At 49.0% G+C, this 121,896-nt stretch overlaps 2 protein-coding genes and 1 long non-coding RNA gene across 3 annotated transcripts; 2 read left to right on the top strand and 1 right to left on the bottom strand.

The window, feature by feature from the left end:
• The first annotated feature begins 20,471 nt into the window (after window positions 1–20,471).
• LOC116668946 lies at window positions 20,472–22,960 on the top strand. The gene is made up of 2 exons (XM_032497393.1): window positions 20,472–20,692; window positions 22,213–22,960. The coding sequence occupies exon 2, from the start codon at window positions 22,217–22,219 to the stop codon at window positions 22,820–22,822; it is 606 nt and encodes a 201-aa protein (XP_032353284.1). The 5' UTR covers window positions 20,472–20,692; window positions 22,213–22,216; the 3' UTR covers window positions 22,823–22,960.
• A 6,139-nt stretch (window positions 22,961–29,099) lies between these two features.
• Window positions 29,100–105,135, bottom strand: LOC116668952. Its single transcript, XR_004326264.1, has 3 exons — window positions 104,837–105,135; window positions 95,814–95,980; window positions 29,100–29,217 (listed from the first exon to the last, which is right to left on the bottom strand). It is a non-coding gene; the product is annotated as an uncharacterized LOC116668952 (long non-coding RNA).
• A 5,223-nt stretch (window positions 105,136–110,358) lies between these two features.
• PKDCC (protein kinase domain containing, cytoplasmic) lies at window positions 110,359–120,444 on the top strand. The gene is made up of 7 exons (XM_006179182.3): window positions 110,359–111,186; window positions 115,377–115,499; window positions 116,114–116,385; window positions 117,046–117,125; window positions 117,383–117,490; window positions 119,138–119,311; window positions 119,529–120,444. Exons 1-7 carry the CDS (start codon window positions 110,548–110,550, stop codon window positions 119,612–119,614), a joined length of 1,482 nt encoding a protein of 493 aa, XP_006179244.2. The 5' UTR covers window positions 110,359–110,547; the 3' UTR covers window positions 119,615–120,444.
• Window positions 120,445–121,896: the final 1,452 nt, after the last annotated feature.

Genomic DNA, 121,896 nt, shown 5'->3' on the forward strand with positions numbered 1-121,896 from the left:
GAAACAAACTGGAGCACTTAGTCTGTATGTGCTAGTATAAAACCCAAATTCTCACACTTCTTACCAGGAAAAAACCCCAAAGCCAACAAAATAAAGTAAACTGGTCTAGAAAAAAAGAATCTTATAATGAAGAAACTACACCAGAGGGATGTCTCCAAATCCTAGAGAATATATAGGCCTCAGTGGAAGATAATTCCTGGTGAGGATGAGACAAAACTTGCCAAGCAGACCAGGAAATGCAAAACCACGAGTGTCAGCAAAAATCACAAATGAGAGCACTCATTTCCACAGAACTGCAGGCTGAGCTTTCTGAAAAGGAATTTTAAATAAGTTTGTCTAAAATGTTTTAAAACTAGAAGAACATAAGCTGTACAGCAGGCACAGAACATTAGGAGAAAAGACGAATTGGCTTACAAAAGAACTAAAATAAAGTTCTAAAACCAAAAAACATAACCATACAAATTGGAAAAAAAAAAAAAAAAGAACAACTTCCATCGGCTGGTTCAAGAGTCCACTGACACAATCATGGAGGAAATTGGTGATTTGAAAAACAGATCTGAGAAAATCATGTAGAACGCAACATAAAGAGGACGTTTTGTTAAATATGAGAAAGAAAAATTATCTGAAAAAGAAATTGAGAACCATGGAGAGAATGGAGGGACCTATTTGTCACTAGGAGATGCAGAGAGACAGCTGAGAAGAAGGTGAGAGGTAATATTTGCAGAGACGACGGCTAAGGAATTTCCAGATTTGAAAAAAAGGTTCTAGCCTTAGGTTGGAAAAGCAGACAGGATAGGTAAAAACAAATACACACTTAGCCACACGACTGTGAAACCACAGAACATCAAGAGAAAGGATAATATTTTTAAAAGATACTAGAGAATGGAGAAAGATTATCTTCAAAGAAATGTCTACCAGATTGATATCAGCCTTCTCATTGGCAACAATAGAGGCCAGAAGATGAGGGAACGATATCTTAAAAGCACTAAGCTGGGCAGGGGGTCCGGGGGAGTCCATTTGCAGTTCGACAATCAGATGACCCGCATCTGTGATGAGGGACAAAGGAAAGGTACTTCCAGAAGAAGACTGAGTTAACTAAACACAGATCTTCTCTGAATAACTACTAAAGGATTACTAAAGAAAAATGAAAAGAGAGAGGGGATTGCAAGAAACACTTGTATGCAAAAAAAAAAAAAAAAAATTATACGCACACTGGTAAATCTAGATAGGCATAGATTCTGAAAACAATGCTAATGACAAATGGTGGGTCAAAGCAACGCAGAACTAGATACTGGACTGTGGTCACATGGAAGACAGGAATAAAGTTAGAGCATACTGCGTTCTGTGTCTTATCTAGGAAGAGAATCAAGATATCAACCAACTTAAAATGTGTTCCAAAAATATGAAGTATAGATGTTAAGAATGTTAGGGAAACTATAAAAAGAATAAAAATGCAATGTGTCCTTTCCCAGTGAGAGGGAGAGAGGAAGAAATCCAGAATCACAAATGGATGCTTATCCATCAGATGAGCATAAAACTTGTGGGCTGCAGGGATGCCCAGCAGCTTCAGGACAGAGGTTGCCACCAGGTGGGACTGGAAACAGTGTGATGAACGTTTTAGTACTTTCAGTAACTTTTTTTCCCTTGTATTGGAAAACAAAATCTAGGCAAGTATTCAAAGCAAAATGCTAACATTCACTTAAACTTAGCGGTGAGCTGCCATTGTATTTTTTTTTTCTAATATTGTTCCTGTAATTTAAATTGTTTTTTTCAATTAAATATTTTTTTTAAAAGGGAAGAGATGCAGCTCCAAAAGAATTGTGCATTCGCTTCAAGGTTGGTGGAGGCAGGACCAGGGGGTAGGCCTCTGTTCCATCACCTGTGCCATGCTGGTACCAGGGTGCCCAGCGGGAAGCATCCAGATGTTTCAGGGAGGGGACAGGCATGGAGCACATGGCTGCTGGTGCAGGACACTCCCAGGCCCCACCCCACCATGCCTGTCTTTGCATCTGGTTGCTTTCATACACAACTTTCTCCAACAGCTTGTGCTCACCCTACCTGAAGCCATCCAGCCCCACAGCCTTACCTGAGGCACAGCAGATGGTATTTAGGGACCCCAAGGGCACATTCAGGTGTGGCAGACTTACTAGGAGGCAAGAATTTGTTGGTATGACTGGAAGGTGGGGTCAGAGCACTCAGCTTACACTATGTGCCACACAGCTTCATATACATTATCTCATTTACTTAGAGCCTCGTAAACAGCTCTTTAGAAGAGTATTACTGTTTTCTTCGCAGAGATTACTATTTTGCCTTTGGCCTCTCACCACAAAAACTGCAGAGCTGGATGTGTGTAAAATAGATAAACAACAAGGACCTACTGTATAGCACAGGGAACTATATTCAATTTCTTGTAATGAGCTGTAGTAGGAAAGAATCTGAAAATATATATATGCATGTATATGTAAAAAAATGCAGAGTTAGATCTGAAAATTTTAAAAAAAGAAAAAAAAAGCAGAACCTCTTGAAGAGGGAAGGGAAGAACCCTCACTCCCCCACCTCTTCTCACTCAGGCACCCACCACCGCTGTTCACCCTTGCCCATCTCCCCTTTACCCCACAATACCCCTGTCCTCTACCCTGTACCCTGAGAGGCTTTCTGCAGCCCACACCCATCTGGCTGGCCTGCCTGAGTCTTCACTGTTGGTTTGCATAACTCTGCCCTGGCTGGGCAGCTGGTCCTTCACCAACTGGATTCACCTATAGCCACTGAGCTGCCAATGCCAACTTGCAGCTTACCCAGGCCAGGAGGAGGACAGGTGAGGGGAAGGCAGGGAGCCCATACCTTTATTTCTACCGTGTGAAAGCAAGTACCGATATGACAGAGAGATGGAACTGACGTTTGTGGCACGCATGCGCTGTGCGTTGCCCAGGCTGCTTCGTGTGTATTTTCTCCGTTAATCTTCCCAACAAGCCTACAAAGGATTATTAGCCCCATTTTAGATGCGGGAAGGGTAGCCCGTAGAGGGTAAGTGACTTCCCTGAATGTATGAGTTGTTTTTCTTATGGAAAGAGATTGAGAGCTACAGGCTGCAGGATTGTGAACACATGCCTCAGCCTCCCAGAGCCACCCCTGGAAGTCCTCCAAGGGTTACTGATGCCCCGGGATGACGGCGGTAGTCAGAACAACAGCAGCACAACGGAAATGCTTATTGAATACGGAACATACACCTTGCACGTTATGTACATTACATCACGTTAGGACATATAATAAATCTAAGAGATACATACAATAATGACCCTCACTTCACAGTCAAGAAAACTGGAGGCTTATGAGGATTAAGAGATTTGCTCACACTGGAGTCTATAAAAGGAAGGCAGTGGAATTTCAACCCAGGTAACCTGACTCCAGAAACCAAATGTGACCACTGGATTAGTTATGGTTAGGTCCTATGTGACAGAAAAGTCCAATATAACAGTGACGTAAACAAGACAGTTTCTTTCTTTCCAAACTAAAAGAATGCTAGAAGATACACACAGCTGTATGTGAAATAGATAAACAACAAGGACCTACTGTGTAGCACAAGGAACCATATTCCATATCTTGTAATAACCTACAATGGAAAAGAATCTGAAAAAGAATATATATAATGTATATCTATAACTGAATCACTTTGCTGTACACCTGAAACTAACACAACGCTGTAAATCAACTATACTTCGATAAAAATAAACTAATCAAAAGGAAAAAACCTGACCAAAAAATTAATGCTAGAAACTGACAATCCAAGGCTATTTGGCATTTCTTCAGTCCTCTGGATCCAGCTTATCATGCGGCCATGCTACAGTCTGTCCCTCATTCTCATGTTCTAAGGTGGCTGCTAGAGTTCCAGCCATCACATCTGCATTAGCAAGATAGAGGAGAAAGCAAAGGTCACATATTACCTGTCTTTTAAGGATGTTTCCTAAAAACCAACCATGTAGGCATAGGAAAATTTTATTCTAGCTGGCCCTTTGGCCCAACACTCATCTTGGTAAGCTGGCCTATACCACAAAAGATCCCTGTGCAGAAAGGCTTAATACCCAGAGTAGGATTTAAAAAAAGGCCAGTAGCCTCCCTGTGGTCCTTTCCACAAAGCCTTTCTTCCCACAGTTGCTACATAGGAAGCAGTGAGAGGAAATGCCCCTGTCTCAGGGGCCCAGTAATCACTCTCAGTGGTGTCCTGCCTTTAGGGGAAGAGTGAGGAAGAACAGTGTTTAAATGTGTCTTTTGGCAAAGATTGCTTGACTTTTGGATTTGAAAGAGGGTTGGCTGACTCCAAATCCCATGTTCTTTCCAATGTACCAGACCATCTCTTTTTTTTTTAAATAAGAAAAGAAAAAGAAATCGTTATTCAAATAAATAAATGAGACCCAGAACTTTACACGCATAGATGTTTCTTCCAGAAGCTAGGGAATTGCTCTGTGGGTCCTTGCCACTCAAGCATGGAGCCTCCTTGGCACCACGGAGAGAGTAGCACTCTGAGTCCCTGGGTGATGGAGGGAAACCTACAGGATCTGACAGACAAGGATGATGTCAAGATGAGCCACATGTGGGCCTCACGTAGGTGATGAGAAGGGAAAGACAGCTCACTGGAGTCTTTCAACTTGGCTGGCGTCTGCATTTTCCTGTCGACTGTGTCCTTCTTGGTGAAGGCAGACCAGCCCATGGGATGGTGGCAACTTCTTTCTGCTCTATAAGAGGCTTGCTTCCTCCAAATCCAAGACGTTCTCCTGGCAGAAACACTAAAACAGGATATTTTGACCCCACTGCCTGACCCCGTGGACATTTGTCTCCCAAAGACATTGAATTTGCCCTCAGTAAAAACGCCCTGCAAGTATTGTCTCTCTTCTCCCCATCTGTCCTCTACACCCACCTTATACTGTAGCCACCAGAGAAACCTCCGTCTGGTAGAAACAATAATTGATTAAATAAAAAGGAGAAAGGAAATCAACTCTTCCTGCAATATTTACACAAAATTCAGTTGCTCCAGGTAGAAATAATTTCAGTAAAATGAAAATGGAATAAATCAAAAGTGCCTTAATGCTGTCTTGTACAGGAAACTAATTACAGGAGGAGAAAACATATCACCAATTCCACCAGAGGAAGCAAAACTTGTCCTAGGACTTAGTCCAAAGGTAAATTTCTCCCATGGATACTCTATGATCACCTCCAGGGTTTCTTAGACAATTGGAAGTCACCGACTTCTCTGTGAATCTGATTACATCTGTGAACCCACTTCTCAGGAAAAAAGAAAGCAGAAACAGCAATGCAATCACAGGTTCCATTCAATTTCTGGAAATTCCCAGCCATCCAAGGATCCCAGTTCAGGAACCCCAGTCTAGGCTATGGGTGTGGTGGGGACACTTGCTTTCAACCCTTTCCAGGGGAGGAGGGGCGGAGGAGGGGGAGAGAGGGAGGATCCCCTACTGCCTGATAGGGAGCCGCCCTGGGGGATCCCTGAGATGTGGCTGGGGTGAAATGTGGCACCATAAGCCTTTTAAGCCTTACCATCCTGATTTCAAAATGTATAAACTCGTCCAGTGGTTTCTTATTGTACTTCTCTCCCTTCCTCCACATTTTTAAACTAAAGACCATTTTCATATATTTAACTACAACTCGGGGCTGGTGACAAAGAGAATTTTGTTATGATTTTGATCTGGATAGCAAGGGCAGTCCTGCAGGCTTAGAGTTGGAGGATGTAAGACTGAGAACGCCAGGTCAGAAGCAACGGGCTGGCGGCAGGGTGACAGACAGAAGCAAAGCATTCTAGTCCCTGCTCCTCCCAAGTCCATGAACCCCGAGTGCAGAGGAATGAGGAAGGACTTTGACATCAGACAGACATGCACTTAAATGTCACTTTCTCACCATCACTTACTGCCTGTATGGCTTGGGCAAGGCCTTACCTCTAAGCCAGCGTCTGGCGCATTGTAGATACCAAACAAGCAAAGGTCTCCTGAGAGAACTTAGGTGTTAGGGGTGTGTCTTAGTCCGCTCGGGCTGCGATAACAAGAAATACCACAGACTATGTGCTTTGAAAACATTTATTTCTCACCGTTTTGAAGGCTAGAATCCAACAGCAATGTTCCAGCAGATTTGGTGTCTGGTAAGAGCTTGCTTCCTGTGCACAGATGGCCACACCTTGTTGTGTCCTCACACAGTTGAAGGGAAGGAGGCTCTCTGGGGCACTAATCCTATGATGAGGATGCTACCCTCATCACTTAATCATCTCCTGTAGGCCCCATCCGCTAATACCATCCCATTGGGGGTGAGATTTCAATATATGCATTTTGAAGGGGAGACAAAATATTCAGTGCATAACACGGTATAATGCCCTCAGAGTCCCAGGGCAATAAGGAGGCAGAATGCCCATCCTTGGGGTCCTGGAGAATGTGCTCCGAGATGCGTTCAGGATGCAGGGGCCAGAGCGGAAATTTCAGTCTTACTCACAGAGATCCAGATCCCAGCAACACAGCCCAGAATCATTCTCTGAGGAGAGTTTCGAGACTGAAATGGAGGCCACCCTCTTGTGGAAAAGGATGAAAGAAAAGATTTTTAAAGAGCAGTGAAAGATGGAACAGAGGGCACCAGAGAAAGGCACAGTGGGGGAGAAGGGGGCCGATGCTGCTATCAGCATTTTTGACCAAAGAACAGCTGATGACTTCCATCTCCATGGCCAGGAGTCAAACTGAGTCCTGCCTGGGGGTGCTTGAGACCTTTCCCACCTGCCTTTCCCGAGCCTCATCTGACCATCCAGGAGCAGGGTTGGCTGGGTCTCCACACTCAGCAAGGATAACAACCCACCACCCAAGGTGAAATAGACCAGCCCAGACTTTTTTCCCAGATGAGATTATTTCCAGAAAAGAAATCTGCCAAGAGACAAGAACTACCAAGAGTAGGGAGAAGGCATGGCATATTGAGGCCATGCTGGAAAAGTTGATTTCTGGCACTGCCCACACACAAAGATAGCAGAGAAATCAAATGCACGGGGAAGGGGGCATCTTCCGTCGCAGCCTCCAGCTCGTGGCATTTATTTGGAGAGAGCATGTCTGCATCCTCCAGAACCCAAAGGTGCTGGACTGGTCAGCACTGATCTCCCTGCGAGGACCCATCTAGAGATAAGGTTCTTCCCAGCCCCACCCCACCTCCTTTGGGCATTCTTCTCCCAGCACATCAGATTAGCCTGAGCGTCCAACCCCAAGTGCAAGGAAGGGAAATGCAAGCAAGGATTCCCAGAGCCTCCCCGGGCTGATCCCGCCCCCCGCCTCCCCCAGCGCTCACCTCAGGCTTGCCCTCTCCTTGGCGGAGCTCAAGGCAGGCTTATTTCCCCCAAAGTTGTCACAGACCAATTTTCTAAACTGCATGAAAACAGAAAACAAACAGAAAACCCAATCCACCAAAGCTTGAATCCCAAGAACAGCTTGGCAGGCAGGAGCAACGTGCTAACAATTTCATGCTGTTTTAAGAGTTTCTAACTAAGCAACATGTACCAACAACCAGATGTGCCCTGATACCGGGAGAGGCGAACATGGGCTTCTAGTGACAGACAAGGATTTTTGTAAAACAGGAAAACACTCATCAGGGAATTTCCAAGCTTCCAAGCGTGCTGGGCCTGGGCTCAGGGGCAGGAGGGGTGGGTGTCTGGTTCTACCCGCCCTGCAGACTCATTCACACAACTGTTTATTCGGTTCTGCCGTAGAAGTTTGGTCAGTCCACTGTGCTGGATACTCGGCATACCAAGTGGAGGCTTATAGCCTGAGCAAGACAAAAGCAAGGAAACTAATGTAATAACATAGTATGTGATGTTCTGAAACGGAGGAAAGAAGCCCAGGAAAAGAGGCCTGACTCAGTCTGTGTTGGAATCAGAATGTTTCTTAGAGAAGATCTGTTTCAGTGTATTTCAGTATTTATTGACAGAGCACTTCCATGCTTAAGGACACAGGGAAAGAAGTCAGATCTAGTTCCCGTCCTTGTGGTATTTACCACGATCAGGGGAAGCAGCAGTCATCCTGGAAGTGAATGAAAGCACGCCGGCTGTGCCTGCAGCCGGTGACTCTAGAGGACTTGGAACCAACTACCTGCAGGATGCTGGTGCCGGCACCGCAGAGATGCACATCAGCCACAAGCCGCAAAGCCTTTAAAGGAAGCCGGGGCCACTTCTTGTTTACAGGTCTGTGGCTTATGAATGGGCTTTAGTTTCCCGTGTCATGAGCTCATCTTCGAGTATGTCACCAAGGCCCCATCCCACTCTGAGAGGATCACATTGTCCAGCAGAGGCCACGTCCCTGAGCTCTGAGCTGCCCCATAGGACCATCCCCATGGAGTGGGGTGGGGACTGACCCAGGACAGACAGATGTTCATCAAGCTACCTTCAACTTCTATCCCATTGATTGTTTGCAGTACACAACAATGAATATTTTTATGAGTTTTGAAATTACTGTGAAATGACAGTTTTATTGCATTTGGGGTTTAAACTTGTTATTGGATAAGTGTAAACATGCCAGTTATAACATGACTTTTGTAGTGCTCCAAATTGGCATTTATTTTCCCTACAAAAAAAAAAAAAAAAAAAGCAAAACTTCCTTTTTCTCTTTTTGAGCTGCCAGTCCAGGCCTCCCCTAGCCTGAGAGGTCACTCCAGGTCAGAAGTGGTCTTGCCGCCTCAGGGAATCCTTGCTCCCTGCAAAGTCCATTAACTCAGGCTTAATGCCATCCTAAAGCCGGTGGCCCTCTTTATTAGGGCTGTGTTTGTCACCTGGTAACTTGTTTATTGCACCAGCTCTGGGGTGGGGAGAGGAAGATGGGCGTGAAGGTCACAAGTAGGTGGGAATTGCACACCTCAGGCCAGAACCTCCCCTTGGTCATTATTTTCCCAGAATGACCCCTGGGGGTGGGGAGTACCCAGCCCTCCTTGAGCTAACACATGACAGGCCAGCACAAAAGAACTGCAAACAGGCCCCTAATTGATGGGTTTGCTTAGAGCTGTTTCTCTGTTTAGGGACTTCATCCCAATAATTGCAGGCTCCATAATCATTAATCAGTCACTACTACTTTTCTGGGTACCGACCACAAGCCCAGCTCTGTTCCAACCACTGCGAAGAGAGAAGAGCAGAAGGCAGGAACGTGGACCTGTGCAAAGTGCTTCATAGCCTGAGCCCACGAATCCTCACCCCCGCGCCTGGAGGAAGGTAAGATCATCCCTCTTTACAGATGAGGAACCGGAATCTCGAAGAAATTAACCAACTGGAGGTTACCAGCTCGTAAGCAAGAGAGTCAGTGTTTGAACCTGAGTCGGATCAACTCCAAAGCCCAGGCTCTGGGAGGTAACAGACTAACTGTTCAAAACTGGTCCAAGACAGAAGGAATCATGGCTGGGTTGGGACCCCAGGACCCGAGGAGCCCAGGGAAGTGGGGACTTGGGGTGGAGGTCCTGAGAGAAGACTTTCTAAAGGAGTGGCCACATGGGCTGGGCCCTGAAGGGTAGGGAGAATCATACGTGTCTAATAAATTGTACTTGGGCACTTTCTCCAACCACTGAGTCCAGGGTTGGAAAGGACTGTGGAATCTGTGCCTCATTCAGGGCCAATAAATGATTAGTCAAATGTCCGAGGAGGATGTGGAGACACACACACACACATGGGCACACACACGCAGACCCACCTCGGCAGCTCTGTAGAGTGCCTGGAATGCGCATGTGAAAAGAGGACCTCAGCAGGCAGCGGGATGTTGGCACCAGGCGCCAGTGGGGATTAGGGCGAAGGCCAAACTGAGAGGAGACATGGAGCCAGCAAGTCCTGTGACCACCCTGGACCTGGGAGGTTGGCAGCTCCCGGAATGTCTCAATTTAGACCTTGTCCCAGAACATGAGAAATGCCAGGGGCAGAGGAGAGGGGCCAGGAGAGGATGGAGAGCAGGGACTGACTGAGGGCTGGGCCCTTTCTCCCTTTAATCAGCCACATCCCCACCTCTGAGCTTTTCCTCCTTGACCTTCAAAATACACACAAGCCAGTTGTTCAGACCCCCTCGGCTCCACAGGAAGAAATCCCATACGATCCCATATGGATTCACCCATGAGTCTCCCCTGGGCTCTGGTTCTTTCCACACTGATGTCTCTACCAGGCAGAGATTCAGGACTCTCAGGCCAAGCCTGGGTCTGGTCAAAGGCAGGCAAATGACAGCCAGGCAGGATCTGGCCGGCTAGGCCCACACCTGCGCATGAGTATGGGTACCAGCACCGGAGGAGTCCCGTGAGGGCAAGCTGTCCCTCTCTCGAGCTGGGATAGGAATGTCAGCCCGGTCCCTGCGGTCATCCAAGCCCATCTTCCATTGCTCCAGGACCTGACACATTGTTTGACTGCCCGCAACACACATGACATCACCAACAGGCTGTGTTTCTGAATTAGATTCCACAGTGAGCCGCTGGCCCAGAGGAGCAGGCCAACTCTTCCCCACTGTGGCCAGGCCTCTCAATCTCCAAGGAAAGTACATTCTAGTCCTGGAGAATAGGCTTGAAGCCAGGACCCAGGCACCGGCCAAGATGTGATAGGCCAAACCCCACACAGTCAGCAAGGCCCAGGCCCAGGCCCAGGCCCAGGTCCATCCACCAGTCTGTACCATTTACCTGAAGCCTACCTCTCTCTCAGATGCCCAGCCCTCAACAACTGAACTAGGACCAATCCTAGGTGAGTGGGTGTGAGCTGAGGAGGCCCACCCTGTTCTGAAGCTACCCCCTCCTCCCTCCCACCCCCGGCTTCCCTCCCAGGCTTCCACAAAGCCTCTGGCTGTTCCTGTCCTCAAATAATGGTCAGGGAGGCAAAAAGCTCATTTATCCTTTTAATTTGCCACCAGCCACAGAGGTTTCTCTGGAGCGTCTTCCCCACACCACATCGAGGGTTTCTATGGGAAAAGATGTACTGGAAAGCCTGGCTCTCCACCGGCAGCCCATCAGGAAGGAGGCAAGAGAGAACAGGAGACAGAGAAGGAGACAGAGAAGAGCCTGGATTTCCCAAGACTTGAATCCCAGCAGAAACACAAAACCAAGTCCGTGACCTTTGTATAAACTGCGGTGATTTATTATTCTGGGAAGACTGTGGTGTCAGGAGGGAGATGGGGAGACCTTCCAACAGTAGATAATGAAAGCGAGCATTCCTCCTAGGGTACACGTGGGCGCTCCAGAATCATGACTGCAGGGTCAGACCAGTGCCTGATCCTCGTGAAAGGGGCACCCACCTTCTGGAGCCACAGAGAAAAATGAGCCACGGCCTCAGAACTTGGCTCAGCCTCTTCTCCAGCCTGCACAAGCCCTCCTAGGCTTTTCCTGAGGCTAATCGGTTGAGAGACTCTGCTTCAGAGGGGAGATCAGCCCCAGCTTAGGTCTTTAATGGGACAGGCTGGACGGATGAACCAAGGGTACCCTTCCTGCATCTTGCTGACCACCCCCAGCTAACTAACAAGTTCTCTCCCCGCACCCTTCTCTCCTCTCCCCTCCCCTTTTCCTCTCCCCTCATCGCTCTCCCTGTTTCCCCCTCCATCTCTCTCACCCTGCACATCTCTCATATGTGTGTCTCTTGCTGGCAGCTGGCCCTTTCCCACTTTCTGCCTCAGTTTCCTCTCCCTCAAGCCCCCACATACTCTGAAGCCAGCAGGGGCTGAGCTGTTCAGAGCTGAATGGAGCAGGAAACTGCACTTTTGACTCTGAGCATGTTACAGTAGGGCCACCTCTGCTGAAAGCCGGACGTGCTGGGCTCAGACATTGAACAGCAGCTTTGGGGATGCGCTGTGACTGCAATTGTGAAGCCTGTTTTTCTTTTCACTTCCATTTCCCTGCATTTGTCTGAGTCACCATCCACTCAACACCATCGCCTCCAGCCCATCAAGACCTTCCAGCTCCTTTTCTCTTGGGTACATGCAGCCTAAATTGGGCAAGTAGCAGGGGAAGACAAGGGTACCTCTGAGGAGCTCCCAGGAGCCACCTCAACACAGAAGACTGTAGATAAGCCCAGAGAAGTGAAGTTCAGGGATATTGTCCAGAGGCACAGCAACATCCCCCACAAATCCCTGCCAGGCTAGTCTAGGGGCTTGCTCAAAGCCCTACCTTACCCAGGATGGTGGACCTTCCAGGACAGGGTTCAAACAAACACACATGGACCTCACCTCACATGGCAAAAGCCCACTCAAGCCTAGAGAAAGCCTTAACCACAGCACAGATTTTGCAACAGAGACAACTCTATAGAGTTGTCAGATAAAATACAGGATACTTAATACTGAAATTCAGATAAATAACAATTTTCTAGTATCAGTAATCCTAAATATTGCATGAATCATACTTACATTAAAAAATTATTCATTGTGTACCTGAAGTTCAAAGCTAGCTGACTGCCCTGTGTTTTTATTTGCTTAACCTGGCAACCCTACTGTAGACCTCCCCAACTCCACAGCCGTGTTGGAATTGGTGAGAGAGTATCACAGGGTAAAAGGGCAAGAAATGCCTATCAGCTCCCCTCTCTCGTGTCCCCCAGGGTCTTTCTTCATTCCCCATCTCCGCCCTGGTTCACCCTAGTCTCATCTCGACCTCTCTCGTCTCCTGAGCCTTCAACTGCTCCCAAGTCCTGTGGCCCCAGTACAGACCAACCAGTGCTTTTGCCCCTTAAATCAGCTGAACTGAGGTTGAATTTTTTCAAAAAGAACTTTATCAGAAAAGTAAGGGAGTATACAAATATTTGAATTCATTTTTTAAAAGTACAGCAGTTGTCACGTGTAAGGAGATCCAATATCAAACAAAGCCCCGAGCCCAGACAAGTCTAGACGTGGCCTGGTCATTCATTTCCATCAATGGTTCTTGGACCCATTGACTTGTGGAAAGGTTTTTTAAGCTGGCTGTCCCTTCACTGAAGCTGAAGCAACATTCTGGAACAGAGGCTGTCACTGGCTACATATTAAAATCACCTAGGAAGCTTTCTGCAGCCTATCCCAGACCAATTAAATCAGAATTTGAGAGTAGGGCTCAAGTATCTGGATATTTAAAAGCTCCCCGGGTGATTCTAATATGTAGCCAGGCCTGCTAACCCATGTATATCAGAATCACCTGAGAACCCATTAAAAAAAAACCTACTGATGCTTGCATCCCACCCTCCAAACTTCTGATTTAATTGGCACAAGGTGCGGCCCTGGGCATTGGGATTTTTAAAAGCTCCCTAGGAGATTTTAATGTGCAGCCAAGCTGGAGAACCTCAGCTCCCTCACACTTTAATAGACTTCAGATCTTCCAGGGACCTCGCCAAAAGGCAGGTGCTGACTCAGTGGGGCTAGGGTGGGGCCAGAGATGCCGCATGTCTAATGAGCCTCAGGAGTTACCATCACTGCTGGTCCTCAGGCCATACTTTGATTAGCAAGGTCCTATATCAGTGGGCCTCAAGCCCGAACTCACATTGGAATCACCTGGGGAACCTTGACAACCACCTCAGCCCGGCTCCCACCCCAGAGATTCTGATGTAATTGGTCTGAAGCAGGGCCTGGCCATCCCGACTGCAACAGCCTCCCTCCCAGGTGATTCTCCGTGCAGCCAAGATTGAGAACCTTGGCTGTAGACCAACATCTAGGCGTCATTTTACAAGTGGCCCTGTGACCCCCACAGGGGAATACCCTTCTCCACAAGCCTGTTTCCTGCCCCAGGGAGGATACTTTTCCTTACTCACCTCAGAAGGCCATGCCCTCTAGTAAAAATTCCCTTTCTCCCATGTGGGGCTGAAGAAAGCCTGTAATTCCCAGCTCAGTTACAAAACAGAAATGATTGACACAATACCCTGAAACCCCAAACTGACCAGGACCCGCCCACCCAGCCTTGCTCTGGTACCAGTTGTCCTGGGCCACAGGTGAGTCCTTCACCCTTAATGCTCAGTCACACCCAAAGAAGAGAAACTGTGCTTTGACAGGACACAGTCAATCAAAGACACTGAGCGGTTTTCATTACTTGCTATTTCCCAGGCCAGGTTAACACACAGCCTCTCCCCTCTCCTTCATCCTTTTGAAATGAAGTTATGGTGACTTGTGGGACAAGATGTGGCCTACAGAGAACCCAAAAGGAAAGCGTGGAATTGAGGAAATTATTACTCTCTTTTTGGGTGTGATTTCTATGAAATTACTCAGGAAGCATTTTTTTTCCCCCAAGGGGCTGACCGTAAGTATCATCTGTAATGCATCTTCCTTTGTAGCTTTCGTCTTCTGACGGGGCCTGTGTCCTTTGTTGGGACTTGGGTGTTGCTGGGAGAAATGCAAGTCCACGCTGCGGGTGTACGGCATTGGTGTAAAATCTGAACTCTAATGTGTAGAATTTGCAGGTCGCGAAGTGTCACAGTCTACTGAAATGGGTCTGGAATCAATAAGGTACCCATCAAACCCAATTGTGTTTAATTTTCATTGCTACCTAGAGGAAAGCCGAGCAAAGGCCTACCCGAATGAAATTAAACATGAAAGCCCATCTGAAGGGTAGAAGCAGTACTTAAAGTGACCTGTAAATAGGGTGAAACATGGCAGCCCAGCCCAGCCGAACATGATCAACCGTTTTCCTTTCCATAACGGAGGTGACGGCCGCCATGAGAAAATCAGAAGAGACAGGAACCCACTGCAGATCTAAGGGAGAACAAAGTGTTTGCAGTTACACACCAGCAGGACTTCCCTCTTTGCACACCCCTGGAGCCTCCTCCAAGTGGAAAATCACACTCTGTCCTCCAGCCGAGAGCAGAGGAGGAAGGCGAGTAAAACAAGGCCCTTGTGAACCAGGCCAGCCCCCGCCCCCACGCCGCCCCTGCTCAGTTCCCGGGCCAGTGAGATAATGGAAGGTCAGCTCTCGCAGCTGACATGGGTGGGGGGCAGACGCCCACTCCGGGCACTTCCAGCCGACACTGACCTTTCAGTCATGGAAACATTCCCCAGACCGACACTAATCGGGGGCACATCTGGCGTTTGGACCGCGTCCAGATGGGGGTTGTGTTCCTAGAGTCAGCACGATAACCCGCTGGGGAGGCAGGGGAGGAGAGAGCGCAGCGCTGCTGAGAGCAATCAGCCTCGCTGGCTGTGTGTGTGAGAGGCAGTCACGCTGTGGGCCAGTGAGTCATAGACTAGAGACCACCTAATCCCTGTCCACCAACTCTCCCTCCCCCAACACCAGAGGAGAAACCTGGAGAGATCCAGGGAGCCCCAGCAACACCCCCGGGGTTCCACAACTGGCCAGGGGCAGTCCAAAATCCCAGTGTCCCAGCTCCCGCTATCTTGCACGTCCCATGTTTCTACACTCTCTCGAAGTGTAGTGTAGTACATACTATCTCAAGATAATACACAGGCAAAGGTGATGAAAAGAATCCAGCTGTTTCTTCTCTGCTAACTTCCTGTGACTTGCAAATGTATAGGACAATTTTCCAAAGCAATGACAAATCCCATTGGTCTTCATCCCCAGGGCCCATCCTCCCACCCCAGTTCTTCCACTGTAGCTTCTTTTTTTGGATTCAGTAGGAGAAACTGCCCTTCCAGACCAGTTCCTAAACCTTTTCCAGAAATGAGAGGGGCTGGGTATATCTCAGTGGTCGAGTGCGTGCTTAGCATACATGAGGTCCTGGGTTCAAGTCTGAAGTACCTCCGTTAAAAAAAAAAGTTACAAACAGAAATGGACACAATATCTTCTCTCCCATCCCCAGGACAAGGGACTACAATTGAGAACAAGACTTCATGGTACTGAAGGTCCAATTGTAACAGATCAAGAATGACCAAGGATCTTGGCCAGCCCTTAGTGTCCGTGTTACAAAGCCTGACACCTGTTGCACCCATGAACAGCCCTGCTAAAGAGGTAATTAAGCAAACTAAAGCTATGATAAAAGGGATTATTTCCCCACCCACCCACACAGAAGGCTGTCTCCAGCTGTCAGAAGGATGTTCTTCCCATGGCCCCTGGAGTGCACTCCCCATTCCTGGGCGCCCGTGTTTCAAGTCTACCCCAGTAATCCTTGCCTGTAGACACCTTCAGGCACAGATAATTGTGGAAATCAGAAATCTCATCCACCTGCTGGAATCACAAAGAGATTAACAGGATCTTCTAGTATAAAAACTGCGGAGATCTGTTCATCCTTCTCCCTTTATTTGTTAATAACACAAAAAGAAACAGGGAAATAGCCCAGGTGAAAATAAGACCCATGCCAGTGATCACCTTCTCAGTATAAGTTTCAGCTTCTCCAGTAACTAATCAGCTTGCAGAGCTCACCAGCACTGCTCTCCCTTCTACACCAGCCTCCATTCAAAGACCAGCTATTGTCCACCATCCAGTCAATTTTGTCCTTGACTAGAATAATCAGAAAGTAAAAAAAATCTTCACTGCAACTGAAGGTATTTCATTCCATCTGAAGATCACTCTCCTGCCCCTAGCCCCTCACTTCTGTTGTCCTATCTGAGAAATAGTCTTTCTCCACCCCTGATGAAGGATGGTAATCACTGAGACAGATGAATGATCTTCCGGCCCACTTTGGGAGACAGCTTATGAGTTTCCTCCTCCTCAAGAGGTTTTGGTAACATTCCACAAGCTATCCAGGTCTCTGAGAAGGACCTCACAGACGCTGCCACCCCACCTAAGCCAGCTGAGGTCTCTGCTGGTGCCAGCCCTTCCTTCCCCTCATTGATTTGGTACAAAGCCATTTCATGTTCCATGCCAAACCAGTAATTCACAACACTCATCAAAATCTGCCTCCATCAACTGACTCAGCATTCCTGTTTTCCGAGCATAGCCAACCTCCCTAACACCCTGACATCCTAGCCTTCAGCTCCACTGTTTACATCACATGAGAGCTTTAGGTTAAGAAAGCCCAGTTCCCTTTGGATCAAGTATGCAGATGACTCATCCTCTCTGAAAAGACTACCCACCCTGGGGCCTTGATATTCATGCCAGAAAGCTTCTGAGATGGGGCTCAGAGAGGACAGAGCTGGGGAGTCCCGTTGCTATGGAAACCAGCATGCCACCTTCCAAAGGAAAAAGACGAGCTGTTTCAGGGGGCACTTCTTTGCTAGGGTTCCTGTAGAAATGGAGAAGGTTTCTGGCCTGGAGCAGCTATAGACACAGCCCGGGATCACCATGGAGCCTCCAGGCGCACTGGTGCTGCCCTGTCCCCTATGTCTAGCCTCCTCTCATACTGAGACATCTGACCCACCACAGACATCCCATCTGGCCTCCTGGGTGGTTTCTTCGTCCCAGCTTCCCAGCCAAGTGAACGGTTCACTCTATGTCTAGAGACAAAAGGGTTTTGACTCAATTCTGTGTTTTAGGAAGTGCGTTAAATTCCGTTAACTTTTGTGGCAGGGTGGGTGAGAGAGATGACAAATAACAACTTGTCTGAACTTTTTACATTTCTCCTCAGTGCCTCAGTAAGGTTCACAAGGAGGTCACCAATGATAAGGAGGGAGACCTCCCAGCTGGACTGTCCCTCAGCCCCGAGAGGACACTCCATAGTGGCAGGCTGACAGGGCTTGGAGGCTGATTCACACACTGGAAGAAGTATGGGGCAGGCATTGGTGGGTGGGAGTCAAGGTCCCAGAGATGGAATGTCCAGAAGAGGGACTGATGGCAGGGTCATCAGATGCTCAACATTTGGGGGATGGGGAAGAGACCATCCCCATCAAGTAATATGTATAACAGAGATGGTAAGTTACAAAAATGGAGGCTTCAACTATTGGAAGGTCCTGGGGACTGAGATAATAAAACTAACAATAGTCTTTGAGGGCTTAGTATACACTCCATGCTATTTTATACCATTACATGTGTTACTTTATGTAATTCTCATAACAACCCTATGAGAATAGAAACCATCGCAGGCCCATTTCACAGATGAGAAAACCAAGACTTTGAGAGGCTAGCTAGGCCCCAATTAGGAAGTGAAGGAACTGGGATTCAAGCTAAGGCCGATCTGACCAGAGTGCACACTCCTGACCACGAGAGCAACAGGTCCTAGAAATGGCGACCATGTCCATTAACCAGTTAGAAACTAGTACGTGGATGATGTTGGGAGGAGTTTTAAGATCCCAGTCATTGGCTTCCTGATGACTAGGATATTAGTCATCTCCTCCATGCAGCACCATTTTCCAGAAAGGCATATTATGATGCTTATCATAAGTGTTTGTATTCTGTGGCCAGGTAGTCCCTGCCTTTCCAATGCTCCTGCCAACAAAAATACAACAGAGCATTGTGGGCTGAGCTAAGACTCCCAAACAGAAGCCCCTGATGCCCCATCTAATACTGATCCATGATTTCTCCACCTTCAGAAGCTCTGAGACACCAGGGATACAAAAACCAAAGCAGGATGAAGGCAGTCCACCCACCTCATTCTTGCCCAGGAATTTCCTCTATCTTCCCCTACACTGCCCTCCCCAAATCACCCACCACAAGTATACCAAAGCCTTCGGAATCTGTCAAGAGACAAGATGGGGACAGGGGTCAGATTTTCTCTTTCAATTATTGTTTTCTGATTACTTTAGGTCTGGTCTAGTCAAGCTGAATCCATCAATCTCAGTGGAGAGAGGTACAGACAGAGTTTACCCCGGATGTTTAAACCCTTGGTGCAAAAAGAAAGGCACGAGAAGCTAACCCGACGAAGGAGATGCAGTTGCACAAAGTTAGGGGATCTAAAGATCCCTGTTGGTACCAGAAGGACCGACATAGTAAGAATTTTAAGAGGTGATAAAGGTAACTTGCTGTCAAAGGAGCAGATATGGATAAAGTAACAAGTGAAATTAATTCCTTTCTCAAGTCACTATAAAGGTGAATGGCTACCAGATGGTCAGACAGAGATACCTGTCCACAGGCTGCTGGGGGAAAAAAAATACGAGAAGAAATCAGATCTTCCACTGAGCAGGTGAGCAGGAAATTAAAATATCTGTACACTGACCACAATACAAGACCACACATGTTCAGGAAGAGGCGGTTAAGAAGACAGTGTGAATATGAGTTAGCATCTATCCTCTGTCTGCAGGCCCACACCCAGAGAGGGTAGTCACAAACTTCACCGTGCTAGAGGGAAAACTTTCCGAGAAAACCCTGCAATTGCAAGAGGGATGAAGATGGGACACCAGAGGCCGGGGCCACTGAGGGGAATCCAGCACACTTTCCAGATCCTGTCACTAGACCAAGTAACAATATCTTTTCCTGAGCACTTACTAGGTACCAGGCACTTTCCTAGGGTCAAAGTGTCCTAGGCTGCTTCTGAAATAGCTCTCACAGATTCTTGCCTCCTGTAAAATCCCTTCCCCTTACTTGTGAGCTGGACCTAGGGTCTTGCTTCCAACGCATGGAATACATGGAATGCAGCAAAAGTGATGTGATGTCAATTACTTCTGTCAAAAAACATCTCCTTGAATGTGTGCCTTGCAGACTCCACTCTGACCAAGGGTGATCTAATTCTCATCCTCTCTTTCAATCATCCTTTCTGTGCCCTTGTTGCTACATTCCTCCTGGGACACACACACACACACACACACACACACACACACACACACACACACACACACACCCCAGAGGCTCCTGGAGTAGCAGGAGAGCTCAGCCTCCTCTTGCCATTGTTCAGCTCCTTCCCAATCAATCTCCTGCCAACCACAAATTAGCATTACACAGGCATTTACTGTGCAGCCCCCAGGGACAGATAGAAACTGCTAATCCTCCAGAAGGGGCACTGGTACAATAGCGGGGGCACCGGTGGCTGCGGGCTCCTTTGCGGCACTTCCCGCTCCTTTGTGCGCTGTCCAAGTCAACCACAGATGGCGAAGTTGCTGGGCCTCAAGCAAACAGGAGACAGTAGGAGCCCAAGGAGCACCGAGCTTTGCAGACAGCTGCATGACCGCGTCCCGGAGCCTCCATCCCCAACAGAAGACTCCCTTGGGTAGGACCCCCTCTCAGAGCGTCCAGCCTGGTCCTCTGTGAACTCTTCCAGTTTCCACTTTTACTGGTTAATGTTAGCAATGGCCCCAAGTGAGACGACCTGCAGCATGAAATGCCCTGGGGCTAGTCCTGCCCTCCCAGCTTCTTGGATTAACAACATAGGCCTGGTGGGGGGAAAGGGGGTTAGTTTGTTTGCTTTCCTTTCCTTAAGGGTTTGATTTGGCCTTATTGAAGTCTGATGGAGCTTTCTGAGCCAGAAGGAAGGTAGCCCACATTGAGTTCCCAGGGTCATTTTGACCCCCAGGCGCTGCCCTTCTTCCATCCCCAGGGCCCCCCACAAATGCAGCCCTTCCTGCCACAGTCCCGAAGGCTGGCTCCTGCAGCAGCCGCTTCTGAAGCCCCCTGACCTTCTCCAGCAGCCCGGCCTGGAAATGAGGAGAGTTTGCAAGAGGGGAAGCCTCTTATCACAAACATTTCCTGCCTGTTCCCTCCTGACCCTGCATACCACAGCCCTTCCCTGGCCAGTTGGGCCACCAACGGCGGCCCCACCAGTGGCGGCCCCAGCAACCTCTTCATCAAGGATCTGCAAGGCAGGGTTCCCCAGACCTGTCTCTGCTGCAGATTCTTCTCCATCTACACTGTCTCCCCTCTCCGGGGAGCTCATAGGTTCTTCTCGGCCACCCAAATCAGCTCAGTCCCTGAAAACACCAGAAGGAAGTCAGGTGGAACTGGAAAGAAAGAGGACCAGAGGCAGGTAAGGATTTTTTTTTATCCAAATAGAAAATGTGACTCACAGCTGGAGCTCTGCCACCTCCTCTAGGACCCAGCTGTGTAACTCTGGAGAGGCATGTAAGAGAGAGACCTGCACACCTGTGAGTGCCCGCACGCACGGCTGTGCCATCTGCGTCTCTGTGCTGAGTGTCTGTGTGCTGCGTGAGGAGTCCACGCTGTCTGGACTCTTATGGGTTTGTGTGCTGAAGGACTGGGGACCCAGGGCCAGCGGGTCTTGGCAGGGCACTGAGTTCCTAGGTCCCTCTCCCCTCCCCACACCTGGGCACTCCGGCCCCACCCCTCCCCGTGGCCTCCTTTGGCCTTCTCTCTGCCTCCTGCCCCCACTTGCTGTGTGGTCCAAGCCCTCTGCTAGGAGAGCAGCGAGGGTGGGAGGGATGGGCCGGCATGTTTACAGTCAAGCATAACTGAACCTTTATTTTAAATAAATAAAACTTTTAGCCAGTTTTTATTTCCCTTTACTTTCAAAGTGCTGTTTTCTCCCACCTCCCTCCTCCCTCCCTCCTCTGCTTCCTCCCCTCCCCCCTCCTCCCCCTCCTCCCCCTTCCATCATGGCTGAGCCTTTATCTGAGGGGCCACCCAGGGAGGGGCTGCAGGAAGGGGCAGGAACGGAGGCCCAGCTGACCCTGGTGCTCTTCTCAGGTCATGTGACACCCCACACACACACATTCTCAAATGCCCACAGAGCCCCTGGGGTTCTTCTGAATTCAGGGCTGTCAGGCCAAGGAATAGAGACTAAACAGGAAGCCCAGGCCCCGTCATCAGCATGTTGCCCATCTGTTCTCCCCAGCCGAGGGTTCACCCACCCCCACCCCACTCCACGAGGAAATTGCCATCCATCTGTCTTCCACTTTGGCCTGTCATCTCTCTGTCTCCCCTGTTGGACTCTCATCCATCTGTCCCTCCCACAAGACTACCGTTTCTCAGTATCTCCTTCGGGTTGTCATAGTTCTACCTTCCTCATGAGATGTCCCATCTGTCCATCATCCCATTGGCCTATCATTCCATCCGATCCCCTTGATCATGCTTTTTCAGTCCATCTGTCTCCCTGCATTGGATATATTTCTGCCCATCTGCCTCCCTGAATAGGATGAGCAATGGTGGGTCTCTGAGATCTAGGAACAGTTGAAATTCTGTTCTGACTGTGATCCCAGCAGCAATAGTCGGAGCTACCATCAATCGAGTGTCTACTATGTGCCTTACACTGTACCTGCATTACCCACCTTTAATCCTCCAACAGCCCCATGAGTGTGTGTTTATTCCTCCACTTTACCAGTAAGACAACTAAGGCCCAGAAGGGTTGAGTATCTTTCCCCTGGTCACACAGCTCCTAGTGGTCAATGCAGGGTCCAGAAACAGTTCTGCCCCATACTGAGTGTGGGTGAGGACACCACTTTCTTACTCCTCCATCCTCAGGATGTAAGACGCCCCCGCCCCTGGCCTCTCTGCACATTTCATTTACACTTTGCTGCTGGATGTTTTCAGACTGATGAAGTTTCCTCCCTGCCCTGGCTCTGCACAAAAAGTGAAGGAAGAAAAGCAGCCAGATGTGAGAAGGCTTCGAAGGGCTTTTGGTGGGGAGGGGGAGGTATCGAGAGTGATGTTAAATAAACATCCAATGATATTCTTTCTGCAAAACGATCCATTTTCATGGCACCCAGGAGTTCGTCCAAGGGTCTCTGGGTCACTGGGGAAAAGTGTTCCGTGTGTTTTGGCTCCATATTCTTTCATTGGCCACAAAGAGCTAATTCTTTCAATTAATGAAATCAGCACTGCTGATGGAGATGTACTGACAAATTATTTTCAAGACAAATATATTCACACCAATGGTGGGGCTGATAGGCATACAGGATTTGGAAGGTACAGAGCAAAGGTCCCCCCCCAGCCAGAGACACTGAGGTCATTCATGATGGCCGGGATGTTGGCCACAGCCTCAAGGGACACCTTTCTCCGCCTGGAGCCATGGAGGCTGGGCTGGGTTGTCTGCGTCCAGGGGCTGCCTATCAATGGGCTTCTGTATGGCCCCAGCAGGTCCCCGGCACCCCTCCCCACTCCCCCAGTGCCCCAGCCAAGTCCCCTTCAGGGCCTGGTGTGAAGGGCCTATTCAGCAGTTAGGATTCCCTGATGGGAAGTGAAAAGGAGACAGACACATGCTTCCGTGGAGCTGAGGAAAAGCTGGAGGCCTAGAGACAGGAAGGGAAGCCTGAAGCCACGAAGGAGGAGCCCAGTGAGAAGAAAGAAGGAAGGCTAGAGGTCCTGTGGGATGAGAAAGAAAGGGAGGGAGGGGAGGAGGGGAGGCTTGGGGAGGGGACCGAGGGTGGGACGCCCAGATGGGAGGGGAGGAGGCCGGAAGGAGGCCCCCAGGCAGAGGGAGAGATCCCCGTTGGGAGAGGGAGCAGAGCCAGAAAGCAGTGTGGGTTTTTTTTAAAGCCACAGATTTAATTTCCTGATGATGTTTTTTTCAGGCTGATATTAGCAGCATTTTTCTTCCCTGAGCAGATCTGCCGGTTGTGGTAAAGTGACCCAGAACATGCTAGGTGACAGGGCCCAGCCTTTACCCAGATAGGCCCACAAGGATGGCCCAAGGTCAAGCCAAAATTTTATCTCCCTTCTGGACCCTGAGAGAATAGGACAGATTTTGCTTCTGGCCAGTCCTGGGAATAACTTCTAGGCAGCTCTGGTGAATAAGTGACCACTGGAAACCAAGGATGAGATTAGTCCTGTTAAACTAGTTGGGGTGGTTTCTGTTTTCCTGCACAAATCCCGACTGAATCAGCGTTCTGAGCTTAGAGAGTTGCAAGTTAGGAGCTAAAGAAACCAAAGCCCAAACGCCCTCCAGGGCATTCTACGCCACCACCAAACATCTTTCTAAAGCCTGATTTCCCTGCTTAGAATGCATCTGCGCAGCCCCGGGCTTACCAAATAAAGTCCACACCCCGAGCCAGGAAAGCAAGACCCTCAAGAGCCCAGATACCCAGTGTGATCCAAAACCAGCAGCCTGGGCATCCCTAGGGGCCAGTACCACAGACTACTGGAGCAGAAGTTGCATTTAACGAGACCCCCCCAGGTCACCCATGTGCGTGTGACTGTATGAGAAGCCCTGTTCCCGGCTGCTTCCAACTCGCTGCAGCCTGTCTGCTGCCACCAGGGAGGAGAAGCGCTGTCCCAGTACGCCGGAGTTGTAAACCTCTCCTAACGCGTCCCGCACTTGCCCAGTGCAGGACGCTGGTTCACGTCAGTCCTTCCATCTCGAAGATGCCACCCCCTGTGCTCGCTTAGAAAAAAATCTCACCCATATTTAAGACCCAACTCAAATGCTGCCCCTCCAGGGAGCCCCTCCCACCATTCCCTTCCCTTGGCAGAAGGTTAGAACTTTGACTGCCGTCGGTTTTATCACCTATGGAGTGCTTTCCACTTTATTGTTTTTTTATTTTAATGGAGGTACTGAGGATTGAACCGAGGACCCTCATGCATGCTAAGCATGTGCTCTGCCACTGAGCTATCCCTGCCCCCCACTTTCCAATTTCTGTCTTGCATTTTGGTTACTCATGTATTTATCAAGGGGCAGTATTATGTAGTGGTTTACAGGAATTCCTAGGTTCAAATCCTTGTCCCAGTGCATCCTGACTGCGGCACTCAGCAAGTGCTTAACCCATTTGGAACTCACTTTCCTCACCTATAAAATGAGGGTAATAATTATACTTACTTATAGAGTTGTTGTAAGGATTTTTAAAATATATTTATTGCATACCTATACGCCTAGCAAGGGCACATAGTATCTGCTCAATAAATGATTGTTAACTGAATAAAATAATCCTCCAAATAGTGTTTTTAATCACAGAGGAAATAAGAGATACTGTCTATAAGCCTCACCAACATAGTATAGTCTTCCCAGGACTGATTGTTTTGTGCCCCTGTTCCTAGAACCTAATTGCTTTTTAAAAGAATCAATAACTATTGTTGTTTTTCTAATTGTTCTTGGTTAAAAGTCCCACTTTCTCAATTTGGTTTCCACATTATCCCCTTTTGGGTTCTCTCTGCCCCATTCCGCGGTTCCCCTCTGAAAGCACAATATTTTCTTTGAGCATCTTTTAAAATATTTTAACTGGTCATAAGTATTTTATTCTCAACATCTTTTATAATTTATTCAACTGTCTCATTAACATTCTTTTGACTCCCCCAAAATGTTTCTTAAAACTCTTATTCTGTGTTTTTATCTCCAAGGAAATACTTTGGCTGGGTTTTTTTAACCAGGAATGACACATTCTTTCCACAGCTATGCAGAGGGGGAAATTGAAAGCCAATAGAGCCACATCGCCTTTATCCTATACCCAAAGAATTCCTCATAAGCACAGGTCCCCAGCTCTCCCACTGGCCATATTTCTCAATGCTGTCTCTACCAAAAATGTTCTTTCTGGTTCAATCCTAGTGGAAAGTGAAATAAATACCATAAAAAGAAGCTCACTCAAGATGGGGGTCATTCCAGAGTCCAGTTGCCTGGGATTACAATGGTCCCTGACCCCTAATCTCAGACCCTATTATGGTATTCTTTTTTGTGGGGGTGGGGAGGAGGGAGGTAATTAGGTTTATTTATTTATTTATTTTTAGAGGAGGTACTGGGGATTGAACCCAGGACCTTGTTCATGGTAAGCATGCACTCTACCACTTGAGCTATACCCTCCCCTCTGGTATTCTTTATTTCAATCAATAAGCATTTTTAATTTCCTTTCAGAGTCCCACAGAGTGATCTGGCTTGGTCGAGATGCAGTTCAGACATCATCTGTCTCCCATGGTGCATCCCGTCGATAATTTCTGTGTCTCAATCTTCTCTTTATTATCCAGGGGCCACATGTTGATCGGTGCAACCAAGACCTTTCCACTCCAATAGAAAAAGCGTCCCCCTCTTCTTGCCACTCTCACCCTAGCTTAAAGAAGGGAGAAAGAGCCAACCCAAGCCACTTGTTGGAGATTTCAAGGGACAGGGGAGAAATGGGACCTCAGACAATGGGAATGTGATCTACATGGGAAATCTCGGAGAAGACACCTGCTCCTCCATGGGTCTTTGTGTCTGAGGCTCCTGGAGGTGCAGTCCCACGGGAGTGGCTTCTTATTGGAAAACAGGGCAAACAAACCTAGCACCAGCAGAGACAGACAGCTCTGTCTGTGGGAAAAGGACAATCGGTGAACTTTCAAGCCCAAGAGGTGGGAGCAAGGCTTACAATTTGAGCTACATGTCTGGAAACTTAATATTGCACAGAATATCAATTACCTCACAGACTCAGATCCTCTGCTGGGAGGGCAGGAGGAGGCAGGCAGGTCTCTGACATGAAACACTCTGTGCACCTTTTAATTAACTCTAAGAAATGTGCCTCAGAATCTCCTAGAAAGGGAGATTGTTCTGCCTGGTTGAAGGACACAGAAGTCATCAAGATAGGAATTTGAGTATGATAAAAATATCAAGAGGTTCCCATGTCTGCCTCAGTCTAGGGAATTAAAGAGCAGTGGTTGACTCTTTAAATCGTGGGGTTGGGACCACTGCTTTACAGCAAATTCCTGTCCAGGGCCCTTTTCAAAAAAGGATCTTAAGAACTCTGCCTGCCCTGTCTGCTGTTAAGGAATCAAACATTTTTAGTTGTCAAGCATCAAAATGTGAATAATCGTCATGCCTTGATTCTATACAGTTTGGTAATTCCAGGTACAGGGCTACTACAGAATCCACCTTAACATCTGGGAGTGGACGCTCTCTGATCGCCCAGAGGCTGCCACTAGACTAGCTCTCTCCAAGCCTTCATTCAGAACTTCTGCAGTGACACTGAGTATGGACCTACCAATTCACTTGACACTACCATAGGCACCTGAGATACAAGCAGTCAATACATGGTCACTGCCTCAAGGGATTTATTTTCTAGTAGGGAAAACAGATGTGTGAATTAATAATAATGGCAGCTACTATTTAATGAACACTTATGATATCCTTTTTTAAAAATAAATATTTTAATTTATTTTTGACAAATAAAAACTACCTATACTTAAAGTATACAAATGGGATATTTTGATATATGTATACACTGTGAAATGATTACCACAATCAAACTAGCTAACATATCCATCACCTCCCATAGTTGACCATTGTATGTGTGTGTGTGTGTGTGTGTGTGTGTGTAGTGGGAACACACAAGATTTGCTCTCTTAGCAAATTTCAAGTATATCATACATGATTATTAACTACAGTCACCATGCCTTTCATTAGGTTTCCAGAACTGACTCACCTTATAACTGAAAGTTTGCGTACTTTGATCAATACCCCAATTTTCCCTCAACCCCCAGCCTCTGGTAACCACCATTCTACTCTCTATTACTATAAGTTCAACTTTTTTTTTCTTTTTTAGATGTCACATAAAAGTGAGAAAACGCAATATGTGTCTATGTCTGGTTTATTTTACTTAGCATAGTGTCCCCCAAGTTCATCCATGCTGTTGCAAATGGCAGGACTTCCCTCTTTTTTAATGCTGAATACTATTCCATTGTATATATTATAGATGAAAAATGTGACCTATACACATTTTCTATATATACACACATACATATGTATATATATCACATTTCTTTTCCATTAATCTGTCTGTGACACTTAGTTTGTTTCCACCTTATAATATGATACGCTTTCAATAAACAATAGGCTAGGTAGTTGTGATAGCCAGCCTCCAAGATGGCCCACAAAGATCCTCACCTCCTGGTACTCATGTGCTTGTAAGTAATCCCCTTCTACACTGAGTAGGACTGACATGTGTAACTAATAGAATTTGTAGAAAAAAATGGTGTGTGACATCTGAGGCTCAGCCATAAGTGCTACCGCAGCTTTCATCTTTCTCTCGGATCAGTCACCCTAGAGAAATCCAAGTGCCACGTAGTAAAGACACTTAAGGATCCCTATGGGGAGGTCCACATGGAGAAGAACCAAGGCCTCCCACCAACAGCCAGTGAGGAACTGAAACCTTCTGCCAACAGCCATGTGACTCAGCCATCTTGGAAGCAGAGGCCCTCGTCTCAAAGCCTTCAGATTCCTGCAACCTCATGAGAAACAGCAAGCCAGAACCACTCAGCTCAGCTGTTCCCAAATTCCTGACCCATAGAAACCATGTGAGATAGTGTTTATTGTTGGTGTAAGTCAGTAAATTTGGAGTAATGTGTTGTGCAGCGATAGATAACTAGTCCAGTGCTCTGTGTTCGTTACCTATTGAACCCTCACGCTGGTCCTATTGAGAATTTACTCTTGTCCCAACTTTACAGACAAGGAAACTGTGATTTAGATGGGTTAAAATAAGAAGCAAAGTCAGAGCTGAATTCTAACTCTACTGGACTTCAAAGCCTGTATTCTTTCCTCTGTACAATAAAGTGTTCTCGTTGCAAATGCATACTGGGAAACAAAAGTCAGTGGGAGAAGTAGTCTACCTGGAAAGTCTGGAATCAGAGGTGAGGAAGAGGCAGGCAAGACTTGTTAAGGATGTAAGAGTTGGAATGGAAATGAAGGATGAGCTGATGTTCAGCACGTAGGCAGCAGGGACAGGGATCCCAGACAGAACAGCATTAGCAGGACCACGGAGGCTCAGCCCCGGGTGTTCAGAACCTGCCTGGAGTTTCTAGATCTAGAAGAATCAAGGTCTTGTGGCTGGTTCTCCAGGGGAAAACCTTGGTTCTAGCCCAGGATCTACTTTTACAGTCACAGGACCCCCCAAATCACTGAAACTGGTGCTTTTTCCACAAACTGCGGCCTCAGTTCCTGCTTTTGATTAACTCAAATCCTCCTTTAGACCCCTGTTTCTTCTCTTGGTCAGTTCTCTTTTACAGACCCAGCTCCTGGGCATGTCTGAAACATATACCAATTCTTCCTGCCAAGTAACACACTGCTCCTTACAAAATGGTAGTTATGATGTTTACATTTGCATTCATAACATGTCTCTTGTCTACTGCAAAATATCGTGTGAACCTTACTTCCTTCTTTTAACAGGGTTACTAGAATGGCAATTCAGGGAGCTTCAAGGAACCAGGCGTATTGGATTTCAGAAAGGCGCGTATCTTTTCTCATGATAGCCTCCCGTGTACATGGGTGGATTATAAAGTAGAAGAGCACAATATAGGAGATTGGTACCTGGTTTAATAACCACACCCAAAGATACTGACCCCAGATTGATGTCAAGTTATAGAAAACCATCTATATTGGTGTGACTGATGGCTCAGCCCTCAGCCCTCTCCCCGGCAACAGCTTTTAAGTCAGTCGCTTGAATAAAGCTATAGGAAGCAGGTTTATCAAATTTTCTAGTAGCAGTTAGTAAATAGGTAGGCTGGCAGAAATGAAAAGGGCATACCTCTCCAAAGGCTAGCAGAGGTCAAATCTAGCAAGATGCATCTCACCCGCAATGCAAGGTCCTCTACTTGAGTTCCAAAAGTCACTGCACAAAAACACAATGGAGATCTCTGACTCAGCAGTAACTGTGAAAGGGAAAAAGATCGAAGGGTCTTAGTCAATGGTGAGTTAACGAAGGAGCAAAGACACAGCTGCACGGCTCTGACTTTCTGTTGTGGGGGAAGGGAGGAGGGGATGTTTGACTCTGAAGGTTTACTCCTGAGATTCTACAGCCCCCCACCACCCCCAGGGCTGTATTTAGTAACTCCCACTCTACTCCATTAAATGTGTTTGGGTTCCCAGACCCTGCCCACCACCCTGCCCCCAGCCTGAGCCAAGAGCCCTTAGAAGGTAAAGAGAACGCTGCGAGCTGGGAGTCTGGGAAGAGCTTGGAAACTAAAGCTCTCTGAGTCTCTCTCCCCGCGGCCCTATCCCTGCTGATAAGGATGAGAGCAAAGCTGGCTGACAAGTGATTGGAAACAGGAGTTCCCAAACCCTTTAACCCTTCCCCAGCCTGCCGTGTGTCTGGAGTTTCTAAACACAGAGGCCCATCTCTAGCTGGACGAGGGCTCTCTGACTCTCCCCACCAACCTTTCCATCTTCCTCTCCCTTTGGCTGACAGGTCAGTGAATGCTGTCCTTCTGTCTGGAAAACAGTTACTACCACCACCAAACGCTAAGATGCAACCCCTCCACCTTCAGGCCGCCCGGACAAGTCATCCAGGGAGTCACGCTCTGGTCCAGACCACCCACCCCCTCTTACCCTCCCAGCACACTTAGCCACCACACCTCTGCCAGCCAGTTCGGGAGCAAGAGCCTACCAGGGGGATGTCGGTCCTGTTTAGTGTAGGGGGGCTCTGGGAGCAGAGACTCTCAGGCTCAGTCCCAGCCGCCTGACCCCAGACCCATTCTCTGCAGCCCTGGCTGGCTGTGGAGCTCTATGGGGACCTTCAGGGGTCTCCCCACAACCGGACCTGACTTCGCTGAGTCATCCCAAAGGCCTTCCACCCACCTAGGTGTTGCCTGGTACGTGGACAGGCCTCCTGGTAATGGGACAGATGACAAGGGGGTCTGTCCTTGGCAGTGGTCAGTGGGACTGAAGCTGAGGGGCAGGCTGCCCCCTCCCTCTGGGGAGGGGCATCAAGGAGAAACTAGGTTTACTGGTCACAGTAATTAAGTGTAAAAGAGTTTCCTTCAGTAGAATGGAATTCAGATAAACTGCCATTATCATGCAAAGCAGCTTTGCACCTAAAAGCCCTTACCCAAACAAGCAGTTTAATTAAATCCCTAATCTCCTGTGGCCTGTTCTGACCCCTTCCCTCCACCACTCCCTGCCCCCCACCGCCCCCCACTCCCCACCCTGCACTGACTTATGGATTTCAAGAATCCATTTAGAACACTCAACCTGTAAGCAGGCAAAACATACCCCAAAAGCATGGCTCTGGGTCTGTGTCTTAGGGTGTTAGTTCCCTGAGGCTCAGGGAGTCCTGAGAGGGGTGCTAGGTGCCGGTGACAAGGGTGAGCACAGTGAAATAATGGAGCAGCACGGCCTTGCATGGGAGGACGTATGCATCGCACAGCCCTATTGGCTCCTGTTCGCCCCGAGGGGGCTGATGCCCAAGTAGGATCCGCCTTATTGAAGGGTCTACAGTCTCACCACCCACGGAAAGTGTGGAGCAGCCCCAACAAACTTGGAAGTCAGGACCCTAGTGTTAAGCCATAAGAGGAAGGGATGGACAAATTGGCCTATCCGTGCGTGTCCCCACTTGGGACACTGCACTGGCCACAGGAAGGATGCCAAGCCTGTTAGTGAGAACTAAGTTTTCTGGGAAAGGATGAAGCAATGATTTGGAGTTCAGGTCACCTGCTGTAGATAGAGGGCGAGATTAGGATAAAGAAAGAATGGAATGGGGGGGGGGCAAGGCTGGGGGGAAGGGTCAGCCCAAGAGCGCTAATACAGAACAACCCCATAGTACCTTCTAACATCTGCAAATTGCTTTAGGAATTTGTGCCTTCGTGCAGGGAAAGAAGGAAAGGAAATCAAATATCGAATGCCAGGGTTTGTGGCATTTTCTCTCTTCAGTTGCAACCATGTAAGGTAAATCTCATTCTCTCCCCACCACCGCTACCTCCATGGGAGAAAACTGAGATGCAGGCTGGTGATGTGACTTGCCCGATGTCACACAGCTCGTGACCAGCAGAGCCACGACTCAAACACCAGCCTGCCACACGGAAAAGTCAGTGCTCTTTCTGCTAAACCACAGATCAGCAGCAAAGACTATAGTGTTGTAGTTTGGGGCGGGAGGAATTAACCACCCAAGAATACTCATTGCCCTCCGTCCTGCAGTAAGAACGTTTCCATCCTGAAACATTTCCTTCCTCTCTCTGAGCGAGAGCAGGAAGGTGTCAGCAGGCCTGAGGGACTCAGCCCTCAGCCCCGAGGAGGTAGCACAGGGGAGCTGAGTGGCGGGGGAGCTTTCTTGGGGCTCAAATCCGAGAGGAAGAAGAGCCCCAGAGGAGAGTTTTCTTTGCAGGAAAGAAGCATCAGGGGCTGCGTGGGGGGAAGGGGCGTCTGTAAGTCATATAACAAACACCAGACCTCTCCATTTTATACCTCATTCCTTTGGTGGGGGCAAACAGAGGGGACATCTCAATTTGGGAAACAGTGAAACTCAAATCATCCTGAACTCTGCACTTTTCCTGTTCATTGTGTGGACTTCATGGTGCCTGGAGAACGCCAGGACCTTCTTTAGAGGAAGTTGTATTTCTGGAAATAAGACTCTCCTGGTTCATGAAACTTCCCCGTTTCTTGTGGGATTCCCTACTTTTCCTGGACAGTGGGTTCTCCTTGCAAAGAGGAGGAGTCCTTTAGGGAGATTCTGATAAATCGTGTGAACAAATGAGTCAGGGTGTTTGCGGCAGCACAGTACCCTGCTCCGAGGGAGTGCCCAAGCCCTTCGATTCTTTAGTCTTGAGTGGGTTCTGCACAGCCGAGTCGGGGCTGCCGTCCTGCTCCGAAGCCAGGTGTTTCGGAAGATCATCCAATTGGGATGACAGGTGCTGCTGTTTTGACTTCAGAAAGACAGCCCGAGCCAGAGGAAGACTCCTTGGCTCCAGGGCGGATGTGGGTGGGTTTAAAAAGTGGGATTTCGGACAAGATCTGTTACAGAGTTCTTTGTCTCTCATAGCAAAGACAACAGAGAAGAATTTTAAAAGGCTGCCTAGGTCTCCAGAACCCCTCTGGAAGCAGATGGCATGTCAACAGGCTCCTGGGCAGGCCCCAGAGGCCCCAAACCTGGGAGCCTTATTGGAATGCAATTACCCTAAGTGCTGGCTGTTAGGATGAAAAGGCAGGAATGCAATTATGGAAGGAGCATGCAGTGAGCTTTCATTGATTAACCTGTCCTGTCTGATTCCATTCCCCACTGGGGTGATTTTGGAGCCCTGAGGGTTGCCCTGTGCCCTAGGGTTACGAGAAAGAAAAACAGTCACGGTAGAAAGCAAATGCCAAAAGCAGGGTTCATGAGCTTCGGAAGGGCCTGTGGACTCTTGAAATTGCCTGGGAGATGTCCCTGTGCAAAACGCAAAATGTGTATTTTCTAGGAAGTGACTCTAAGCCGCTCATCACGTGCTCAGAGAGCTCTGCAGGCCCCAAAGGGTTAAAAACCACCAACTCAAAGGAATGAAAGAAAGATCAGCGGGGTTGTTGGAAGAGGCCTCCAGGAAAAGTCCCTTCAGTTTTCAACTCCAAGTGACCACCATTCATTTGGGTGCAATTCTCGCTCTACCAGTTGCCAGCAAGTCACTGAGCCCTTCGGTGCCTCAGTTTTGTTTGTTAAATGTGGGTAAAAATATCTGCACCCTGGGGTTGCTGAGAGAATTAAATGACATAAAAAATGCAAAGCCCTTAGCCCAACATCTAGCCCTTAATAAGCTTGCAATTAATGGGAGCCATTTTTATTTTGATCGTCTATTCAAATTCAGAAAATAAGGTGAAACACAAGCATGTCCTCTTCTGAGTGGTCTTTTGAACCCCCAACTCACAGTCTAGATTCCATGGGGCTCCCCTGGCAATACCCTCCTGCAAAATTGAGTGGGACCATGAGACCCACAGTCCAGACACTGCTTCCTTGGATCCTCTCCCAACAGGGCACATCTCCCCTGGAAGACACCAGGATATGGTTACACTGGGAGACAAGAGCCTCTGGAAGTAGGGGGGCAACACATCAAGTGTCTGGGTGGTGCCAGGACAGTGGAGGGGTTGTCCGGGCCTGAGCTGGAGTTATCAGCACCACCAAGAGAAGTTTCTGGAAATCTCAGCCACCACAATCTTCCTACCTGTTGAAACGATATAATCACACACTCAACTGAAATGAACTTCTCTGCCCTAACAGGCCCTAGAATGAGACTAATCCAAGACCCCACATCTGGAGAATGTCTAGTGTGGGACTACGAAAGGAAAAACCGAATCTCTTCTCTTTCCCTCTGACTTGTGCGCCTGTAAATCTTCTGTGTTTTTGATGCTTTGCTGTCTGTGGTCTTGCTGACACTGGAGGGACTGCTCCTCCCGGGTTAGCCAATCCCTACAGATAGTAAAAGACTCACCTGCCAGTACACCTTTCATATGCAAACCAACCAATCCAGAGTCCAAACCCTCAGCCACCTCCTTTATAGATCTCTCACACCCTAAACCAATATCGCTCAGCCCTAATCTCTCCAGGACCAGGGTCCAGACAACTAGGGGAAACTGGGACAGCCCCTACGCCCTAGTACCCGCTGAAATTGCTCAACCTAGCCAGTCCTAAACCTGCTTACCCTGCCTGCCCGTTCCTTGCTGTGGAAACCACAGTAAAGGCTCTTGCCCTCATTTCCCCTAATTTCTGCTGCCTCCTGACTGGCCCTGTGCTTCCCTTGTGGCCCCACCACGGTGTGGCATGCCCCCTTCTCTTGGGGTCTGTAAGTATAACAAACTATCATTTCAATGGCAGTTGTCTCCTGATCTCCTGACCTGCTGGCCTCACCACACCTGAACAATAATAAAACCTACATTTGAAAAAACCCTCTTCCCCCCACACCTTCCCCTCCATGACTTCCTCAGAGGCTCCTCCTCCCTCAGAACCTACAGGCTGCCCCAGGCATCTTCTATCCCAGGGCCCCGTAGCTCTGGTCTCCTTCCTCCAGCCCACCCCCGCCCCACCCCCGGAGCCTCAGGCAGGGGCCAAAGCCTCCTCCACCTCTGGGGTCAGAAGTAGTGCAATCCCAACTCCATCAGGGAATTCTTGAGGTGATGGCCTTGAAAGGATCTTTATTGCTCAGTTCCCAGGAGAGACTGTTCCCCAAGAGCAGAGAGGGGGAGCTGGCTCTGAGCCGTACACTTGTTTATTCATCAATCATTCATTTAGTCATTAATCATTCATCCCCCTCCCTCCCATCAATCATTCATCTGCTTATTTATTCATTCCGTTTGTACCTCTTCCTTGCTTTGGTTGCCACAGATGTTGGTCCTCTCCTGCTTTGATCTGGCCCCTGTCTCTGTGGCAGCTGCACAGCAGAGGACTTCTGACATCACTTTGTCAGTTACCTGGATGAGAGGGTGTCTCCCTCTCAGAGGAGCCTGAGACAACCAAAGGGACAAAGCAGAGCTTTCCCAGCCTGGAAGTCCCCTTCCATTGCAGGCTCCTGCCTCCTGGTCCATGGGTCAATGGGAGGGGTGATGAGGTGCTGAAGAGGGATCATCCAGGCCAAACAAAGAATAATGGCTCGAGACATGCCTCCCAGCTTCTTGAAAACCGCTTTTCTGGGAGGCAAGGGGCTGCAGGAGACTCCAAGCTTCCAGGCCTGGCTGTGAAGCCTGGGCTCAGAACTTTGGGGGGGTCCAGAGAGCATGGTATGGGGGCACTTGGGCTGGAGTTTAAGAGGCCTAACCTGCTAGCCTCCTGACCAGTCTCCCAGCTTCTACCCACCCCACCTCACCCCAGAAAGTCTCTTCTCAGCCAGCAGCCAGAGATCCTTTTATGTGAGTCTGATCTTGTCCTGCTTTGCTCAGATCTCTGCCATGACTTCCCATTCACTCAGAGCAGAAGCCCAGGCCCCGGAGGACTGGGTCCCACCCTCATCCCACTCACTTCCCCTTTCCAGGCCCCAGTGACCTTGTCCATCCTCAATTTACCAGCCACACTCCAGCTTAAATCTTTTGCCCTAAGTTGTTTCTAGTCCTTTGCTCTGGAACATTCTTGATTCCTGGGTCAAGCTTGAAAGTGGCTCCCTTTCTCATCTTTTTCAAGTCTTTGCTCAATGGACACCTTCCCCATGAGCCTACCCTGACCCGTCATATTTGAATTTGCAAACCACATACACACACACACATATACATCCCACTCTCAACTCCCTTACTCCTTAGCACTCATCACCTTCTGACACACTCTATAATTTTCTTATTATGTCTACTGTTTATTGGCTGTCTCTGTGTGCTAGAATGTAACCTCCAGAAGGGCCAGGGGTCTTTGTAATCTTCACTGATGTATCTTGAGGGTGTGTCTGTGGATGCCTAGTACACGAGAGGAGCTCAGGAAAGCAGTCCTTGGATGAAGGAATGAATGAATGACGGGGCTCTGGGAGGTTCTGAGGGTAAAGCTTGTGAAGCCATGCGCTGTGGAGTCTAGGGCTTCCTGGGGGAGGATATAGGAGGCCCACAGCGGCCTCTCTCAGCTGTGCCGAGGAGAAAGGAGCCAGGCAGATCACTGGCTGCCAGCCTTCTCCGGGAGGGAAGGTAGGCAGCAGCATCAGCAGGGATCGCGCTAACTCGAGATGCCAGCTCCGTGCCGCTCTGGGGCTGGCCAGCACTCTGGATGTCATTAGCTGATTTGTTCTGCTCTGCAGAATGTACTTTTCATATTTAGGCAGAAAAAAACAGCTTTCGGTCCTCGTGCCCTTTCTTCTGTGAGCTGTAGCACATGGCCTGCTTATTATGAATTAATCCTCTAAAGAGCATGTTCATTATTCTAATTTAATTGTGCTTCATTTCAGAAAATAACTAAACCCAGCGCGGAGTAAACTCCAACGCTGATCGGTTTTCAAGAAGTTAACCTAAGACAAAATACTGCTAGAGGGCAGCAGCAATTTGGAATCATTAAAGGGAACCCATGTAAATAATAAAAACAAAACTAAAATGCAGAATTAAATTAAGGAATAGGAAATTAAATTTGTGAATCTGATCTGAAATTGAGGCCCTCTATGCACAGGCTTACCCTGGCTTGGCTCTTTGCTCAGAAGCGCTGGGGCGGGAGGTTCCGCAGAGGTTCCCAGTCCATGGAAGTGGCGGATAGGAGCGAGCTCACTGGTCTCCCCTTCTGGGTGACAGTGTGCCATCCTGGGAAGAGGGATGTGGGCTGGAGGAGGAAAGAGGGGGCTTCCCTCCCACTGGGTCCCCTGTGAGGAATATGAAAGCCACATCGTCACAGTGACATCTGGATGACTCCTGTTGAGTGCTGGTGACTGGAGAAGGAGAACCAACTGCCTGCAGCCAAGAGTCTGCGCTGCAGACTGCACTCACCTGACAAGCGCAAGATGCACAAGAAATGAGGCGGACGGATGCAGGCTGGCTGCTGCTGAGATGCTGGGAGCATTCAGCCCCAGGCATAGCAGCCTCTCCAGCCCCGCTCTAACCCTGTGCCCCAGACACCCTTCCACAGGTAACCAGCTCTGGACAGGAGCTGGAGGACTTGCCCCCTACCCCGGCAGCAGCCCCGAAGCAGACTCCTGACATCTACCAACATCATGGGAGCCCAGTTCCAGATGCGGGAGATGCAGATTCCAACATCAGACAAAGAGGCATCTCAGCAGGTGACCGGGGAGGAGAGGACGGGAGAGGACTGGGGGATGGGAGAGAGCAGACTTCAGACATGAAGGTGTTTGAGAGTTAGGGGCACCAGGGGCAGAGTTAGCACCATGGCTCAGAGTTCATTCTGCAGTTTCCAGGACTTTTAGACCCTGTCCCCAGGGTGTCTTCTCTCCTTCTCTCCTTACTTCTGCCCCCACCCTCAGCCAGCTCTCTTTCCTCCCGCCCTCCTTCTCCTGGTGGCAAGAGCCCAGCCTGTAGAATCACAGACCGGTTTGGGTGACAGTTCTTTCTCTAAGTTGGTACTGGAGCTTGGGGGAACTATCTCACCTTTCTTAACCTCAATTTCCTCATATGTCACAATAATAATACTTGCCTCCTCGGTCTGTTACAAGGATTAAGTGATAATAAAGCTCCTGGCTCAGAGCAGGCAGGCAGTCAGGCACTGCTGCCGTTTCATTTTCTGCTTCATCAGCGCGTGCCCACAGCTCTACACACAAATACACACACCTGCACACACCACACACACGGGCCCCATCCTTCTTGAAGGCCTTGGGCTGTGTTTCCAGAACACCACAACCAGTTTAAAAAACAAACAAACCAGGTTTGATTCACAAAGGAAAACATTCAAACCCACGACCATATTACAGTATCTGAGGGAAGTTTTCCATTTCTATCTTCATTTGGGATTCTACATAGACATATTAGCCACCTTAGACCCTTTTTTGAAACAAAGAGGGCATGTTAGCAAGCGAAAAATAAATGATGCCCATAATCGAGGCCACAGTGGTGTTGATTGGTCAATTCATTAAACAGTGATTGCACCTAAAATATCAAACATGGAGGTAACATGAGTGAAAAAGGCGCAGAGTTCTCATGAATTCCCTGGCTGCTTCCCCTGACCTCACTTCACAAACTGCCTCAGAGGTTGTGCTAGACCTCTTGCCCATCCCATGATTTGTCCCTGTAAGTTAGGGCATCAGGACCTACTCCAATCTTGGCTCTCCCGGAACAAACTCAGAAACTTCTATCAAAGACAAATTATTGATGACACTAAAGATGATAAAGTAGATTTTATTCCGGATGGGGGTTGCTGCTAAAATGGGTTTGTGTTAGGAGAAAGAGATTGGGGCTCAACTCTGGGTACAATAAGGAAAAGTGGGAATTTATAGCCAAGGGGTGGAGTGGGGATCAGTGGGTGGAAAATAACTAAGAGGAAGCATTAGGGCTAAAGAGCAGGGTTCTGACTCAACTGGCCTAACGGGATTCTTGCTAAAGGCAGGATAAGTGATCAGACATCACCTGGGGATGAGAGACCCGATCACATATCAAGCGTGACCAGGTAACAAGAGTAGGAGATTCTGACTAAAACTGACTTCAGCAAGATTCTCGATAAACTTGGACAGTGCGGAGATGAACACAGAAGCCTGAAAGGGTCTGGTTGAGAAGAGAGCTTAGAGGAACCTGAGCAGAGTTTGATCCAGGAGAAAATGTTTGTCACCCTAGAGCAGCTCTGGGGCGCAGATCCCAGACCGGCTGAAGATCCATGTTTATTGTCCATGGAGAGGAAGCTGGGGCTGACCTGGGCCTGAGGCTACCAGGGACCAGGTGGGTAACCTGAAGGGAAGGAAAGGGGCAGGTCACAGTGGTGGCCAGCACCTAGATCAAGGGGCAGATGCTATAAAATGACCCCTTAGCCAGTAAAATTCGTTTAAGAAAAAGCCACCCAAATTCCTCAGATGCACAAAACACATGATATAAGAAAGCTTTCAAAGGGGCCTTGTCCCTCAGGACCCCTCTGAGCGGGGTTAATTTCTGGGAGGCTGGAGTGGGCTTGGTTAGTTAAATGGTTTCTGTATTTTGGATCCTGGATGAAAACCTCTGTATCCAGAGGACGGACTGGTCTGCCCAGGAGGGCATCTGTGTGGGGACAGCTTCACCATTTGACCATGAAGGTCAAATCATGTCAACCCAACAGAAGAGCTTCCAAAGTGGCTGCGCCTTTAAGGGCCAGACTGGTTTCTCTCAACCAAGCAAATTCCTTTCCAGATTAAGTCCCATATTTCTCAGGTTTACATGACCTACCCACATGTAAAAGCACCCATGGATCCCTTCCCTTAGCGGATAATGATACTGTTTATAATACTATCGATAAAAGTCCACACTCATTGGGAGCTTACTTCCTGTCAAACATTTGTTCTAAGTGCTTTGTAAGAATTAGTTCTTTTAATACTCACAACAAACATGTGAAATAGGTATTATTGTCCCCATTCTATAGATGAGGAAACTGAGGCCCAGAGAAGTCGAGCAACTTGCCCATTATAACAACAAAACATAGCAGCCCTCGGGTTTGAACCTAAACAGTGTGCCAGATTCTGGAGCCTTCCAACCACAATACGGTGCTTCCCATTGGTCACCAGCTCCCCTGTCGTCATATCTATCCATAGTGACCCCAAATCTAGGCCACATGGTATGGAGAGTTCACTGGGCCTTCGATGACTCACATCTGGAAATCAGGCCCTTGTTTTCAAAATGCCTTCACACCACTTTCTCCCCTGGTCTTTATGGCTGGGTCTTTGTGGTCATCCTTGCCTTTTGGCAAGTGTTGTGGCCTGGGCTCTGTGGGATACATGGTTTATAGACAAGGCCAGGCTTTATTCCGTGTCATGGGTCGGCTCCTTACGCCTGTGAGGGCAACACACGCTTGGCATCTGGGAGAACGTGCCCGGAGGAAACGGCCCTGTCAGCGTGCAGGTACTCGTTTAAACTCCAGACCCCGGTTTTTAAGACACACATCTGCAGTGGGCCTGTATATTGCGATAGATGAAAACAGAAATGGTTTTCCATTGTATCTGTTATTATTAGATCTGACCTACCATCGAAAGAGCAAAGAAAGAGTGGAAAATTAAAGGTGATCTGATATTAGCCTCCTATTCATATTAGAAAACGTAACTGCTCTTGCGGTTTTCCTCACAGAGGTGTCTTTATTCATTTGACATGCCTTTAATAACTAATTCTAGTTGTCTGGTTGCCAAGAAAGATTTCCTACGGGCAGACTTGAAAGTGGCTCGGAACTCTTTGCATGCCCGGCTTCAAATGATCCCAGAACAGCAAACAGTCAGCTTCCCTCCAGACTTCTGAAGTGTGGGAATAACATGAAAGAATGAACAGTGTGCTTCGGCAGCCTGCACACGCTGGGAGTGGAGCTGGCTGGCAGAGCTGCGGCTGGGTCCACATGGATCAGGCAGAGTAAGGTTTGAAATAATCTCATGAACATGATCCATGGAGTCCACCGTACCGAATTATTTATTTCAAGAAAATAAATCTACTTTGGGGGCCAGAATGACCCAGGTCAGTCCTACGCAGACTGAGTTTTCCTCTGCCTGTGTAGACCTGGAGTGGGCAGAGAAAGACAGGGAAAACTGTCACGATTGCTCTCACAGGGTCACGACCAAAGAGCACACACTATGACTCTGTATGAATATTCATTACCATGATTATTGATTCATCTACATATGCCAGGCTAAGCGGGCGATGTACATAATCTCACCTAATCCTCAAAACAACAACAATCCTACCTATGAGGTGTTTGTTCCCATTTCATAGATGAGAAAACTGAGTCTCTCCATAGAAAACAAACTTGTGGTTACCAATGAGGAAAGGGGATGGGGGGAGATAAATTAGGAGTCTGGGATTAGCAAATAGAGGCTACTATATGTAAAATAGATAGACAACAAGGTCCTACTGTATCACACAGGGAACTATATTCAATACCCTATAATAGGGTGGAGGGTATAGCTTGATGGTAAAGCATGTGCTGAGCTTCCACGAGGTCCTGGGTTCAATCCCCAATACCTGCATTAAATAAATAAATAAATAAACCTAATTACCTCTCCCCCCTTAATTTTTTTTTAAATCCTATAATAAACCATAATGGAAAAGAATATGTTTGTATCTGTATAGCTGAATCACTTTGCTGTACACGGGAAACTAACACAATATTATAAATCAACTATACTACAATTAAAAAAAAAAAAAAAAACTGAGCCTCTGAGAGGTTAAATGACCTGCCCAGGACACACAGCTGGGGAGGCAGAGGTCGGCTAGTTGTTCATCAAGCATTTCCCTTTTCTTCCCGGGCTTACGGCTAGATGTTTTTGCCAGGCTCCCGTGGAGGTAGATGCAAGCATACAACTCAATTCTGACCGATAGAAAGTGGGTGGAAGTGACATTAGTCTTTTCCAGTTCTGGCCCATAAAACCCGCCTGTACACAGTTCTCTCTTTTCCTACCCGATGGCTGAATGAGAGGAAGCTGAGGACCTAGGGGAGGGCAGAATCTCAATATGGAAGAATCTAGGATCCTCAGTAACTGCTTGGTGCCCCTTTCTTGCCACTGTTTCTTCCAGGGACACTGATGTGAGCTGGAAATAATCCATTGTGTGAAACCACTGAAATCTGGCAATTGTTGGTTCCAGCAGAAAACCTAAACTCTAGGACTGCGAAGTCTGTGCTCTTAGCCCCTTCCTTGTCTGGAACTGCACTAGGTCTGATCAACCCTCCCCAGGGGACATTAGGACCCTCTAACTTCTTTTCCTGCTCTACTCTACTGGGCCTGAGGTGATGATTTCTTAGCTTTCCACATTCCTATCTATGCAGACACATTCCTGGTTTTTGAGAATCTGATCAAGTCTACTCTTTCTATCTCTCAGTTAATCCCTGCCCCCATGGGCTCCGGGCCTCTTGATGGTCTGTGATTTCTGTCCCACATGCACACATCAAATCAGTCACTAGTGTCTCTTCCGCCCCTGCCCTCTCTTTCCTCAGCCAGGGCTCTGTTCTGGCCCTCATCATGTCTCACCTGGTGTGATCATAACACCCTCCAAACGTGTCTCTTCCCCTCCTTCCCATAGTCCTATTGCCTCCAAAAAGGGATCTTCCTAAAATAGATCCGGTCCCAGCAGCCCCTGCATTTTCCCATGTAATGTCTAACAGCAATAAAAATGCAAATGTCCTTTGACCAAGCAATTCCCTGTCTGTGAATTTACAGAAATGCACACAAAGTGATTTACATGAAAGGATATTCACTGCATCCTTGTTTGAAGTAGCAAAAGACTGGAAACACCAAAAGTCCTTCAGCGGAGTCTTATTAAACTATGGAACACAATGAGTTTTACTTAAAAACCTCCAAGATCTATGGTTAAGTATGATGAGAAAAAATACGGATGCTTGTATACAACATGTTAATATTTGTGTTTAAAAAGTATTGGGAAGATACATTCCCATAGGTTTGCAAAGACATGGGATGTCTCTGACAGAATGCACAAGAAACTGGTATAGCATTTGCTTCTGGAGAGGGAACTGAGTGACCAGCAAACAGGGATGGGAGGGAGACACTTTTCAAGAATATGTTTGTACTGTTTGAAGATTTCACTTTGTACGTGTATTATTTTAAAATGCTCGGATAAAATGTGACTTTCTAGTGCTTATTTGATAAAGTCCAAACCCTTTAGTACGGAAGGTAAGACTCTCGAAATTCTGGCTCTACCACGTTTTTCCTGTGGGCTCTCTCACTCTGCCACCCTGTTCCCGGAACATTCCTCGTACTCCCCCATCTCCGTGCCTTTGTTTAGGGCTCTCCCTGTCCTGGAAAGTCCCGTCCCTGATGGGCAGGAGCTAATCTCATCTGCTATCTCCTTCATTTTCTTTTATAACTTTATATTAACCGCGGCCCTGGATCCCAGCTTGCCATATGTTAGAGGCAGGTGTCTTTCTCTTCTACAGGGTGGTATATCTTACACATGGAAAGTGGTCGAAACATGCCAGTGGCTTGAACCAAATTTATAATTCCAAATGTCTCAGCCACAGCTTCTAAGCATGGCTGGGGAGGGGGCAAGGGATGAAGCCTCACCCCTGCCCCCAGGTACAGAGAAGGATCTGGAATCTACCCCATCAGGCTCGGGGCTGGACAAGGTCAATAACACATCTCAGTCTGGGACATTCTACAGAGATGGACCTCTGTAGAATGTCACTCAAAGTCACCCCCCTCCTCATCTCTTCATCCAAAGGCTCACCAAGTCAATGGTGCTGCTATGCTCGGGACTGAGCATTGGCTCTGCAAAATCAGACAGGGGAGAGAGAGAGACGTCCATTGCCCTGGACCACAGTCTGGGGTTTAAACTCAGTTGTCACAATTATTTGAAGCCTATTAAGTTTATTTATGTTCCAAAGCAGGTCCACTAGAGAAGGACCATCATAGTCGTAAATATCAGGGCTGCTGTTCTGCAGACACAGCTGGGCCCGTGGGCCCCTCCCCTTCTCAGCTCTGCAGGCCCTGCTTAGAGGCACGAGCCCTGCGCTCGGATGCAGTACAGTGCCCGCACCTTCTCTGACCAATTCTGTCATCTCAGCCGGCACCACACGTGCTGCTTCTATACATTTTGGTTCGTGACACTTTGTGTTGGACCAAGACTCAGCTATCTGTGGGACAGATGATGTCTTCCAGTCCTGCTCAGGTCAAACACACAAGGGTCAGGAGCCCAGGGGTTCAGACTTTCTCCTCAAAGAACCACGGGGACCTCAGGATGGCATTGAACCCCAAGCACATCCGGAGCCCCTTCTAACCCAATCTGGAAGTCTGTAAGAGAACAAAGGACCGCTGCACATGTCCCCCGAGTTCTTGGCTGTGTGAGGCTTTCGTTTCACCCACCAGGGTGGGTTGGAGGAGACCGTGTAGTCCTAAGAGCAGTATTTTCAAGCATATTCCACTGGACACTGGTCTTATAAGATTCTCCATGAAAAAATAAAGGCGATCCTGTGGTCAAAAAAATTTACAAAACACTGAATATTCATTACATCCTCCTCCGGGGAGATTCACAATGCACATTTGCATGTTAAAGGCTCTGAGAAGTCCTGCAGTAAAGAAATGTGCTTAACCCAGTGTGCTCTAAACATGTTTGACAAAAGAATCCTTTTTTTGGTGATCCCTATGAACATCCCTTGATAGAAGTGTTACATGGAGTACATTTGGGGAAAAGCTGCTTTTAGAGACGTGTAAGTTCCTCCCATCCCTTCTTAGCATAGCCTAAGAGGAGAAACCTCTAACTTCCCCTCACCTGATCAATCAGAGAATGTTCTGTTGGTTTCCGGCAGTAGTTGTCAAAATGTGGTCCCTGGATTAGCAGCACCTTTGAATTTGCTAGAATTGCAAATTCTCAGACCCCAACTGAACTGAACACTGGAGTGAGGTCCAGCAGTCTGTGTTTTAACAAGCCCTCCAGCTAATTTGGATGCAAGCCGTTAGTCTGGGGTTTTGGAACTCCCTTTCACCAAACAGGTCCTATTCTCATTCATTTTCTGGAACTGTTTTTATTTATACCATGCCCAATTCCAAAAAGGAAGGGTTATGAACAGCCAGTACTAAAATACTCATACACTAGCACAATTATAAAACACATTTACAGAAAAACACTCTTCCTTCCAATAGTTCTACGCACCCCATCCAGGTCCTCAACCGTTTCCAGAATGTCGACCCCCCCCCCCAGCCCTCCCTAATCCCTTTCCTCCTCTATTGTCTTGTTCTCCTTAGCACCTATTACCACTTAATATACTGTAAGTTTTTATATTTATTTTCTTGCTCTCACCTAAAATATAAACTCCACGGGAGCAGGGCTTTTCACCTATTTTGTCCCCTGCTTTCTCCCCAGCGTGAGAATGCCTCCTGCCTTAATACGTATTTGTTCAAGGAGTGAAGCGTCTCATAAGGAGGCAGGTGAGGGCCATTGCCGGGATTAAACAGAGTTTCACTGGAGTTTCCTGGCAGGCACAGTTCAGAGATCCCTTTATCTAACAACAGGAAATCAGACCCTCCAGAGAAGGACAGAAATTGCGAGACCCTCCTTTTAGTTCAGGGGGCTCCTTGTGGGTAACAGAGCTATTCCTGGAGGCTCTGCCGCTGATGGCTGGTGTCAGAGCCACGAGAGACTAGCTTCTGAGGGGGAACTTTCTCTTCTCTCTCCAGTGAGAAATGGGCAGCCTCCCGCCCACAGATGTCTGGGCTGCACTCACCTCCTGACAGGAGAAGCGAAAGGACACGAATGACAGGTAACTCTGCTCATTTCATCAGCTTTGTAGGTTACCTGCGGCGGGGCCTGAGGGGAGGAGGAGTGGGGCCAGCGTTCAACCAGACTGAGTTCTTTTTCAACAGGCTGGAAGGGCAGCCCCCACCTGGGAAGAATGTATCCAGCACTGATAAATTTATAAAGTATTTGACCTTTAATCAATCCTAATATTTTCAATCCACAGAGCCTTCTTAAACGCCTGCCGCCCTGCCCCTGGACCCCTATTCATCACAATTACTGCTCCAACTGTCGGAGGCAGTGCATGAAACGGCGCACGCTGACGTCCAATATTTTATCACTAATAAAGAGAAACATCCCAAGTATTTGCACAGTTCTGATCCTTTCCAGCCCCGAGCCCAGGAAAAGGGGGAGCATGGTGATTTATGCTCACTGCCCGGCATTGTTAATTGGTCTTCTCAGCTGGGGCCTCTGCCACAGACTGGGGAGGTGGGGAGCCGCAAGCCGGCAGGGTGCAGCAGGAGGCCTGGGAGGGGCCTGCAGAGCACCCAGTAGGCCCTTCCTCGGCATCTGGTAAGTGGTGTGAAACGCTATAAAGGGTGATTTTTTTAAATCACGATTTGGCAAGGGCTGGCCTACACTGGCGGCTGTGTAAACAGATGCATTGTTTATGAGGAATCTTGTTCCAGTTGTTGCCAAGGCTGTGATCCACCCTCGCTTCCATGTCTCGCCTTCCTGCTCCCCGCCTCATCCTCAGGCTGCGTCTGCCGCCCAGCCCCAGCCCCGTCCCTTCTCAGCTCACAGGCCCTCCCTCTTGGCCTCCCAGCTCCAAGCAGAGGGGAGCTCAGTTTCCAGCCACAGTGTTCAGACGGCCCACAGGCTGCGTCTACATGGCACCCAAACATCTGGATGAAATGTAAATAAAACAAGCAGCTGTTTCTCTGTCATTATAGCAGGTGCCTTGGCAGAGCCCTCTGCCTCAGGCTCTAAGGGAAGGGCTTTCTGGCATCCAGGGCCCAGAGCAGGTTGGGGGAAGGGGGGAGGGCTGCACACTCCTTATCAAGGAGCTGGTCACTCCAGCCTCCCAGAGAGGAATGAGCAAAGAAAGCCAGACACCTCTAGAAAAAAAGGTGTTGGCAACAGACGATGGCGTCTGTGTGGACAGGATGGAAGTTTTGGGAACTGAGGGGGCAGGAGGAGGGCCGGGGGAGAGAGGTCCTGATGCAAATCACTGGGGGTAAGTGTTGGCGCCAAATCCCTCTTTAATTTCATTGTGACAAGGTGTTTTCTGAGCTGCCACATTCCACACTACTGCCGTCCAGGGGAAGGGACTGTCCTGAAGAAACAAGAAATAGCCTCCTCCATACCCCAGGGGCTAAGATGCAGGAGAAATGGGGCTTAGAAAGCGGCACAAAACTCCCCCTTTTCACCTCCTGTTCTAACAGAAGACCAAGGAGCAGTCACGTCAGACTAGTAAAGGGGGGTTAAGATGCTTGTGAAAGGGATAATTGAGGAAGGACAGTGGGACAGAGGACCAGAGACAAAAGTCATTGATTACCACGTGTTACCCGTCACTCCTTCTAACCTCTCCACCCTGGCTCTGTGCCACACTAACACACTCCCCCTGCCCCGTGCGTAACACTGAACACCCCTCCCCGTCCTCTCCCCTAAGCCCCCAGCCCTGTGCTTGACACTAAAAACACCCTCCCAGCCCTCTGCCCCAGGTGTAGCCCCAACACACTCTCCCTTCCTGACCCCATTCCCTTAGTCCCTGTGTGCGCCACTGAACACAGTCCCCCAGTCCTGTCCCCCACTCCCCCAGCCTGGGTGGAACACTGATACCCACTCCTAGTCCTCTCCTGGTCCCCAGTGCTGGGAGTGACACTAACACAGTCCCCTGTCCCGTCCCCCACTCTCCTGCACGTACACTCCCTTGGCACCACCATAGCCCTTCTGTGTCAAACCAAACACATTCCTCAGGGGCGCCTTCCTTAGAAGCAGCTTTTTTACCCCAGTAACTCCAGAGAGGCTTTCAGGACCCTACAGTGATCCTTTGCCCCCCAGCCCAGCATGCACAAACAAGCATCGTTGTGTGTGAGTGTGAGTGTGTGTCTTTGTGTGTTGGAAATGCCACAATCAGAGGGTTGCCACCCCCAATTCCCCCATCCATCTGTTGATTATTGGATTTTGTGCCAGAGGCAAACGTTTTCCATCGACCTTGGTGTTACTACATGTGAAACTGAGCTACAATTCAACATCCAGCTCTCCGGAGCTCTCCGGTACCCAGGGGAACAGGTCTGATTTCCACAGGACATTGAGAATCCAGCCACTGGACTGTGGTTGGGACCAGGTGAGGCACAAAGAGGGAAGGAGATTATACTTTGGTAGAGAAGGAACTTTTTCCTTTTGTTTTCTTCCTTTTATAAAAAATGAAACTGGAGTAGCCAAGCAATGCCCCAAGGCTGTGGGTTTTTCAAGCAAAGGCTCTCCCCTGCTCCCCGATAACCACAGCAACCCCAGAAAGAAATGGAGGGCTTCCTCTCACATTTTGGGGGGAGGGAGTAGGAATCAAACACAAAGAAAACTGAAGTCTGGGTGATCCAAGCCCCCTTCCCCCAAGTAGCCTGGCTATTCAGCATCATGGGTTAGAAGTTTATAGGAATTCTGGATCCATGGTTTCCTATGGTCGCTTTTACAGATCTTGTTAATTTATTACCCGTGGTTACACTTTTAATGGAAATCATGAAGAAATGGTAAAGGAAACATGAGCTAATTTTTTTCCAGTGACACATTTCACTGCTATTTAAATAGCCGTTTTGCCAAACCAAACACAGCGCTTACAGCCAGCGGTGACACATGAAGGAGATGACTGTGGCCGATCCTGCCCGCGGCATCCAGAACAGGCGAGACTTTCTCTCAGCTTCCCTAAGGGCCGGACGCCAAGGAGGGGTGGACTGGAGGCAGTGGGGCGGGGGGTGGGGGGGAAGTGGGGGGTGCTGGAGCCTGGGGCACAGCTGGAGCCCCACAGCCTGTCGATCGCAGCTCCCACCCTCTCCCAGGCAAAGCTGCTTCTCTCTGCCTGGAGCCCACTCCTCACCATCCACATCCCCAAAGGGCCCTGAGGTGACTGTCTCCCCGGCAGCTTGGGAGGCCCCCCAGAGTGGGCCACAGCCAGGCCACGAGCAAAGGCTGTCTGGCTCTCACTGCTGGATGATTTGCTCAGGCCTCTAACTGGGAACATTATCGGGTTGTATAAAACCAGAGATAGACTTTGGGGAAAGGCTGGCCAGCTTTGTTTCAGTTCTGGGGTGGTGGTGGCCATGACCGTGACCATGCCTGCACAGGGCGCCTTTGTTGGGCAAACCCAGAGCCTCCGGCTTCTCAGAAACATTAGCCTCTGACGCTTTCTTGCTTCCCGGCTCTGGGGCTGTGATGTCACCCAGCATTTATTTGCTTTTCAAAAAGCCGATTGATAGTGCACAGTGGAAAGCTGCCAGCAGGGTACATCTTCAAAGCTCTCAACACAAGAAAAAAATTTTTGTAACTTTGTGTGGTGATGGGTAGTAACTAGACTGATGGTGGTGATCATTTCACAGTGCGTACAAGGATCGAGCCCTTGCTTGTATACCTGAAACTAATATAATGTTATACGTCAATTACACCTCAATTAAAAAAAAAAAAAGATGAAGCAGCAGCCAAATGAGAGCTGCAGCGTTTGGAGAGAGAGAAGCCAGGCTCTGAGATGCTGGAGAAGGGAGCAGGCCCACAGAGGCTCTGGCAATAGCGGGTGCAGTTGGCAGTGGAGGAGGAAACCCTTCTTTGCAGCTGCTGTGTCAGAACCTCCCAAGGATTTAAAAATGCAGTAGGATGGAGGGAAGCGAAGCGCTCAGGGGCTGACATCTGGCCTTTGGGGACCCTGGATCAGTTGTCAACCTCAGGGGACCCATGAGAGCCCTGTGGCACTGACATTCTCACTTCAAGCTCCTCTGATGAACAGCAGGGGTGCAGGGGCGGTAATTCTAGAAGAAGAGGATGAGGAGAGAGCATTCTGGAGGAACCAGCAGGAATTGGAGTTTCAGCCCCACCCAGGTCCCACTGGATGTTGAACAAGCGGGATTGCCTGTCTCTCCCCACAGCAGGATGCTCTGTGGCCCCCCAAACCCCCTGCAAGGTGAGCAGAACCCCCGTGAAGGTGGGCTGAGCAGAGGGGCTGTGACAGAATTCGGGCGGCGGGCCTGCTGGCATACTGGGAGAAACCACTCTCCCTCCTCTATTTTCCAGGGAGAAAACCTGCTTTAGTGAGGCTCCGGAGAGAAGTTAACTGTCGTCTTCCCTTTGCCAAAAAGTATATTAAATTCACTGACCACATGTTTCCAACCCCGAGTGCAGAGGACATTAGATGCAATGCACACTGGCTGGGCTCTGGTACGCTGGGCACCCCACACATTTCATTTTGCATTATTAATATTTAAACCAAAGCAGCTGTTCTCCGCACACACACAGCCCAGAGGCTGCCCAAGGTTCCTATGAAGACTTCTCCCAGGGGCCAGATGCACCACTTAGGAAGCCCCTCGGCGATCCTCAGGGCTAGGGTCTCCTGGGGCAAATTTCCCCAAGCAGCTATTCGTTGATCTGCAGTGACATTTCTGGGACATTTCTGAGCCAGGGTGCTTGGTGGTTTGTTGTCAAGAGCAGATTCTATTGATCTGGCTTAGCCAAGATTCAGTGGGCCCGCCCTGAGCAGATCTTTGAGAGGGGTGAAAGGATCTCTTTAAAGCTTCCCCTTCTGAATCCTCAGCCCCCGGGTGAGGTGTTTTCATGTGTTCTCCCCAATTCTTTCCTCCTTCAAAACTAGAACAACTCTCATCCCAAGCTTTTGCATCTTGGATCCCAGGGTCCTCGTCATGGGCATTCGCACCTTAAAGCCTCATTGCTAAGCCTGGACAGGGGACTCCTGCCTGGGTTTGGGGGACAGCCTCTCAGGCACCGCTCCACAGGCTGCTGTACAAAGCCCCTTCCCACCCTGCCTCAGCCCTTTCACCCTTAGGCCCCCATGCTCCAGCCACCTGGGGCTGCTCTGGCTCCCAGACTCACTAAACGCCATCCTCCCATAGACCATCTGCTGTGTCTACTTGCCTTTGAAGTTCCTGAACAAACGTCACCTCCTCTCTGCCACCGCCCCTCCCCCACCCCAAGATGAACTAATTACTCCCCTCTCCACCTGTAACACTTAATGTTCCACTCTATTTCTGCATACATCTCATTATGTTGTAAGCCTCTTGTTCCATACTTATAAGAACAAATATTTATTGAGCACTTTCTATGTACATGATGCTTTAAAGTAGCCTTATGTATCATATAATTCTCACAGTAACCCTATGAGATGGGTTCTATAAATATCTCCACTTCACAGATGGTAAAACTGAGGCTTAAGATGGTGAGTAGCTTGGCCAAGTTTTCATAGCTAGGAAGTATCTGTTTCCCCCAGAAACCACAAACTCCTTAAAGAAGAGGCTATGACTTGTACCTCCAGGGCCTACCTAACACACTATCTCATTACAGGTGTTCGAAACAGGTTTGTTGAAATGAAAATAAAAATAAATAAAGAAAGCAGGATGATTTTTCCAGGTCAGGGTCTGTTGAGTTATCGTAGTATCGCCATTTTCTGTAGGTGACTGCCCCAGCTCTAGCTCCTGGAGAAAGAGGAGTGAAAACTTGGCAGTAAGCCAGTCCTGGATTCAAATTCCACCGCCACCCAAACTGAAACTAGCTTTGACTCTGTTTTCCCATTTGCAAACTGGTGAAAATGAGAACATCAACCTAATTTAATCCTTCTAACCACCAATGCAGTCCCGCCCCAGCTAGATTAAAGAGGACAGGGCAGCAGGAGGGCATAGCTCTGTGGTAGAGCGCGTGCCTAGCGTGCACAAGGTCCTGGGTTCAATCCCCAGTACCTCCGTTTTAAACAAACAAAAACAAACCTAATTACCTCCTCCCATAAAAAAAAAAAAGAGGGCAGGAAGTCACGGCACATGGAAAAGGTGTAAGGATGAAATGGTGTGTGGAGAGCATCTAACCCACATTACAGACACACACACTGACGTCTTGTACGTGCACATGGATATGCTCTGATAGCAATGATGATGACAACGTGCTATATTCACATGGGGCTCCACAAGGCACTGCCACGTGATCTCTCGATTTAACCCTCACAAATTTTGCAAGCCAAATATTACTACTAAGATCCTGTTGCAGACATCTAGTGCTGCATAACTAACCACCCCAAAACCTAGTGACTTAAAACAATAACATTAATTTTGCTCCCAAGTCTGCAACTTGGGCAGGGCTTGGTGAGGAAGCCCTTCCTTTGGGCTCCATTCAGCACCAGCTGGGGTGGCTTGAAGACTGAGGGTCAGAATCATCTGAGGGCTCCCATTCACCACTGATGCTGGCTGCTGTCTTGAGACCTTAGCTGGGACACTCAGCCAGAACCTACACATGCCCACTCCATGTGGCCTGGGCCTCCTCACAGCACAGTCAGGGGTTGGGGGTGGGGGTGGAGAGAGAGAGGAGAGAGACAGAGAGAGGCAGAGACAGAGAGAGAAAAAGAGATTGAGAGCCAGCCAGTGGAAGCCATATGCCTTTTATGTCCTAGCCTAGGAAGTCATACAATGTCACTTCTGACACATTCTATTTGTTGAGGCAGTCACAGAGACCTGCCCAGGTTCAAGGGGAGGGGACACAGACAACACCACTTAATGGGAAGTGGTAAGGTTCCAGAGAACGTGTGGGACTGGAAATACTGCTATGGCCTTTTGGGGGAAATACACAGAGCCCTGGTTTACAGAGGAGAACGTCGAGGGGAGGGGCCTCTGTGGTGAGACAGGCGAGAGCAGAGCACCTGGGAGTGGCAGAACCAGAACCTGAACCCAGGTCTTCTGACTCCAAACCCCGAGCTTCTCCCACTGAACGAGGTGCCTTCCCATCCCATCTATCAGGGCTTCAGAAAGCTCTCCTCCACGTGACAGTCTCTCCGAGGCAGGCTGCGCGCGCACGCGTGGGCACACACCTACACAGACAGATACAAGCAGACATACACAGCCCCAGCTGAACTTTCTTCCAGCGATCCCTTTACCCTCCTGGATCTGGTGATGGAAAATGCTCCTGAGTGGGTCAGACCCCCTTTGCTGCGTCGCTGCTGGGCCACGCTGAGCTGGGGGACTCGGGCCAGCCAGGAACCAGAGCTGGGGAGTCCTGACGCTCAGGGGTGAGGGTGGGAGGGAATGACAGGAGACAGCCTCTGTGATGTGTAATTCCAGACGACAGCAGGAGCTAAGAAGACTGGGGGGCTTTGGGGGGGAATGTGAATGTGATGTCAGCCTCCGTGAAAGAGAGAGGAAAGTGGAGGAGTGGGGGATGGTCCTGGGGGAGTGGTGGGGAAAGGTGAGGGCAGTCGATTTGTAATGTGAGGAATGGTTTATTAGTCTAGAAAAGTTTAACTTGAAGCTCCCAGCCTACCCCCACGCCTCTGCCCAGCATGGGCAAATCACACGGATGTGATTATGACCCGTGCTGGTGGGTCCTGGTTGAATCCAGGGGAAGAGGTGGGAATGCATTGATTTCTTCACGGATTATTGAGCAGCTGAGCACAAGCCAGCCCATTGCCAGCCCAGGGGCAACAAGAATCAGCAAGGAGCCCTGAGAAATCCCTGCCCGGGTCAGGAGCAGGTGGGAGAAGGTTGCAGAGGTTGGGGGGTAGGGGGTGGGGGTGGGGCAGTTGAATCCTCTGGGGAATTTGGCTGGTGGGTCTAGCCATGCTCTGGTTGGCTTGTTAAGGCTCCATCTGCAGGACCAGGTGCTCTCTCGACACCCTGTCCCGAGATTACTTCAGGCCTGAAGTCCTCATTGACAGTCTGCACACAGAGCCAGGCAGCATCCAGCACACACTGGGGCAGCCTGGTTCTGACGGTGATGCTCATACGTCCACAGCCAGACACAGCTGGAATCAGCCTCCATCCACCGCTACGCAGCTGTGTGAGCCTGGGCAAGTCACTGAGCCTCATGCAGGCTCAGTAAAATGGGAGCACTAATATCTATTCCAAAGAGCTGTCATGAGCCTTAAATAAGATCGCAGAGGTTAAGTGCCCACCCTGGGGTCTGGCATACAGGATACAAGTCGTCATTCTCATCCCTTTTTTCTCCTATTCCTTTATATAAACCCCAAACCATGATTCACCCTCAAACTTATCAAGTCCAGACTAGCAGAGTCAAAGAGAAGCAAAGCTGATGAAGACTTGAGGGGGACGGGTTGTGGACAGAGGGTCTAACAGGCAATTTCTGCCTTTAGAGTCCACGGTGCCGGCGCCCTGGAAGGACGCTGGGAAAGCTCCAGGGCAGAGGTGCCAGTCTTGCTGTGGGGAGGGAAGAGGGGCACTGGGAGGGTGCCTCTTGTCACCTTGGGCCACTTGTCCTTATCATCCCGTCAGTCCCAAAGCCTGTTCCTCTAATGTCCCACTCATTAGGCCCCGTGAGGCGCCAGCAAGAACAAACAGAAGCACAGGTCCCAGGAGAGGGGCTGCTTCATCTCCATGTCAGAGACATGGTCCTGGGCTTCTCTGTGCCTCTGTTTCCTCACCCAGGAAGCAGGAGGGCTGGACGGATGGTGTCCTGTTAGTTCCCTCTATTTCCCTCCTCTCTGTCCTTCCGAGCCCCTCCTACTCCTCCCCACAGACCAGACACCCAGACAAACTGTGCCCATCAGGGGAGAAGCACAGGGCCTGTGAGGATTTCTCTCAAGTCCTTTCCATGGCCCCAACGTCTGAGGCCCCCAAGTTCCTCTTTTCTGAGCCAGGGCTGGGGTTTGGGTAGGGACAGCACAGCCCCAGACTTTCCTAGAGGACTCTGATGCACTTGTCACCTTTGTCCCTCATGGGTTTCTCTCCCTCTGGGGTTCTTAGAAGGTCTCAGGCCACTTCCCAAAGTTCCTGGATGAAAATAGAAACTTAGGAATAAGAGTGAAAACTAATCAGCCTCAAATCTTGTCTGTGGTTTTATTTTGAGACTAACAGCAGAAACAAACCTCCCCACCCCCGACCTCCTGCCCCTTTCCCTTCTCCTGGCAGCTCCAGCATCCTCCAACTCGGTCCTGCCTAGGCCGGATTAGGGAAGGGAGGAGGTTATGGTCCAAGGAAGTCATACCCTGAACTTTATGGGTTTGCAGCCCAGGTGCAGAGCTGAGTCCTGCCCTTGCTTGACAGCAACCAGAGAAATGAAATGCAGGCTCTGTGGGGCAAGGAGGAGGCAAGGGGGATGGGAAGTCAAATGGGAGAGAGAAGATAAAAAGAAGTTGGTTTGGGTGTGCAGAGGGCAGCCTCCAGGCGAGGAGGAACAAGAGGAGGTTGGTGGTGTCATAACCAATGAGTGACGAGGGACAGGCAGTTTCCTCAGGTTGACAGAAGGTCACTGACCATGAAGGCAGGTGTCGGGAGCTGGGCTGCATTTCAGAAGAGCCCATGGCCACCTTCCAGGGGCCACAGCTCACAGCCCCAGGAGGACTCATGGCCACCCTCTTCTCCCGGGAGCCACTCCTGTCTCCCTCAGTCTCAGACCTTTAGCCTCCAAGAAGGAGTCTCAGGGCAGCTGGAGCCCAACATTCCCTGGGCTCCTCCAGCCCCAACATTTATCTTCGGGTTATTTTCACTCCTAAGAACAAAGACGCTTTCTATTCAGCGAGTGGTGAGAACCACACCTCTGACAAGCCATAGATCACCCTCAGGAGGGCAGGCGGGAGGGGCTGGGGGCCAGCACGTGGGGCTGCTTCTCCCTCCCACCCAGGTCCTCCAAAGAGAAGTACAGCCCCTGGTTTGTTGAGGGTCCCGGCAGACAGCAGAAAGTGTGCAGGACAAACTGGTTCTGAGAGCCAGGGGCCAAGCCAAGACAGGAAGAGGGACAAGATGGGACGAGACTGACTCTCGGGAGGGAACGAGCCCTGAGCAATCCCTGCTTCGACCCCAAGTCTGAGGGCTCAGTCTCCTCCTCTGAGTTAGATGATGGTCACCCAAATCACCGGGGGAGCTCTGAAAAAAGGAAGGTAACACAAGCCCATGGTATATAAAGGCCTACAATACAGAAAAGGCATATAGTGGATTCAGCACCCCCATGGCTGCCATCATAGCTGAATTTCTTTTTTCCTTCAATAAATATGTCAGAATACACCAGCAGGTATAGGTATAGATAGACACACACACAGACATTCATATACATGTACATGCATGTAAACTACCCATATTTACATATTTGGTAAGAAATTAAACACAGTGTTCTACAATGTCCCTTTTACATTTAACCATCTAACTTGTAAGTCACTCCATATTTGTACATCTAGAACTGTCTCCTTTTTACTGATTTCTTAGTACTCTCTTGTATGGCTACTGGTGGAAATTCCCCATCTTTTCCCATTACAAATAAGGCTGTAGTAAATATCCACGTAACATGCCTCTTTGTGCGCTTTTCTGAGTCCCAGTAGGGTATATTCCTAGAAGTAGGACTGCCAGGCAGATCAAAGGGCATGTGGATGTATTTTTGGTCCAGTGCATATTGCTAACTTGCTCTTCATAAAGGTTACACTTATTTACCCAGACATCAATGATGTTGGAGAGTGCCTCACATCCTTGGCCAACACAGTGTGTTGTTCTACAACTTTTTGATCCACATTAATTTAATTTGATAGATGAGGAAAATAACATTTCATTGTGGTTGTAACTTTTGTTTCACTCACTACAAATAAGGTTGAGAAACTTTTAATGTGTTTCAAAGCCATCTGCACTTAAGGGAGCTTTAAAATATACAGAACCCTGGATCCCACACTCAAAAATCTGATTCAATAAACTCAAAAATCAGGCTTCTTTTAAAACACTCAAGCTGTTGGGGTAAACATTTCTTAAGGAGAACATAAAAAGCACTATTGAATATGAGAAAAAGCTTGATATATTGTACTTCAATCAAAATTGTAAATGTCTAGCCATTAAAAGGGAATAAATCTAAAAAAAAAAATGAATTTATTTACAAAACAGAAACAGACTCACAGACATAGAAAACAAACTTACGGTTACCAGGCAGGGAAGGAGGTTGGAAGGGATAAATTGGGAGTTCAAGATTTGCAGATACTAATATATATAAAATAGATAAACAAGTTCATACTATATAGCACAGGGAACTATTTTCAATATCTTGCAGTAACTTATGGTGAAAAAGAATATGAAAATGAATATATGTATGTTCATGTATGACTGAAGCATTGTGCTGTACACCAGAAATTGACACAACATTGTAAACTGACTACATGTCAATTTATATATATATAAAAGGGAATGAAAAGCCAGGCAACAGACTGGGAGAAGATATTTGCAATATATATATTCTGCAAAGAACTCAGACCAGAATATATAAAGAACTCTTACAAATCAACAAGAAAAAGTAAAAATCAACAACTCAAAAAAAAAAAAAAAAAGGACAGACACTTCACAAACAAAGATAAATGAGTGACCAGTACACACATGAAAAGAAGTTTACCCATAACTCATCAGGGAAAGTAAGTTAAAACCACAATGAGATACCATTGCTAGTAGTATATGGTAAATATTTAACAACCAACTTTCCAGGAACAAAAAAGCATTTCTTTGGTGGAAATCCTCCCACCATGGCTAGTTTCAAGCTATCAATGTGACAATGCTGACTGCAGAAATGGGGAGAGATATATACATTGGACTCTCACAAGACACACAGGCTGGCTCCAGCACATCACTGAGACCACAGCACAGCCATCAGGAAGGCTAAAATGAAAAAGAATGACCATACCAAGTGCTGATAAGACTGTAGAGCAAGTAGAATTCTAAGCACATTGCTAGTGGGAGTGTGAATTGGTACAACCACATTGGCAAACTGGTAGTAATTACTAAAGCTAAATGTAGTCTGATCAAATGACTATATATACCCCACAGAAATGTGTACCCTACAGAAATGAATGCATATGTGATGGCTAATTTAGGTGTCCAGAGATTTGATCAAATATTATTCTGGGTGGGTCTGTGACAGTGTTTTTGGATAAGATTAACAATTGAATCAGTAAACTGAGTAATGCAGGTTGCCCTCCCCAGTGTAGGTGGGCCCCATCTAGTCAGTTGAAGACCTGAATAAAACAAAAGGGCTGAGTAAGATGAAACACTTTTTGCCTGCCTGTCCTGAACTGGCGCATCAGGTTTTTTCTGCCTTTGGACTCAAATCGAAACATCAGCTCTTTCTGGGTCTTAAGCCTGCTAGCACTCTCACTGGAACTTACACTATCAGCTCTCCTGGTTCTCAGGACTTCAGACTCAGACTGGACCTCACTGTCAGCTCAGCTTCTGGGTCTTCAGCCTGCAAACACCGATCCTGGGACTTAACCTCCATAATCATGTGAGACAGTTCCTTATAATAAATCTGTCTACACACACACACATACACACACACACACACACACACACACACACACACACACTCTATTGACTCTGTTTCTCTGGAGAACTCTGAGTAATACAGCATATGTCCAACAAATATATATATTTTTTCCCATTACAAATAAGGCTGTAGTAAATATCCATGTAACATGCTTCTTTGTGCACATATATACACACACACATGATTGTTCATAGCAATTTTATTTGTAATAGTCAAAAACTAGGAACAACCCAAATGCCTATCTACAGTAGCCTGAATATGCAGTACTAGATTTCTATCACGGAATACTACACAACAATGAAAAAGAAAACGTACACACAGCAGCATGGATGAATCTCAAAGATAGAATGTTGAAAGAAAGGAGCCAGACACAAATACTATGAATATGAACTTTTAAACAAGCAAGACTAATCTGTTATGAGCTAAAGCAGAATAGCAATTCCCTTTAGGGGGTTGGTTTCAAGTTGTAGCAGGTATAAGGAGATGTTCTATGTATTCAAATTTCTATATTTCTATAGAAATGTTCTACATTTTATTATGGATGGTAGTTACAAGGGTATAAAAATCCACCCAGCTGTACACTTTAGATTTGTATCCTTCACTGCTTATATGATGTACCCCAATTTAATTTTTAAGTAAAAATAATTTTTAAAAACTACCAGCTATTTCTGATGACCAGCCTAGTCTAGGAAACACTGGACTTGGAATCTACAAGTTCTGGAGGAGACAGCATTCTGTGAACGTGAAAGTGGCACCAGCACAAAGGCAAGAAGAAAGCAGCAGGCTATTAAGGCAAGGACTGAAAAACGGAAAGAATGGAGACCAACAGAAAACACATTTAACTCACTCAACATTTATTTAGCAGCTGCTATGGAAAAGCACCATGCTAGGCAGCCAGGAGATTAAAAATGAGCAAAGTGCAGTTCCTCGCCCTCAAGGAGTTTGCCTTCTCATGGAAGAAATAAATCTATGTTACATGGCACAATGCGATTAGCGTCCCACCAAAGGGGCACCAACGGAAAGTTCTGAAGATGGAAAAGTGCAGTCTGTTGGTGTGAAGGTCATCCAGAAAGATTTCACAGTGGAGCAGGCACTTGAACAGGGTCTTGAAGGGTAGGTAGAATTCTGCAGGGGGAGACAGCTGGAAGAAGGTATTTGTTTAGGATCCTTTATAAATGCAATCTGAACTGACCAATACGTGGGACCAGTGTAACCATTTAAAATTGAAGCTCACCAGAGTCAATATAAGGTGGATGAAGAAATAATCCACCCAAGAAGTGGCTAGTAGATATGCTACCAAAAGGGACAGAATGAGTTCCACATCTCATCAAGGGACTAGAGGTTTCCCAAGGAACCATGAAAGAGACAAATGTGCTCAGCCTTTTCACACAGAGGGTAAAATATAATTATTTGTTATGTTATCCTCAAGGGATAGGGAGAGCGGGGACTGTATGGAGACCAGAGGCTATGGCAATACTCCAGGCATGGGCCAACCAGGACCCGAACTAGGAAAATGGCAGTGACAAGGCAAAGGGTGGGACACAGCTGAGTTGGTATCAATAGATTCCAGTGAGAACATACACTTCTGAGGATAGTGACTCTGTGTTCACCAGTAGTTCACTGGCGTGGTGCTCGACACACAGGAAGTGCACAATAGTGTTTGCTGGGTGACCTAAAAGGAGTGAGAAATAGGAAAGACACAAAGATGACAGCCCCCCCACCCCCGGGGTCAAAGTATGAGCGACTAAGAAGATAGAAATTCAAGGAAAGATGGTCTGAAGAGAAGACAAGAAGATGATGGGCTATGCTGAGACTGAAATCCTAGCAAGACACCTGGCTGGAGCGATCTGGTAGACAGTGATAGAAACAAGACTGGGGCTTGGACCAGAGAGCCAACTTGCAATCTTCCATGTGACGTCATCCTCTAAGAAGTAACCACTGAAATTGTCTGACTAAATGACGTGGGCAAGAGAGAGGATGGAGAGAAGAGGGGTGAGGACAGAATTCAAGGATAAGAAACTAGGAAAAAGGCAGCAGGAAAAAAGAGAGAAGAATCAAGAAAATGGAGTATCAGTAGTTAATGGAAGACAGAGCTTCAAAAGGAAGGTGCTCTCAGTTCAATTCTATTTGAGAAATAATTGTGTCTCTGCCCCCTCAAGTAATCCTGAGACAGAAAACCTTAGAAGAAAGTATGGACTTGAAGGAGAAACAGACAAACTTTAGGTCTAAGCACAGCTCTTAACAATTAACAGTGGAATCTTGAGCAAGTTACTTAAACTTCTATTTCCCAATTGGTTGGATCTTCTGTTTTCCAATTGGTTATAAAAGGGGGGGGGGTGAGCATAACCTATATCTCAGGTTGCTGTAAGGATTAAGTAAAGGTAATGAAAATAAATGAAACATCAATATGCCCAGCATGGGGACTGGAACATGGATGCCACTCAAGTAGTCATTACCCTTCCCTCCTCCTCTGCATGCCAGGCGCTGTGCTAGGATGTTCACGGGAAATAATGCTGAACAAAGACTACTTGTGATACAGTGGAGTGTCAGGGCTCTAAGAGACTCCAGGACCACTTGTGAGGACTGGAGGGAGCCACTACATGCTGGTCAAGCCATGGCACCTGATAAAGTTGGTCCAGAATGCAGCAGTTCACACGGAGATGTTGGTGACCTTGCAAAGGGCTGTTTTAATGGGACAGTGGCAGGGTAGGGTGCAAGAGCAGGGGCATCAACCACCTTTCTTTGGCAGCAAGAGGAAAGAGAGAGAACTACCACTAAAGGAGTAACTGCAAAGGCAGAAGTGTCCTTGGGTTGGGAACAACCTGAACATGTATGTGGATCAGGGGAGAAGGAAATATGTTCTCTGCAAACACAGGATGTCTGATTAAATCATATTTCACATCAAAAATGTATGGTGCATGTATAACTGGGTATGTTCCTGGCAGGGGAGAATTTCCATTTTGACTTCACCTTGGTGAGAACCAAATTCTAACAGCTTTATATTTCTGATGAATGACAAAACATTTTCCTAGACTAGCTTACGATTCTGTAGCATGTCACCTGGTGGCCCTCTCAAAAGATATGTCCTAACCCCTGAACCTGTGAATTTGACCTTATTTGCAGAAAGGGTCTTTGCAGATATGATTAAATTAAGGATCTTGAAATTGTCCTGGACTGTCCGTTTTTCCAAAATGGTAGATGAAATAGTCCAGTAACTTCGGTGCATCATGAAGGTTGGGAGGGACGCTGGATTTCAGTAGCTGAGCAGATAGAGTTAGCTTTTTCAAAATGAAAAGACTGATACTGGTAACCGTAGACTATCAATCTCAGGCAAAATTCTGGAACAGATTTTCAGCATGCGAGCATGTGTGCGTGTGTGTATTTTCAGGGTAAGTTCCCATAGTATCATCAGGTTCCTCCCAGAAAAGCTTGTGACTCCTAAAATGATTAAAAACCACTGATCAAAGATTTCCTTTGGGAAAAAAATTTTTAAATCTTTGGACTCTTCTAATCCCCTCCTTCCCCAGGTGGTGAAACTAAGAATACAGCAGGAAAGAGGCTCATTCAAGGTCACACAGAAAAGAGCTAGAAGAATCAGGACCAATACCCAGCTCTTCTGACTCCAAGTTCAAGCTTTGCTCCTTCCGGAACTTCTCGCTGCCCCACTCCTACCTTTCCCACTACTTTCCCTTTACCTATAAACCATCATCAGCTTTTTCCAAAATGCTTTTTCCTCTCCTTCAGAAGGCATCAGGAGACTCCCAGAGCTCAGCTGTGGGAGCAGGGTGTGATTTATAAGCTCTTTGTCTAGAAACGTCTCATTCTTGAGAAGAAACTGACAGATCCTGAGCATAACACTGAAACCGAAAGGAACCCCTTTGGATTTGGAAATCCCCAGACACACCTCAGGAAATGAGGCCTGGGGCCGGGGTATAATGGGAAAAACCACGCGAGGCTGACTGGAGATGACATGTCTCTTTAAAGTGCATCTGGGGTTCTTGGAAAGGAAGTCCAGGATCTCCGGGAGTAGAGTGGGTTCACTAAGGCTCCTCTGTCCTGCCAAGTTAATTCAGCTTTTTGTTCCGAGACCCTCTACCCTGCTAGATTAGGGAAAGGAAGTAGACATGGCTTATCTATATTTCTTCAAGCTCTTGGTGAAATTGCTTATAACGGGCAAGAAGGACTGTTAGAAGAAAATGTTGTTAGAAGACACAAACATGCTTCAGGGTTCGCTCTTGTCTTGCTCTGTTCAAACTTTTTATGAATGATAAAGGTAAGGATATTGATGGCATGCTTACTAAATCTGCATACCATATCAAGCTGGAATCATTGGCCTTTCGATCAATAAATCTTTATCAAAAGCTTCTAAATGAAGCCAAGGGCATGAAAGACACTTCTTCCAGCAAGAGCTCAGAGGCCAGAAGCAAAATAGAGAAGGACACAGTTATAAGGCTCTGCGGTTTGTGCTGCAGAGAGAGGGAGGCATGAGGGGTTATGGGAGTCCAGGAAACGGACCCCCAGCTAGATTGGGATTGCCATGTGGGGGTGACAGCTGAGGAGTCTTGAGAACAAGCTAGCAGTTAGCCAAGCAAACCCGGGAAGGGGGACGACGCACTGGAAGGAAGAGACATGCAGAAGCCCAGGTGCAAGTGGGCCCTGACCTGTTAGGAAAGCCGTGTGTGGTTCTGGGTAGCGGGAGCATCACGAATGGAAGGGAACCGTCTGGGCAACTGGGAATCAGCGTTAGGGGACCAGTCCTCAAGGAACTGGTTAATGTTACTTAGAAATACGGTTGTTGTTTTTTTTTTTCTGAAATCATTTAAACGTTTGAAACAGAGCCTCCAAGAATGACCAGGTAGCAGGGGACACAGACAAGGAGCTCTTTCAATGCCGGGGGTGAGTGGTACACTGGGACCAGCCACATGGCCCCGCAGGGTCCACACTCATCTCCAGGCACTTCCCCTCCTCATTCTGCTCCAGCCACATGGGCTCGAAAGAGGCGAGCAATTTCTCGTCTGCAGGACCTTCACACTAGCTCTTGCCCCAGCCTGGAATGCTCTCCCATCCCCTCCCCCATCCCTGTATCCCAACTAAATCCTTTAAGTCTCGGCTCAAATATTACTTCCTTAGAGAAACCTGCCTTTACTTTACTCAAACACTCCACTTTAATAGCACTGATGACAATTCGAAATTTTTTTAAGTACGTATTTATTTGTACTATTGTTTAATGCCACCTCTTCCACTAGACTGTGAGCCCCTGAAGGCAGGACTGAACATGTTTTGCTCATGACTGTATCCTTTGTGATATGGTGGCCTTGGCAAGAGTAAAAAAGAAACGGCCAGCATCCAGACCCATGGTGATGTCTGCCTGGGCAGTGGGTTTAGGGACGTGTGGGTTCTTTACCTGGGTGTGCCCAATATCCTTTCACAGAAACAGCCCAGAAAGGCACTAGAATGCTCCCTGCCTCTCTCCTTCTGGGAGCAAAGGAATAGAATCGGTTTATTGCTGAAGTGGAATCAGGTATTTCTTCACAGTGATTGAAATGGGAGCAGACTGGTCAGCTGGACACCAGGTGGGGTTTGTTTCTGGCCAGAGGTGCCCCCAGGCCCCAGCTGGCTGACTCTGTGCCTTAGTCCCTGAGACTGAGTTCCACAGCCATGTCCCAACTGCCTGGCAGTGCAGGAGGACAGACAGACATCAGGGCACACTGCCCCTGCCTAGCCTCCTGCCTCCACAGATGCCAGAAGAGATGAACTCCCCCCAGGCTTCCCAGGAGCCCACTGTGGAGTTCCTGCATGCACCTCAACCCCCAAACACTCCCGGAGGGAAAACAACACATCCTTATATTATTCAACCCCAAACTGCACAGCAGGACCATGGGTCTGGTTCCAGTGAGCATGAAAACTCAAGCGTGGCACAACCCTCAGAACAACCCATCAATGAGCGTCCAAGAGTTCAGCAAAGCACCTGACCCAGCCCTAGTACCGACACCAAGAGCAAACCAACAGCTGTCCCAAACCCCACCTGAGCCTCACCCTCCTTGCTAGCAGCACAACCATCGGAATCCCAGCGCAGACCTCATCTGACCCAACACTAACACTAAATTAAATAACTAAAATAACTCCATACCAGATGCAACTCCAGTCAGTCCTATCCTGCCCTCAGCCCTAACTTTAACTCCAATTTCAACCTGAACTCAGGCCAAAAAAAAGATGGAAAGGAATGATCTTTGGGGGAGACAATCACCACTGCCCTGCAATCTGGTGGCCCTGGCCGACAGCTGTCTGCAATTTTTACCTTGAAACATGCCCTAGACAATTGTCCTTTGGGTTTAAAAATCTGATAGACTATTGCTGTTATTAAAGGATTTAATACACAGAAATCTATTTGGAAAGAACCAGACCTCGGAAGTCCATGGCTGAGAAATAGAGGCACTGCTGTTATTTCCTCTGCGAACAGCAGACTGGGATGAGAGTTCATAAGAAACACTCCTACCTGGACGCCTGGTCTGCCAGGACTCATTAGGAAATGGGATTCTCTTCAATTTATAAATGATGAACAACTGCCAGCTTCTAAGAAGAGAGAAGACAGAAGAATTCAAAGGGAGACGCTAGATTTTTAAAGAGAAGCTAGCTTTTTAAAGAGACACCAGCATTTTTCATTTCAACTTAATTCCAGCCTCCTCCCCACCCTGGAGGGCTGGTTAGGGGTCCCCAGCCTGTGACCCACAGGGTGTAAATCTAGATGTGAGGCAGGGAAAGTGGGGTTTCAGATCATGAGGTCCCAGGTAAGTCCCAGAGTTGTGCTCTGTTGGAAAAGGTGGAGGTCATTTTGGAAATGTGACTCCAAAATAGGCTATCAGTCAAGGGGAAGCAAGATGAGTAACCCAGGCTCAGACATAAAGCCCATGGGTGGGATGGCAGGAGCAGCGAAGGCCGACAAGGAACGGCAGGGCAGGGCCGGCAAACAGCGGGCAGTGGTCTGAAGTAATCTTGGCGTCCAGGTGCCAGCACCCTAATCAGCTCCTTTTTCCTTATTTTATTTTATTGTTTTTAATGGAGGTACTGGGGATTGAACTCAGGACCTCATTCGTGCTAAGCACGTGCTCCATCACTGAGCTATACCCTCCCCGCAAGCAGCTTTCACAGCACAAGCTCACATAGACAAGCCCGATCCCTTTTCTAATAACCCTCTCTTCTGATTAAAAAAAAAATGAAAATTAAAAAAGTACAAAAAATTTTTAGAAGCAAATTTAAATTAACCACAAACTCTTGACTTGAGTTATGGTCACTTAAAGGGGCAGGATGTTACAAGTATTTAATTATTTCAAGAATTTATCCTTTTCCCTCTAGGTTCAGTTACTGATATCTAAAAGAGAAAAACAAACAAACAAACAAAAACCTCCTGCTCCCTTTCTTTGTCCAAGAGGACAAAATCTCCTGAAAAGAAATCAAGGCCACAGCTGATGCTGACAGACCAGATTCTATTTCCTGCCCTGCTAGGGGAAGGCAGCTGTCCAATCAGAAAATACTGTCTTGGTCATCTCCAGTGTGCTCAGCACACCCAGATACCATCCTTTCCCCGAAGACTTCCGCCTTTCACAAAGGCTACGAGTGGTCCCCGGGGCCAGTCCCACAGCATAACATTGACACACACTAATGCACACACACTCATATAATTCCACATCACAGCATCATACACACACTTGAACACTCACACATACATCCCCACTCACAATCACATGGATACACCCACTCACACACTCATATGCTCACGTCACACCAACATACACTTACACACTCACAGACTACACCTTATATACATATACTCACACACACTGACACACACAGTCACTGATAAACATATATACTAGGCAGTCACTTGCATCTTCTTTTGTACTCCCCTCACTCCTGATGTGAAGTCAGCTGTGGCATTTACCATATATAATGTCATTAATTATATAATGTCTCTCACTCCTCTCTGCCTCAGCCTGGAAACTTCCTAAGTTCATTTCTGTAAACTCATCTTCCTGTGCAGTGTCTGGCACATAGTAGGTCCTCAATAATGTCCACTGTATGAACTCGGAAGCTAGGATTAAGGACTTTGGTCCAAGGGACAAGTCATCCTCTTCCAGACCTCTCTTTCTCCTTCAAATTGAAGTTGGAATTGGGAGAAAAAAAACTAAGGGAAGCCCTCCGAAATATGCCAGGATGTAAGGCAAAGTTCTCCCAGTTCAGGTCTCAACTCTTCCCCTCCCAGGTTAGACACGGACAGACAGCACCCAGCAAGCCTTCCCTGCTAGTTCACACGTGCACATGAAACCTGTGACCTTATGAGAAGAGGCAGAAGAGGCACTGTCAATACTATAGAGCTACAGTAATCAAAACAGCATGGTATTGGTACAATAACAGACATACGGATCAATGGAACAGAATAGAGAGCCCAGAAATAAACCCACAGACTTTTGGTCAATTAGTCTTTGACAAAAGAGTCAAGAATATACAATGGAGTAAAGACAGTCTCTTCAGCAAATGGTGTTGGGAGAACTGGACAGCTGCATGTAAATTAATGAAGTTAGAATATTCCCTCACACCATACACAGAAACAAACACAGAATGGCTCAAAGATTTAAACATAAGACAAGACACTATAAACCTCTTAAAAGAAAACATAGGCAAAACATCTGACATAAATCTTAGCAATGTTCTCCCAGGGCAGTCTACCCAGGCAATAGGAATAAAAGCAAAAATAAATAAATGGGACCTAATTAAACTTAGAGGATTTTTTTTAACATTTTTTATTGAGTTATAGTCATTTTACAATGTTGTGAAACTTAGAAGCTTTTGCATAGCAAAGGAAACCATAAGCAAAACAAAAAGACAACCTACAGAATGGGAGAAAATATTTGCAAAAGATAAGACTGACAAGGGCTTAATTCCCAGAATATATAAACAGCCCATACAACTTAGTAAGAAAAAAACAAACAACCCAATCTAAAAATAGGCAGAAGACCTAAATAAGCAATTTTCCAATGAAGACATACAAATGGCCCATAGGCACATGAAAAAATGCTCAATAGCACTAATTATCAGAGAAATGAAAATCAAAACTACAATGAGGTATCATCTCACACCAGTCAGAATGGCCATCATTAAAAAGTCCACAAATGATAAATGCTGGAGAGGGTGTGGAGAAAAGGGAACTCTCCTACATTGATAGTGAGAATGTAGTTTGGTGCAGTCCATTACAGAAAACAGTATGGAGATTCTCAAAGGACTGAAAATAGATTTACCATGTGATCCAGCAATATATACCCCTGGGCATATACCCAGAGGGAACTCTAATGCAAAAAGATACATGCACCCCAATGTTCATGACAGCACTATTTACAATAGCCAAGACATGGAAACAACCTAAATGTAATCGATAGATGACTGAATGAAGTTGAGGTATATTTATACAATGGGATACTACTCAGCCATAAAAAGAATAATAAAATAATGCCATTTGCTGCAACATGGATGGACCTAGGAATTGTCATTCCAAGTGAAATAAGCCAGAAAGAGAAAGAAAAATACCATTATGATATCACTTATATGTGGAATCTAAAAAAAAAAAAAAAAAGACAAATGAACTTATTTACAAAACAGAAATAGACTCACAGACATAGAAAACAAACTTATGGTTACCAAGAGGGGAAGGGGGTGGGAAGGGATGGATAAATCGGGAGCTCGAGATTTGCAGAAACTAACTACTATATATAAAATAGATAAAGAACAAGTTTATACTGTATAGCACAGGGAATTATATTCAATATCTTGAATTGAATACCTATAATGAAAAAGAATATGAAAATGAATATATGCATGTATACGTATGACTGAACTATTATGCTGTACACCAGAAACTGCCACAACATTGTAAACTGATTACACTTCAATTAAGAATAAAAAGAAAGAAAAAAAGTACAAAAAAAGAAGAGACATTGTCAGCTCTGCCTCTTGATCTCAAGATTCCCCCTGCTCCACCCTACTGTCCCCCTTCTCCTTTCACAATATTACTCCCAAATGAACCTTCTGCATGCTTAATTCCAAAAAAGAAGAAGGACAGAGGAGGGAAAGCAAGGGGAAGAGGAGGAGCGTGGCAGAATAGCTGCATCTCCAAAGTGAGATCATCACAGGCCTAGGTCCGACCAACCCTCAGCCTCCAGGAGCCAGAAACTGGGTTCCTGAGTCGTCCAAAGGGGGAGCAGATGCTGGGAGCCTGAGATGTCCTCAGTAGTTTTCTGCAGGATGGTGGAGAAAACTGAGTGGTTGATAAACCTCAGAAGAGAAGAGAAAGCCTGGAAGAGACTTGACGGGACTTGATGGGATGGGATGAGACAGGACACAATGAGACAGGACGAGACAAAGCAGCCCTAGATGAAGCCTGGAGAGTTCATGCCAACATTTGGTAGAGCAGTCAGCAAAGGAGACTCAGAAGCAGCAGACCCATCCCTAGGGCTGCCAAAGCCCCACAAGGCCACTCAATCTCTCTGGGTGAGGCCAGCCCCAGGCCACACCCAGGGCCCAGACTGAACATTAGCATGGCTGCAGAGTCTCCAACCCCTTTCCCCGCCGTTGCAATGGCCACACCACACACTGGTGGAAGGATGGTCTGCCCTCCACACGTACCCAGCCTGCAGAGCTAAGGCAGCTCTGGGAAATGTGTTCCCCTTGGCCTGACAGTAGGGGATCAGGGCTCGGAGCTGAGAGAAGGCTGGCATGGGGTTGGGTCAGAGCTGCAGATCCTTAGATCTGGGGAGGGAGAGAGGCATTGGGGTGGGGATGGGGGCATCTCTGTTCTGGTTCTGGCCTCATCACACATCCCTGATGCTTCACAGGTGTCCTGTGACTCCCCCACCCCTCCCAGGTGCCTCCCCCACCTCTTGACTGCACAAGCAGAGCCCTGGAGAGCTGACCACAGAAAACAATGCCTGCGGCTCCTGTAAGTGGGAGACCAGGACCTGCCCTCCTCCCCCACCCCCACCCCTACCACAATACACAAATGCTGAGTTCCCTCTTGTTCTTCTGCAGGGCCAGCAGCAGGCAAGAACTTCTACTGGACTTTTGGGGGCTGCTCTCCACCTAGGGACCCATTAGCATTTTAAGGTTCTTATTCCATACACATCCTGTCCTGGGATTGTCCTCTTCCTCAAGGCATTAGCACCCTCCCCATGCCTTTTATCACCCCAGCCCCACATGCCTGGGGTCAGCCTTCAATCCACAAGTGTCTGGGGAAGAGCCAGGAAGCCGGGTCACACTTCCCGGGCACATTTCACAGCCCATCCCTTTCTGTCCGAGGCATGTCCTGAAGTCCTGAGCCCCCTCCCACCATTCCTTCCTCCCACCACAAGAGGTGTTCCCATAATCAGTAGGCATCAGTGGGCTCTAATCAACCCCCTGTTTTGACTATTTTAGCGGCAATAAAAGGGCCATAAAGAGAAAGTCAGTGGGCCCTTTAGGAACATGGATCTCCTTCTCTGTGATATAATGAAAAACACCAAGTGCCTCCTCAGAGCCCTAAGTGACAGCCCTGGCAGCAGAGCTATTGGAGGAAGCCTAATTATGCTATAAATTAAAGGGCTTTTTTTTTTTAACCCAACATTATGACCTTTAATAAGATTGTTTTTACAACCGGCTGTCAATAAATCATGCAGGAGCACCAGTGAGAAGCATTCTCCGAGAGCCTCTGTGAATTTCATTAGCTGCAGTTTATTTGGCTTTGGCGAGCTACGATGTTTTTTAAATCTCAAATTAAAGGCTCTGAACCATAAAAGCTAATTCAGAGAAGTTCCTGTTTCAGCCTCTGAAAACAAGCTTCCCTAATTGCAGAAATTTAGCTAAGATGCGGCCAGGCCAGGAGGTCATTAGCGGGAAGCAATGACAAGTGGCTAGGGCTTCGCCAGGCCCAGCAGCCACGAGCCCCAGAGAAGCTGAAGGTGACAGTCCCAGGGGACAGCTGGCCCAACAGTGGCCCCTCGTCATGGGGACTGCTGACCTCACGAAGGACAGGCCAGCTCGTCAACTGGGGCTGAAAGGGGCTGGCCCTGCCACTGCAGCCAGTGTCCTTAGACCAAGAGACTGGGAAGGCCACAAACCTGCTTAATCCAAGGCACAGAATTCCTCCCCACACCAGCTGCCTTGAGTTCAGTTCTTGTCCTCCTTGGAACAGTAATACTGACTGTCCCCATGTTATAATCTTCCTGAAATACTTGTGAAAGGATAAAGAATAAGATCCCAAAGTGGCATATTCAGAGGAGTCGCTGTGGCAAAGGAGTACACAGAGTCAGCAGAAATAGCAAACAGAAGCAGAGAAGATGACACGAGGTGAACTGGCCACCTCTTAAGGAAGGTGGTGGGCCGGAGTGGGGCGCATACGCACAGCTCAGTGGTGGAGGACAAGGCCCTGGGTTCAGTGCCCCAGCACCTGCATTAAAATAAATAACTAAAAACCTAATTCTCCCCGCTACCGAAAAAAAGAAAAAAAAAGAAAGAAGGTGCCTGGTATGTGCCACAAGTACCTAGTTCAGACTGATATCAGGAGGCCTGGGTTTAAATTCCAGTCCTGCTGTTAATAACGGGACCTTGCAAGAGAAGAGGGTCCTGTTAAGACTGTGAAGCCAGACAGAACTTACTCAAACCCTGGCTGTGTCCCTTGCTAGCCCAGCGACCTTAGGCAAGTCGCTTCATCTGTCAAGGTCTCAGCTTCCTCATCTGTAAAATGGGGATTTTACTAGTACTTCCCCCAGAGGGTTGTTGAGGATGAAGAAGCAGAGGCAGGTAAGTCATCTAGCACAGGGCTGTTGTCTATAAGCTCTCGGTAAATATCAGCTGGTAACAATGGTATAAGAAGAATAATGGTATTTCCCTCTCTGGGCCTCAACTTCATCATCTGAAAAAAAGAGAGTGGGACTAAAGTGATTCAGAGACATAACCTCTCCTGCTTAAACCCTTTTAAGAATTTCCACTGCTCACAGAAAGAAATCGAAGCTCCTTGGAAGGAGCTTGCATGGTTGGGCTCCTGCTACCCACCCCCCACCTCCGCCCCCTGGTCCATCTCCTGCCAGGTGCCGCCCTTCCACTCAACAGAACTTACACTCCAGTATCCTCTGCCCCCGTCCCCAGGCACACATCTCCCTGTTACCCACCTGGGGCCTTGGACTCATTAATCAATAGAAATTGATAAGAAGCCAGATGAGGAATTCAGGCTTTACTGGGACTCGTGCTACTGCACAAGGGAGCAAAAACAAGTAACAGGAGGGTGGGCTGGTTCCCTAAATCGGGTGAAGGTAGGGGCAGATCAGTGGGTTGGGCTGGAGGGGTGGCTCACCCGGTCGGTGGTGCTATGTGTGCAGGGATCATGAGCAGTACCCTGCTTTTTCTCCCTGCACTTCATAAATGGCAATTGGTTTGTGGTATTTTTGTATCTTATTGTTCATAATTGCCCCGACTACGACTACACATGCATGCAGTTATTTTTAGTCCCTTATAATTTGTTTTATTTTTAATAATGCTACTAGGGATTGAACTCACCCACCCACCCCCACTTAGAATTTCTTTGTGTTCTGTTGCTTGAGGAGATGTCTGTCCAGGAGCAAGCACTCCAGTAAAGGGCCCCAGATCTCAGGTCCCAGCCTGTCTCATCCCCTCTGCCTGGAATCCCTTCCAGAGCCTCTTTACCTGGCTAAGAACTTCTCCTTCTTCCAGGTACCTGAAGTCACTTCCTCCAGGAAGCTTTCTAGTCCCTAATTCCTATTGCTCCAGTCCCACAGGATCTTCTGTAACACCGAGTACGTCCACTGTCAGAGACCTCCTCACCCTATATTGATGGTTTTGCCCAACCGACTGTTCCCACTGAAGTAGGTGCAAAGACCATGTCTGTCTTGGTCTCCTTGGATCCCCAAAGCTTAAAACCATCCTTGGCACATGGTATGCACCTAAAATACTTGTCAAAGAAACATTCATGAAATGGCATTCAGAGACATAATACCTAGAAAAAGCTATATGCAAAAAAAAAAAAAAAAAAAGATTGCCTTGGAGAACGAAGAGAAACAGAGGCTGGGACCCATGAGGGTCCCATTCTCTGCACCCCCAACCCCTTCACCCCCCACCTGCCCAACGTCCACAATTCAGGATTCTTTTCTCCCAGGGCAGAAACATCAGTGGTTCTAAAATTTCTGAATGAAAACCATCCGTGAAGTCGTGCGTGGGAGACGAAATGCCAGCACGTGGGCGCCAGTGACTGTGTGGAAATCGTGGCATCTAGACTCACCTGGGCTTCCTTTGCTCTGCCTCATTAATCAGCTCCCCAGGTCATCGGGGTGTCTCGCCTCAGGCTCGCAGGTCTGGTTTTTGTATAATACACATCCCCCCCACCAGTTTTTATTTCATCTGCTTTTTCCAAGCAGCCTTTCCATTATTTCTGAACATTTGAGTTAAAAAAATGTAAATTACAGACGCCTGTGGATTGACGTCATGTGAAAAGAAGGCAGCTGTTTCCCCTCCCTCCAAACAGGGAACATGGTTTTTAAAACTAATAAACCCCTTAAACCTCATGAAGCCCATTTCAACCTTTTTAAACGGCTATTTTCAAAAGGAAGAAGGAAAAAGAAGAAGGAGGGAGATGTGTTTGGGGCAATGTCTTGGCAGGAGGGAGGATGGTCCCAGCCTGTGCAGATGGAGTCTGTCCCTTTCCTTGGGTCCAGGGTTGCAGCCCGTTGAGAGCCTGGGAGGGGAAGAACCAGCACCTGGAGATAAGCCTCAGAAGTCCCGGTGGAGAAGAGAGACTGCATAGATGCAGAAGACAGGAATTTCATGGTTCAGGGCATTCTGGAGAAAGTGGGAGCAAAAGGATCAACAGAATAACTGGAGGGATCAGTTTTGACACCTAGGCTGGGATAGCGAGTGAGTGGGCTTGGGAGGAGCAGAGGGTGAGGTAGTGAGTCGGGAAGCGTGGTCCACATTGTCTGCCTTCTCTAGAAACAGGAATTGAATGTGGAGGAGACCCAGGAGTTGGGTGTTATAGATGGTGGGAAGGGCTGAGATAGCACCACGAGGAACTTTGTTCCAGCGAAGCCTGATCCAACCCCTAATGTGTGCAAGACTCTCCTGTTTTTCCACAGAGCATACCTCTCAGTCATCCTTGGAGACAGAGTCAAGGGTCACTTTCCTTTTCCCAGAGGGCTCTGGCTGACTGTCTACTTCTGCATGGGTTCTGTTCTGCCTACAGCCCTGAACCAAACACCTGGCAGAGACTCACAGAAGGCATCTAGCAATACTTTGGGGATGAATGAATGAACTAATATCAGAATGGATGAATGGATGAACGAGTGTCTTCTCAGCAGCTGTATTCTTTCTGGGAAGAAGCATAGATGCCTGTCCTCCAACAGACCAAGATTACACCCCCGAAACAAGGCTGCCATGTACAGTTGTGCAGGTACAAAGAATCAAAAAAAAAATTTCTTTCAAAGTGGCTTATCATTCAGAAAGCAAAATATCCCAATAACAGTTGAGAAGTTGGGAAAATGCTTCTGCACCCTTGGTGCCCAGGATTCACTCTTCCTTCTAGGCAACTGCAATGGAATGGAGGGGAGAAAGGAAGACGCAGGTCATGTGAGCGGAAAGAGACCTCCTTGAATCAGTCAATGTCCCTTCCTCGGCCGAAGCCAGGGAGATGTGGATGGGTTGCCAATCAAAAGGCAAGTGTCAGTGTCCCCCGCGACTTGAACTGGCTGGAGAAAAGCACATAGTCACCATTATCATTTCACTCTGGCTTATAATTCAGGGAGCAGAGGACACAGTCTCACGGAGCTGAAACTCTTCACACTAGAAGTAAAATCACTTTTTAAAAAATACAACTGATTACCAACTATATTCACCTCCTATTTGGATGTGAAAAATGCCCTAGAGGGAATTTTGGTGAGCAAAGGCCAGGATTTACTACGTATTTCCCACAAACAGGGCTCCCTGGTTTGTTCTGCGAGAAATGAAACCCAGAGGACCCACCCAGCAGGCTTCTCAGGCAAAAAGAGTCTAAGCCAGATTAAAAAATCCACTTCAGGACTTTTTTACTGCTGGGGTGGGTTGCAGAACTGTCAATGGGCAAGAAAATAGCACATCTGGAATGTGGCTCTGTCCCCTCGTTGGCTGGTATAACTCAACACGTACATTAGATCTTATTTTTTTTTTTTTTTTTTTGGTTTTTGGTTTTTGGTTTTTTTTTTTTAATGGCCAAGATTTATCTGGCTTCTATTCATTTTTTTTAAATCCAGGGTGAATATGATTGTTAAGTTCTGTACGTTTACATTTGTGTAAATTAAAAGCCATATTTCATTCCTGGGGAGATCTCTCGCTCGCCTTAGAGGTAAAAGTGGCCAGACTAAGCACTGTGATCCAAGACTCCGTCAGCCACCTCGCCCAGAAGATACTTACAGAGAGAGAGAGCGTGCTTGTGATTTTCTTCCCTACAGCTATATCCCCTTTGTGCCTTTATAAAATCTGGTTCTGGAAAAGTCAGCGCCAAGATGCTCAAACTGAAAGTAGACTTTTGGATTAATTTAGTCAGTCATGCTCTGACCGTGGCAACAAGAGGCTGTTACAGGCCTTTTCTGCAGCAAGCAAATTGGTTTGTAAGATTGATACAGCCATTTTAACTCCTGAAGGGATCTGAGAGGTGAGTGAGTAGACCCTTCTGGAGACAGTGATCTCTTGCTTTTCTGGTCAGGGACTGACATCAGTTTTGACCAGAAGGAAATGTCTTTTTCATGGAAGTCCACACTTGGCATTTGCTCTTAAGTTAAAAGCAAGAGCAATGTAATAAACGTTTGGTAACAACCCCCCACATGCTTAGATTTATTGGCTAGTTAAATCTTTAATGGTTAAAGTTAAAAACCTTTTATTTCAATGGCCTGGGGATTTGCACAGCTGGAAGGTTGCATTTTAATATATTCAAATTGGAATGGAAAAGCCAAAATGACCAAGACATTGACTTTCTTTCTTGGATATTCCCAAGCTGGTAGTAAGCAGACAACAGGCTTAGCGCTGGGGTCCCCTCTTCAACCCAAGCCAAGCCCAAAGGGGGAAGACAAGTGTGGGAGAAGGGAGTAGCTGCAAGGGGCCCATTTGGATGGCTCTCTTTCCACCTGCGCTCACCTGTTCTTGTTCTCCACCCAAATAGTTGAGAAATCAAGGCACAACAATATGCTGGTTCTGCCACTCAAGTGACCCGTCTTGGCTGGGTCATAACCTGCCAGTGTCACCCTTCTGGAAATTCCCTAGTTTGGTGGCCTGGATTGAAAATGTGGCTCGCAACAACAGTGGCAAAGGTGCTGGGGTAACTGAGTTGATGGGGGTTGATAATGTGATGAAGGGAGATGGGGAAGAATGGAAGACATTGAGGCATAACAGAAGTATAGAATTTGAGATATGAAGTGGGAGCGACGGACGGGACCAGGGGTGGTGCTGATGACATCTAACCAAATGTAAGGAGTTTCACATTGCTTTACATGAATTATTTCTTGGCTTCTCCAATTTGGTACTATTTTAGTCTCCTTTTACAGATAAAGAAACTGAGGTATATAGAGATTAAGCAACTTGCCCAAGATCATGTGGCTAGAGAAAGATGGAGCCAGGATTCAAACCCAGGCAATCTGACTCAAGAGCCTACAATCTTAATGGGACCTTTAAAGATGGGCAGGTGGTGAGTATAGCTCAGTGGCAGAACACATGCTTAGCATGCATGGGGTCCTGGGCTCAATCCCCAGTCCTTCTATTTTTTTTTTTTAAAAAGCTGGGGATGGGAATACTCGAGGTCTTGGATATTAAGGAACATGAGTGTTAAAATCACTGTTAAAGCAGAATCAACAAGGACATCTCCATCACTTTCATGAGATGGAGACATGATAATGAGGAAAATCTCATTTTCACACACATCCACACTTCATCCCAGCAGTTCCTTATGCACCTTAATGCACAGATACAAGTACTGACAAAGATGTCCATGCACCCATCCACTCACTTCATAGGCACACACTTCAGAAACACAGACATCATGGTACCAATGCTTTCACACAGAGGTAACAACACTCAAACTCGCATTCTGGCACCATGTATGTGTGCACACATACACACACACATATTTGTGCACGCCAGAGGATATACCAGACGCAGTTATCTCTTTGTGATCCCTTGGGATTCTGCAATGCCACTGTTTCTCAAACACTGACTGACTGCCATCTGTCCTGCTGACAATGACCCACCTGGCCAAGGATGGGCCCTGAAGGATGAAGGATAAAGCATGTGGATCAGACTGCCAGGAAAAAAGATGACCCAAAGGCCCTCAGGACAATGTAAAGATAATTAGAATCATCCACCCACCACTTCCAGTCCTCCATCCTAAAAGCCCTGAGCTGTCACCCTGAGAAGGGTCAACCCAGCCTTTGCCAGTGACCTTGGCCAGGGGGAGATTAATTGAAACTGGGTCTTTGGCCATGAGTAGCTGTCTCAGCATGCAGGATGAAGGCTGCAGGCACAGGGGTTGGGTCATTCTTGTTAAGGAAACTTGATTGCCGGGTCCCAAGGAGAGAAGACACTTGATGGAAAATGCCAGGCTCCCAGTGAATTTTCCAGTTCTTAAATGCTAATATTTCTCACATGGAGGCTTACAGACATTCACAGGGTTTTCAATTTCAAGGCCATATGAGGTTTTTACAGGGTTTGATGTTCTCTGCACAAACACAGATTTCATAATTGACAGAGTGCCAGGCTGCCCACTTTGGCCCTAGGAGCCTGTCCTGCAGGACTGCAAAGCCACTTGGCTCCCACGGCCGGCCCACAAAGCTATGAGGTTTACTCCCTGGCACAGAGACCTTGCCAATTGCAGGAAGTTGGGAAATAAAAGAAACGTTTCAAATAAAAAGATGTCAATTTAACAGCCAGGGACCTGGAAACAGATGTTCCTCGCATAGCCTCAGAGCCGCCCACCCGCCGCCCATCCGTCCTCCGGGTTTTCAAAGTCACTTCTTGTCAGGTGCCCTGGTTAAGAGGGAGAATTAATGAGCTGTGCTCCATTTTACGGCTGTCGTCTGATGTGGGAGCCGTGTGCGGAGCTGCTCCGCGGACAGGCCAGCCCGGCCCCCAGCCCTTCCTCCAGCAGCTCAGCCTGGATCAAAGCGGAGAGCAGCCCGGTTTTTATAGCAAAATGATTAAAACCGCGTGGGGCTTGTTTCCTCCCACGTGACCTCCGACAAAGTGCAGAGGAGGGAGCAGAGGAAAGGTGAACCCAGGGGTCTCGGGGCTCAGGGAAGAGCGGGACTCCACATGCAGACATCACGGAAGGTAAGCCCAGATAGGGGCATGCGCATGCGCGCACACACAACCAATGCCTTTCCCCTGCGAGTTGCAACCTAGCCCCAGAAGGAGCGGCCGGAGGGTCTAATGAGCCGGGCTAGCTGGGACCACACAGCATCACAGTAGTCTATAGCTAGATAGCTAGATAGCCAAATAGATTCAGTTACTTCTAGTCCTTGTAGGAAGTAGTACAACTGGATTGTACCGACACAGTAAGTTTCAAAAGTCCCTGCTGCACCTGGACAGATAACTTCTCATCCTGCCCGCCCGACAATCACAGCTCCCCCGTGGTAGGCGGCCTCACTTCTCATCACCCATTGATTCCCGCATGTGTAATCTCCTCCTCTTCGAACTGTTTCTAGCGAATAGAATGAAGCAAAGTTCATGAGATGCCACATCCAAGATGATGTTACTCAGAGACCATGGCTTCCTTCGTGGACATGCTCTCTTGCTCTGAAGGAAGCCAGCTGCCATGTTGGCTCTGAACTGGGAGAAGCCCACATGGCAAAGAATGGAGGGAGACGCCAGCAGCCTGTGAGGAACTGAAGCCTGCCAACAGCCACAAGAGTGAGTCTGGAAGCAGACCCTCACCGCTCCTCAAGCTTTCAGGTAACTGCAGCCCCACTCACCTTGATTGTAGCCATCAGACAGACTTAAGTGGTGCCTGAATTTTTGACCTATAGAAACTCTGAGATAGTAAATGGTGGTTGTTTTAAGCTGCTAAGTTTGCAGGTAATTTGGAAGGTGGCCATAGATAAATAATATACCTACCTTGGCTCCTCCTCCCCACCCGAAAATCACATCCCCCTCAATCCTTCCTCCTCCCCTAAGATACCCCTGTGCAGCCAGGTATAATTCACAGCAGCCTTTAAGTGGGGCTTCTACCATCAGCCCTATTGCTGCCTTTAGCTCTCTGAGCTCATCCCAGCCACCCCGGCCTCCTTGCTGTGCCTTGAACACACTAGGTGTGCAGTCACCTCAGGGCTTTTGCACTTCCCCAGGGCTTGCTTTCCCTCCTCCTTCAAGTCTTTGCTTAGATATCACCTTCTTAGCTAGGCTTTTGCCAACCACTCTACGTAAAAATGAAATCCCTTCCACCATAGCCCTTCTGCTCCCTATTTCCCTTTCCTGCTTAGTTTTTGCCACAGCCTTTATCATCAACTAGCATATTACATATCTTATTAATACTGTTTCTTGTCTGACCTCTCCTCACTAGACCAAAGGACAAGGGTCTGGGGATTTTTTGTCTGTTTTGTTCACTGCTCCATTCCCAGTGCCTAGAATCTTGCCTGGCCCATTGTAGATGTTCAAAAAGAATTCACTGAATAAATTAATGGATAGAAATATAGATATCTCCCATTTTCTAAACACCTACGATTAAACACCAAATATGTATTGTTATTCATCTTCATAACAACTCTACAAGGTTGACATTATTGTTTTTTGTTTTACATTTTTGTTTTGACATTATTTGTTTTTTTGTTTTGAATTTAAAACCTGAGACAAGAGGATGCTACATTATTCGAGGTCCCATAGCTAATACACAGAAGTGCTAGGATTTGAGCCTCCTACATTTTCTTCTCTACCCTCTTTCCATTGCACGGATAACTCTTTACAGTTAATGAAGTTGCTTTCCAAGGCAACAATCTCATCTAAGCTTCACAATAACCCTGTGAGGTCAGAATTGTAATTATTATCTCCATTTTGACAGAGATGGAAATCAAAGCTCAGAGAGGTGAAGGTATGTGCCCTGGTTGACACAGTTGGTAAACAGCAGAGCTAGAATTTCCTTTGTTCATTCAAAAGACATTGACTGAGCAGCTCCCGGGTGCCAGATACCATAACTAGTAGGACAGGGTCCCCCCTCAAGTCTTCCTGTTCCCCAGTCCCCAGGGACTGTGTGTTGGCCCCAGTGTGCTGAGTATTTGTTCAGAGTAAATGTGGATATTTGTAAACGTTAACTTATAAGTTGTCAGGCATGGCCTCAGAGGGGCTGATCTGAAGGGACATTGACAAGTGAGGCCTGAGACCTTTAGGAAGGGAACCAGAAGAAATTACGAGTACGGGGATTTTTAAAGATGGAGACAGAAGATGCATTAAGCAAAAGAAGGTTGAGGTACCAAAGGTTTTAAAAATCACCCCCTTCTTTTTCACAAAAGCTGCAAATGGTGACTTAAGAACATTTTTCAATTTTAAAATCCCTTTTTATTCCTATTCTTCATGCCCATCCCCCTACAGGCAACCCTCTCAAAGTGTCCAGTGTATACATATCTCTTGGTTTGTTTGTGCTTTGGCAAAGTGCTTATATTTCTTTTGGGCATAAGTATTTTTAACTTACACTAATAGCATTATGCTTGTGTATCTTCTTCTGTTTTTTACTTTTCCACCCAGCACTATATTTCAAAGATCCATTTGTGCTACTGAGTGTATATCTAGCCTGTTGCTTCCAACTGTTATGTAATACTCCATGGTGTGTAGCTACCATGCCTACCCGTCCACTTCCCCCAAGGATGACACCCAGATGCTCCCTACCACCAGTGGGATACTATGACACACATGTCCCTCCTGGGCCTGTGTGAAAGGAACTGCTGGTACCCAGCATATCAAAAGTTTCAATTCAGTAGTCCTGCTTACTGTCCTGATACGGTCCAACCAGCAGGGCATGCACATCCTTACACCCTCATATTCCAGCCATCACCTGGAGTTATCCGGCTTTCTAATTTCTGCCAGTCCAATAGCTATGAAGTGATACCTCCTTATTTACTTAATTTGCATCTCTCTGATTATTAATTAGTTAGAGCAACTCCCCATTTGCTTGTTGGCCTGTTAGGTTTTCTTGAATGAGCTAATCAGATTTAAGTGGAAGAAGGAAGATTAGTCCACAAAACTAACCTGGATTCTTGGGAAAAGGGGAAGGGGTTGGGAGGTTCCCAGGCATAGGAACTAGGGATTCTTAGGCAACACTTCCAAGTGGAAAAGGCTTCAAGGTGAACAGTTTGGGCCTGAACTATAGAGTTTTCCTTGAAAACCATCTTTTTATTTCCCTCAAGACACAGGACAGACAGGGAAAACAGGATAACTCAGTAGGAAAGAATGAAGTCAGCCAGGATGATAGAAGCTGGATTCAACCAGTCAAAACATATTTCCTGGAAACTTAAATAGACTGGATTCTATTCAGAGGAAGAATTTCTGTTCCTCAAAAGACACAATTAAGAGACTGGAGAGCCATTCCAGTGTGGGAGATGATTTCAAAGACTATGTGTGTGTGTGTGTGTGTATGTGTGTGTGTGTGTGTGTGTGTGTGTGTGTGTGTGTATGGCAAAGGACGCAGATCCAGACTATACACCTAACCTCTACAAATCAATAAAAGAGACAAACTACTCAGTAGAAATATAGGCAAAAGACTTGAACAAGCACTTCACAAAAGAGGATATACAAATGGCCAATAACCATAAGAAAATGTACCCTAATGTCTTTAGTAATCAGAAATACAAATTGGACCATCAGTGAGATACCACTCTACACCCCTCAGAGTGGCTGAAATGAAAAAGACAGGCAATACCAAATGTTCGGTGGAACATAAATTGGCACATCCTCTTTTGGAAACTATTCTGCAATATCTTCTAAAGCTGCCCTTTGGGTATACATACCCTCGGACCTAATAATTCCATGTCAGGTATATATCCAAAAGAAATGCATTCACCAAAATACATGCACAAGAGTGTTCACAGCATCACGATTCATAATATACATAAACTGGAAACTCCCCTAAAAGACCCACCAACAATAGAATGGATATATAATTGTGGTTTACTCACATAATGAAATCCGACACAGCAACGAAAATGAAAGAACTACTGCTTCACACAACAATATAGATGAATGTCACAAACGTGATGTTGAGCAGAAAATAGCCAGATACAAAAGAGTCCATGTTACAGTTACTTATATACGTTTGTATACAGTACAGAAACAGGTGGAACTAATCTGTGGTGAAGTCAAGACAGTGATTGCCCTTGAGCAGGTATCAGCTCAAGGGTCTGGGGGCTGGGGCATCGGGAGTGGGGGAAATGTTCTGTATCTTGATGAGAGTGCTGATTACATGGATGTGTTCAGTCTGAGAAATGTCACCAAGCTATATTCTTAAGATGTGTATTCTTTTCTGTATATATGTTATACTTCAATAAAAACTTTAAAAAACGTCATGGGGACATAATGCCTCACCCCAGCCCTATACTGACAAATCAGGGGTAGGAGACAGCCCGTGAAGAGGGGACTGAAAACAGCCTGTGGTGTCATCACGCGCATTGAAGGACAGATGATCACCCTGCCTTGCTTTGAGAGCGGAGCACAAGTTGAGTGCACAGCCAAGACGTGCCTTGTGAGGTTTCAGATGAGAACAAGATAGGAGTGCCTTAAATGTGGGCAGAGCTTTATGAAGGACCAAGCCCTTGTCTGTATTTACTCCTGCCCTGCAGCTGAGTGAACCGAGATCCCTAAAGGCAAAGCGACTTGCCTGTGGTTACACTGCTAATAAGCCCCAGAGTGATGTCTAGTCTCCCAGCTCAAAGATCTTTCTCTCAGGCCACACTGCCAGCTCTACATGAGCCTGAGCTCAGGGGAGACTGCCTGGGGGAGCAACAAATTACACTGGATGCTGAAGGATGGAGACGATTCAGGACAGACCACAGAGGAAGCCGGCGCGTCCGCTATAGCAAAGAAAGGCCAGGACCAGAACTTACCAGTGTAGCGAGAACTCGGCTTTCTGCAGAGGTGCCGGTGGAGAGGCTTCTGGGAGACAGGCACAAAGAACGGCCCCGGGAGTCGGGCTGTTCCGCCGGCCTCGCTCTCTTGCCCCTTCTGTAAAGCCCTAGGAGTGTCTCTCCTCCCCACTGTTCTCAGTGCCCCCAGATTTATTTTGCTTTCTTTCACTAAATCAAACTTTATCAGACAGTTTTACTGTCAGCCGTTAAACCAAAATGTGTTTGTGCAACAGTAAACACCCTGTTACTGCAGGGAAGGATTACATAAACAACAGCGGAGACAGGCCTGACTCGCCAGTACCCAGGAGCCCGTGGCGCTCAGTGAGCCTGGAAGAGGCAGGCAGGAGGGCACATCACGGGCATCCCTGAGCCTGAGAGCGAGCAGGACGGCCCACACTCTGGCCGGGGGCATATGCCTCTATCAGAATGGAATGGCCGGCACACACTTCTCCAGATAGCAGCGTGCATGCTCCTCCAGAGATTTCACTGGGGTGTGTAGACCCTCACCAGAGCCCAGGGGGAGAGGCCAGGTGGGAGGGACAGTTGGGGGGGTGTTGGGGAATGCTAGGTAGGGGTGGAGGTGGGCAGGTTTGCATTAAAACCTGGTGAGATAGGGTGGGCTGGGGGGCTAAATAGAGTTGGAAAAAAGATAAAGGCTGGAAGAAGTAAAGAGAGGAGGGGCTTAGGGTGAGGCTCAGGAGACAAAAGGATAGAGAAGTTCGGGCTGACTGCTAGGATCTGAATTGTTGGCCAAGGAGCAAAGAGATTGGGGCCCCTTTTGGGGTGAATGGAAGCATGGAGGTTTATACCGGCCTGGGGTGAGTGGCAGATAGAGACATTGGGGTATCTGCCCAGAGGCAAGGACCAGTGGGCAGAGTAAGTCAGCTCGATTGCCCCTCTCCCTGGATTTGCCCAAGGTCACCAGGACTCCAGGCCCCTCTCAAGACACACTTCTCCCTCCACACATCCACACTTAAGACCCTCTCATCACGGCTGCTTGCCAAGCCAGAGAGCCGTGCGACATAAGCTGTCTAAGGGAACTTGAGAGACAGGAGGCTCCAAGTCCTGGATGGAACCCTGGGGACAGCTGGAAAAAGATGAACAAATAGCTTACATGTTTGCCCCTATCAAGCACTGGGCACTATGCTGGGAGCTTCTGTCCCACAGACACTTTTTCATTTTGAGTCTCACACCTATACTTTGAAACAGAAATTTATTATCCCCATACACCACACTACCTGTTCACATTAATTATCTTATTCCTCCTACACAACTGCTAACAATGATCAGTTTATGGAGTCCTTACTATGTTGTAGATACTCTGGCTCTATTTTTTCATCTCATCCTCACATCCAGTTAATGAAGCAGGTACTTTCATTATTCTCTTTTCAGGAAACAAAGACTCAGAGAGGTTAAATTACTTGGCTGGGTCACACAGCTAGTAAATGATAGAGTCACAATTGGAGCCCAGATCCCTCTAATGTCAGAGGCTGTGCTCTCCATGTCTGAGTCTGTGCTAAGACAGTGTAGGGGAAGAGATAGTGTAATCGGGGGCCCCTGCTGACGCGTAATTGCAGAAGACCTCGCTGAAGAATAGGGAACGAGGTCATCAGCCCCATTCAAGGCCCAACAAAGTGCTGGAAGCCATCGGCAGCCCTCCAGAGCCCTGGAAACCAATGGCCATTCCAGGCTGAAAGTCTGTAAGGCACCTGCCTCAGCTTCCTTAAGTCCTGGCCTGAAGCATTTTAGCCCTGGAGGCTCTATCTGCCTCTTCCCTCCAAGGTCCAGATCCCAAGCATCCCCTCACTCTTGCCTTTGGCCTTCGAAGCTGCTCCCCAGGTACTTCATCTCCCCATCCCCATCCTCCCTCCCCCTCCCCCCTACACGGGCCCACAGGCCAGACCACAGCCCTGGAGCCTGAGGCCACACAACAGAGGCCTAACACCTAAGGTTTCTGTGACCTCAGAGCCTTAGGTCACCGGGGCTGCAAGTCCCCAGGTTACTACAGTCTTTCTGCTCAGGTCCTAAATACACATAGGCCACTGACTTCATCAGCAATCTAGTCCCTTCTGAAGAGACCAGGGAATCCAGCCTGGATCCTAGGATCTGGACCCATGTCTAGGGCCACAAATCTCAGGACTCTGTTTAGCAGAATCACAAGGCAGGATTCAAGGGGGCAGGCCCAGGATCCCATGCTCAGAAGGGTCTGTGCTTGGTTTAATGCCCTGTGGTCATTGAAATTCTTATTTTTTTTTTCTTCTAACAAGGATCTCTGTATTCTTATTTTGCACTAGGCCCTACAAATTGTATAACTGGTCCTGCCCAACAGCATTCATATTCCTATAGCCTGGACCCTCCTCTTGGGTACTCTGAGCCAATTCCAGATGTAGGAAGCCTTGTATGGTTAGGAACCCCTGCTCAAGCGGAACATTGCTAGCCCAGAAGGCAAATCAGGGCTGGCCCAGGGAAGGGCACAGTTAGGGGAGATTCTTCTGTGGATTTCTGGCATCTGGGACTCTGGGGACAGCAGGAGGAGAGGAAAGAGTCTGTCATATAGGGAAGAAGGTGGAAGAGAAGACAGACGAGCTTCCAGGAGCTACCTACTGCCAAGCGAGCTGGGAAAATGAAATAACCAGAGGTTCGGGGAGCTTATCCCCCAGGGGTTCTGGAACCACAGCAGCAAGGCCAGCTGCAGGTGCAGAGTCTGAGGCAGTCTATAAGAGAAGTTAGGCACTTGGGGTTCAAGTCCTGCTCCGCCACTCGGTAGGTGTGATCTTGCTCCAGGCAAGCTCCGTTTCCTCAGCTGTAGAATAAAAATAATGCCTGCTCGTGTAGAGGAAAAATTAGAGGCAATGTAAGTAAGGAACTATTCCTGAAGTGCCTGCCACATATCAGGCAATGCCCAGGACACAATACGTACCCCTTGGAAGGCCTTATTTAATTCTCAGGGTCCACCTATGAGGTGGATATTGAGGCTGAGAGCGTGGACCCTGCCAAGGTCACAGAGCAGGTGAGAAGCAGCACTGAGGTTTGAAGCCAGCTTCGTGAGACTCCAAGCCTTCTGGCTGCCACCGCCCCTTCCTGTCAGGCAGCGTGACGCTGAGCTAGGGATGTGTGTGCAGGTTTAGTCACACAGATCCATCAGTGAGAAAAGTATTCCAAGAGTAGATGACATCAAGGAGGTTCTTCTACGAACTATCATTTAAAGTCCCTCTTTTGGGGGAAAAGAAAAATTCTTTTTCTAAAAGGAAAAGTATAATTAGAGACCATCCATGCAGTCTCCGTGGAGCTTGCCCCACCTCCTCACCATCCGCCACCCTGTCTGAGCAGACTGGAACGGAGGCCGCCATCATGTCTGGAGAGGAGGATGCTGGGATGACTGCCAGCAACCCAGGCGCTCCCATAATACTACACTTACTGGGTTTTTTCCTAACGTTTTATGGGATTGGACACAGTGAAAATGCAAAAACTGTTAAGTCTGTAGCTTGATGAAGTTTCCCAAATCAAACACCAGGTAACCAACAAGAAACAGGACACTAGAGGGGAGGGTAATGGCTCAGTGGTAGAGCACATATTTAGTGTGCACAAGGTCCTGGATTCTAACCACAGTGACTCCATTAAAAAAAAAATAAAGATACTCCCAGCATCCCAGAAACCCCTCTCCTATTCCCTTGGAATGCCTACCCCATCACACCCACCAAAGGCTGACTTCCAACACCACTGATTAGTTTTACATCACTTAAACTACGTCCCGTAAATGTAATCAACCCCATAAACTCTTCTGCATCTGGCCTTTTTGCTCAATATTGTTACTTGTGAGTCATCTATATTTTCGCATGTATACAACTGCAGTTCATTGATTCACAGTGCTGTATAGTATTCCTTTGTATGAATATGCCACAATTTGCCCATTCTGGGCATTTAAGTAGTTTCCAATCACTTACAGGTTTTTGATATCCTGTGATTTTGAGTGGCTAGATGTCAGGCTCTCGAAAAGCCTCTTTGTAAAAAGTAAGGTTAGGTTTTATTACTGATGGATTTTTTTAAACAAGGATGTTGAAGCTTTCTTTACTCTAAAGCTAAAACTTCACAGTCAATTTGTTTCAGTATCAATAGTTTCACCTCTAATAGGAGTCCTAGAGAAATATACTGAAGTCGTTTGGAGTAAATACATGGGTAAATTCTACAGGCATCCCACACCTTCTCTTGGAACCAGTCACAGTTTCAAGACAATTTTGAGCTTTCAAGTTAGCAAATTATTTTATGAGAAAGAGCCAAAAAAGCATGATAAGAAAAAAGCTTTGTATAAAATGTCCTTCATGCCAAAGAAGGGCTGGGAAGACCCTTTCAGCTGGCAAATGCTTGCCATTTTTTCCCCCAAAATATGGGAGACACAAATGTGATTTAAACAGCTAAAATAATTTTCCTCTCTTCCATTGCAGTCATGAGGGAGCAGGGTGAAGGGAGTGACACATATAAACACAGCAAATTAATAATTTCTCTTGCTGTCAATTTCTCCATGAATTTCTCAGTTGCCACAAATGAACATACTTATATTACTGAAAATGCCTGTGAACTCACGTGGCCCCAAATCACTGAAATTTTCGTAGTTACTCCAGACTTTTTTTTTTCTTAACGAATTTTTCATTACAGAGGCTGACATTTTTAATTGCTAAAGTTATGCATTGAGAATGCTGACAACAATGGAGGAAGACTTGAGATGAGGCTGGACCAGTGATCAGGGCTGAGATTACACAGGTCTGTAAGTAAGAGGAGCTTGGATGTTCATTTACCTCTAACAATGGACTGATTTCTACATATTTAAAAGAAAAGAAATAAAATGCCCAAATACATTTTAAACTTCTTCAAATTTGTTTAGTAGGCAAAAATATGCTTTCCTCTCATTATTTAAATCAGTGTGGTCTTTCAAGTGTAAATTCAATCTTCTGAAAGCTTGCCACAGAAAGATTTGAGCCACTTTTTAATTTTCTCTATTTAATTAAAAATAACATCCAAGATTTATCTTTGGGGGAACCTGGGTGAAAGATCTATGAGACTTCGTAAATTTTTCTGCAACTTCCTGTGAATCTATAATTATTTCAAAACTTACAAGTTTAAAAATAAAAATAATAATATTAAAATAGTAAATAACTCTGTAGGCTTGTTGTTTCATTTAGCCCTGCCTTCAGGCATCATCCAAGTGTTCACACGGCATTTTGGAGACACTGAATCTAGGAATCTTTCTTTTCCACAAGTTTATCATTCCAGAGGGCAATATAGAAACAGAGCCTCTTAAAAATATGACTCCAAATTACAGACATTTGTGGCTATTCAAGACTTAAGAGTTTGTAAAACGTCTACTTTCTTTTCATTTGAAACCTTTTTATGGGGGGGTGGGGGCGGTGGGAAAGAAGCCTTTTAGAAACTTTTCTCCCCAAAAATGAGTACACTGAAAGGCCTGGACTTGCTCTCCATTCTGTATGCAAGTTTTGGTTTGTTTTACATCTGGGAGTAGATTTTTTTTTTCCTCCATAACTACATTTCAAACACAAGTATGGAATTGTGTTAACTAACGTTCAATTAGTCTGAGTTTGCAACTGGCAAGGGAAGAAAAACAATCTCTAAATACTGAGAATTTGCTAAAAATTGGCCAAAAATAGTCTCATCTTTCTGTTTGGGGGCCAGTGGTAGGGTGCTGCCTGGAGATCCCACAGAGTCCCTCAGGGGATGCTCTCACTTCATTCAGTTCCTCAACAAAAGATTCTCCATGCATGTGCTAAGCACTGGACCATCTGCTGGGAGCACCAATTAGGTTTAGAGACCACGTTCCAGTTCTGGCCCATGTCTTTTAGGACTGAAATTGAATGTTCTTCTACTGGTCTCTCAGTAGGAAACTCAGATTAGCAAATTCACAGAAGCAGGTATGGAAACAAGAGTCCCAGTTTATTAAATTGACCCCTCACACCCTCAACAGGGATCAGAATATGTAAACCCCTAACCAAAACCACCAACTGGGTGCACAAACGCAAGGAAGTGGTTAAGAGTTGGGGACCTGCGAGTCCGACTGCCTGGGTTCGAATCCCAGCTCTCACTTACTACTTTTGTGGTGTTGGGGAAATCAATTAACCTCTGTGCCTCCATTCTGTTATCTTTCATATCCAGATAATAATAGTGAACAATAGTGTTAGTTATGGTGAAGATTAAATGAGATAATGCATTAAAGGGCTTAGAAGAATATTCCCTATGATTGTTCTCTAAGTGCTTAGAAAGTGTTCTCTATTATTATTAAGTCAAATTATTCACCAGAAGGCTGCTTGGTGAGCCCAGAATCAAAGCAAAGGACAGATAAGAGTAAAGAGAGCAATATTTACCCTTAGCTCAGGAGACATGAGTGAAATGTCCCTCACCCCCCAAAACAATGGACATCGTCTGGTCACCAGGCTGCCCATGATCTTCACATTTTTTATTTCCCTCCCCTGGACCAGGCTGGAGAGGCCTGACACATCTTGCTTCTCTAAACCCTTTTTTCTGTGTGAACCACCTCTTGTCTGCTGGTCCATTTTTTCCCTTCTGTTTAGCGTGCATTAAGATTCTCCTTACCACAGTCCTACCAGACGTTACATCTCCACCCAACACCCACCCAGCCCAGTGCTGATTCAATTAGAACCACTCTCTGAGCTCCAGCTGGGGCACAAAAGTTCAGAGCCCATGTGCAGAAATCACATTACCTTCCCTATGAATCACAACCCATCATTTCACATCGGTGTCAGCAGAATTTAAATCTTTCACTAAGAGCTACACATGCCTTTCACAGTTGTAGAGTTTCTGCCCTTTTTTTTTTCACTGTAATTAAGTTTAGGGCACATGTATTTTTATTTTGGGTTCCATTACTTTATTTGTCTCTCACAATGGAAATTATATATATGTTTGCATGTATTTTAATTTGACAGGCAGACATGCTGAGGCAGCCCACATTAACTCCTTTGATCTCAGTTTTCTTGCTTAGGTGATTGTGGACGACTTCCATCTTGAACATCATGTTTTCAGATGACTGGCTTTGGAAATCGCCTGGCCTGGGCATATAAAAGTTGACTTGACACTTCCCCTTGATTGCCAAAAGCACCTTGCATTCAGTATATCTAAGATTGAATTCATAATCTTACCCCCTAAACTGGGTCTTCTTCCAGGGTCCCTCATCTGAATGATGGTACCTCCTCTATGTATCTGCACAAGCCTGGAACCTAGAGCCCATTCTTGATACTTCCTCTCCCTCACCTGCCACACATCATCTCAGGACTTCATCTCAGGACTTCAGCTCCTGAACATTCCCTGAATCCATCCACTCCTCTCCATCTCCAATGCTTTCAACCCTAGTCAAAGCCACTTTTGTTCCTGAGTTAGACTGTAACAATAGCTTCCTGACTGATCTCTCTGCCTTCTTTCCAGATCCTCTAGTCTCATACTGAAGACGGAGGCATGTTCTGTTTTCCAGATTGTCTAGCTGTGAATTTCTAATCATCAAATCACCAAGCATCCTTGCTAAAGATTCTGATTCTGATGCAGCCAGTCTGTGAATTAGTATTTGGGGATCATTGGCTTCAGCTCACCAGTGCCAGATGTGGCCCACTGAGAGATAGTCAAATATGTTTCCTGCATGAATAAAGGGATGCGGACCCAACTGAAAATAAAGATACTTCTTGAGTCCCCAGGCTGTTCAGGCACTCGGGACACGGTCATCAATAAAATGGACAAAAATCCCCTCTTTCATGGAACTTACATTCTTGTAGTAGGAGACGAACAAAACAAAAAATAAATAAAATAGACGGAATGTTAAATGGCAATAAGTGCTGTGGAAAAAAGAAAGCAAGTTGAAGGATGAGGGGACGGAAGTGTGGAGGGAGGGGCAGGCTGCCGTTCAGAATAGGATGGTCAAGGAGAGCCAACCTGGGAAGGTGGCCGTTGAGTAAAGACTTGAAGGAGAGGAGAGGGAGCCATTCAGATAACTGCAGGAAGGGCTTTCCTAGATGAACTCCAGAAGGAGCAAGCACACTCTGCACTTCTAGCATCCTCCAGAAGAAAGCCATTCTCTGCAGATCCTGGGTTCCTGCCCCTAGTCCTCAACTCCAAACTGGAGAAGATATTGCCAGTAAAATGCAGGTATTCTCACCTCCGTGTCATGGCTCAAGGGTCCCCTCTGCCTGAAAACCTGCTCAGGACCCCTCAGCTTTGAAGTTTTACTATCTCAGACCTTTCATGCTGCACCTGTATCTGGACATCCTTCTACCATAGCAACTAAGATTTTTTTTTCTAGTTTATATAATTGTCTCCCCCACTTTCCAAGACCAGACTTCAGGCTGTATGTCTTTATCTATTGTGATGTCCATAGTGCATAGCAAAGTAGGGGGCCAGAAGAGATTCTTGGTAAGTGTTAAGTACAGAAAAAAAAAAAAAAGAGGGAGAAAGGGAGATGGGAGGAAAGAAGGAAGACCTAATCTCTTGTTAATTGCCAAGCTAGGTATTTCATAGCGGTAGATCAGCAAACCAGGACTCGTGCTGACCAGTCCTATGAAAAGGAACATCTCATTCTTCTACCATCCTTCGGTGGTCTCTATGGAATTGCCTTCAGGCGCAGGTGGGTGATCATAAGATACGGTAGTAATAATAATAATGGCTGTCACCTGCCAGATGTACGCTCTGTGCCAGGCACTACACTAAGTCCTTTACATGCAACACAGCATGACCTCGTTTACTTCTCACGACCGCTCTAGGAGGTGGAGACAATTATTACCCCTATTTCACAAGTAAGGTGTCCAGTGTCTTGCCCAAGGTGAGTGATGGAGCGAGTATTCACATCCAGGGAGTATGACACCGGAGCCCAACTGTTTAATTTCTGAGTCAACTGAGCAATGACTTCAAGGGGACCCAAATTCCCAGTCTGGAAGCTGGGGAGAGCAGGTAAAAAAGAGAGGAGGAAAAGTGGCCTGGGCCTAGAAGAGAGTCCTGCTTCTGGAGAGGGAGGGCAGGTCTGCGGGGCAGGCAGGAGGCCAGGGCTTCAGAACCCCCATGGTCCTCTCAGGAGCTGAAAGGCTTTTCAGCAAAGCTCTACCCAGAGCAGAGAAGATGAGGCTGAGAATCCTCTGAGGGAATTTGGGGAGGGTAGCTGAATGTGAAACTGGATTGAGCAGGGATCCAAAATTCAGGACGTGCTGGGGGAGATGTCTCCTCACTTGGCCACAAATGGACCGGGGGGCTCCTGGCCCTCTGGGGCTGCCCTGGAAGAAGGTTGTCAGGGCTGCCCACTGGCCAGGGCTACCTCATTACACAGCTCCTGGGGCATCATTCATACTGGGCAGCAAGAGCTTTTTTCCACTAGGTCAACAAGCCTCAAAGGAAGTCTGTTTGGTCCTTGTGTCCACAGGACTTTCTCACCTGTTCCAGAGAGTTCCTTCTCCCCAGCAGCTCTGTCCTCTGCCACCCGACTCTCATCCTCCATGCCCCCATCCCCAAGAAAACCTTCCTTCCACTGGATTTTTCTACCACCTGAAGAACAAAATTTAACGATGGGGAGACTGGGGCACAGGGCCCTGGGTTGAGAGGGTAAAAACCAAAAGAGGTGAAATGGAGAGAGGTGAGGGGTCCAGCTTGAGCCCAGGCAGGGCCTCTGATTCTGGAAGCTCTGGAGAAACTTGACACCAAGGCCAGGTCCTGAGCCAGGGCGGGGGAGGGAGTAAACCATCTTCCCGGAGCAGGAAGTGAGGGAGAGAGAGTGAGAGTGCGCTGGAGAAGCTCTGTTTTCTTTGGCCTCTGCCAGCCCCGGGAGGGAGAGGGAGGAAGGCCAAAGGGAGGAGGATGGGGCCAGGGGAAAGATCCGTCTTTGTGTCCTCCCCTCCCCCAGGAGGTGGAGGCTGGAGCAGGGGAGGGGGGAGGATGGAGGGCACCCAGGCCAAGCCAGCGTTTCTTCCTGCCTGCTCCCTGTGAGATGTGCAAGGGAGCTGGGGCCACAGACTCCTGGGACCAGATGCCAGTCAGGTGATAATGTGGGGTGTGGTGAGGAGTTGGAGGGCTGGAGGCGGGAGGACAGAGTGTTAGTGTGTTGGAGGGAGGGGACCAGCCCCAAAGCACAACCTGGACACTCTGGCCCTGTGTTCTCTCCAGCCTTGATCTCCTGGGGCTCCCCCGAAAAGGCCTTGACCTTGTGCACTGCTCTCTTCACCAAAAAGAGCATGGGCAGGGAGATGGGGAGAGCGGTGGTGGTGGTCCTCCTGGGAAAAGCTCTGTGCTTAGGCAGGCCAGGGTACCCCCTCAGGGAGCCAGAACTGCAGAGCCCCAGTGTGTCTCCTGAGTATGTGTTGGGATGTAGACAGAGGGAGTCACTCTACTCCCAACTGAAAGGCCTCCTCAGGGCAACTCACATACACCCTAACTGTCATTCTCCCAGTGACTTGCATCCCAACTGACATCCTAACCCCAGATTCAGCATGAACACCCAGCCCTCACCGGGACTCCAAAACAGTCTCAATCCAAACAGTATGCAAAATTGCTGAACTTAACCCCACATCTTCATCCTCATCCAAAGACTTAACTGTGGTTCCAACTCCAGACTCTCACCCTGATCTGTGTAAGTCAGAAGCTCGACCAGCCCAGAGGTGTCTGCTGTGGAGTGGGAATTCGCAAACAGTAAGAGCTAACGGGCACAGAGCATTCACCAGGTGCTGGGCGCTGTAACAGGCTCTTTCTATTTTGTGTTGTATGTAATTAATACCAACCCTGTGCCTTAGCATTACTGTCACTACCTTTTTTTTTTTTACAGATAAGAAAACTGAGCCTCAGAAAGATTAGGCTAGTTATTCAGGTAAAGTGCCACCAGCCCTGGATGTGACTGCTCCCATCAGCAACATCTCACAGGGTGAGTGTGAGGGCTCCACTGGGATGTCTGCTGTCTGCACGAGGAACCTTACGGCTGCTCTGGAAGCCAAACCAACCTCCATCAGATGAGCTCCAAATGGTGTCTCTGCTCAGCTATCGAGTGAGAGTTGGCTCTGAGGTCACAGAGCCTGGAAGCCCAATGCAGAGTGACACAAGGACCACAGCATAGGTGGGAAGGATCTGATTCAGGAAAACAGCCCCCAGACTGTGGGGTCTCCCGGCTCAGCAGAACCACTGAGGACGCCAGCATCACACCCGCCACCCCACCACTTTGGAGGTGCTCTTCCCAATCTGCCAAATCCAACCTGGGCTCAGCTAATATTCTGATTCATCCTGGGGAGTGTGCTAGGCCAAATGCCATTCTAAATCACAAGGTCCTTCCAGAACACAATGAGGGGAGTCCTCGTTCAGGACAGGGAGGACAACCTTCTAAGCACAGAGGATTCTCCCTGACACACACACTTACAGAGGGGCTTGTTCATACTCTCACTGTCCCATTCAGGACCTCTCCAGTTTCTTTTCTCTGCCCCAAACCTTATGTCTTCTCTAATCCAGTGAGAGAAGCCCATGAGGGGTCTACCTTCCTCATCCTAGAGGACCTCACTCAGGTGGGCACTGGCCTGCAAAGTTCCCAGGACATCAGCAGGTGTGGGCCATACCAGAGGGAAGGTATGGCTTTCTGAAGTCCTCTATCCCTTCCTGGGTCAGGCTTCGTGTCCAGGTTTTTACAGCCAGGGTGTCTGTCTAACCAGGAAGGACCACAGCCAGAAATGCTCCATGTGTCCCACCCCCACCACTCCCCATCAGTCCTGAAAAGGCAACCCAGCTAAGGGACTCTGGCCACAAAAAACCTGAGCAGAATCCAGCTGAAAGATGCAGCCTATGGCCCAAGGTACTCTGGCTTAAAAGCCTGAAGTATCCTCTCCTGGATACTCCTGGCCTCTAAGCACGGAACATCTTGACCACACAACCCTTGCCTCTAGTGTTGCGTTTGACATTGCCTAGGTCCTTTCCAAACCAGCCCAGGGGTCCCTAAGATAGCCCAGGGGATCCCCTAAAGCCACCTGTGCCCAGTACCATCTTATTCTCCCCACAGACATACTTATCTCCCTCTCAAGTGCAATGTGTATGTTCTTCCTTTCCTGCCACCATCCCATTTGTCATTTGGAAACCATACTGAACTCAATAGCAATAATAAATATAATCAGCTCCTGGAGGAAGAGGGGCAAGTGGCATAGGCAGAGTAAAGCTGGGTGGTGGAGGGAGGCCTGGGGACGAGGCTCTGACAGGATAGATAGCTCCCCAGCTGGCCCTGCCCGGAACTGAAAAGCCTGGAACCCATGACCGCAGAGAGGTGAGGGCCATCAGAACAGCTCCTCTGGGCCTGGTGACCTGGAGTCCCCTCCCCGCCCTCCCCTGGAAGCTGACAGCTCCTGGGGCTGGGAACCCATCACCAACAGATCCCCTCCAGATTCCACAGATGCAGATTAAAGTCAGAAGAGAAACAACCCGCGCCGAGAGGGGCAGATACAGATGTGGCCATCAGAGCCCCAGATGTGGCTCAGCCATGGCGGCCGCCAGGACTGCTGTGGCTGTGAACAGGAATGTAGACCCAGATGGGGATGGGGACGGGGGCCGGAGGAGGGGACAATGCACACAGTTGCTTTCTGGGCTCCAGGAAGGCTGCAGCTCTGAGGAGAGAGGTCTAGTGGCTGACTTCATGAAAAGGCTCAGCCTGGTCCAGGAGAAAATAGATTTCTGCATATGAATATGCCACCCTCATCTACTCCAAGTCTCAGCACCCTCATTCTACCCTCTCCTCTAACTCCTGCTGCCCCTCCTCAGCTCAGCCTCCAGCCACAGAATCAGCTCCATTGGGACCCTTCTCTGTGGGGGGCCCTGGGGCTCTCCTTGGGTACCTCCTGCCAGGGAGGGGAGGGCAGTAACACTGCTGCTGCCTCTGCCTCCGGGAAATGGAGGAAAATGTCAGTGTCAGCCAGGCAGGTCAGCCTCTGTCCTAAGCCCCGCTAATACCCAGCATTCCAGGTGCCATAAAGATGAAGGAGCCCATGGCCCGGCTCAGGGCCCCCTGCACATAAACACCCCAATGATAAAACTCCCTACGCCGTCACTCCTGAGGCCCATTTACTTCCCACTTTGTTTTGAATTTTCATCTCAAGAGAAGTTTGCAAATCACTAACAGCAGGAATTTTCCAGAGGTTGCAGAATATAATCAGTGCCTTCTCAACCTGGCCACTCTGACAGAGCACTACCAGGGAGCCACCCACCAATGAACGGAGGAGGCAGGAGGCTGGAGGCAGCCAGCAGAGTCTGGGTGGGAAGACCCAGGAGGCCACGGAGGACCACCTGGCCCGGCCCCCGCCCTTGGGTGAGCTTGGCTTGTACCTCAGCCAGCCCCCATCCGGTCCTGTTTGTGCCAATAAGGAGACCAGCCCACGCTCAAGCTATTCCGGGAGGATTAGCTATCTCAACAGGGAACATCTCTCCCAGGCCAGGAAGTTTCTCTTTAAATATACCCAAAACCCCTCCCATTGCAGGATCAGCCAGTGCCTTTGGTCAGGCCTCAGGGGAGGGCAGGTGGAGGAAGACAGCAGTCACTGTCCTTTCTTAAGAAGCCAGAGTCGCAGCACCGGGATTGCCACGCTCCCCCAACCCCCACCCCCACCCCACCCCACCCCACCCACTGTGCTTCTGCAGAGTGCAGCTCCGGGATCCACTGACCGCTGAGTGGAAATCATAGGACTGGAGTTTAGTGTCACCTTGACCCTTCGATGATCTCTAGGGATGACCTACTGCATTTACCACAGGAAGCAAAAGCTCTTTTGGAAAAATTCACCCCCTTCTTTCAGTCTCCTCCAAAGGGCCAAACTAATACTTCTTGAGTGCCTACCATGAGCTTCACCTGCTGGAACACATCTAATTTCATCTTTACAGCTCTATAAGTGTAGAAATACCATCATCCTCTTGAGCACAAGGAAATAGAAAAATTACCCTGAGGTCACAGAGCTACTCGACAACAGGGCAGGGCCAGGACTCGAGCCCATGTCTGAGTTGTCAACCTGTGCTTTCTCCTCCACCTGAGAAGAGGGGAGGCTGGACCCTGAGCGCGGGGAGGTAAGGGACGGAGGAGATGCAGGCAGCACTTCCCTCACAGGCACGCTCCAGCTGTGACTCACCTGACTGCCTTCCTGACAGGTAAGCATCCGGCTTCACACCTGGGCTCACATCTTCCCACAGCCCAGGCACAGGATTCCCGGCAGCTCAGCCAGACGGAGGGGTAGCCAGAATCATTGCTTCCCCCTCCTTCACCAGAGGAGACTCAGTTAAGCTTTCAGAGCTCCACCTGAAATTATAGATCCATAAGGATTCTCAGTGTCAGATGGGTATAAATCAAGGCAGACTCACTCCTGGGAAGAGGAGAGATCGTGGCCTGTTTTGTAAAGAAGTGAAACCCTTTGTGCAGAAAGGAGGGAGAAGAAAGCCCCTGAACAGTGAAGGGATGGATCGAAGTTTGGAGAAGTGGGCCCACCACTGTGGGAAGGGGGTGGGGGCACCAGGAATGACACACACAACGTGGGGCTCAGTAGCCATCTGCGGCTCTCCCATCCAGAGCTCAGAATCCTGGTCCCGAGGGGGGCCGCAGCAGCCCTCCTCATGCGGTCTACTCTGCATTCCTCACATTCTTTACGCTCAATTAAGGAGAAATAATCAGGAGAGCAAGCAAGTCCGCAGCAGGGCGGCCATGCCCCATACTGGCGGCATCACGTGTGCGGAAACTGCCCCCTCCCTCGGGTCAAGCCAAACCGGGGCTGGGACCGAGGGGCCTTTAGGGGATGAGGATGGCAAGTGGTGAGGACCAGGGTGTCCCTCTGTGCTCCACTGAGACAAAAGAGGGTGAAGGAAGTAGGAAGTGGGGTGGGAGCAGGAAAGAAAAGGAGACAGAAGACCAGGTCAGAGTAGTGGGGAGGTGTGCAGCCAGAAGCCCTCAGCCATCCATTTCTTAACCGGGCTATTGCTCTAAGGCGATCACAGTCCTGTGTCACCATCACCGTCCACCACCATCATCAAATGCCCTAGAGATGCTCTTGGATGCTTAGAGCGTTCTCGCCTTCATCAGTTAGTGGCATGTCATGAGAAGAGTACCACTCTGTGGGCTTTAAAATACACCATCTGTAATCGGCAGGGGCCTACCATCCTGACCCTCGGAGAGCATGCATGTTATTTCCTCTGCTTAAACCCCATAGGCCCAGCCAGCCAAGCAAACTCCCACTCCCCCAAGCCTCTATCCCAGGGCTGCCTCCAGCCCCCACTCCCAACTCTATCCCCACAAAGCTTTCCCTGGCATCTCCAGCAGACCCAGGGCCTCCTCTGGGCCCCTTCTTCATCCAGTACATGTAACCAGGATGGATCTCACGCTGTTCTATAACTTCAGGTGTGTACGTCTCTACCTCCACTGGAACGAGTAACAACCAAACGATCGTCATTACTTACTGAGCATGTTCTATGTGCCACACACTGTGTTAGCACTTGACAGACCATGTCATTTAATCCTTTTAACATCCCTAGAGATCATTATTATTATTATCCCCAATTTACCCATGAGGAAGTTGAGACTTAGAAAGGTTAAGTAACTTGTCCAAAGTGACCCAGCTAGTAAATCAAGGAGGGGGAGCTTGAACACAGCATCGTAAAACGCCCAAAGCCATGATATTTATCTAACGCTGAGATGTTTGAGCACAGGGTCTGTATTTAGGCTTGTTTATCACTATCTGGCAAAGAATAGTGGCTCAATGTAGGATGCATGGATGGAGGGATGGACGGATAATGGGGGCTTTACAGAGTTTCTGGGCCAAAGCTGTCACCCCACTTCTCTTATCGATGGATCAAATTTGTGAAGTGATTTGCTAGACTAAAGGCCCATTCTATGCTCTTTGTTGGGTCTACTGTTAGGGCTTACTCTGTGGCCACTTTGGGATCTCAGTCTGTGGTCAGAGGTAGGAGCCAGCTTATAATCAGAGAGAGAATCAGTCTGGGCCTAGTGCAGAGGATCAGTCTGGATGTGGGAGGAAGAGGATACTTCTCTGCCCAGCTGACTTGCAGTTTGAATAGAGAATGGACTGCTCTCAAGCCAGAGAGCGTTGTTCCTGAGCATTCAGAAGTGGAAGGATGAGTGTGCGAGTAACTGGATGTTGTGGGATGGTCCAGGCCAGAGTGCCCTGGGAATGGGGGCAAAAGGATGCACCCACTAAGTGAGCACTGTGTCCTGCTGTGAGCCCCACACACGTGTGAGTGCACGCTGTGTGCAGCACATGTGCGTGTGCGGTGGGGGTGACAGGGGCTGGGTAGGGAGTGAGAGAGACAAGCACACACCTGTAATAACATTGGCTTCAGAAGCGAGGAGAAAAGAAATTCCCCCAACTGTTTCATCAGAGCCGAAGTTACCAAATTACGTTGTTGTTTTAAATTTGAGCTTCTCTGCCTGCAAGTGGGGGGATCTCAGGTTCACGAGCTTAATGCTTGGCTGGGTCTGGAGCTCCACTTCCCCACCCAACCCCAGGCTCCCAGGGCTCCCAGGCCCGATGAACAAAAGTCTTCTCTCCCAGGGCTTTGAAGTGGAAACACTAACTGCTCCCTTTAATTAGAAAGAAACCCCCTATTGTTCCTGCTTTATTACTGATGGATGAAGATGTGTGTGTGTGTAGGGGGGTGGATTCTAAAGAGCAGGAGTGGAATAGGGGAGGAGTGGAGGGGACACGAAATCTCTATTTAAAATAAAAAAAATCTCCATATTCAGTCTCCATGCCCTAAACCAGATCTCTTTGTCCACCCAATCAACCAAGATTTTCCAGGGCAACCAGCCTTTGATGAGATGTTATAGCAAAGATAAAGAACAGGGTTCCAGCCCTCCAAGAATTTATAATCTAGACAAGGGAGACAGGGCAAGGGGATAAGAAATGAAAGCTAATTGATACCAAATCAGTACTGCCAATACAAGCAAGAAGGATTTAGGATATGTAGGGCAGGGTAAGAGTCCCATAAGACAACCTCCTAAGAAAATTTGGGGGAGTGGTAGCTAGGGACTTGGGCCAGATGCTGCAGACTAAAGAGAATTGACAGAGAGTCTAGGAGAGGGTGTTCCCACTCCAGGCAAGGTTCATGGCCTGTGCAAAGGCACAGAAGGAGGAATGGGCACTGCGTCTTCAGAGGACAGTCAGGAAACGGGTCTGGTTGTAAAGGAGGATGCAGGCAGAGGAAATCAAGTTGCATGGAGCAGATATAGCAGAGGAGTAGGAGACTTTGAAAGCAAAGAGAGGGCAATGTTCTTGATGAGATAATTAGGGAGCCACTGGGCCTTCCTGAGCAGTGGAGTGAATTGATAAGAGGTGGCCCTTGGAGAGATGAATCTGGCAGCCCTGCACAGGACAGCGTGGAGGAAAGGAAGAGGAAGGCGAGACCAGCTGAGGCGCTCCTGGGGAAACCCAGGTAATGATGGCTTAGACTACAGTGATGGCAGAGGGACCAGGAAAGAAAAGGTGAGTCGGGGATAGATTTCAAAGGAAGAAACAAGACGAGCTGACAGAATAGATATAAGGGGATACAAGAGTGGGAAGAGTCAAAGAGACCTCCAGGACCTCCAGTCTGGGAGACTAGGGGATGCTGGAGGAGGGAAGGGGGTAGAACCCTCTAGGGGAAGTGAGGGACCAGAGGAGTTAATAAATGAAGCCCCTGAAAAGCTTTCTTCTCCCTTCCAAAGATATCCTGAACTCAGTACTCAGAGGACAGCAACTCCACGGTAGGAAAGCTTTGTTCCCTGGGACAGAAAGCACCATTAGTGAAAACATCTATTTTTCATGCACTTCAAAGTGATGCACACCTGTGCCTCATTAGCTCCTCAAAACAACCACAACAGCTATCATTATCCCCATGTTGCAGATGAAAAAACTGAGTCTCGGAAAAAACTGAGAAACTTGCTCTAGGTACACAACTAGTTAAGGGCAGAGCAGGGAGCAGAAGCCTTCTTTCAGCTCAGAACCCCTCCCACTACTGGCTGGCAGCCCCAGGGAGGGGAAGGGGCTGGAGCTGCACGTACCCTGAGTCACTGGGGCCACGAAGGCTGAGGCTCAGAGAGAAGGTCCACCCTGGACTTCAACCACACCTCCAGCCTGCCCCTCACACTCACATAGGGCGTAAGTCGGGAGCCAAGGGTTGGAAACGCCAAGTCTAATCAGACCTCACAAGCCCACAGATGGTTTGAATCAGCGTGCTACCTTGATAGGAATAATGAGGAGTCCTGAAGACAGTCTTATGCCAGCTTCATCCGTCTGGACAGAGAACCTCATCTTCCACAAGAATTACGCCACCCCAGGTCCCATCGCCGCCCAAAGCTGGGCAAATCCTTCGTGGGGAAGTCCCCTGGTCCCGCATCACACCTGCTCCCCAGCCCCCACCAGCACAACCTCCTACGGATCTTCCAAAATCTCTGGCCCCGGGTTCTGATTTGACAAACTCTGACTTCCTAGGCCTTTCTTGAGGCTGAAAGTAGTTCCTAGGGAGAAATGGGGGACCATGGGTTACACAGCCTGGGCGAGCGTTGTGAGGTGGGGTAGATGGGCCTGGATCCAGACAAATGTAGAACCAGACAAATGTCCTACCCACTTCCTGGCAGAATGAGTGTCCCCAGTTTCATTGTTTCATTCATTCAACATGACAAATATCACCATGACATTTCCTTTGATAGGACACCTGACCTAGGGCACCCAAATCTCATAAAACCTGGGGTTAGTCAATCTAGAAAGTCACAGAGTCCCAGGACCAAAACCAGACCTACGATTTAGAAAAATCTCGCCTCTAACTGGGGGAGCCCTTTGGAGCCTCGACCACAGAATGACAGCAGTGGCCCTTCCCTAGGGAAAGCCCTGGGATCTCAAACCCCCATGGGTGGCCCTGTAGCAGGGGCCTGCTTTAATAAAAAATTGGCCCTGCCCCACCCCCTTGCATAGCAAGACTTAATTTGAAGCTTAAAAAACAATGAAGTTAATTTTTAAAAACCTTTCATTGAGTTCCATGAGACCCCTATTAATTTTATTGTTTCAATAAAGTATTTATTTAATTGTCTCCAGAAGGGCCCTGTTAAATGCACAGATGTTACCTGAGTCAGAAGGGAGGGAGCTGGGAGCCTTTTTTCACCCTCTCCCATTAGCACATTAGCAGGATTCTATTATTGGATTAGCTGATTGTCACCTTAAAAGTCATAAGTAGGGCCCTAAGGGAGAGACCCAAGGCAGGTAAATTCCTGGGAAGCAGTTCAGGTCACAGGAAGCAGAAAGCCAGGCTGATAATAAAGAGGCTGGGTTTGGTTAAGACAGAAGGAGACAATTCCTTTCTGCTGATAAGGAAACATTTGTTATTTAGCCTCTGGCACGAGGCTGATATCCCTGAAAAACATCAGAGGACGAGCACATTACTAAAGGTATGGTGTCCAAACCACAGGAGGGGAAGTTGGCATAAGATCTCTGGAATGTTATGTTGAATTGTCCACAGTTGTTTAGTACTGAGTACCTGCTGGATGCTGCCACTACTGGGAAATCCGAGCAAAGAGCGGTGAACAAAACAAAGACCCCGATCTCATGGTGCTTACAGTCTAAAGAGGGGAGAGACTGACAACAAAAAAGTAAAAATACAACAGATGTATCAAGATATTTTCAGACAACAACAAATGCTCTGTGGACAGAGTAATGTGGCAGAGAGTGGTTAGAGGAGGACTGTCATGAAATGAGACGACATTTTAACCAAGACTTGAATGTATGGAGAAGGCTGGAGGGTGTGAGGGAAGAGCTTTCCTGGCAGAGGGAACAGCAAGTGCAAAGGTCCTGGGGCCCCATTTTGAGAGGAACATTATCAAACGACTAAGTAACTAGAGGAGCATAATCTGGGAGAGGCCCAGAGATTCTCATACACCAAGAATATTTCAAGAAATACCTCAGGACAGAGGCTCATCCTATATGTTTGTGCCCCTGGTTATTTGCTTGACATCTAACACAGAGAATGGGTGGTCAATAAATGTAAGATTGAAAGGAGGGAAGGAAGGAGAAGAAGGGGGAGACAACATTTACAGGGAATGCCATTTAGTCAGGTTATTTTTTTAGTTGAACAGCCAATTAAGAGAAAGAAGGAGGGGAAAAGCTCATTTTATACACTAGGTCTTTAATTACCAAGCTAAGGAGGCTCAAGGGAGGAAGGCAGGGGGACGTACATCCAGGTCCATCTAGGAGCCAAAGTGTAATTGAAGAAACTGTAATGGTAATCACTCCCGAAATTATTACAGGCCCTGCTTTAGAGATTACAACATGCTTCTGCATACATTTTCCATTTCTAACAGCCTTATGAAATAAAACAATGTTAGTCAATATTTGATGAACTACCTATAGGCCTTGGCACCATGCTAGGTGATGGGGATATACCTGGAGTAGAAATCAAATAAGGCCCTGCTTTCATGGAGAATATAGTCCATTGTAGACAGACTTCAATCAAACGACACAGAGAAGAGAAACTACAAACACAATGAGTGTTGCAATGGCTAGGTACACAGGGGTACAAGAACCCATGCCAGGGGTGGTCAGGGAAAGCTTCCTGGAGAAGTTGTCTTAGGAGCTGAGCTCTAAGGATGTGTGGAGTAACTAGGCAAAGAGGGAAGAAAAGAGTGTTCTAAGCAGAGGGAACAGTAAGTTGGGGGAGAGAGCAGAGTGCAAATGAGGAGCAGGGGTGGGTAAGTGGGTCTACAGCAGAGATGGGGAGGCAGAACATAGTTAAGAGGGGAGTGGGCGAGGTGGACAAGGCTACAGAAACTATGAAAGAACGTTTATCTTTGGCCTATAGGAAACTGGGGGCCAAAGAAGGTTTTAAATTATCTTCAAATACTTGAAGAGCTGTCTTGAGGGAGATGGTTTAGATTTACTGCAGTCAGATAAGGTCCTGACTCCCTATAAGAAAGTGAGCTTATCCGTCATGGGGGTGGGGGACGGTGATAGGCCCTGTTCGAATGACAGGAAGGAGCCCTGCTTTGGTCAGGAGATTGAGAAGGATCAGTGACTCCAGCTTTTTCACCATTAAGGATCCCTTTTATTCATCCTGTCTGCCTACCAGGGTACATTTATATAACATAATAAGGATCCCTTTTATTCATCCTGTCTGCCTACCAGGGTACATTTATATAACATAATTGCTCCTTCATTTTTCTTAACAACCACTTATCAGCACAAGAGACCCGGTGCATGATATTATTCTGGCCACAAGCAAAATGTTTCCCTTGACTGAGCAAACTCCTCATGAAATATTTCCTATAGGTTTTCTGGAATATTGACAACAGCTCCCCCCTCCCCAGTACATTTACAGAGTCCTGAAGATCTTTGGGATTCAGGCTGGGAACTGCTCTGATGATCAGACCCAAGGTCTCTTCCAACCAGAGGACTCTCTGAACCATGAGGTAAGCCTCCATGACAGGCATTTGGGGAATGAGCAGTGGATGTGAACTAAAGCAGTCGGGGAAAGCTTTCTGGAAAAAGAAAGTCTTGAGATGGACCTTGAGGGATGGACAAACTTTGGATAGGTCAGAAAGGATGTCATCAGGCAGGAGGAGCAGAGCGTGCTAGAAAACTGGTGCAACACAGCATCAGGAAGTACTTGTGGATACAAGACCAGAAGAGGTAGGTTGCAACAGACTTTAAACGCCAAGCTAAATTATCCTCCAAATGATGGGGAATCGTCAATGATTTTAGAACAGGAAAATGATGTGCTGAAGTGATGTTCTTGGCAGATGTATCTGGTGCCCATACATGATTTGAGGTGGGAGAAGAACACCAAGGGGACCCAGTCAACAGACCAGATGTGCAAGGAAGAGCCTGGACTGGGGAGGATGGCACTGAGGAAACAAAGGGGCCAATCCAAGAGTTTTTTTGTTTTTTTTTTTAAGCACAGGATTTAAATTTGAGTTTTGAAGCATCAAAGAGACCGAGGTGTCTCAGAGCCTGCTGGTGCAGAAATGAAACAGTCAACAAGGGAAGCTTGTGGCGAGGAAGGAGATGGTAACGCGTGTGGTATCTTGAGGAGTCTTTGCACATGACATCCTTCAGAGCAGTTACCTCCGCAGGTGGGGCCGGAGGGGCAGGCAAGGTGGCTTTCACATCTTATGATACATAATCTCTCTTAATGAAGGGATTTTGTGTAATTTTTACTTCCTTTTTCGTGCTTTTTGGAATTTTTCAAATAATTATTTTAATTCCATGCAGACTCCCAGAGTCTCATTAACCCTTTGCAAACCATCACTCCTGATTTGTTCCCTCTGCCCCCACAGAGCAGGGGAAGGAGGGGATGATTGACAGGGTCTGCAGGGGTCTCTGAAAAACACTTCATGGGGCTTTAGTCTTAGCGCCTGAGACTGCAGTTTTCCCTGGGGGTGGGGGGTGGGAGCGGTTCTCCTCAATGTACCTCTTTCAGTGTCTCCCTCCTCTCCCCACTGCCCCTGCCCCAGCAGGGCCTGCTTCTGTCCTTTACAGGCTCAGACATCAGCAGACACCCACCTTTGAAGCAAGATTGCAGTGCTAGGCTTGGAAAAGACTGACCTTGGGGTTTTTACAGCTGAAATCAGCCCAGCCCAGCCCATGAACTAAACCACAGACGCAGGACAGAAGACGGAAGACTGCAGTCCCTGCCGTCAGAGGCATCTGTGTCCAAATCCCAGCTCTGCCACAAGTTACCTAACCCCTCTATACGTCAATTTTCTCATCTTGAAAATTGGAGATAATAATAGTATTTACCTCTGAGAGGTATTAAGTGGATTAAATGATGATGAAAGGCATTTAATGAGTGTACTCTATCATTAGAATTAATAAGAACAATAAAATAATAAATCTTTACAACCAAACCTCGTTGCTCGGAGGCAAAAATCACCTTAATGAGCTTCCATCTTGGTTCCCACTAGTGGCATTTATTGGCTCCTCTGCTGCTCCCTTCAGCTGGAACTTTTCGCTTCTTCCCAAACCAACAAAGAGCAGAGAGAAGACCTGAAACAGGGCCTGAGTCTCTGCTTCGTGATTTCACGGTGGTCTGCTCTGCCACTCACGATTTGTGTGATATTCGACAGATTCCTTAATCTCATGAGCCTCAATTCCCTCATCTATAAAACGGGTGTAATAATACTGACCTCACAGTATGTGTCGAGAGGTTAGACAGTTCCCCGCGCGCACGTGACAGCTCTCCATCAGTGCTCCGGGCAGGGGCCAGCTCTTCCCTGCCCCAGACCCTCCACAGTCTCCTTTGTCCCCCATGGCCTGACGTGAATCTTCCCAATTACACGGTAAGCTTCTTAGGGCAGTGGCAGGGCCAAGGCCTCTTTAACTGTAAGGAGCCGTCTTCTTCCTGGGCCCGGAGCCAGGCCAGCCTCCTGGGGCAGCTGGGGAAGAAGGAGAGAATTGTCAGCCTTGTGGAGGTCCAGGGCCAGATGCACAAACCCCACAGCCCCTCTTTCTTCTCCTTTTCTCTCTACTTTCCAAACCACAGCCCTGAGGCTGCTCAAAAAAGGACTGGTTCTTTCTATTTGACCATGGTCTGGGAGGAAAGTCGCCCCACTTGGCTCAGGGTGCATTTGGCTTGGTCAGGGAAGGTGTGATTTTTCAGATCTGATCACCAATGCTCCCATTCCCATCCCTCTCCCTTGCAAAGACCTCCAGACAAAGGCAAAGTCCTCACCTCTACCACCCCCTGCCGCCAGAGTCCACCCATCAACCACTGATCCAATGGACAACTCTCCATCTCTCTACCTGCCTCTCCATCTGCCCAGGGACCAAGGTCCTGGGATTCAGCCCACACTGGTCTCCCTCTCTTCAGGGGCCTAAGACAGAGTCTCCATTCTGCCCTGGGTCCATTGCCAAGGTGGCCTCCTCGCTCCTTCCCCCAGGGAAAGGTTCTAAACAGGTACCTCTCAGCCTTCTCCATCCTCCGTCCCACCACCCCCAGCTCCTCCAGGCAAAGGAAGCAGTGAAGGAAAAGGATACACCTCCCAGCCAGCCAGGAAAAGGAGAGAAAGAGAAGCTGCCATCGAGCATCTCTCTAGGTTGGTGGGTGAGGCTGAGCAGGAGGGAGGAGAGAGGAAGAGAGGCTGGCTCAGGGGGAAGACTCTGGATCTGGAGGCCCTGACAGACAGAGACTAGTCTGGGCAGGGAGAGCTCTGAGCCCAGTGGGCCTTTTGGTTTCTGGGGTCCTGGAGGGCCTCACCCTCTGACAGGGTCATGGAGCCAAAACGGCTCACGATCCCATCCTGAGACCCACAGAGAGGAACTAAGCTCTTTTCCAGAAGCGGGTGGAAAGATCTCTCCTGAGCCATGGCTGTCTCTGTCTTTGTCTGACTACCCTTCGCAGGATTCAGGGGGCTTTGTCTCTGACTCCGTGTTTCTGCATCTTTGTCTCTCTCTCTCTCTTTCTCTTTCTCTGCCCCCCATCTCTGTCTCAGATCATTTCTTGGGGACTCTGCCTTGGGGCTCCCGCTCTCCAGTGTGTAGGAAACCTGACCTTCATCATCTGTTTTTTATATTTTGGAAACGTCAGCTTCACTTCCTACCTGAGGGAAGTGGGGGTGGGGGAGCAGGCCGCCTGGCTCCACCCCTTTCCCTGTACCCTCTCCTTTTCTGAATCCATCCCCTCCCCCAGCTCCTTGCCCCAGGGAGGACAGACCAAAGCCTTCCCTGCCATGGGTCACTGTGGCTTTGGAATGGTCTTCCCTCTGCAGTTCACCGTGGGGTGGGGAGGCAAGGAGGCCTCTTCTGATCGACCGCTGGTTTGTTGATTTGGGAAAAAGTGAAAATTCCAGACACAGAGAGAGCCCAAGAGGCTGGGAGATTTCACCAGTGGAAACCAGGATGGAAAGTAAAGCCATTTCTGCCTCTAGGCAGAGCTAGTTAGTTGTCTAACATGTTGCCACTGATGTTTGTTTAATGTTATCATATTGTATTATACATGTGTGTTATAGCTACAGACTCCACACACCGAGGGCTTAGCCTGTGCCGGGCACTTTATATGTCTTCACATTTCATCCACTCAACTTTACAAGGTAGGTGCTATTTTTATCCCCCATTTTCCTCAGGAGAAAATGAATACATAGAGAGGTTAACTAACTCACCCAGAGTAACTCAATTAATGAAATTTGAACCCCAGTTTCTTGGACTCCAAGTCCCAAGCCCTTTGCTCTACCTCCAGGTTCCCAAGACCTGAGAAATGTATTTTGTACATTTCCTTTTAAAGAAAATTAACCACAGAATTCTGAGACTAGGTCTTCAAGATCTCAGAGACCCATACATCCCAGCTGGAGAAGCACTCTCTGTAACTCACTACTTTTGGGAGACCTTGAAGAACCAGCTAGCAGAGTTTACGTGGAAAGGCTACAAGCGGGCATTTCAGGAAGAGGAACTGGGAAGGCCACTGGGGAAAACGCTAATGACGGCTGCAAGTCAGGAGACTGTGCAGGCAGCAGTAGGAGGGGGTGCATCTAGCTCTGTGCAGGGAAAGGGCTAGGTGGAGGGCTGGGGCCAGTTTCCAGAGAGCTGAAGGCTGCAGTTTGGTTTATTCTCCAGGTTTTTGAGCAGCAGAGTGATACTCCAAAAGAGGTATTTTGAGACCTGAGATGGAGGGAAAAGGTAGACAATAAAGAGAACTGAGGAGAGGTTGGTACTACAATCCTGGCAGATTAGGACGACCTGACAAAACATGCAGAAAGGGGGTATCTAAAAGAAAAATTTAGTATTTTGGAGTTAGGGCCCTGTGCCTCCTCCAGAAGGACTGCTGTCCAAGTTTGGGTGGAGGGGGGGTGTTGTAGACAGAGAGGGGAGATGGAAAACTTGGTGTGTCTGCAGCATGGAGCCCTCGCACTGGCAGACCCCGGTCTGAGCGCTGCTGTGGCCCCAAGTGAGAGCTGCAAGAGGGTTCTACTATGGGGACAGCACTCATGGCTCTGAGCTGGACACTAGCCTGAGGGCTCTGGCCTGGGAGGCCCAGGCTACTGGCCCTGCCAGGTCTTAGGGCAGAATGGATGGACACACTGTAGGTCTGGATCCTGAAGCATGCTTTTGTGTCTGTTCCAGTTATTTGAAATGATGATTCCACTCCTTGGGTGGCAAAAAAAAAAAAAAAAAAAAGCAAACAAGCAAAATTTGGTTAAGAATTCAAGAAACTGCCAATGCAGAAACTCTAATCTGTTCAAAAAGTTCAATCCCTTTTTTTCAGAGGCCAAAAAACTATTTCCATCAAAGATTGTATATGTCTGCGTGTCTGAGAGCTGGTGAGTGAGACAGAGTGAGTGTGAGAACGAGAGTTGAAATGCCTTTGTTCCCGTGTGCGAGGCCACCGCTCCGTGGGCTCATGTGTATGCACTGTATGTACGTACATTCAGGCCTGTTTCTCAGGCCCTGTGTGCATTGAACTTTCAAACCATAACAGAAACACTGAAGCTTGGCAAAGATATCACAGGAATAATTATCTAATTTCAGAACATGTTATTATAATACCTACACGATGTGTAACGAACTTAACAATGTTCACGTTATATTTACCAACTCTGAGTTACAGGTCCACAATGCTACATCCTATCCCAAAGGCTTCTCCAAGACCCTAGAACAGAGCAGGCCCCAAAGAAAGCTCTTTAAGGAATCCCCCCCCCCACACACACACACAGTGGCTTCCTCTTGGATGAGGAGGTTTGGCTAATAGATATGAGGAGGTCTCTGGAAGTAGGGCAGAGCCTATCTTGGGATGGCAACTCTGTCCTCCAGGAATCCCCATTTCTCCCCAGTGGAGGAGCCCCTGGAACTGGTAAGGAAACAGCCATATTGGGGTCACAGAAGCAGCAGACTTTCTCTGCCTCAGCTGTGGGCCAGGGGGCCTCCTGATCTGCGAGGCTCCCCTTTTCCCCAGAGGGCTGGATTGGACTGTGGCTGAGTGTAAGGGGAATGTTTGCTGTTTGCTGCTGCTCCCTGTTGACTTTAGCCAGTAGCTCTGTTTACAAACCCAGGTTGGTTTTCCCAGCACAGTTAATTAGACCAAAGACATCTGGTGTGAGGGCTAGGGAGGGCATCTGCTCAGAGCCTTCCCCCAACACCCAGCAGCCAAGGGCCAGCACAGGGCAGAGCAGCTAAACAGGACCAGACCAAACTCCCCCAAACCCAAGGTCCTCAAGAGAATCGTGGCTTCTCTCACATGCTTGCTAAGTTAGACTGGTCCCCAACCCTCCAAGTCTCAGGGGACCCCAGGAGTCAGGGCTGGACGCCCCTGCGTCAGTGGGGCTGATTACAGGCTGGAGATCAAGGACTCAGAGCTCTCCTCTGTCCTTCCAGGTCCAAAAAACCAGGCAGAGATTCCTGTCCCCTCTCTCATCACAGAGATTGCACTCTGCAGGGACGACAGAACTCTCCAGCCTCCTGGAGGGAAGATTTTCTAGGCCCTCCACCTCTTCCCTGCCTCCTCTCCAGCCAATCTCTGACACTGCGGGGAGGAAAGAGATTAACCAGTAGAGGACAAGAGGGAGGCCGGAAGGTGCCGAGGAAGGTGGGAAGGTCTAGGTGGACAGTTCCAGGGCAGTAAGGAAGAGAAGCTTTGGGGGGGGGGGGCGGCTTATCTCTCCCAGGAGGGGGGAGCTCACTACAAACAGCTAATGCACTGGCGTGTGAAAGCTCCTCAATTAGCACTAATGATGCAATCAGGGAGGGAGGAGGAGGGGCCAGAAGTTCTGGTGGAGTCAGCACCTACTTACACACAGGGTACACATTCCTTTCTTTGGACACAGTGGCCCCTTCAGACACACTAATGCACACACTCCACAATCTGGACCACGCACGTCCGTGGGTACAAATGCAGTCTTTGCACAGCCTACTAGCACGCATATGGTTTGTGATCTGCTGCTGACCGCGTCTGATTGTAAGGGTCCTGGGAAGAGGGGCTTCAGGGACAAGGAAAATCAGAAATCAAAGACTTGGTAGAGAGGGTTTAAGAGGGCATCTCCGAAAACCTCATGATTTTTCCTCTGATCCCAGAGTTCCCGTTCCACGCGCGCTCGCAGGTGCCAGCCCCTCAGCGCCAGTCTCCCCCATCCTCCGCCCCCGAATCCGGGACTGGGCGAGAAGCCGCCTCCCGCAACCCGATCCGCGCGCCTTCCCTGCTCCCAGTTAGCCCCAAGGCCCCGGGTCCCAGGGAGGGCGCTCTGGGCTCTGGGATCACGCGGATCCCCAGCACCCCGGACCCAGCTGCTCGTGCCCTCCGGAACCCGTTACTCTCTGGCCTCGCCCCTTCATCTTCTTCCCAACCCTGCCCAGCAGGCTCCGTTAGCCGCCTCTGGGTCCCGTTATCCGGCCGCCCCGGCCCCGTTATCCGCCCTCGCTGGGCCCAAAGGCCCCGCGCGTCCCGGGGCCGCTGCCGCCCCCTCCCTATCTCCGCGGCCCGAGCTCGGGGGCCGCGGGCTGGGCAGGGCCGGAGCCGCCTCTGCGCGGCTTCCCAGGCCCGGACGGCCGCGGGAGGAGGTCCCGCTGTCAGTCAGCGGGGAAGGCCGGGCCGGGCGGCCGGAGGGGGCGGCGCCGAGGACGGGCTCGGGCCGGGAGCTGGGAGGCGGAGGCGGAGGGGGCGGGGGCGGGGGCGGCTCCGGGCCTTATAAGCGGCGGGGGCAGGGCGGGAGGGAGGCAAGTGTCAGGCCGATGTGCCGCCCGCGAGGGGCCGGGGCCGGGGTCGGGGCCGCCGGGGCCATGCGCGCGGGCTGGGCAGGGGGCCGGCGGGTCTCAGAGCGGAGCCGCCTCGGAGCCTGAGCCTCTCGGGGCCGGGGCCGGGGCCGGGGAGCCGCGCGGGGCCGGCCGGCCGGGGGGGGGGGGGGGGAGGGGAGCGATGCGGCGCCGGCGGGCGGTGGTGGCCGCGGGTTTCTGCGCCTCATTCCTGCTGGGCTCGGTCCTCAACGTGCTCTTCGCACCGGGCTCGGAGCCTCCGCGGCCCGGCCAGTCCCCGGGGCCCTCGCCAGCCCCGGGCCCGAGCCGTCGCGGGGGCCGCGGGGAGTTGGCCCGGCAGATCCGAGCGCGCTACGAGGAGGTGCAGCGCTATTCCCGCGGGGGCCCCGGGCCAGGGGCCGGCCGGCCGGAGCGGCGGCGCCTGATGGACCTGGCTCCGGGCGGCCCGGGCCTGCAGCGTCCCCGGCCCCCGCGGGCCCGGCCCCTGCCCGACGGCGCCCCGGGCTGGCCCCCGGCTCCCGGCCCGGGCTCCCCCGGCCCAGGCCCGCGCCTGGGCTGCGCCGCGCTCCGCAACGTGTCCGGAGCACAGTACGTGGGCTCCGGCTACACCAAGGCCGTGTACCGGGTCCGCCTGCCCGGCGGCGCCGCGGTGGCGCTCAAGGCGGTGGACTTCAGCGGCCACGATCTGGGCAGCTGCGTGCGCGAGTTCGGGGCGCGGAGGGGCTGCTATCGGCTGGCGGCGCACAAGCTGCTCAAGGAGATGGTGCTGCTGGAGCGGCTGCGGCACCCCAACGTGCTGCAGGTACGAGGGTGGGGGTGCGGGGGTGAGGGTGCTGGCTGGACGTGCCCAGGCCCAATCACTCTGCCTGGAAAAATAACCCTTGGTCTTACAGATAAAGAAGCAGAGCCCCAGTGACTGTGCCCAGGTTAAGCTGGGGGCAGGACCCCGACCTTGGCCGCCTCCCACTACACCACCCTGCCTCTCACTGTTGGGTGGCCGTCCCTTTACGGAGGGACTCCCGAGTTTCTCAGCTTTCACACTGTATCCCTTGAAGTCAAAGGCAAGGACAGAGGGTCCCCAAACTCGGGGTGGGCGTGGGAGCCCGTTAGGACTTAGGACCCTGTTTCTGGCTGGAACTGGGCTGTTAAGCACAAGGGAAACGACACTGAATAGAGGTCATCCCTGAGTCAGTATCCCAACTGCAGTGATAGGGTCCCCTTTCTTGATGGAATCGGAACCCCACTTCTCTCAACTTCCAGTGACTTATCTGGCTTTGAAGTTGGGGTGGGATAGCAGTGAGATTAGGAAGAGCAAGAAAGAGACCAGGCTTGATTCCCAAAGAATATTCCCACCCCCTACTCCCCACCCTACCCAGAAGCCACTGGAAGGACTGGAGGGGATTGAGTTGTAGGCCAGAAATTGCACAGCCCTACCCAGAAGAGACCCTGGGGTCCTCCAGGCCTTAAAGTTGGCTTTCGAACCATTGCGGAAGCCTCAGGGTCCTAGCTTGGGGGACAGGCTGAGGCCCTGAGGGTCTGAATGTTATGTTATCTGAGCCAATGTGGCCAAGAGGCTGGAAGCTTGAGAAGGCTAGATACCCTGGTCCTACTAAATGGGACTCTGTTTCTCCTGTTCACTGAGGGGCGAGGGGAAAGATGAGACCCCACCTTGTCCCCTCCAGGCCAGAACAGGAGAGTGGTCCTCTCACAGTCCCAGCACTGCCCTTCTTTCTCTCCCCTAGCTCTCCTCCGGCCTTGAGTCAGCCCTAGGATAGACACCCTGTTCCCTTTGCACATGTCTGAGCAGACTGAGGGGAATCCCTGACTGCTCTTGGCCTAGCGAATGTAAGGCGTGTGCAGGCTCCCCAGCTGAGGAACCTTGCCCACACCTTCCACCTCGTAGCCCAAATCAGATTAACCTTTCTGCACCCAGCAGAAGTGACCAGAAACCCCGGAGGCCCTCCCTTCTTTTCTCAGGAGGGGGATGGACCACAGGTCTGGGTGGGTATTGCAGAATAAGAGAGAGAGGCCAGAGAGCTATTTATACTCCTGCTGGCTCCCAGTGTCCCCAGGCTACTCCAGCCCTGGTCAGACACTTGTTCACTGGGTCCTGGGCCTTGAACTGGTTGCAGAAGGTCAGGCAGAGCCAACAGTTGTGGGTGGTTATGCCCGGTTGCACAGCTGACACAGCGGAGCTTCAGGGAGTGAACAGCTGGTTACGTGGCCATTCTAACTGGGAGGGTCTTGTTCTCATCGCTTCCCAGGGGCTCCTGGGAACTTTTTGGAAACCCTGGGGTGTCAGCCAGATTCCAAGGGGGTGGAGAAGGTCTTGAGTGTCTTAGCAGGATATTAAGTGTTAGTTAATTGACTCAAGATCCTCCTCCCTTTTGACAGATTTGAGGTTTGACGTGCTTTGCTGTCCCTTAAGGAACTCCTCCCGCCCTCTCTTACCCCACCCAGACTTCCCGAAGAGCATCCAGTTAACTGCCCCTACATACATCACAGACTGGTCCTCCACTTTAATGTCAGGCCCCCAGCCCAATACTGATGATGTCAAAGGAAAAGATTACAACTGAATCGTTTTCACCCATTCCTTTTCTAGACCGATACTGGGTCTGTCTGGGATTGGCTGTGTGATTCTTACAGGGTCGAAGACTGGGGTTCATTGCCCTGGGGCACAAGTGTTGTAAGGTGGGGAGTGTCCCAGGTCCTTTCTATGAGGGCAAAGGTGAAAAGCTACCATTATGGGGTAGTGGAGGTAACTTAATGTGAATTTAGGGACTGCTTTGGTGGTGAGGCTCCTACATTTATCCCCTGACCCCCACACTAGTATCCCTCTGGCTTCTTCAGCAGTGTCGCCTCTGCTGCTGGGAAGCCTGCCTGGGCTCTCCCTGCTCAGGAGGCGTCAGCTTGGGTGTGTGGAAAGCTAGAAATAATGTTTTATGAATACCTCGTAATATTTAAAATTTCAAAATTGTTCAACTGTTTGCTGAATCAGGGAGGAGCCAGAGAATGTTTCCCACTCCCCCAGGCTGCCCTAAGCCCCCTCCCCTCCTCTGGCAGCCCCCAAGTTAATGCTGTGGGTTCAAATGGAAAAGGCCCAGGATAGCATGTCCCACTGGGCACTTCAGAGCACCTGCTCCAGTCTCCAGGGACTGCCTGGGTGAGCTCTCTCTATCCATCTTCTGTGACCCCTCCCCAGCCCACCTCTGACAGACACACACACACACACACACACACACAGAGTCCTTCACGTGATAGATGCCTCTATAGCCCAGGGTCAAAGGGCATAGGGGTCTTCCCTCCTCTGCACCTCTGTCATCCCCCAGGGCCTCAGGCCTCAGATGGGGCCCCAGGCCTCTTCCCAGATTCTGGCCCTGCTAGAGTGTATTTCTTCTCCCAAATGAACAAAAGATGCAACTGAAATGCTCAGCCTAAGGCTTCCTTCTGGTGGGAGGGGGGGCGGTTAATGGTGTCTTTTTATTTTTTCCTGAGGGGTGTTGATTAATACCTCGTTAACAGCGCATTTAACGACCTCCGGGTGTTTAATAACCTTCAGAAGTTTCCCACAAAGGCTCAAACTCTGGGCAAGAAAATGAGAACCAGGCCCCAGCACTGCTGCCCTTACTTCCCCCTACCTCTGCCCCACTGGGGTCTGGGGCCTCCCTAGGCTGATGCAGGTCAGGGAGGGGAGGGTGGAGAGACAGGGAAGAAGAGGGCACCCGGGACTGCCCCCTGATCCCGCAGGTCTCAGCCCTAGTGATCTGATGGCAGACATTGAGACATGCCTTCCCTCCTGCCTGCTGGTCTGAGGCGGTGGGCTCCAGGGAGAGGGAGCCCAAAGGGCGCTCCTGAGATGCAAGGGAGCATGTCAGGGCCTGGAGTGGTGCTGGGAGGGGTGTGAAGGGTGACAGTATACAGGGACATCTAGCCCAGGGGCTTGGCCCCCCCGCTGCCCTTCCCCCCACCCTGGGCAGCTCTCTCCTCTCCCTACTCTGGCCTGGACAACTCAGCCTTTGTGCTCCTACCCCACAGGGTGCTGGTTGTTTTCAGCACCGGCTGATCCCTAGCTGGTGTGCAGTGTGGTGGGAGAGGCTGGGAGAAGCAGGGCTTTCTGTGGATGCTGGTTTAGGTGTTAGTGACAAAGTCAGGCTGTGCTTCCCAGAAGCCCCTGACCAGCTGAGCTGTACCAAGCCCCTCCCCCAGATCATGTGGCGTGGGCAGGCCTTGTGAGCATGCCCTCAAAGGGCCAGTCTTCCCCAGGAACCATCTCTTACCACTACCCGATGTGAGTGACCCCCTGCCCCGCCCAACAACTATGCAAAGAACACCAGAGGATCTGCCCCTTAGACACTTTGTCTTATCAACACTTGTTACCAGTCCCAAGGGAGATTGCTTCTCCTTGAGAAAGCCCACAGCAGAGAAAAAATGAAGGTGCCAGAAAGTGGGTATGATGAAGAAAGGACAAGGGTTAGAGCGGGGGAGGAGTTATAATAACCACCCGCTGGTGTGTCGATTAGCAAATGGTACTCTTGGAAAGAACCAGGCTGTGGAATCAGAGTGACATATATTTGAATCCTAGCTCCTGCATTTCTTAGCTGTGTGACCCTGTGCAAGTAACTTAACCTCTCTGAGTTAGTTTCCTCATGTGTGAGTTAGAGATAATAATAGTACCTACCATGCTCTATTAAGGTTATTCTAAGAATTGAGTTATACATATAAAACATTTAGCACAGTGCCTGGCACATGGTTAACACACAGTAGCCAGATCTGCCCATTTACCTGAATGGCAGAGGTAAGGGGCTGATGGAGTCAGTAGGAACTCAGGCTTCTGGGACACAGGACAGGCTTCCTGGGCAGTGTTGCTATTCTATTCTGGCCTGAGCTGAAGCAAAGACCTAGGGATGAGGCAGAAGAGGCATTTGACAGCCCAGCCCTTCCCTGTCCCCACCCCCACCCTGTGACCTCATGACCTGCCTGGGCCTCTTCCAGCTCTATGGCTACTGCTACCAGGACAGCGAGGACATCCCGGACACTCTGACCACCATCACGGAGCTGGGCGCCCCAGTGGAAATGATCCAGCTGCTGCAGACTTCCTGGGAGGATCGATTCCGAGTGAGCAGGGAGGAGGGCCGGGCCCTGGGCTATTTGCTGGGATGGTTCTCCCTTAGAAGGCCAGCCCTCCAGAGCAGCTCTGACTCCTCCTCAGTCGAGGGAGAGGGAGGGAAGGATGGAGCAAAGCTGACTCGGCCATCAGCCAAAGGGTTAAAAAAAGAAACAAGACAGAGGATCCTGAGGGTTTTGTGCTCCTGCTCCAAACACACACACACACACACCCTCACCCTGGCTGCAGGAGGGTCAGCGTCCTAGGACTAGAAAAGATCTTAAGTTCATCTTGACCCTCCCTCTATTTCCATACACTGGACAGAAGCTACACTAAAGATACACCTTCAGGGAGGAGATTCATCATCCCTAGACTTCCCTGCTGCCCATTTTCTATGTCCTCCATGTTACCAGCAGGGTCAGGCCAGCCAAGGGGTAACAGAAAGTCACTGACTTGCTCAGTAAGGCCCCAAGCCTCGGTCCTTAGTGAACACTAGAGCCTTTAAGAGGAAGGCAACCCCTCGCCCCGTCCCAGCTAAGTCCCAAGCCCCAAAGGAGGGAGTCCTGGAGCCCCCAGGCCCCCTCCCAGGAGAGAAGCAGTGAGCAGCCCGGTGTCTGCCCCTCAGATCTGCCTGAGCCTGGGCCGCCTTCTCCACCACCTGGCCCACTCCCCGCTGGGCTCCGTCACTCTGCTGGACTTCCGCCCCCGACAGTTTGTGCTGGTGGATGGGGAGCTGAAGGTGACAGATCTGGATGACGCCCGCGTGGAGGAGACGCCGTGTTCAGGCAGCGCCGACTGCATACTCGAGTTCCCAGCCAGGAACTTCACCCTGCCCTGCTCAGCGCAGGGCTGGTGCGAGGCCATGAACGAGAAACGCAACCTCTACAACGCCTACAGGTGCCCTTCACCCCCACTCAGGAAGGCCAGTGACGGAGCGCGGACCCCAGGGGCACCAGCAGGGAGAGAGCCAGTGTGGGGTTCAGGGGAACAGCCAGGGCGAGGAGACTTGGCCATGACCAATGGAGCAGCAGGGGCGGGGAAAGGCTTCCACCCAGTCAGGAAGGGAACATTCAGGCTCCTGAAGCTAAAAATAGTCAGCTCCAAGGAGAATCTGGGTTGGAGGGTGGCAGCTGGAGGCTTCTTAAAATAGTGTCAGACTCAGAGACCAGGGCTGGTGGGATGGGCACTGCCCCTTCCTCCCCTAGCCCTTCACCCCTGGAAGCTCCTCATAGGACCAAGCCATGGGGCTGCTCTGACACTGGTCAACGGGGTGATAATGTGGGGCTTAGGGGGTGGGGAAGTCCTGGGGACAGAAGGGGAAAACAGACCTCAGATTTCAGTTTGGTATGATATTACCTGTGGCCCTAGCATGTGCCTAGACCCCTATCCTGAGTCTGAATAGACTCCGTGGCACGCTCTGGGGGTATAGATGCCTAGCTGGTTGGCCTGAGGGGTCAGGCTTCCTGGCCAGATTGGGGTTCTGTCCCAAGTTGGGGTAGAGAAGGGATGTGTCCCCAAAGGCAGGACCACTGAGCCCCTGACTTCTCTCTGCCCTAGGTTTTTCTTCACATACCTCCTGCCCCACAGTGCCCCACCCTCACTACGGCCTCTGCTGGACAGCATTGTCAACGCCACAGGTGAGCTCTCCAGGGCCCACCTGCTTCCCATCACCCTGCTCCTACCCTAGCAGGCATGGTAACAAGAATGACCCAGGACAGCTCATGGTCCAGAAACCATCATTTCCCAAAGTGACATTCGGTGGCAGCCCTTCTCCCTGATCCTCTGGACATCAGGACCCAGGCTCCAAGGGGAGAGGGAGAAAGGCAGCTGGCAGCCCACCTCAGGGAGAAGTCGGAGCCCAGATACCCTCTCATAGCCACACTGCACTCTGCAGGAGAGCTCACCTGGGGTGTGGACGAGACCCTGGCCCAGCTGGAGAAGGTGCTGCACCTGTACCGGAGCGGGCAGTATCTGCAGAACTCCACGGCAGGCAGCAGAGCGGGTGCGTGGCCTCGGCGGGGATCTAGGGGCTGGGGAGGTGGGGAGCAGATGCAAGGGTGAGTGACCCCCCGAAGAGGGCCCAGTGGCTCATCCTCCCTCTCAGCCTCACTTGGGGTGATGGAGAGACCGCTGAGCACTTAGCCTTCACTTAGAGGTCTTATCTCTGGCTGAGTGAGAACAATTATAATTGGGCCTTGAACTGAGGGGTGGGGACCAACACCCCTTCCTAGGGTGGCTGCAAACCCCACGATATACTGACTGTGTAACTTTGAGCAAATTCTTACTCCTTGAACCTCACTTTCCTCATCTGTGAGTTGGGTTCAGTATTACCTGCCTCACAAAAGTCTCATGAGGATTAAATGCCAAGTGAAATGTGTGAAAGCAATTAGCCCATTTCCTGTTACACAGCTGGAGCACAATGTATGTTTGCTTCTCTTTCCTTCCTCGCCCTTCTGGGGCTAGGAGGGCAGCTGGAGGTGGAGAAGTTCTCCACGCTGAAACCAGTTCGGGAGCCCCAGAGCAGGGAGAGGATCCTAGCCACGGGGCTGTGGTCCCTGCGCTGAGGCCCTGGGGTTTAGCATGGTTGGCGGGGGGCGAGGGATGGGCAGCGTCCGTATTCAAGGAGCTCTGGCCAGTCTGAGGGGTGGGGGAGCCCTCGTTAGCCCTGTAAATAAAGTTTAACGAGGTGAACAATGGCTGGCTCTGTCCCTGAGGACGCCGTTTATGGGGCAATAAATCACAGCCAACCCTGGACTTTGGTCTAGCCCCTGGTAGAAGGAGGAGGCAGGAGGGCGGGGTGGCCAGAGGCCCAGGGCTTCTGCATTATCAGCCCAGAGCTGGGGCTCCCCAGGCAGCGGGAAGGACTCAGGGAACAGGAGGCCTGAGCTAAACAGCTTCTGGACTGAGGAGATTCCAGAGCCTTTGGGGGCTCTTTCTGTGTAATGGGGAGATCTCAGATTCTTCCTCCAGCCTCCGCCCCAAACACTGAAGTTGTGGATTCCCACATGGTAATTTTTTTGTGTGTTTTACATTTATTTGCATGCCTCTGAACTTCAGAAACTCCTGACTGACTGCCCCTACGAGCTTGCCTAACCTCTCTCCCTAGGGCCAGGAGGAAGTGGGACCAGAGGGCAGCTCTAAACTCTTGCTACTCAAAGCGTGGTCCACAGACTGGCAGCACTGGGAAGCTGGCTGCAAATGCCAGTTCCCAGGCCCCACCACAGCTCTTCTGAATCAGAATCTGCATTTTACCCAGATTCTCTGGAGATTCACACGCACATTGAAGTTTGAGCAACCTGGCTTTGAATGTCTAGAATGTCTTGAGCTCAGCAACCAGCCTGGACAGTCTGTAGCTCACGTGTGCATTTATCCCATGCGTGTGCCCACCATCATGTGCAGCCTGAACCAGCTGCATGCCCTTAGATTTGGGAGATGTGCGTCTCCCAAAAACTAAACCTGAGCTTTGCCTTTCCTGAGTGGTTATCCCGGTTCCACAACGGTAGCTGCCTTCCTCTCCATGCTGGGGGCACTGAGCTAGATTTCAGCTTTCACCTAGGAAATGAGTCTCACAGCCCCTTAGAGAAAGCGGCCCCAGCCGTCTCCCCTGGGCACACAGAGTTCTCATTTGAGTTCCGTCCCCAACCCACAGAGTACCAGCGCCTCCCAGACAGTACCGTCCCCCAGGAAGACTACCGCTGCTGGCCATCCTACCACCACGGAAGCTGCCTCCTGTCAGTGTTCAACCTGGCTGAGGCTGTGGACATTTGTGAGAGCCATGCCCAGTGCCGGGCTTTCGTGGTCACCAATCAGACCACCTGGACAGGTGAGCCATTGGGAAAGGACATCCTGAGGGTGGTGACCTGATCTCCCGGAAGAGATTAACAGGTAGTGGTCCCCCATCAGAAACCAGAAATGATGAGAAGACAAGGAAGCTGAGATGATGAGAGACGAGCATCCTTAAGGCAGTTGTGTTAGGGAGAGTGGCCCCGCCTCCGGGGAGAGAAACATCCAGTCCAGTTACCTCTCATCTCTGTCTCCAGGCCGGCAACTGGTCTTTTTCAAGACAGGATGGAGCCACGTGGTCCCTGATCCCAGCAAGACCACATACGTGAGGGCCTCTGGCTGACCTGTCTGTGGGCTCAGCTGACCAGCTGACCAGCTGACCATCCCTGCCAGCTGGGCTTGCCTGTGACTTGCACTAGCAGTACTGCATGTCACCTGGGCACCAGTGCAGACAAGGCTGACATCCCAGACAGACCGAGGTGACCAGGACAACGTGCAATACTGCCAAATGTTAAAATGTGAGTTTACCAGTCTAGGTCTGGGACTGCTGGCCTCAGGGCCAGGAATCATGGGGGGCTGACTGCCCCTCCCACCCTCTGGGCTGCCAGCAAGGCTCAGGCTGGTCTCCCCACTGGGGGCTCTGCCCCTCACTGGGACGGCTCCATGGGAAGCCCCATCACTGTGTTCATAGTGTGAGAATGTAGCCAGAGCCCCTGCTGCTGGCGCTGCTGCACAGTGCCATGGCCCGGCAGGGGCCGCGTGGGGACAATCGGTCATGGAGCGCTCTCTCAGCCAAGCTCGCAGTGGGAGATTGGAGGGATGCTATAGGTTGTGAGCGATTCTGTACGTGGGTGGCCACCTCTGGGCACCCGACAGGGGGCGCTCACGCGCCCGCCCAGGGGCCGGGGCAGAGAGCACACAAGGTATGAGCCAAGTCGTGGGGTCGAGGAGCAGGTAGCAGTTTGAGCCAGGACCTGGAGTGGGGGTGGGGCCTTTCTGCCTCATTTGCTTTCAGTGAAAGCCGCAAAGCAGCCAAAACCAGCCTCTCCCCCTTCCTGGAGTTTGTATATCCAGAAGCTTTTGTACTTCTTATTCATTAAAATGTTTATTTTTGTAAAAAAAAAAAAAAAAGTCAATTAATAAAACGACATTTCACAGCAAGGACTCTTCCCAAGCCACAGTTTCTTGGGCTGACTTACTCATCCTCAGTTATGTCTTTGATGTATGTTTGTCGGGGTTGGGACAATGTGTCATGGAGGATGTCCTTGGAGGAGTGAAATGTCCATGGCAAACACTGAAGTCAGCAAAACGTGTTCTCAGGCCCAGCTCCTATGGAGCCCCTCTCCCTCCTTGGCCCTCCGCATCCATGTCCTGACCAGAGACACGAGGGACTCCTTCCCCTAACGAGGTTAGAATTTGAACACACACTGGCTTCTTACATACCAAGCCTTTACCCAAAGGATTCATGTCCTGATGGTGAGATGGCAGCCACACCAGGGGACCTGAGCAGCCTCCAGCTGGGTCGGCTTTGCCTCCGTGCAGGGAGGCACCCGGCCATCCTCGCCACTGCCCACAAGGTAAGGCTCACTTTTCTTTTTCAGACCCTTTCTCTGAGCAGAAAATAAATATATGGAAAGTGGAGAGAAAGGAAAGCCATCGGAAAGCCCAGTCCCCTCTTCCTGGTTTTTAGGAGGGAGAATCTAGCAGGGGAAGACCCAAGTGTATGGAAGCGAGAGCAAAAGAGTTCCAGATCACGCTGAGGCCAAAGAGAGCCCCAGCGTGGATGCAAGTCTTCTAACCTGAAATCCCACATTGTCTCTCCTACACAACATTCTAAAATATTCTCAAAGTCCACAAACCTTTGAGGGCTTTAAAAAGAGTAACCAGACTTCAACTCAGGACTCGATTTCTTCTCAGCAGATGTGGGGGGCATAGTTCTAAGTGACTGAGGAGCCAGTGTTAGCTCCGGAGTCCACATCACAGATGCTGCTTGGACCCTCAAGGTTGCACCCCACCACCACCATGCCCAGCACACACACCCCACATCTTGCCTCTGCCAACCTGGGCTTGGTGACTGTGGTGGGTGGAGAGGGTCAGAGTTTCCACAGAATCTCACACCATGAATCAGCCAAGCCGGGTCCTGCCCGTGCTCACCGCCATCCATCCCCAACCCTCCCAGGAGGACCTGGGCTTCCATTAGCCTCCAGACCCTTTTCCTCAGCTGAGTCTGTGCGCTACCACACCTGTAGCCTGTCCCGTGCCATCCGGCATTAGCGCTTACACTGCCCTCTGTTGGCCTCCAACTTCAAGCCAGTCTGTGGCGCCCGAGGGCAGGAGAACCACATCATCACGCTGGGCCCAGGGAGGTGCCACGGGGTGGGGGTAGGAAGGCCTGTGGGGCCTGTGCCATCCGGAGGGAAACTAAGACCCTGGTTACAGTCAGCAGAGGCCCACAGGGCTCAGGAGCTGCGAGCCTTGGTGAGGAAAGAGGAGACTAAAGGCAAACCAACCACTGCCTTCTGGGCTTCTAGAAGTTTCCAGATGAGGGGCTCACTGGCCAGTGGAGAGGGGCAGTCTCTGGCCTCGGTGAGGTATGATTATCATTGCAGTTATACAGGCCTGAAA

Source organism: Camelus ferus, chromosome 15 (genome assembly GCF_009834535.1).
Source record: "Camelus ferus isolate YT-003-E chromosome 15, BCGSAC_Cfer_1.0, whole genome shotgun sequence".
In the NCBI taxonomy this organism is placed as follows: domain Eukaryota; kingdom Metazoa; phylum Chordata; class Mammalia; order Artiodactyla; family Camelidae; genus Camelus; species Camelus ferus.

Excerpts from the sequence above, each read along its gene's own strand:
- LOC116668946 (XM_032497393.1), top strand. The coding sequence starts at position 22,217 with ATGAAGTTTCCTCCCTGCCCTGGCTCTGCACAAAAAGTGAAGGAAGAA.
- PKDCC (XM_006179182.3), top strand. The coding sequence starts at position 110,548 with ATGCGGCGCCGGCGGGCGGTGGTGGCCGCGGGTTTCTGCGCCTCATTC. Across the intron at positions 116,386-117,045 it reads AACCTCTACAACGCCTACAG|GTTTTTCTTCACATACCTCC; the intron begins GTGCCCTTCACC and ends TCTCTGCCCTAG. Across the intron at positions 117,126-117,382 it reads CAGCATTGTCAACGCCACAG|GAGAGCTCACCTGGGGTGTG; the intron begins GTGAGCTCTCCA and ends TGCACTCTGCAG.